This window comes from Apodemus sylvaticus, chromosome 13 (assembly GCF_947179515.1).
Source record: "Apodemus sylvaticus chromosome 13, mApoSyl1.1, whole genome shotgun sequence".
In the NCBI taxonomy this organism is placed as follows: domain Eukaryota; kingdom Metazoa; phylum Chordata; class Mammalia; order Rodentia; family Muridae; genus Apodemus; species Apodemus sylvaticus.
Genome location: NC_067484.1, coordinates 51,948,747 through 52,092,925, shown reverse-complemented (window position 1 = coordinate 52,092,925; position 144,179 = coordinate 51,948,747). Strand labels below are relative to the sequence as shown.

Genomic DNA, 144,179 nt, shown 5'->3' with positions numbered 1-144,179 from the left:
TTTTGCTTCATGTACCATGTTCACCTAACCTTTGGGCAACAAATGGACTACTGCTTCTTCAAGTAACTTTTTGTAGAAAAACGTGGGGTAGGGGGTGGTTGGGAATGCAGAAAATGCTTTCCAAAAGTTTGCTGAATCCCAAAGCACAGATTTTACACTAAGAAAATAAACACACTAGCTCTAACTGACAAAAAGAAATGTACTGATTGTTGTGGTGCCTATTTGGATTAATAAACATGCATTTGAGCCTACTTATGACTTGAAGTTCACCATCTGAAACAGTAATTCCTTAGTACAAACTAAGAGATTGGCCAATTCAATCCACTCTTCACCTCTGCTCTGCTGTGATCATGCCCAAACAGCCATGAAGATAGTTCCAGACGGTCTCCACACAGAAGCCAGAGTGGTATGGTATGCCATTAGCCAGGTCTGGTGGACCATATCAATAATCGTAGCACTTGAGTGGAGAGAGAGTAGAATATCAGGAATCAAGGTAAGCCTGGGCTATGCAAAAAAGGTGGAGGCCAGCCCAGAATATATGAGACCCTGTCCTATCCTTTAAAAACAATAAACTGAACAATTAAAAAAAACTTTAATAGTTTTCCTTTCTGTGACATATAAATTAATTAATTAATTAATTAATTAATAGTTTAAAAATCTACACACCCCACATGTCTTCAGGGCCGAACTGACCTGGATTTCCTTAAGGCATCTCCCTCACCTACTGTCCTATAGTCAAAGTGTATTTTGCTCGCTTTTCAAGGATTCTGTTCCTTCCTCTGCTGTATCCTCTACTCATGGAAAACTCTTCTGTCCCCATTTTTTTCAGATCTAAAACAGTTGTCCTCCATTTCCTATACTCGATATCTTAGTCTCCTCTTGGTTTCTTTTACCACACAGCAGGCCCTCCACAGTCATGAGTTCTGTGTCTCTGAATTCAATGAACCACAGATCAAAACTCTCCCCAGCCACTGAAGCTGTAGAGAGCATGCACAGGCTTTTGTCCTTGTCATCCCTCCCTAGAAACTGCAACCTGATCATTATTCACATTGTACTAGGTAATATAGGTAATCAAGAAGGAATTTAAGATCAACAGTCAGAGCCGGTTGGTGGTTCGAGGCCAGCCTGGTCTACAGAGTGAGTTCCAGGACAGCCAGGACTACACAGAGAAACCCTGTCTCAAAAAAACAAAAAAAAAAGAAAGAAAAAAAAATAAAATCAACAGTCAGGTGCGTATGAAATACTACACACATGAAAATACTACAGTGTTTAATACAAGAAACTTGAACATCCAAAGATTTTACCACCTGTAAGGAATGGGGAGGAGGTGTCCTGGAAAGCAGCCCCTTCAGACACTGAGAGATGATTGTTTTTATTGCAGTTTAAAATGACTTTGGATAATTTGGTTGTTCCTTTAGAGGGTGGTCACATGTCTCCCATTCAAATGCTAATCTGTGAACTTAGCCACATCAGCTTTGTATCAGAGCATTTTCAACACATATCCAAATACTTGATACAACTCAGAACTACACTACAGGATGAATAAATAACAATAAAAAAACTGAACACAGTACAGGCTCCTAAGGTGCATATTTCATTTCTATAGCTATTGAAATCCTTCTGTGGTAATGGCCTAATTACTTATGAATACTAGCTGCCACTTTGTGTTCCTTTGGATATAAGACTTTTTAAATTGAGCCTCTGAGATAGGCAGCTCTCTGGGTTTTTCAATTATTTTTGCTATGCCTAGAACATCATTTCCCAAAAAAGCACAATAAATAATTGTTAGATGTAAGCGAATGACTTTGAGCCTTCAGAATCTACATTTGAGTCTCCAAGGTGATATGGTAAAGCCAATATGCTAGAGCACCCTGCAATTCTGAGAGCAAATCATGCTAGCAAGAAAAAACAAAATTTCTGAACATCTTTTATGTGTCAGGCACTGACTGGATTCTCATACACATACACACACACACACACACAGAGAGAGAGAGAGAGAGAGAGAGAGACCCTGTTTATAACTCAACAGCAGCCCAATGAGGGAGGCCCAATAATGTTCCCATTTTAGAGAAGAGATTAGAAAAGTGAGGCTTCAAGGCTTGATTAACATGATCAGGTTCACCCAGCTAGCAAACAGCACAGTCATACTCAATCACCAATCACTGGTGAATAGACGCTTTTCAGTTCATGTGACAGGAGATAATGTGAAAAGAAGACAAAAGGCTGCTATGCCCCAGCCTTGTATCTTGCAATTATCCCATCCATTAACAGATGTGGGTTTTGCACAGTGAGTGGTTGTATTTTTTTTTTCCAATTTATCTCAGTCTTTGTTACGCAAACCTCATAGTTCTCATTTGCACAAGAGTCCTGGGAAAATCTCTAGCAGGGCTATCTTAAGGTCTCCAAAGCTCTTCTTTCCTTTCCAGAAAGCCCCCACCCCCACCCCCGAAGGCCAGACTAACAGGACCTGTGCTCTTTTGCCCTGGAAATGTGTTCATTGGATCATTCTTCAGAACAGGTCCCGTGGAGAAGACGTAGGACCAAGAGCTTGGGAGCAGATGTGTCTCTCACAAACTGCATCCATCCCTCAGCCTCAAGTTGCAGTTACAAGGAGGAAGCTTGGAGAGTCATCGACACTGATGAGTCTAGAATTACAGTGTGTTTTAAGCAGATGCCTTTTACCTCGTGTTGTACCGTCTACGAAGCTCTTGTTACCAGCTGGTTCTCCTTCATCGTGTTGCTGTCTTTGCGTCTGAGCAGGCACCGAGTTACGTCATACCTTTGGAATATCAGACTTTGCTCCAGGTCCTCACAACAGAGAAAAAGGTTCGGGAAGCTGTCCTGAACAATATAGATGAGAATGAGTGCACATGAAGTGGTACAGAACCTGATTTCTCAGCTGATTTCCTGCCTTGATGGGTTTTTGTTTGTTTGTTTGTTTGTTTGTCTGTTTAATTATCAGTAACCATAATTGCCACTCACAGGTGCTTTTCAACTGAGGGCGCTGAGTTAGTCAGTGTCGCATTGCACAGAAATACCTGAGAAAAGGTTAATTTTGACTACAGTCTTGGTTCTTCCGGGCCACGTTTAGCTGGCTCTGAACTCTTCAGTCTATGACAAGGCGGTATCATGCACCAAGAACATGTAGCAAAACAAAAGCACTCACCTCAAGACCAGGAAGCAAGAGAGGGAAAAAGAGAGGACAGATTCTCATAATACTTTTGAGGGCACACCCTTAATATCTTAAAGGGCTCCACCTACTAAAGCTACCACCTTTCACTAGCACCCCCTGGAAGCAAACTTTGACTGTGTGAGCCTTTGGGGGAAACTTAAGTCCAAAGGATGATAGGCAGTCTCTCAAGGCTTTTTTATGCCTGCCATCATTTGGATCTTGCGTGTATCCCACAAATCCATGTACTGGGCCCCAAAACGTCACTCTTAGGAAGTAAAACCTTTAAGAGGTGGAACCTAGTGGGAAATCTTTAAAGAGCTAAGGCTACATCAGAATCAGCTCCTTTCCTCTTCTCTTTTGCTTCCTATCATCAGACCACAGACCTCTAGCTGCCTGCAAGCCTTACCCCTGACACATTCAGAAATAAGGCCACACCTCCTCGTGTCTCTGGTCTCTGCCTCCTAGGAATATAACTGAGGCTCGTATTCAACTCTCCTTCCTTATCTTTTCTACTCCCAGCAAACAATTCTAATGCCTTTGTCTTAAGCAAGCTGTCCACGTCTGATTTCTCTGAAGGCTTCTAGTGAGGGTTTTGTCACAGGACAAATCTGGCTGCCAGAGCGCTGGAGAGCACAGCATAGCCTACCCACTTTGGAAGAAGATACAAACAATGCAAGGTGTTTGGAGGTACAAGGGCCTTTTTCTTTTAGCTCCCAGCATTTTTCTGGTCATTGGGAATATCAGAATGGAATAAGCTGGGTTATTTTTTTTCTTACTGCTTTCTGACTTTCTGCAATACTGCAATTACAGCTGGCATTACTAAGAGCTGAGAGAAGCTGGATCCGATGTAGCTTGTCTAGGTGCCCCAAAAAGGGAGCTGGATACCTGCTGGGATACCACACTTAATGATTCAAAGGATCAGGAAAAGTAGTATGATGGTATAGCTATAATCTCTTCAAAGAATGATCAACTCCCAAACTAATGCTTGACACCCTAGAACCCATAAGCCATCCAAAACTTCCCACGTTGTACTTTCATTTATACTTTTCCTGAGTTCTAAACCCAAAATAGTGAAGGGAGTAGGTTAAAAATCCCATCTCAGCTGCTTGCCAGTTTAAAAAAAAAAAAAAGTCATCATACAGCCAATGGCTATTTTTGAAAGATCCACTCTCCTCTAGCTATGAAAGCCAAATCAAATGGCTTTTCCACTTGATCAATTTTAAAATGTAGAAGTGGGGAGGGAGTGTGCTTCAGAAAGAGACTCTAATGCAGGACCCCATTAAAAATGAACATTTTAGAAAGAAACTGGACTGTCTCATGAAGGTTGGTACATTCTTTACCCAAATGGTCAAGCGTTGCGCCTGACCTTTCCCTGGAAACCAAAGCCACAGTGTGCAATGTCTTTTCTCTGTTCAGTATGTTCCTTTCTCACAATGCTGAAAGCTCACAAAAGCAAGCACCTTCTCTCTAGCCCTAAAACAAAGCAAGCAGCAACATTCTCTTTCCTAAAATGCCCCACACAACCAAGGAAGAGGACTCTATCTGTCCGTTCCTGCTCCCAGATGTTGATTAAGTACTAACTGATAATAATATCTTGCTGTATATGAACCTTGAGTCAAGAGAATAGAGTTTAAACTGGGTTAGTCATCAACAGAAAAAAAAAGTATTAGGATTTCTCTATAAAATATAATAGTGAGTATAAAAAAATCATATGTCCAGAGAATTGATAACAACGTTTTAAAAATAACTTTTTTTTTAAATTTTCTATATTCTTAGTTTATATTCCGAATGCTTTCCCTTTTCCCGGTTCCCCCCACCCCATTGGTCTCATAAGCCCTTTTGTAAAAGTTTTATTAATAAAACAAAATATCAGACTCATGTTTTAAGGTTAAATAAATTTAGCATTCCTTGGTGAATTGTGCAATGATTCTTCATTTTAAACATACTACATTTTTGGCTGTTCTGGAGGGGAAAGCTATATCTACAAATAATAATTCCCTATCATCTGTGGTTATTTGCTTTATGAAAGTGGTTATTCTTACTCCAACAGTCTCACTGGTTATTCAAACCACACTTAAGAGCAGGCCTCATGTCTAGCAAGAGATGGTCAACACAAAATGAGCTCAATCATACTTTTTGGAGGGGTGGTATTTTGTCTCATAATTCTTTATCTGGGCAAATTTTGTTTTTACTTCATAGACCTTTTGCTTATATTATGGTTTCTGACTTTGTTTTTATGAGATTTCTATGTGTGTGAATTATGTGTCTGTGTCTGTGTGTATTTCTTATGCTTTGTCTTTGGCTATTTTTTTCTGCTTGTTGTTTGTTTTGTCCTATTCTGGTTTTTTTGTTTGTTTTTATCTTATTTTATATTTTTAAGATGCCTGTTTGTTTTCAAATGAGAGAGGCAAAAAAAAAAAAAAAAAGGATGTGAACAGGTGTGGGTGGGGAAATAAGAAGGGAAACCCATAATCAGAATATAGAAATTAGAAAAAAGGTAATTATTCTCTCATGTACCTTAGTACCATTTTATGAACAATGTCATGTGCATGGGGGTGGGTCACAGCTCGTATACAATATTATCCAAGTAAATAACTATCCACCTCTTCCCACGAAGGGCATTTGTGCTCTTTCCTATTTGTCTATCTTGTTGCCTAAGATTATAAATACAAATTTTGGTTACACGAAATATGATAAAACTGAAGAAAATATCAAAAGAATAATAGCATTAGAATCCTGTCATGGGCCCACAAATTATGCTAAAAGCCTTGGCCCAGCATGATCCACTATGTAAAGGATGAAATCATTTGTAGTGATGAAAGTAGAAAACATAGATGTCTCACAGAGGAAGAGGGGGCCAGCCAAAGGATAGTGAATCTGTGAAGAGCATCAGCTAACATTCAGAGGTACGTTGCATGGTGGAGGAAGGAGAAAAGACATGGCATATGCTAGATTCTCAGCATTACTCTGCCCAGAACACCTGGGAAGGTGGAACTACACACAACATGGCCAATAGCTAAGAGTCATATCCGTCCTCCAAGCCAGGTTTCTTTTAGAGAAAGATATCCTAACCAAACAACAAACCAATGAGACTGGGTTAAAACACACCACAAGAGCCCTTCCAGGCTCAGGAAAAAGCCAAGCTGGCTTCAGTGCTGTGCTGTCTCTTTTGACTGACAATGGGAATTAACTCTCTTAATTAATCTCTGAAAGGGAGTGACTTCTCCATTGGAATCTGAAAAGACAGAAGCAGTCACCCTGAAAGAGCCAAATACTGCATCACTTCCTGGGTTGCTGTGGAGCCCTGTTTCTTGTCACCTTCCGGTCAATCATTTGATCTTTCCGTAGACCTCTTCTGAATGTCTCCTTTGTGAGATTACTGTGCCAGTAACATCTGTGCCTGTGCGTCTGCTGAGAGTGCTAAGCCAAGATGCAAGATGCCAAATGCTGAGAGAGACAAAAGGGAAAGGATCTTGACTTTGCCAGGCAGTAAGCCCAGCAACAGGGGAGGAGACCTGAGTTTGTCTTTAAAAAATTAAAATAAAATAGGGCAAATGAGCTCCACCTTGAAGGAGATTTCAACATTAGCAATCAGAGATAGGAAAAAAAGAAAAACTCCCCAAAAAGGGGGCTCAACCAAAGGTTTGGGGTGAGAGGAGGTGAAGTGTCATTAGAAACTGAGGAATTAATTGATTGTTCTGGCCCAGGGGACAACCTCAGCTAACAGTAACATGGGGCAGAAAAGTAAACAAAGCTAAAACGTAGGGTTCATAGGAAATCAGCCCAAGATAAACTTACAGGTAGGCATCAAATGTGTTGATCTGGGGACTGATACCATCAGAGTTCAACATAAAAAGGGAACACTGGAGAAGAGGAAGAAAGGAGAGAAATATTTTGTGTCTACCTCAGGCAGTAAGAGCCTGAAGGAGAAATAAAGGTGTGCAGACAGGAGAGAGAGTAAAATCTACCAGACTTGATAGCTATGGTAGAGTGAATAGCTGATCCTTCATTCAACATATCTGCTCTCTTTAGCATATGAAATTGCAGCTAGTTGCACTGAAGAGATGGCTCTACTGATCTCCTAGATCTGGATTTAGCGAACTGTAGAATTAAACAGGTGTGTTCCTAGAACAATAAGGGTAACTGGTAGGGAGAGGAGGCACCAGTATCACACTGTTAAAACAACATCCTAAAGATACTGATGTGGCCTAAAAGAGATGACTCAAGTGTGTTCTGGGGAGTAGTAGCACTAGACCCTGTGAAACAAATGTAGCTGGATGTCTATTTATATAAATGAAGTTTTGTGGGAAGAGGCTGATTTTGACCTACACAAGTCAAATAATTTTCACAGAGATTCTAGACAAAATTAAAAACATTTCCTATCTGATCCTATATAGAAAAATGTTGAGTGAGCCCATTCTTCTCCCATCCCAGCATCCATGTACTCTTCCCTGCAAAGCCTTCCTTCCTATTCAATCCCCTTCTGAGTCTGGATACAACCAGAAGGAGGAGTCAGAAGGCAGAAGCTGTCTTCTCTTTTCCTCCTTTCTGCTTCATTGTTGATTTTGTGGCATGTCTGATTGGGTTAGTTTTGGAAAGAACCAGCCTCAAATTAGACCCACATAGTTCAGAGAGAACTTTACTACAACTTATTTTATTGATGTTTTTTTCCTCCCAGGTTTCTAACTCCTAGGTCTTTAAGACAGGGGTCTCGCCATCAACCTAAAGCTGGCCCCGAACTCTCAGTCCTGTCTCAATCTCCCAAGAACTAGGCTGACAAGCCTATGCCACCCTTCCTTACTTTTCAAAACATAAAAACACAGGTTAAAAATTTACTGGGGCTAGGGTTACAATTTGGTAGGTAAGTGCTTGCTACAGAAGCATGAACCCGGAATTCTGATCCCCAGGACCCACAAAGAGCTGGGCTTCTACACACACACACACACACACACACACAGAGAGAGAGAGAGAGAGAGAGAGAGAGAGAGAGAGAGAGGAATCATTGATTACAAAGTAAGAAACAAAATATACAATAACTACAGAAATATACGTGAGGAAGTGGAAACGTGTCTTTTACGTTTTATTAACTGGATTATGGTTATAAAATAAAAATTCCAGAATGCATTTGGGCTGTGTGCTTTTGAAAAACAAGTGTTACAAAGTTACAAGTTGGGAGCCAAGGTAGAAAGGTTTCTCAGAATTACATAACTGATAATAATATGACTGAGGGCTAACACTTGTAAGAAAGGCTGTGTCATGGTATGAAGTGTACAGCACTGGAAGTCAAACTCCAACTTGGCACCAGCAGGTACAGGCTATGAAAGCCATCTCAGTATCTGCATCTGAAAACACCACCCAAATGGTAACACCTCTGCCAGGTTACTTTGAAGGCTGTTTGCAAGAATAAAAAACAGAGGACATCCCTAATGTGCATTGCAGGAAATGAGTAATGTTCAAATGCTAATATATCTACAGAGATATTTATAAATGTGTAAGCACACACTATCAGGAATTACCTATGCCAAGTGAAACCCAATACTGGAAGACATTTATGCATGACATTTTAATAGACAGCTTCCTTCAGCATGTTCCAACACAGAAAAAAAAAGTGTCTGAAATAGTCTCAGCCCTTAATAAGCTGGATTTCTAAAGCTGGTGGCAACTTCATATGCAAATCGTCAAAGACATCTGTTAGTTATTTCAACTAAGTTTATGTTGATCACATTTCTAATTGTGGTTTCCTAGCCAGCCTGTTGACTCACACAAGCACAGCAATAAGCTGACCTCTATAGGAAGTAATTAAAAAATTATTCTGGCACTGTCCTCTGATTGATGTTCCCAAAGTTTCAAATTAGCCTTTAGAAATCTCCTAAGGTATTGATTGCTTTATAATGTCACCTTAAAAGAGTAAATAGCTATTTGTTCATTCAAGAGTACCTGGTTGTGAGCAGAAATAATATCCATGGTAGGTTTTAAAACTCTGTGATAACTAGAGGCCATTTCTGGGGTAGGTCTATACAGATGCAGGTACAGGAGTGTCCTTTCATCTGGAGGAGATATGTCTTAAGTAGACACCTGAGACTGATGGTTGCACCAAATTCTAAACAGACTGTAATTTTTCGAATAGAAATATACTTCTGATAAGTATCAACCTATGAATCAGGCACAGTAAGAGATTAACAATACTCAGAATAAATTATGTCACTTACAGAAAAATGGATGAAACCAGGGGTATTATGTCAAGTGAAATAAGCCAAACATAGAAAATCAAATATCACATGTTCTCTTTCATGTAGAGAAGCTCCCCAAAATGGCTTAAGCACAGAAAAGCCAAAGTTAGAGACTAGGTAGGGGTAGGAGAAAATAAAGCAGTTGCGTAATAGGCACAGAAACACAGGTGGCAGGCATGAATTCTGGAATTCTACAGCATAGTAGAGTGACTATTCCCAATAACCTCTCTATTGAATTAGCAAACCTAGAAGGGAGGAACCCGGGGGCTCTGTGATGTTTAATCGTGCTTGTCAGTCTCACACACCTCAGAAGAGAGAAGCTCAATTAAGGAACCGCCCCCATCAGATCCCCCTCTGCTCCTGTCTATGAGGCATCTTCTTGATTGCCGGTGGATGTGGGAGACCCAGCCCACTGCAGGCAGTACCATCCCTGGGCAGGGGAGCCTTCTGTGTATAAGAAAGGTAGCTTGGGTATATGCCCAGAAGAGGTATAGCAGGGTCCTCTGGAAGTGTCATATCCAGTTTTCTGAGGAAATGCCAGATAGATTTCCAAAGTGGTTGTACCATCTTACAGCCCCACCAGCAGTGGAGGAGTGTTCCTCTTTCTCCACATCCTCACCAACACCTGCTGTCTCCTGAGTTTTTGACCTTAGCCATTCTGACTGGTGTGAGGTGAAATCTCAGGGTTGTTTTGATTTGCATTTCCCTAATGACTAATGGTGTTGAGCACTTCTTAAGGTGCCTCTCAGCCATCCGAATTTCTTCAGGTGAAAATTCTTTGTTTAGATCTGTACCCCATTCCCCGGCATGCAATAAAGACACATGCTCCATTATGTTCATAGCAGCCTTATTTATAATAGCCAGAAGCTAGAAAGAACCCAGATGCCACTCAAAGGAAGAATGGATACAGAAAATGTGGTATATTTACACAATGGAATCCTACTCAGCAATTAAAAACAATGAATTCACAAAATTTTTAGGCAAATGGTTTGATCTGGAAAATATCATCCTAAGTGAGGTAACCCAGTCACAAAAGAATACACATGAAATGCAATCTCTGATAAGTGGATATTAATTAGCCCAGAAACCCTGAATACCCAAGGCACAAATTGCATTACAAATGACTCCCATGAAGAAGTATGGAGAAGGTCCTGATCCTGGAAAGGATTGATCTAGCATTGGAGGGGAATATAAGGACAGAGGAAAAAAAGGAGGAAGGTGATTGGAGAATGGATGGAGAGAAGAAGGTTTATGGGACATATGGGGAGGGGGGATCCAGGAAAGGGGAAATCATTTGGAATGTAAACAAATAATATAGAAAATAAAAATATTAAAAAAAAAGAAAGGTAGCTGATCAAACCAGGGAAAAGCAAGCCAGTAAGCAGTGACGCAGTATCCCCCAGGTCTCTACTTCAGTTCCTGAAGCCCATTTCTTGGTTTCCTTCTGTTCTAAACTGTAAGTCAAACAAACCCTTTCTATCCTGAAGTTGCCTCTGGCCAGTGCTTTATCACAGAAAAGCAAACTGGGAGAGTTTCTAGCATAAAGAAACAATAAGGAGAAGAAAACAGTCAATTAATTTACTTGAGTATAAAATTCCACTCTACCTGGGTATGGTGGTGCATGCATTTAGTCTCAGCCCTTAAATGGCAGAAGTAAGACTTAAGGCCAGCCTGGTACACATAGAAAGACTCTGTCTCATATAAATAAATAAGTAAGTAAATTTAAAAAAAAAAGTAAAACATCACACTTTAACCCAAAATGTGTATAGCTACTATATGTTAATTAAAAACATAAATTATATGTTAGTTAAATAAAACTAAATTATAATAATTAAATAAGTATAAAAATTTGTCCAACAGGTATAGTGGTTTGTTTCTCAAAATAATGTATTACACTTTACTTAGCCTTCTCGTGGTGATGTGAGAAGATACCAAAGGGAAGTTCTTTATTTAAAGTTTGGCATTTCTGAACAATCAGTTTCACTGGACTTGCATTTGGAGGTCACCATTAAGTCAAGCACAGATTATTTGGACATAAACATTACCACACATTGATATCTACAGTCAATCTACAGACAAGCAAGATGGCTACTGAGAGATTAGTGGCAAGGACGACTTGCCTCTTGGGATGTAAAAGCATAACGTGAGATTTCATGATGCTACTCAAACGGGAAAAAATGTAAAGCTCATCAATGGTTTCCTTCTGGAATTTTCTCTTTAATATCTATGTATTTTAATTGTCAATCTGAAATTCTGGTAAGTAAAGCCATGGACAAAAGTAAACTGCTCTATAAAAAAAAAAAAAAAATCAAGCTCATAAGGTCAACTTTATAAAAGTTGCCAGGACTTTGGATGTCCCTGCACAATCACTAGCCAGTCATGTAACCTTGAGAAGTTCAGCTCATCTGTGAACCATGACACATGACTACAACTCCATCCTTAAGCTTGAGCAATAATGGCCCTCACTTCAGGTCCCAGTATGGATCTCCTTGTGCAGGCCCTCATTTCTTCCATTTCTAATAAGCCATAGAGACCATAAGACCCAAGAAATTTACCAGTCACCTGCACAGTCTAGTCATTCTCTGGACCCAGGAGCTCTCAATTCTCCACCCAAGTACCACATTCCTGCCCTCAGGGCCACTGGGCCCCTTTTTCCTGGGACCACTTTTCTACAGGAGGTCCATGCCCCATTGTGTTTGCTATATGTTTGAAGGGTGGCTAAAAAACTTTAGCAGAAAGAAAGGAGGTGGTTGGCAGACATGGTTACATGAATGACCTTAGGTTACATGGTCACATGTCTGACTGCAAAGGTCTTTGTAATCCAGGACTAATGCAATGTTTCTTTCTGTTGCTGTGATAAACACCAAGACCAAAATCAGCTTGAGGCAGAAAGTGTTTATTTGGCCTACACTTACTTCTATAGCACAGTGTATGGAAGACAGGGTAGAAACTCACACAAGAACCTTGAAGCAAGAACTAAAGCAGAGACGTGGAGAAACACTGCTTACTAGATTGTTCTCTCTGCCTTGTTCAACTAGCTTTCTTAGACGGGCCACGCCTATGTGCCTATGGATGACAGCAACCATAGTCTACTGGACCTACATCAATTAGTAATTAAGAAAAATGTCTTGTAGGGCTGGAGAGATGGCTCAGCGGTTAAGAGCACTGACTGTTCTTCCAAAGGTCCTGAGGCAACTAGATGGTGTCTCACAACCATCTGTAATGAGATTTGATGTCTTCTTCTGGTGTGTCTGAAGACAGCTACAGTGTACTCACATATGATAAATAAATAATAAATCTTAAAAAATGAAAGAAAGAAAGAGAGAGAGAAAGAGAGAGAGAGAAGGAAGGAAGGAAGGAAGGAAGGAAGGAAGGAAGGAAGGAAGGAAGGAAGGAAGGAGGGAAGGAAGAAGGAAGGAAGGAAGGAAGGAAGGAAGGAAGGAAGGAAGGAAGGAAGGAAGGAAGGAAGGAAGGAAGGAAGGAAGGAAGGAAAGAAAATGCCTTGTAGATAAAGCCATAGGTCAACCAGTTGAGATTTTCTCTTCATAGATTATGGAAGATCTATCTCAGGTTGACAACTGAAGCTAATTATGACAGGCAGCTATAGGCTTCTTAAATGCTGGTTAGTCAAAGAATTCCAAGTTCAAATCTAGCCTTTCCATTTACTATGAAAATGGCCTTGTCAGACAATCTTGTATAGAGATAGTTACCATTTCTACAGATTTAAATAATTGGCATACAGGCCTAGAAATGTTACAGGTGTACATGCCCAAGATTATCCATCCCTAAAGTCAATTTCATTTTAAAGAAAAATTCTGACTCTGACATACTAGATATCTCCCTTTAAATCTTTTACTTATTCAAATTTCTCCTTCAGCAAATTGTTCAACTTGTATATGTGTGTTCATCCATGATATGTGTACACATTCATGTACATACATGTACACATACATGCCATAGTACTCCTGGGGAAGTCAGAGGACCCACTGCAGATATCAGGACTCATAATCTACCTTTTTCAAGATCATGTCTCTCTTTGTTGTATATGCCATGCTAGCTGGCATGCAAACTTCCAGAAATGTTTGTGTCTCTGCCTCCCATCTCCTTTCAGGAGCACTAGAATCGCACATGCTTGAACTGTATATCTAAATTTTTCCTGGGTTCAAGATAATCAAAATCAGCTTCTTGTGCTTGCATGGAAAGCACTTTAATCTATTGGGTCATCTCCCACCCCTAAACTTTTCTAAAGATCAGTTTTTTCATGTATAAAAGAAAGATAGCAGTTAAGACAAAATGACACACTCTATAGAAAAGTCTTACACTTAATAGGTCCTCAATATATACTAGTTCAATAATAATAATAATAATACCTTAAAAGGATTAAAGCAATCCAGCAAGCATACTTTCTGGTATTTCCCAATCTGAGTTGAGCATGTATATCCAAACAAAATTATGTGACAGCTTTAGTCACATTTGTCAGAACTTCAAATCCATACATGGCTGTACATGATAGCCTGCATATGGTAAGCAGACAGAAAAGCAAGGTACAGAAAGCCATGAAAAGACATGAAGACAGCAGCAGCATGGAACACAGTGAAGGGAGCCAGTCTGGAAAGCTAACTTCTCCTTGATTCCAGCTCCATGACACACAGGAGGAGGCATAAAGGGAAACAGCGAAGGACCAGTGGTGAAGTGTCAGAGCTTTGGGAAGGAGAAAAAGATGAATAGATGGGACTCATATTTGGTTTTTAGGACAGTAAAACATTGTATTTAATACTATAATTATAGATTCGTGCCATATGTCTTTGTCACATCCATAGGGTGTACATCTTGAAAAACAATCTCTAGCATGAACTATGAGCTCAGGCAATAATGACAGTCCTGGCCATTGGTTGCAGCAATATATAGTTTGCTGAACAATGCTGATGTTGAGGTTTGCTGTACATATATGGGGGCAGGACTATAAAAGGACTTTACTTTCTATTCAGCTTTTCTGCGATTTTAAACTGACTTTTTTTCAAATTAGTTTTTGTTGTTTTAGAGACAATTAAAGAAAGTAAATCTTGTCATATCTACTTTGCTCCGCACCCCATTTCTTTCTCCACAACACAGAATGTCTGCTGATAGAGAAGTGATTTGAAAAATCAGTGATAATGATTTATCTGAAATGAGGATCTTTACCTCATTGACAGAGAAGCTTGTTCAAGACGGGAGGCAGATGTTCCTTCCAGCTGTTAGCAGATAATCTTACCAGCAGTGTCAGACTTGGAGTACCAGAAATACAAAAATGCTAAAGCAGCAGTAACTTGGAGCATACTTTGTAGCCAGGATTTTAGCCCTTGGAGGGCATGGAGGGCAAGGCATGATAGGCAGATGGGTTTCCATTCATTTATAGCCTGCGTTAGGAGAATCAACGTTTGGAGGGACTGTTGGTGTTGTTTCTTCCCATTAAAGCTGCTGAGAGTTGCTTGAATGCTCTTTCAGATAACATGTGGCTTTATTTTGTCAAGTCATGACTATAAAACATGGTTAGTGGGGTCTAATGAAATTGAATTCACACCAAAATCCTAGGCCCCTTCGGTGACTGTGCTTACAAGGTTACAAGGCATTCTGTTCCCTCGACAAAACCTCTAGAGCCTCCTGTTAGAAATGAACAATGGTTGCATGCTAATTCACTGGGGGTGTTTCTGAGGCTCTGAAGAATGAAATAAGTTTGGGTTTCTTGTAATGAGATTATTCCTCATGGGGAAGAGGTTAGTATAAAGGCTCAGGGTCTATAGAAGCCATGACACAGTAACCATGGAGTAGCTGTCCTTCCCACTCAAAACTGGTAATGCTTGATTCGGTGCCATATTTTGGCTCCACAGATGAAATACAACCTTGAAATTCTGGAAGGGGTCCAGGAAAAAAAAGAAATAAAAACCATGCTCCCAAAAGGGAACTATGAAAGAAATGAGGCTTATTTAACCTAGAAAAGATGAGTCTCGAGGGAAAGTCAGTCATTTTCTTTAAATAGGGAAGGGGCTGAGGTAAGAGTGACATGAGCATGATTGTTTCTACTGATAACAGCTTAGTGGATGTTACTGTAGCAGAAAAAAATCACTTAGACATCAGGGACTTAGTAAGGTTTGTGATCCTCAGAAAACCATGAAATAGCAGGAGTAATTTTTAATCGTAGGTGTTTAAAGACAGGAATTCTCTAAGCAATATCTTACAGTGTAGTAGAAGATGCTGAAAGGGACTTCCGCAAAGTCTGGGCTCTGAAACACAGATATTCTTAAGATGAAAATTCTGTACTGCCTCAGACATATCCTCATTCATGGAATCTTCGTCCCTCATGTAAATAATGTGAGTAGAGTAAATAAACACCACCACTATGCAAAGCATTTTAAAAAAAGCACATGCCATGGTGGTGTCTTAGGCATGTCCTAAATTGATGCTCAGACTAGATTTTAAGAATTTAAGAATGGCTAAGATTAAAAACTCAGGAGACAGCAAGTATTGGTGAGGATGTGGAGAAAGAGGAACACTCCTCCACTGCTGGTGGGGCTGTAAGATGGTACAACCACTTTGGAAATCAGTCTGGAGGTTCCTCAGAAAACTTGACATGAGACTTCCAGAGGACCCTGCTATACCACTCCTGGGCATATACCCAAAGGATTCCCCGGCATGCAATAAAGACACATGCTCCATTATGTTCATAGCAGCCTTATGTATAATAGCCAGAAGCTGGAAAGAACCCAGGTGTCCCTCAAAGGAGGAATAAATACAGAAAATGTGGTATATTTACACAATGGAATACTACTCATCAATTAGAAACAATGAACTCACAAAATTTTTAGGCAAATGGTTTGATCTGGAAAATAACATCCTAAGTGAGGTAGCCCAATCACAAAAGAATACACATGGAATGCAATCTCTGATAAGTGGATATTAATTAGCCCTGAAGCTCTGAATACCCAAAGCACAAATAGCATAACAAATGAAGAAGTATGGAGAGGGTTCTGATCCTGGAAAGGCTTGATCTAGCATTGGAGGGGAGTACCAGGAGAAAGAAAAAGGAGTGAGGTGATTGGAGAATGGGTGGCAAGAATGTTTATGGGACATATGGGGAAGAAGGATCTGGGAAAGGGGAAATCATTTGGAATGTAAACAAAGAATATAGAAAATAAAAATATATAAAAAAAAGAATCCAGCAGAGAGATTACAATCAAATTAAACATCAAGCTTGACTCCTATAGTTTCATATGAACAGATTCTTGTTATGTATTTTTGTTCAAGTCAAATTCTCTCTCCAGCCCTATTCTTGGCTGAAACAACGCCTCAGCTGAAGATGCCCTTGGTGACCACAGAAGGTGACTTCAGGAACTATTTACAGTGAATCCTTTGAGTAGTCTCTTCAACCTCTATAATACTTTATATATACACTATATGTGGTTGTCCCATCATGTGTCACATCAAGAAGTCATCTTAATCAAACCTCAAGTGCTTACAGAGTTCAGAATTCATTCAGTCGACTGGATCTAGTGGCCTAAAGCTAAGAATCTCTTCCTAAAAGTCAAACCAACAGACCCTTGATGGTGTTTTTTGGGTTCTCATGGGATTAGTCTACATTTTTTTATTTTTATGTTTTCACAAAAGAGTAAAACTTCACTATAAAATCTATAGTGGTGGTTTAAATAGGAATATCCCCCCATAGACTCATGTGTTTAAATGCTTGACCCATAGAGAGTGACACTAGTAGGAAGTATGGCCTTGGAATAGTAGGTGAGACCTTGTTTGAAGAAGTGTATCACTGTGGGGTAGGCTTTGAGGTCTCATATGTTCAAGTTACATCTAGTGTGGAATTCCAGTACCCTTTTGATACCTGCAGATCAATATGTAGAATTTCTCAGCTTCTTTTCCAGCACCATATCTGCCACACTCTCTATCATGATAATGAATAGACTAGATCTCTGAAACCATAAAATGGCCCCAATTATATGTTTGCTTTTATAAGAGTTGCTGTTGTTATGTTTCTTCACAGCTATAAAACCCTAAGGCAGAAGTTGATACCAGGAGTAGGTATTGCTGTGATAGACCTGACCATGATTTCATTTAGAGGAATGTAGATTTTGGAACTATGGATTAGAAAAAGTTGATCTCTTTAAGAGGGACTTAATGGGTCATCCTGGTATTAACATGTAAGACAGTAGTCATGAGAGTGATTTGAACTGTGGAGGTCTGAATCAAGAGGTTTCATAGGAGGAGTTTAGTATGTGGCCTAGAAACTGTTCTTGTGATATTTTGGTGAAGAATATGGCTGCTTTTTGCCCTTATCTGAAAAAATCTGCCTGAAGCTAAATTGAAGAGTTTTGGATTAATTGTGTTGTAGAGAAAAAAATCTCAAAACAGCCTAGTATTTACTCTGTCATGTGGCTATTCTATGCAGATCTGTAATGAAAAGGAGCAAGCTAAGCAAGGAAAAATGCAAAATGTACAATTTGGGGAGAAGGGGGGTACTAGGCAATAAAACAGAGCTAATGCCTGTGTTCAAGGAGATAAACAGATTAAAGAAAAGCCTGATATTGAACGGAATAAAGGGAGTGGTGGCCTCAGATCCCACCCAGAAAAGCTTCCAACTTGTGGAAAAAAAATAAAGAAAAGCTTAGGGCCAGATATGATGGTGCATACATTCAAACCCAGCACTTGGAAGGCACAGGCTAGTGGAATGCCGAGTTTGAGGCCAGCCTGATCTACAGATTGAATGAGGCTATGATCTAACCCTATCAAGCAGCAGAACTTAGCAGCCATGTTGTTCTGACTAGAGTAAAGGATGTTATGAAATCTCCCTCTATAACTAAGGACCAAGTCACTGAGGCCAGGCATGTGTCAGGGCTGTCCCTGTGTAGGAACTTAGAGAAGCCATGTTATGATGCTGTGGAGGTGAAGCCTGGACTGCCATGGAAACCCCAAGACACTGATAATGCCAGAGTCATGAGATGCCTGCCAAGGAAAGCTGCTAACAGGGAGCAGAACCAGTCAAGAGAACAAAGTGATGCGTTACAAGTCAGCAAAGCTGAAAGAAGTTGGAGATCTGAAGAGTGCCCTGACATCAGACATGAAGATGCAGAGTTGGGAATTTGCTGCTTTTCAGTCATGCTTTAGTCCAGTATTTCCTCCCTGTGCTCCCTTCCCACACTTTGGAACAGTAATGTATAGCCAGTGTCATTAGACGTTAGAAGTATGTGGTCTTTTTTATTTTGATTTTGAAAGGGATTATAGTTAAGAGATTGCCTGAATCTCAAAGAAGACTTTGAACTTTTAAATAAGCTTCATACTGATATAGACTATGGAAACTTTTGAAGTTAGACTTCAAATGCATTTCTGCATTATGGTATGGCTACCAGCCTATGGTGGCCAGGGAGTGGATTGTGGTAGTTTGAATAGGAATGGCCCCCATAGACTCACATGTTTGAATTCCCATAATTAATGGCACTATTAGGAGATGTGACCTTGCTGGAGTAGATATGACCTTGTTTAAAGAAGTGTTGTCACTGTGGAGGCAGGCTTTGAAGTCTCATATGCTCAAGTCATGCCCAGTGTGGTAACGCCCTGTTGCCCATGGATCAAGATGTAGAACTCTCAGCCCCTTCTCCAGCATCATGTCTGTCTTCATGCTGCCATGCTTTCTACAGTGACAATAATGGACTAAAACTCTGCAGCCATCCCCAATTAAATGTTTTCCTTTATAAGTGTTGCTATGGTAATGGTATCTCCTCACAGCAATATAAAACTTCATTAAGATACCTATGCACTTTTTTCATACAAATACACACTGTGATGTGTGGTCCATGACTATAAGGGAACATAATTTTGCATTTGTGCCTCTCTCTGGGGGTGGGGAAGGAGTGGGAGGGCAATAGGAACCTTGCCAAGAATTTTACTTGTAAGGTCCTTTCCAACCATATCATCAATTTTATTTGTTGCTATTCTTCAGAGCCCATGCAAAACAAACACTTGGGGACATTTCAAACTTGAAAACAATCTCATAACACATTCCAGGAGTCAGGCAAACCTTAAATCAGTAAAACACCACAAACCCTTCTATACTTTCATCTGAGACAGAGATCTGAATGTCAGATCAGTGATTCTCAAAGTCTAAGGCTCAAAAGCAGAAGCTAGAGTGACTGATGACAGAGAGAACATTTTCAAAAATACAAATTGTGTGCTCTTCTTTGGACCCCTTGGATTAGCAACTTGGTAGAAACAGCATATGCATGTAAATAAATCCCTGTGTCCACTTTCTCTCACCCCTCCTGTCCACCACCAGGACACTGATGGTCACTAAGCTTGAGAGTCACTGGATTAGATTTTGGATGATCCTGTAACAGGAATATAAATGCTGTGACCTTGGGATGGTGAAGAACTAATACTCAGAAAGCAGCCCCATAATGGAGGGCAGATACCATTGCTAACCTGCTGTGGGAGGAAGGAATGGAAGCTTCTCCTGGGAGGATTTTAGATTTAAGGAGAAGCAATGTAGTATTCTGGAAAGGAGCTACACCATCACGCTAATGGAGGCATCTCACGGCCTCCCATCCCATGGGGAAGGATGAGTAATGGCTCTCCTTTCCAAAAGGGCAAGCTTTAGAGTGCAGTGGTAGTTAATACTGCTGATATGAAATAGGGTACTTAAAAAGAAGGGAGGGGCACTGTTGGAGCGATGGTTTTGTGTTCTGTGTAATGATTATCCTTATATTATTCAAATGATGATTTCTACACTGGCAGAGTTAATAGCAGGCCAGACTTTGATATTTTATGAGGCATCACCAGTCTCAGGTTTTTATAAACATTCTTCATCACCTCTGATCAGTCCATAAAGAGCTGATCATTTAATTAGCTGGGTGGAGGAAATAGGAAGTCAGGGGTCCCAAGGAAAAAGAAGTGAGAGGAGAACTATGAGGAAGGAGTGTGTGGAGAAACCACATGGAGAGAACAGGAAGTCCCCCCCATGAGGTTTCAATGAGAGAGCAGACATGAGCACGCACATGGACCAGAGCCAGCTAGGGAAAGACTCAAATTGAAATAAAGGACTCGTGGCTGGGAAGTAGATAGCATAGCGGGTTAGAATAGCTGAAACCTGCCCAGCCTGGGCTTGCTGATAAATTTAATTGTGTCAATTATTTGGGAGTTAGAACAGGAAGTGATAAGACTTAGTGCTTAAATTACAGCCTATGGGGCAGCCCCAGTAAATACCATGCCAATTGAAAACTCTATTTTGATTTTGCTATGGTATGGCCGTGAGTTCACTCAAAACATTTCAGGTGCTGCTAATTTGGCCCCTGGTCCAGTAAAATAAAAGTAGTAGGGTCAGAGATGAAGAGATGGCTCAGTGGTTACGAGTACTGACTGTACTTCCAGAGGTCCTGGGTTCAATTCCCAGCAACCATATGGAGGCTCACACCCGTCTGTAATGGAATCCAGTGCCCTCCTCTGGTGTGTCTGAAGAGAGTATCTAAAATTGTCTGGTTCCTGAACTTGAAAGAGCTGCTGTCTCTATAATCCATCCAACCCTTGGGCATGTTCTTATCTTCACATTCCTCCTCTCAACAGTTCCCCAACACTATGTGCATCATTTAGATACACAGACTCTAAGCACTTCAAACAATCTCAACATGTTTGGCCCTAACTAAAGGAATGTGAGGCTTTGCCTATGTATATGAATTCCAAATGCTGTGGCAGAATATTCATTTCGTGCTAACTTCTAGTTTAACTTCTGGTTGTTTGAAATCTAGAAGTTTGCATGAACCTCTGACTTCACCTCCAGTTCATACTGGGCTAGACACCACAGACACAAAACTGAGACAGTGTCTATCTACAAATAGCTTGCTGTGAACTCTACATAGGGTCTTCGCTGCAAAAAAAAAAAAAGTGAAAGCAATAATTATGGCCATAGAAATTAAACACTGGTGCCTGGAAACTGTTGATAAATGAGTACTTGGCTGGGAGGAAAGACACGAGAAAGATAATTAGATTCTTGATGGAGTCAGAATACAGCCAGTGGCTGGAGCACCAGAGCATGGCATAGTCCAGGTCGGTCATCATCTGTATCCCAAGGTCCTCAACAGTCTCTTCCCTCTGAAAACTCAGTCCTGTGCTTCAGAGAAAACATGCTAGGATTATTGTGGTAGCCTGTTCTCAGCTCCTCCTCTGCTTTCTATTTCTAGCTTATAATTGGCTCAAACTGCAGCTGCAGCTCTAAAGCCGACTCTACTCCCCGGGCTGCTCACATGACGTTCCTTTTCTAATAGATATCATTTCCTTTTACTTTATGAAATGTGCTTAAGATCTTAATGTTTATATACGAAGAGTGTCTATAGTTGCTCTGAACGTGCTCAAATGACTCCTTCCCCTGTACTACCAAGGCTGTTCTGTTTCCTGTGCAAGATTTGCAGCTGGCTTGAGGGCTCCATCCAGTTGTTCATCCAGTTCTGACGGTAGAACTATAACGTGGGCTTCTTTTACCAATTGCAATTTAATATTGTCCTAGCTTGTTTTCTATTGCTGTGCTAAACACCATGACCAAAAGCAATTTGGAAAAGGAAATGGTTTATTTCACTTTACACATTGTAGTCCATTGCTGAGGGAGGTCAGTGCAGGAACCTGGAGGCTGGAACTGAAGTAGTAGATATAGAGAAAAGCTGATTATTGGCTTTCTCTCCATGATTTACTCAGCTTGTTTTCTTATCCATGCAGAACCACCTGCCCAAGGGTGGCACCGCCCACTGTGGACCTCATCTACCCACATTAATCCTTAATCAAGAAAGTGTCCTACAGAGTTCACCATAGGCAATAGGATAGAGAGTCCTCAAATTAAGATTAATTTTTTTTTCCAAAATAACTCAAGGTTGTGTCAAGTTGACAAAAAAGAAAAAGAAAGAAAAAAAATCTAGCCAACACAAACATCATCATCCACCGCCAGCTCAACGGTATTATGATGAAGTGTCACATGTAATATTATTCCCAGACTTCCTCCACTCCTGCCACTACTATGCCCAAAGACAATGTGTCGTAAAAGACTCTAAATGAGCTGTTTGGGGAGCAGAGAGAATATGGATTTTAAAGACAGGCTAATCCAGCTTTCACCCCAGCTATTAAATCCACTTGTTCATTCATTTTTATACTTAGCAATTGCTGCAGCTCTTGTCATATGGCAGAAGCTACAATGGCACTGGGCTTGTGGTGATGAGTAAGACACACTCTGCACTTGTCACTGTGGGAGGCAGAACGTAGCAGGGGGTGTGGCTTGACAGTGGGATTCAAGGAAGGTCTCAGAACACAGAGAGGCACCCCACATAGACCGAGAGGGAAGGTGCTGGGAGACTAGAACCTGGGCAGACAATGAAAGGACAAAGAGGTGTTGGAGAGCAACATGAAGAGAGGAAGCTGTTTCAGGCAAGGAGGGTAGGAAGAGAGAAATCCAAAGAGGTGCACTCACAGCAGGGTGTGGAAATGCAAGAAGTCTGATGGGGCCGAAAAATCAGGGGTAAGAAAAAGCCTGGCAGAAAAGGACATAGAAACAAACCTCACTCATTTTCCCAATGTGTCTGAAGTGCCTTGTGGTGACACCTGTGAAACAGTGTGCAGAAGGAGAACCACGAAACCAGAGTTTTGAATCAACAAAGCTCAGGAACTAAGATGCGTAGAGAAGAAATTGGAAACTGAGGGAAAGAAGTTGGCTAGGAGGCTATGGCTATAATCCAGATCACAAATGATAAGAACCTGAACTAAGCCTTTTACAGAAGAGTAGTGCATGTGAGAGAGAGTTAGGAACCAGAACTAACAGAACCTGGAAACAAGTTGAGTATGCGGGACAACAAAGAAGGGAAGAATGACTCCACGATAGGTTATTCCTGGCTCACACCATTATAGGAGAGGGACTCTTAGAGGGCACACAGATTTGGGGAGGATAATGATGGAACTTTAGAAGGGTTAAATTTAAGTTACCAATGACATCATCAACTGTAAGAGGCCAATGAACACTGGACTAATTTGTCTGGAGCACAGATATTTAGGCTTAAAAAATGATTAACTGTGAGAGACAAAGTAAGGCGTGAGGCAGATGAAATTGCTCAGAAAGGAAATGCAGAGAAAAAGGGAAAATGTGAGGCATAACAAATCCATTAGTCCATGAATTAGATAATATAGGCACAGTCCACAGTCATCCCTTCTCAACAAAGTGCGCTATGGGGATCCTATGAATGAGTACTTCATCACCTTGTTACCATTTGTCATAAAGTTACACATGCAGTTTCACTAGGTATTCATTTAGAGAGTTGTGTGACTTTCCAGATAAGATCAGGCATGCTCAGGATAGTAAAACCATAGAGCATGAGTATTTTTAATAACACCTCTCAATGCAATCAGATAAAATCTGGACATCTATGGTGGAGTTGATAGCTACCCGGGAAGAAAATTTCTCAGCAAAACCACACATCTGGAAAAGAAAAACAAGCAAGTCAAACAAACAAAACACCAGCAAGACCAGGTAACGCCAATATAAATTTAGTACATAAATTACTAATTCATTGATTCTATTCTATGTGTGATCAGTTCATGGAAACAGCAGGTGAACATATAAGGCTGAGAATAATATTAAGGAAAAAAAAGTAACATATCGGCAACCTCAGGAGTAGCTACAAGTAGCAGAGAAACAGTCTATGTGTGGCTATGGGGAGAGTGGACAGCCCTTGTTTAGAGTACGACACAAAGCATAGGTAAATGAAAGAATCAATGTCAGAGACGGGTATACACAGTCCACTCAAAGATCTGTCTCTGCCGTTCATAGGCAAGTCACATATAAAGTCCATTATGAAGCAGAGCTTACTATCACCCACCCATATCTTTCTCTAAGAACTCACTGCTATTGTTATTCTACCAGATGCAGACTCTGGGCTCTGTTCCTCCCTTATCATGAAACCACCTCATGTTATCTGTGCTAGCACTCCAGCATCAAAAGTCAGGGTGGTCCCTCTAAAATCTGAGCATCCTCACAACACTGCCACAGTCAGTACCTTTAGTACTCCCACTGTTACAGGGGAAAAAATTCCAAAGACTTGATGGTATAAAAGACCCTCCACAGTCAAAGCCCCGTTTGTTCCCCATAAGCCCCCCACTCTACCATATTGCAAAGATCATAAGACTGTCTGGAATCTCTAGGCACTTCCTGCTGCCCCTGAGGGTTCTTTTCCATGTCACTTGCCAGGACTCAGCCTCAGAGACGCCTGTCCCTGAGCCTGCTTGATCACTGTCCCTTCCTGTCATCACAGGGAGAAAGGATCATTCACTAAAGTGTACGTACACTGTGCCCTGCACACAGGTAGCAGCCATCATCGCCTACCACAGTTGTATGCATGAGTGTGTGCCTCCTTGTTCCAAAGTAACCATTTGAAAGGACAGTCTCTTCTTGTCCTTGTATCTGCCATACTCTGCCAGCTCTTGGCATAGAGCAGGGTTCAGTATATTTTTTTCTTCCTTTAATACCTCATTTGACATTCAAGTACTATTTTAACAATGGGATTTTTGCCTGATACTGATTATAGTTTGGATAAAGCAGTTATAGAGAACTGTGACCTCTTGGTATATTCTTTTCTTTCTTTCTTACCTTTCTTTCTTTTCTTTCTTTCTTTCTTTCTTTTTTGAGATATAGCCTTACATAGCCAAAGCTAGCCCCAAACTTCTTATATAGCTGGAGGTTGCCTTGAAGTCTTAATCTTTCTACCTCTACCACCCTACCAAGTGCAAGTACCACTTGCAGCTCTGACCTGATATTTTATGATGAAAGCTATAAAAATCTACAGAGAGATAGAAAAACACAGACTATGTAAAAGCAAAATTGACAAAGGTATAAACTACCAATTCACCAAAGGAATAGAGCTGCCACAGGAATATGTAAGAAAATGTTCTATGTCAATAAGACAAAGTACTCTAAAACAATACCATTTTTAATCTAGCAATGATTAAAGAGGTACATCTTGCCTGGGTTTGGGCAAGCATACAGAAACAATCTCAAACTGTCAGTAGCAGTGTAAACTTACATTGTACCTTTAGAAGGATATTGAATTATATTTTTAAAAGCAAATATCTTTCTCTCTCATTTCTAGGAAGTAACCCTGTGTGAATACATATGTGAATGCATACAGTACATGTGCATAGCATATATTCATAACTAGTTAGAATAGCAAAGAAGTTTGGCATAATCATGCATCCATCATATGTAATACAGTCATCAGCACTACATGACTTTAAGTCCATCTAGGCAATATCATTGTTAAATGCATCCATTAAAAAAAAAAAAAATGAAATAACCGGGCAGTGGTGGCACAGACCTTTAAGCCCAGCACTTAGGAGGCAGAGGCAGGCAGATTTCTCAGTTTGAGGCCAGCCTGAGTTCGAGCAACAGAGTGAGCTCCAGGACAGCCAAGGTTACACAGAGAAACCCTGTCTTGAAAAACCAAAAAATAAATAAAATAATGAAATAAGAGCCTTCAACTCCAGCAGCCACTCCCTGGGAACCCTCAGGCCACTGCATGCAGGGAAACAGGTAGGTTAGCTACAGATCTTCACTTCTTCCTCTTCTCCTCCAAACTCAGTCCCCCAACCTCATGCTCACCTGTAGCAGCAGCACCTGCTGCAGCACCCAGTCCCCCAGCCTCAGGCTCACCTGTAGCAGCAGCACCTGCTGCAGCACCCCTTCTCTGCTGTGCCCATCTCCAACGTCACTCAGCTCTTCTCCTCCAACCTTCCTCCCTAGCCATACTGCTTCTCAACCCCAACTCCAGACCCTGGGAATGCCATCCAAGCCTGCCAGAGAAGCAAGTAGGCCAGCAGAGCAGGTAAGGGAACAACAGATTTTCCCTCCCCCTCCTTTCTTCCATGTCCAATCCTCCAGTGTCATCCCCAGCTCTCTAGCATAGTACCTGCTGTGGCCTCCCCTCACTCACAATCTCCATTCCCAGAGAGCTATACAGATCCTGGTAGAACAGTTCCCTTTTCTTCCTTCTGTGGGCTCACACACACACACACACACACACACACACATACATATACATCATATACATATACATATATATATCTTCTAGTCCATCCCCATTCCTAAGTGTCAGCTAACAATACCTAGAAACACATACTGCCAACACCTAGCAGGACCACAAAAGACTTTTCTACCAAGCAATGGCTTCCCATTCTCCTAAGAACAAGCGAGAGCAATAGAAACCAAAGAATAAAATACCCACTCAACAAAGACAAGACTATATATCAGCACCTAGAATTATAATCTCCCTAAATCCAGATGCCTAGACACCAGTGTAAAAATATAACCAATAACAGTCAGGACAATATGTCTTCTCTAGAGCCCATCAACCCTAACACAATAGGAAATAAGAATTTCAAAATAGTTAAAAACACAAGACAAGAATTTTAAATTAGCCTTTATGGACATGATAGACATCACTGAAGAAAAAAAAATGAATAAATCTGTTAAGGAAATCTATGAACATGCAAACAAACCGTGGAAGGAAATGAAACAGTTCAGGACGTGAAGGTAGAAGTAGAATTACTGAAGAAAACCCAAAATATAGGAAATCTGGAAATAAAATATTTAGGAACTCTACCACAAACCTCAGAGGCAAGCCTCACCAACAGAATACAAGAGATGGAAGAGAAAATCTCAGGCATTAAAGACATGAGAGAAGAAATGGAAACCTTGGTCAAAGAAAGTGTTAAATCAAAAAAAAGGGGGGGGGGAGAAAAACAAACAAACAAACAAAACCTACACACCCGAGAAATCTTGGATACTATGCAAAAGCCAAATCTGGAATCAAGGAAGAAGAAACCCAGCTCAAAGACACAGAAAAAACTTTGAACAAAAATCATAGAAGAAAATTTTAATATTTTCCTAACCCAAAGTAGATGCCCATCAAGGTATAGGAAGCTAACAGAATTGGGGCTGGAGAGATGGCTCAGCAGTTAAGAGCACTGGCTGCTCTTCCAGAGGTCCTGAGTTCAATTCCCAGCAACCACATGGTGGCTCACAACCATCTGTAATAGGAGGCTAATAGAACACCAAATAGACTGGGCCAAAAAAGAAAGTCCCCTCAGCACATAATCAAAACACTAAGCACATAGAACAAAGAAAGAAAATTAAAAACTTTAAAGAAAAAAGACAAGTAAAATATAAAAAGCAGACCTATCAAAATAAAACCTGAATTCTCCATGGAGAATTTAGAAGCCAGAAGTACCTGGAGAGACATTCTACAGACTCTTAAGAGATCAAAGCTGCCAACTCATATTACTTATACCCAGTAAAAATTATGGAAAAATAAGACTTTCCATAATAAAACCAAATTTAAGCAATCTTTACCCATATTGACCATCATGTAAATTGGAATATTCAGATGATGGTGGCACACACCTTTAATCTCAACACCTTTAATCTGTCTCTTGCAAAACAGTTCTTTAGTTCAAAGCAAGCCTGGTCTACAGAGTGAATTCCAAGACAGCCTGGGCTGCACAGAGATACTCTGTCTCAAAAACCAATCAATCAATAAAAAAAAGATATCTCATACCAGTAGTAACTTAACAGCACATCTAAAAGCTCTGAAGCCAAAAAAGAAATCACACCCAAAAGGAATAGATGACAAAAAATAATCAAACTCAGAAGTGAAATCAATAAAATAGGAACAACAACAAAATGCAAAGAATCAGTGAAAGAAAGAGTTGGTTCTTGGAGAAAATGAGATTGACAAGCTATTTAAATTAACTAAAAGGTCAAGAGAGGACATCCAAATTAACAAAACTATGGATGAGAAGAATCACATAACAATGGACATGGAGGAAATCTGAAGTATCATAAAGACATATTTTAAAACCCTGTATTCTATCAGATTGGAAAATCTAAAAGAAGTGGATACTTTTCTTGATATATATTACTTGCTAAAATTAAATCAAGATCAGATAAGCCATTTAAACAGACTTATAAACCCTGGTGAAATAAAAGCCGTAATTAAAAGTCTCAAAGAAAAAAGAAAAGAAAGCTCAGGGTCAGAAGGTTTTAACAAAGATTTCTACCAGATATTCAAAAGAGTTCATTCCAATACTCCTTAAATTAATCCACAAAGGGAACATTGCCAAATTTATTTTACAATACTAAAGTTATCCTGATACTCAAACTGCATAGCAACTCAACAAAGAAAGAATTACAGACCAATTTCCTTTAGGAACATGCATGCAACAATTCTCAATAAAGTTCCATTCTATTGGCACAAAAGCAGACATGTTGATCAATGGAATACAATTAAAGACTTAGACATAAAACCACACACCTATGTACTCCTACTTTTTGATTTAAAAAAAAAAAAAGCCAAAAATACACACTGGAAGAAAATAGTGTCTTTAACAAATTGTGTTGGTCAAACTGGATGGTTATATGAAGAAAAATAAAAATATATCTATACTTATCACCCTGTACATAACTCAACTCCAAATGCATTAAAAACCTCAACATAAAACCAGATAAAATGAGGTTCATAAAAGGGAATAGCCTTAAATCCTTTAGTATAGAAAAAGACATTCTGGATAAAACAACAAGAGCACAACACTATAATCAACAATTAATGATTTGAACCTCATGAAATTGAAAACATTCTGCAATGCAAAGGACACCATCCTTTAGACAAAATACAGCCTGCAGAATAGGAGAAAAAAGGATTTTAACAATTACACTTCTGATAAAGGGCTAATAGCCTAAATATATAGAGATGACTTAAATAAACTAGATATAAAGAAAACAAATAACCCAATTTTAAAATGTGGTAAAGATCTAAACCAATATTCTCAAGAGGAAACTCAAATGGCTGAGAAACAGAAGACATGTTCAACATCCTTAGTCATCAGTGAAATGCAAATCAAAACTACTTCGGATTTCATTTTATATCCATCAGAATGGCTACAATCAATAAAAACAAATGATACCTTATTCTGGCAAGGATGTGGAACTCTCTTTCATTGCTGGTGAGAGTTCAAACCTGTACACTCACTATGAAAATCAGTATGGTGATTCCTCAAGAAGATGGAAATCAATCTACCTCAAGATCCAGCTAGACCACTCTTGGACATATACCCAAGGGATGCTTCATCCTATAACAGAGTCACTTGCTCAACCATATTATTGCTGTTCTATACAATACACTCAGAAATTGGAAACAACCTAGAAATCACTCAACAGACTAATGATAAAGAAAATATAGTACATTGCCTTACAGAAAATTTGCAATTTTATGAGGTCCCATTTGTCAATTCTTGATCTTAGAGCATAAGCTATTGGTGTTCTGTTCAGGAACGTTTCATCTGTGCCCATGTCCTCAAGTGTCTTCCACTGTTTCTTTTCTATTAGTTTCAGTGTGTCTGGTTTTATGTGGAGGTCCTTGATCCACTTGGAGTTGAGCTTAGTACAAGGAGATAAGAATGGATCAATTCACATTCTTCTACATGCTGACCTCCAGTTTAACATGCATCATTTGTTGAAAAGGCTATCTTTTTTCCACTGGATGTTTTCAGCTCCTTTGTCGAAGATCAAGTGACCATAGTTGTGTGGGTTCATTTCTGGGTCTTCAATCCTATTCCATTTATCTACCTGCCTATCACTGTACCAATACCGTGCAGTTTTTAACACTATTGCTCTGTAGTATTGCTTGAGGTCCGGGATACTGATTCCCCCAGAAGTTCTTTTACTGTTGAGAATAGTTTTAGCTATCTTGGGTTTTTTTGTTATTCCAGATGAATTTGAGAATTGCTCTTTATAACTCTATGGAGAACTGAGTTGGGATTTTGATGGAGATTGCGTTGAATCTGTATATTGCTTTTGGCAAGATGGCCATTTTTACTATATTAATCCTGCCAAACCACAAAAATAGAAGATTTTTCCATTTTCTGAGGTCTTCTTCAATTTCCTTCTTCAAAGACCTGAAGTTCTTGTCATACAGATCTTTCACTTGTTTGGTTAGAGTCACTCCAAGATACTTTATATTGTTTGTGGCTATTATGAAGGGTGTCATTTCCCTAATTTCTTTCTCAGCCTGCTTATTCTTTGAGTATAGGAAGGCTACTGATTTGCTTGAGTTAATTTTATAACCACCCACTTTGCTAAAGTTGTTTATCAGCTGTAGGAGTTCTCTGGTGGAGTTTTTTGGATCACTTAAGTATACGATCATATCATCTGCAAATAGTGATAGTTTGACTTCTTCCTTTCCAATTTGTATCTCTTTGACCTCCTTATATTGTCTAATAACTCTAGCTAGAACTTTAAGTGCTATATTGAAAAGAAAATGGCAACCAACAAATTGGAAAAAGATCTTAATCAACCCTACATCCCACAGAGGGCTAATATCCAATATATACAAAGAACTCAAGAAGTTAGACTCCAGAGAACAAAATAACCCTATTAAAAAATGGGGTACAGAGCTAAACAAAGAATTTTCACCTGAAGAATTTCAGTTGGCTGAGAAGCACCTTAAGAAATGTTCAGCATCATTAGTCATTAGGGAAATGCAAATCAAAACAACCCTGAGATTTCACCTCACACCAGACAGAATGGCTAAGATTAAAAACTCAGGAGACAGCAGGTGTTGGTGAGGATGTGGATAGAGAAAGAAGAGCACTCTTCTACTCCTGGTGGGAATGCAAGTTGGTAACTCTGGAAATCAGTCTGGCGGTTCCTCAGAAAACTGGGCATAACACTTCTGGAGGACCGTGCTACCACTCCTGGATATATACCCAGAGGATTCCCTGGCATGCAATAAGGACACATGCTCCACTATGTTCATAGCAGCCTTATTTATAAGAGCCAGAAGCTGGAAAGAACCCAGATGTTCCTCAGTGGAGGAATGGATATAGAAAATGTGGTATATTTACACAATGGAATACTATTTAGCAATTAAAAACAATGAATTCATGAAATTCTTAGGCAAATGGTTGGAACTGGAAAATATCATCCTAAGTGAGGTAACCCAATCACAAAAGAACACACATGAAATGCAGTCACTGATAAGTGGCTATTAGCCCAGAAGCTCTGAATTCCCAAGACATAACTCACATATCAAATCATTCCCAAGAAGAAGGAAGGAGAGGGCCCTGGTCCTGGAAAGGCTTGATGCAGCATTGTAGGAGAGCACCAGGACAGAGAAGTGGGAGGGGTTGATTGGGGAATGGGCAGAGGGAAGAGGGCTTATGGGATTTATGGGAAGGGGGGAACTGAGAAAGGGAAAATCTTATGGAATGTAAACAAAGAATATAAAAAAAATTTAAAAATATATGGTACATTTATACCATGGAATATTACTCAGTCACTTAAAAAAAATGACACCATGAAACTTACAGGTAAATGAATATGGATGGAGTTAGAAAGAATCATCCTAAGTGGAGCAACTCAAACCCAGAAAAACAAATATGGTATGCATTCATTTTATGTTCTTACTAGCTGTTAAGTCAGTGAAAACCAAGATACAATCCATAAAACCATAGAGGTTAGGTACAGAGTAAGGAATTAGGTGTTGAGGTCTGGTCTATTGCTGTGTATTGTAATGCTAAGTAAGTGCAGAGCCCCCAGACCTGGTTGCCCCAGAGACAAGAGAGTCTACCTAAACCCAAGTGATGTTATGTCACCTTACCCCCAGGTTATATCTGATCAGTGACTAAAGATGCCAACAGCCAATAGCTGAGCAGAAGAGACATAGGCGGGATTTACGGTTCCAGGGCTTGAGGGTCAGAGAACCACCATAAGATGAGAAAAAAAGGAGGAAAGAGGAGAAAGTCACCATCAGGTAAGAATCTTAAAATAAGCTAGGTGTGGTGTTGCACGCCTGTGATCCCACTCGGGCGGATTTCTGAGTTTGAGGCCAGCCTGGTCTATAGAGTGAGTTCTAGGGCAGCCAGGGCTACACAGAGAAACCCTGACTCAGAAAGGAATGAAACAAAGAAAGAAAGAAAGAAAGAAAGAAAGAAAGAAAGAAAGAAAGAAAGAAAGAAAGAAAGAAAGAAAGAAAGAAAGAAAGAAAGAAAGAAAGAGAAAAAAAGAAAAAAATAAGAATCTTCAAATAATGGCCAGGTGGATTGGCTAATAAGGAGTTAAAAGCAGCCCAGACAGCTGGGTGGTGGTGGTGGCACATGCCTGTAATCTGTAATCCCAGCATTTGGGAGGCAGAGGCAGTTGGATTTCTGACTTCAAGGCCAGCCTGGTCTACAGAGTGAGTTCCAGGACAGCCAGGACTACACAGAGAGACCCTGTCTCAAAAAAATAAATAAATAAATAAATAAATAAATAAATAAATAAATAAATAAATAAATAAATAAAAAGCAGCCCAGACAAAATTTGACAATTATATAATGGGGCTGGGAAATAGACATAATACCATAGAAAATAGATGTCTGCCCAGATCTTGGGCTGATTAAGACTTATTATAAATATAAAGGTTATATATGTCCTTTATCCCGGAACTAAATGGTCAAAGATGGGGTAGAAACCCTAGAATGAGATTAAATGTTTCATCAACATTAGAGGAAGAGCAGATAGATCCCATAGGAAAGGGAATTAGAATAGACAGGTGTGGATGGTTGTGTGGGTGAACCGGAACTGGAGGATCAAATGGGGAAGATGAGGGAAGAGGGACACAAGAAGGGGGATACAGGAAGAGAAAGCTAAAATTGAGGGTCATTTGATGGATGGTATGGAAACCTAATACAGTAGTTTTCCAACATATACACAAAAATGAAAGTGAGCTAAATGAAATGGCCAAATAATGGGAGAGACAGATTTCCAACTGGCCATCTCTTGTCACCAAATGAAGCCTCTTGTCACAGGTTTGTATTACATCTAATTAAGTTGTTGGCCAAAGGGGTCCCATGGGAATCCCCAAAGAACCCAGGTGGTTGACAAGACTACAGGTTGTTCTCCATAGTAAGGCCTCATTTCTGAAGATATCAGCTACACAGTTCATTAAGCATAAGCAAGTTGAGCTTGTGACCCCATACAGATGCCAGTATCTGTGTACTGAAAGGCTCTCTGCACACTATCAAGTGTAAGCACCAAGCCAGGCACAAACCTTTGGATCTAAAAATCTGTCCTGCTTGTAAGATATGCTAGTGCAGTGTTGGCACAAAGCTTATGAGAGTAACCAACTAATATCTGACGTGAATTAAGGCCCACTCCGCGAAATAGAACCCATACGTGACACTGCTTGAGTGACCAGAACCTAAAACTAGATAGCCCAAGGGCCTAGGGCAAATCTGAATACTACTGGTCTCAAAAAAACAAAAACAAAACAGAAAACCCTATAGCAATAATATTCTGCTACACTCAAAGATCAGCAACTTGCTCAGCCATCTTCAGAGAACCTTCCTCTGGCAGTGTATGGGAACAAATACAGACCCTGAGGTCAGACATTATTCAGAGTCAGAGACTTTGAACACTCGGCTCTAAATGGTATATGTCTATCAAATCTCTCCCTTGCGGCTCAGGGAATCCTGTGAGAAAGGAGGCAGAAAGAGTATCCTTTGCTTGTGTTTTTTTTTTTTTAATTTGAAATATTCTTTATTTACATTTCAAATGATTTCCCCTTTCCTGGATTCCCCCCTACCCAAAAGTCCCATAAGCCCTCTTCCTTCCCCCTGTTCCCCAATCCATCCCTTCCCACTTCCCTGTTCTGTTATTCCCCTACACTGCTGTGCTGAGCCTTTCCAGAACCAGAGGCCACTCCTTCCTTCTTGGACATCATTTGATATATGGATTATGTCTTGGGTATTCCAAGCTTCTAGGCTAATATCCACTTATCAGTGAGTGCATACCATTAGTGTTCTTTTGAGACTGGGTTACCTCACTTAGGATGATGTTCTCCAGCTCCACCCATTTGTCTAAGATTTTCATGAATTCATTGTTTCTAATGGCTGAATAGTACTCCATTGTGTATATAAACCATATTTTCTGTATCCATTCCTCCGTTGAGGGACATCTGGGTTCTTTCCAGCTTCTGGCTATTATAAATAGGGCTGCTGTGAACATAATGGAATATAGATCCTTATTACATGCTGGGGAATCCTCTGGGTATATGCCCAGGAGTGGTATTGCAGGGTCCTCCCGAAGTGTCATGCCCAGTTTTCTGAGGAACCACCAGACTGATTTCCAGAGTGGTTGTACCAGTGGTGGGTTGCATTCCCACCAGCAGTGGAAAAGTGTTCCTCTTTCTCCATATCCTTGCCAATACCTGCTGTGTACTGAGTTTTTAATCTTAGCCATTCTGACTGATGTAAGGTGAAATCTCAGGGTTGTTTTGATTTGCATTTCCCTGATGACTAATGAAGTTGAGCATTTCTTAAGATGCTTCTAAGCCATCCAAAGTTCTTCAGGTGAGAATTCTTTGTTTAGCTCTGTACCCCATTTTTAATAGGGTTATTTGGTTTCCTGGGTTCTAACTTCTTGAGTTCTTTGTATATATTAGATATCAGCCCTCTGTCGGATGTAGGGTTGGTGAAAATCTTTTCCCAATTTGTTGGTTGCCATTTTGTCCTTTTGAGGTGTCCTTTGCCTTACAGAAACTTTGTAATTTTATAAGGTCCCATTTGTCAATTCTTGATCTTAGAGCATAAGTAAGGCCCATACCTAAACATAGTAAAATCAATATACAGCAAATCGGTAGCCAACATCAAACTAAATGGAGAGAAACTTGAAGCAATCCCACTAAAATCAGGGACTAGACAAGGCTGCACTCTCTCTCCCTATCTTTTCCATATAGTACTTGAGGTACTAGCTAGAGCAATTAGACAACATAAGGAGGTCAAAGGGATTCAAATTGGAAAGGAAGAAGTCAAACTATCACTATTTGCAGATGATATGATAGTATACTTAAGTGACCAAAAAACTCCACCAAAGAACTCCTACAGCTGATAAACAACTTCAGCAAAGTGGCTGGTTATAAAATCAACTCAAGCAAATCAGTAGCCTTCCTATACTCAAAGGATAAGCAGACTGAGAAAGAAATTTGGGAAATAACACCCTTCACAATAGCCACAAACTGCATAAAGTTTCTTGGGGTCACTCTAACCAAACAAGTGAAAGATCTGTATGACAAGAACTTCAGGTCTCTGAAGAAGGAAATCGAAGAAGACCTCAGAAAATGGAAAAATCTTCCATGCTCGTAGATTGGCAGGATTAATATAGTAAAAAATGACCATCCTGCCAAAAGTAATATACAGATTCAATGCACTCCCCATCAAAATCCCAACTCAGTTCTTCACAGAGTTAGAAAAGGCAATTCTCAAATTCATCTGGAATAACAAAAAACCCAGGATAGCTAAAACTATTCTCAACAACAAAAGAAATTCTGGGGGAATCAGTATCCCTGACTTCAAGCAATACTACAGTGCAATAGTGTTAAAAACTGCATGGTTTTGGCACAGTGATAGGCAAGTGGACCAATGGAATAGAATTGAAGATCCAGAAATGAACCCACACACCTATGGTCACTTGATCTTCGACAAAGGAGCTGAAAACATCCAGTGGAAAAAAAGATAGTCTTTTCAACAAATGGTGCTGGTTCAACTGGAGGTCAGCATGCAGAAGAATGTGAATTGATCCATTCTTATCTCCTTGTACTAAGCTCAACTCCAAGTGGATCAAGGACCTCCACATTAAGCTAGACACACTGAAACTAATAGAAAAGAAACTGGGGAAGACCCTTGAGGACATGGGCATAGGGGGAAAGTTCCTGAACTTTGCTTGTGTATTATGGCATCCAACTTAGTGTTTTTATGAGATTCGTAAGTGTGGAAATGAGATAGCATCTGTATCTTTATCTGTTTCTTGTACCTTTTCTTGGACTCCTTTCCTTCTCTTGTGTTCTCCTATTACAATGAATTGGTTTTGTCTTATATGTAATCATACTTTATTTTGTTTTATTATTATGCCTTAGAAGCCTATTTCTTTTCTAATAAGAAACAGAAAGGAGGTGGATTTGGAAGAGAGGGGACATAAGAACTGGGAGGAACAGAGGGAGGGAATACTATATTCAGGATATATTATGTGAGGGGAGAAAAGATATTGTCAATAAAAGGAAAAAAGGAAAAGAAAAGAATATTGTGAGATGGGGAGGGGGATCTAGGAAAGGGGAAATCATTTGGAATGTAAACAAAGAATATAGAAAATAAAAATATAAAAAAAAATGTTGTGAGGGCTGTGAAGATGGCCTACGGGGTAAATGTTCATGCCAGGCAAGGCTCACAGCTTGTTTAAATCCAAGAACCCACATGCAAATGAGATCACAGACTCTTAAAATCTGTCTCCTGACTTACACAAAACATACAAACATACATTTATAAAATATCTTAATGAAATGAATATGTTCTGAAAAAAAGTTTAATACAGCTTATATAAAAGAAAAATACAGATTAATTGTACAAATAAGTTAACTGAAATAAGAACAAATACTTAAAAAATGTTAACCCCTTCAGATATTAGGGTACCATTTGTGGTAATTCTTAAAATAAATTTTTACAGGAATGAACCTCAACAGAAAGATAATTATAATCACCGAGTCTTGAGTTCAAGGTGAATGTTTCCCTGATATACTCAAAGCCAAATGCAGATTATTAAAATAAAATATGGAGCTTAGGAGTACAGCTCAGTGGCTGAGAATATACTTAGCAAGCAGGAAATCTGGGTTTGATCCCTGTCCCTCCCCCCAAAATGAAATGGTCACCTCCCCACCACCTAAATTCACCTCTCCTGTGTCACATTGAGGCCAATAATCTGTGTCAGTGTGTGAATGGAGAAATGCCAATGTGTCTGCTCCTTCAGCACGCTGGAAACTACTGAGACCTTTACTGTGGAGCACATGGGACAGTGTGAGAAATTCCTCTATCACAAGAGTCTGGGGCATTTGAATCTGTATAATGAGCCCACAGTGCCTTTGTACTCAGGAATTAATACATATTTATTCCAAGGTTTCCCTGGCTTAGGTTATCTGTCAGAGAAACAAATACACTAGCTAGCCCAGGAGGACATGCAGAAACTGCAAATGAGTCACCTTTGAAATGAGGCCCAAGCTGTGCTCTGACCACAGGCGATGGCTGTCGACTAAGTGTCAGGCAGGGCCACTATGCGATGCTGAGTGATGGGTCTGCATGCGTGGCTGGTTTGGTAATGAAGTCGCCGCATTGCTATCCACAACAACGGCCCTGGTTACAGTCCCAGGCCCAGAAGTCTTGGGGGAAAAATAAACTCCCATCACAAATGAGGAAAAGACATAAGTATGAATGCTCACCCAGGTAGAATCAGAGACTTTGACAGCTTACAGGTGAGAGAACCTTCCAGAAGCACGGGAGGAATGGGAGGTGCGGTGGCCTGAGGCTCTACAGCCCTCGCCTGAATGCACACTTTGATCCCTCCACAGAGACTGGACAGCTGATGCCATGCACACCCTTCGTCCTCTCCACACGGAGAACAGGTCTCTATTCATGCATCTCTCACCAGAAAGACCAAGACACTAGGTTGGGGAGGAAGTCTACAACCTTTAAAAGGGTTTTGCCAGGGGCCAGCCCCAGCATGGGTTATGGCACCTGACAATTTTTAAGTGTATGTGTATGAGTGTGGCTTTATGCACGTGATTGCAGTGTTTGTGGAGTATAACTACGAGCAGGTTACCTGGAAGAGAAGTTGGGGATGTATGGGAAGGCAGCAAAAAAGAGACGGAGACCTAGATAGCACCTGCTATTCAAGGTCTCAAAGTTTAATGAAGAACTCCTAATATATATATATATATGCAGGGTGGGAACGTTTGGAAGCTTCTCAGCAGAATCAGTTCAGTTGCTCCACAGGTGGCTAGTGTTTTTCAGGAAACTGCAGGTCCTTGAAGAATAGGCTTCACCTTGGTCTGAGCACTCCACCCTAGGTGGAGGGGATTATGACTGACACAGGAGTTCCCACTCAAAGGCTTTAGAGGAACTTCACATAGGTCGATATCAAGTTCCTGCCAGGTGGCATGACACCTCAATAAGGCTCTCTACAGTGAAGGCTGGAATTGGATCCCCTGGAGCTAGAGTTACACACAGTTGTGAGCCACTTGAAGTGGGTGCTGGGAACCGAACTCTAATCCTCTGCAAGAACATCAATGGCTCTTAACCACTGAGTCATCTCTCCAGCCTCTAAAGGAATGTTCTTGGTCAAATTTCTACTGCAAAAGAAAAAAAAATTCCCTTGCATGTAAATGCAGCTAAAAGCTAAGTAGGAACCCAATTTTATCTTCACTTTGATTAAAACTCCCTTCATGTTATACAGCCAGGGACTCAGCAGGAGATGGTAGATTGCTGACAAATGACCAAACATAAACACATTATAAGGGAAAAAAAAAAAAACCTAGAAAACACTGGCAGTTATAACAGAGATGCTAAAGTAAACTCAACAGTTATTCATTAGGTAGCATGCCATATAGCTATTCTATGACATCTCCTTCTGTGTAGTAAGAAGTAAAGTATATATATATAAAGTATACCTTGAACTGTGTTATAGAAGCTGGTGATGTAGCCCCCATTCCCAGCATGCATGAGACCCCAGATTCCATCCTAGAACTACATAAATTAGGAATGATGGCTTACACCTGTAATCCCAGGAACTTGGAAAGAGGGGGCAGGAGGATAATAAGTTCAAGGTTATCTATCCTCGGCCACATAGTGAGCGTAAGACCAGCCTGAATAGGAAATGTGAGACCTTATTGAGAAAGTCAAGCTCTGGTATTTTTAAAGTTCAGATTCCATGAAATAAACTATTTCCACATGTGACAATTTTACTTTTAGGTAATCTGTTGTCATCCTATAAAAGTCACCCATTAAGTACATTCACTTGAACGGGACTTGTTACAGCAGGTGCCAGTTTCCAGGCACCTCTGTTGCTGTGTCACAGAAGAGGATCACCATATTTTTCTGGACTTTACAAAAATGATGATGTCTGACTCGAAAACTCAGAAACCAAATTTATATAGGCTGACCAACTGGGAGGGTAGGAATGGGTAATCTGTGTTTCAACAAGTTAGCATGGCAATCCAAACTGTGAGCTTAGTGATCTCTATTCCCCATTTCCAATGTTCTCTGTGACTGCCCCACCCTTTCTGTCACCCAGGAGCTGGTGTGGATTAGCGGGGCACTGGGTGGAGTCACTTTACTCTAACAGTTCAACTGAGACATGCAAGTCTTTCTTCTTACATGTTGAGTCTGAAACAGCAGGACCTAGCTTAGCATCCAGCATCCATATTCCCTTCTGCTCGCCCTCAGATCTCTTCCCGGAGAAGGTCCCAAAGGGCCTGAACACTAACAGTAAGATTGTATAAAAATTACCTTTTATAAAAATTACCAAAGTAACATTCTTCCTCAAAATGAAGCAACACTTGACACAGGCTTGTGTTAGAAGTAGCTTCTGGATTTTTCTAGAGCCTCACTCTGCCCAGCTTTGAAGCTGTCCTAAGCAACTATTCAGTCGTTCACAATTCTGGATGAGTTTGGATCCCTTCATGTAGTTCTAATTTGTTACTTCTCAGAAAGAAAGTAGTGAACTTGATGCCGTGGGCATCTGGCAAAAATACAAAGTGATATGGGACCACACAGGCAGAGCTTCACCCTTCTCGGAAGAAAGAGGCAACTACCTAAACCCAGGGGTTTGTTTGGATAAACCACATTAAAAAAGCAGTTTCCACAGTGCCAAAGATGAAAAAGTAAAACATTCTTATACACTTCACCCTTTGCAATAACTTAAAAGTTAGCATTCCTCATCTGTACAAAAAAAAAAAAAAAAAAAAAAACAGCTACCCTAATTCTATATAGAATTCTATATAGAATTCATTGCAGGTCCTAGACAAGACACGGGTCCTTGTCAACTACTTGGATAAGTCATAGCAGCCTATACTATACTTGCATAGTCATCTGTGATGCTCTTAGTCACTGAGACACATGCAACCCTTGAAAGCCACTGGACATTGATCTGTAGCCCACTAGCAGGTTGTTCCCTCTCCTCAATGACCCACTGTTACCATGTACCCACTGATGTCGCAGCAAGGACAAGCCAGTCACAGGAGTCTGTCCAATCTGCCTGCAGGCACTCCTCTCATCTGGGGCCCTTTGTCTCTCACAGATGGATGAGGCTCTGCAGCAAACGAGATGACTGGCAGGGTTCACAGCGATTGGCTGTTTGCCCTGAGGCTCTTGATTCTCCACTGCTTTAGCTGAATAATTTTACAGAACGCTTCTTTCAGGACACTTATTACCATCTGGGGTTATGTAATAGCAAGCTCCCAAATAAATGGTCACTTGAATTTTTTACAAAATCATCAAATCCCAATTGCAGGGCTGAAAGAGGAGAGGTGGTAATGGTGGTGGTTAAAATGCCTGTCTTTGGTAGCTGACAGCTCATTATTTTAAGGCAACGTGTCAAAGGTTTGAGGTCCTCCATTCCCTTTCACTGACTTCACACACAAGCAAATACATTTGGCAGCCTGGATCAGAGCATGGGGATACCTCCTTGCAACAGGAAGTTCAACAGCAGTTCAGAGAACACTCACAAGGCTTAATGAACCCATTCACTGCAGAGGAAAGTCACCAGGCTGACAAAATCACCCATCTGAAGTGAGCTCAGACAGACAGTGTTTTTAGGGATGAAAATACTCATGCTCTTGTGGCATCACATGTGTAAACAGAGGTATATCCCTTGAGTGGTAGGAGAGCTGATGTCTGTCAAAGGCAGGGCTTTCATGACTGATCAGAGTAAAAAGAGGGGTAGAGACAAAGGTCTGTGGTCCTCAAGCAAGCCACTGGCTGCAGCCACAGGTACCTGTCCCACATGTGTTCAGCTAGAGGACTTGTCATAAGGAATGGGCAGCGCCATTTTCCTCTGTACCTTATGACATGAGTTAGATGGACCTCTTCTAGAGTTCCTGATCACTTAGCAATATCCCTACTTTTAGCCACTTCCCAGGCTCTGGAACAAACAGCAAAAGGGTCTGTGATGAACTCTCTGTAGAGTAGAATTTGTTAGAGGAAACATTTGAAGGCCCTTGTTACCCACAAGACCAGTAAGTGGCAAATGTGGGGTGAAGTTACCACAATCCAACTAAAACAGCCATGGAGGGTAGTCTCTGTTGATCAAAAGCACAGCTCTTACCTCAAGTGAGATTAAGAGGTACTTTATTCTAGAGCCAAATATAAGTGACCTTGGCTACAGATCACAGATTTGGATTGTCCCAAACACTATTTTTCAACATGGGAGTAATTTTCTGATGTTTTTATAGTGACAGAACAAAGAAAGTCACAAATCAAGGCACTTTTCAGATACATTGGTAGAAACACCAAGTAGGTGGTTCTAAGAACAAAGAGAATTTCATCAATAGTCTCAGATGCTATCTGATGATACTTAACCTTCTGGTTGGTAAAACCTAAGGTTTTGCTAAGATAATGCATTCCATGAGCTTTTTATATGTTAGTCACTGGATGTTAGGTCTGACACAGAGTAAGAAGGAGATGACTATTTTGAAGCTAAAGATAGTCCAAAATACTTGGGGCCATGAGAGGATGGCTGTCTGAACACACACAGGCTCTGGAGAAGGAATGGATAAGAAGGGATAGAGCCATGATTGCTGTATTATAGCAGTGCCTGTGGTGGATTCTCACCAATCCTATAAGTGGACAATAGAAACATGGGTTTCTACTAAGTGGTTAAACCCTCACTTGAACTACAACCCCCTTCCAGGGAGCACTTGTAACTAAGGGTATCTGTGATCCGCTCATTAGATATTCCTAAGTAGTGAGACATCTGGACCACATGAAAACAGATGTGGCTCCTGTCCCCACCAGGACCCACCATGTTAACTACTCCAATGGAGTCAGGATGAACCCTTTAGGCCCCCTCAAAGTCTCTAAAGTCTGTGAAGTTTCCCGCAGAGTAAGATGTGTTAAGCAATGGCTGTGCAAGTGTCTCTGAGGAAGAATATAGTCCTTTCTCTGTATTCCCCCTAGTGTCCTATCCTGCAGTATATGGTAGCCCCATATTGAGTTGGGTTTTTTTATTTTTTAAGAAACCCTCAGTATCCATGCATACTGCATCTCTATTCACAAAAGCAAGGAACTAGAATAAGCCTAGATGTTTATCATAAGACATACGGTGGAATTTCACCTAGCTGTTAAGAAAAATAAAATTGTGAAGTTTGCAGAGCAATGAATGGATCTGGAAGTTCTATTAAGTGAAATAGCCTAGATGCACAAAGACAAATACTAAGTGTTTTCCCTCATGCATAAAACCTGGCTTTTCATTTTTGTATGTGGGTGTAAATCATAAAAATAAAAGGGAGACTGATGGGAGAAGAAAAGACGTTTTAAGAAAGCTGGCAAAGCACAGTAGACTACGTGTGACACAAAAGTGGTAAAGGAAGGGGACAAGTGAGGTTCAGTGGGGGGATGGGGAGAGGAATGAGAGGAATGATCAGTAGATGCAAAGAATGCATGAAAATTCCATAAGGAAACCTACTACTCTGTATGCTAATACTAAGACAAATTTTTTAAAAATATGTTAAAAGATTCTCTTTCTCAGGCAGAAGAAAATTACAAATTAAAATTAATAAAATATATGAAAATAAAATGTTTGGTAGAATGAAAATTGTTCATTTCACAGAAAAGACACAAGAGGAAACAGTTATTGCTTTCTAGACTCTAAAATAATGAATTGCCCCCAAATAGTCTTGGGCTTAAATTTCAAGAAGTTTCATGAAAATAACTTTTGGTTAAATATAAACCTGGGATTAACTACTGTTCAAAAGCTGGGAACGTCATATGTCCTGACAGGGATGCCACTACTGTGGTTTGGCTCAATAGACACGATGTGTCAGTCAGATCATCTTCCAAACACTTATGTTTATGCACCTTGAGTATTGCTGCTTTGGCTTAGGTCAGGGAAACCTCCTTTAGCAGTGGACATTGTTACTGAAGGCTTATAAGTGATCTAAGCACTTCAAAGTGATCAAAACACACCCTCCAAGGCTCAGCAAACATCATGGAAGAAGAGACAGAAAGAATGTAAGATCTTGGACAGGGGGGCACAAATTGTGGAACACTGTCTTCTGGGCACAACATGACTATTGGATGCACTCTTGAGCTCCCAATACCTGTAATTATCTACACAAGACTGGGCTCTAGCAATAGTCTGCCATGGTGGTATGACATTGCCATATTCCTTCCAAAGGATTTAGAGGCAGTGATTACTAAAGAAGAGAGGGATCTACTTCAAAGGTATAACCATTAATAAGATGTCCATGGTCATGTAAATGACCACGTTCTTGTAAGCAACCCTCATTAAACTACCTAATCAAACCACCTTAATTAAATTAAGACCTGAAAGTAGAAGGGGTGTAAATGGAAAGAAAAGGCAATTTACCAGGAGTAGGTAGGAGACAAGAAAAGGTAACGGGGGTGAGTGTGATCAAAATTCATTATATATAAGTATAAAAATGCTGTAATAAAACCCATTATCACCTATAATTAGTGTATGCTACCAAAAATTTAAGAGTCCACCGGTAGTCAAGAGTTCAGTGGGGAAGGGGAGGCGCCCATAAGCCCCTCCCAATCTATGATTGGTTGTCGACAGGCCCAATCTCGTACAGGCTCAGTATGGGCAACCTCAGTAGCTGAGATCTTATTTCTATGACTGTGTCATGCCCTGAAGACATCATTTCACAGCCCTTTCCCTACCATCTGGCTCACAGATTCTTTCAGCTCCCTTTTCCTTGATGTTCTCTAAGCCCAGGAGGGGATGGTATAAATGTCCTGTTCAGTGCTGAACATCCACCACTTAATCTCAGCATCTTGAGCAGCCATGAGTCTCTGCATTCACTACTATTGACTGCAAACGAAAAGGTCTCTCATTAAAGATCAGAGCAGTCTTTGCGTATGGGCATAAACACAAATATTTAGAAGACCTTTGGCAGCATGTCAGTTTAGCTAAATATCACTAGTACTTTCACCCCTGGGCCCTAAGGCCTTATCAACCATGATTTTTTTCTCTATGTTTACAATGTTATGCATTTAATCTGCTCCTATGTAGCAGGCTTCAAACCTCATCTGAGATTAGGTAGCCCCACACTGTTGCTACTATTGCCATATTTGCATATTATTACCATAATGGACAGTATCATACCTTACCTGGTAGGTCGACATTGTCTTTTGTAGTGTTCACAGTTCAATAAGACCACTGATGCCATGCCGGGCGGTGGTGGCATATGCCTTTACTCCCAGCACTTGGGAGGCAGAGGCAGGCAGATTTCTGAGTTCGAGCCCAGCCTGGTCTACAGAGTGAGTTCCAGGACAGCTAGGGCTATACAGAGAGACCCTGTCTCGAAAACAAAGAAAAAACAAAAACAAAACAAAGAAAAAAAAACACTGATGCCTTGTCTCTTCCAAAAGACTGTGTAGCACCTGTAGTGCTCTGAAAGCTGGCCAGTAGGGACGAAGCTCCCAGCTCAGTTGCAGTTATATTTCTTTATATCTTAGAACTGAAGTATGTGATATCTCCAGGAATCAGATATTATTATGTAGTTATCCACAAACCCAATGGTGAGCCTACCCAACTCCATATAATAACTCTAAACCCATGGCCACACAAACAATCCTGGTTTAAAAAAATTACAAAATAAAACATAAAGCCATGAACATAGGAAAGGGGCCTTTGAGGGGAGGGAAGATGTGAACGGGGCAGAGACAAGAAAGGGTGACATATAAGTAGCGTATACTGTGTAAACATGTAAAATTGTCAAAAAAAATCTTAAAAAAAAAAACACCACTTAAGTTGAAGTTTTGACAACCAGAATTTCCCAGTAATAGCTCAGCCTCCAACATAAGACACAGAGTTCCCTACCACTAATTGGCTTCAAGCCTGCTGCCAATGAAGTCTTCCCTAAGAAGATACACTTAAGGCCTCTTGTATTTTTATTTTTATAATGAGCCAAGCCCTTTCAAGAATGATGCATCATTAACGACACCAATCGTATTGTTAGTAACTCATGTTCAATAAATACTTTAATGCCAGTATGCATTTATTTAAAGTTCCCCAAAGAGGAAAAAAATAATTCCTATAAACACTTAGAATTTGGAAGCTCCAGTCTAAAAATAAAGTTGGGGTATAGGCTCAACTCCTGTCTATGAGTACAAGACAAAATAATGACAGAAACCAAGTAAGTTCCCCCTCAGAGCCAGTGCCTACTGTTGACCTCACCATGCCCATCATTCTCCTTAGTCCTAGGATTAAGGCCAGGACAGTCAGAGTGTCTTTCCCCTCAGTATCCACCTGCCTATAACCACATGACAAGCTTTTGGAAATTGGTCTCTGCTTCTCTGGCCATGACACACTGAATGAGCTTGTTCTTGTCTGAATTTAGCATCTCTTGAGCCTTCCCCATACTCATCACTTCCCTCTGCTCCCACTGCCTCCCACACTAAGGTATGGATTATCTACCTCTTAACCCACTGCAATAATCTCCTTAACTTGTTTCTTTTGCCCAAATGCAGGCTACACAGTGCAGAGGGCATGAATTTCTCCAAAGTACAGCTCCAGTGGCATTGCTTCTCCAAAAGTTTCACCAGAGAAGCCAAGAACAGCAGAGTCAGAGTACACAATCACTCTGCCTTTATTATCACCCTTGCCTTTACAATGCTCAGTGTGGTTTCAGAATTGCTGTGTACCAGTGTCACTATAGGTCTTCCACACTTCCCTTTTCCAAACAGGAGTATAAAATGTCCCCACCAGTATTCATGGCTATGGTGGCTTGAATATGCTTGGCCCAGGGAAGTCAATAGCACAACTAAGATGTGTGTGTGTGTGTGTGTGTGTGTGTGTGGCCTTGTTGCAGGAGGCATGGCCTTGTTGCAGGAGGCATGGCCTTGTTGCAGGAGGCATGGCCTTGTTAAAGGAAGTATGTCACTGTAGGGGTGGGCTTTGAGATGCTCCTCCTAGTTGCCTGAAGACAGTTTGTCCCAACGTCCTTTGCATGAAGATGTAGAACTCTCAGCTCCTCCAACACTGTGCCTGCCTGGACAATGCTGTGCTTCCTGACATGATGATAATGGACTGAAACTCTGAACTGTACAACTTAAATGTTGTCCTTTATAAGAGTTGCCTTGGTCATGGTGTCTTTTCATAGTTGTAAAACCCAAACTAAGACAATGGCAAAAGGCAATTAGTATCTTGTTCCTTTAATTGATAGGCCCACGACTCTATTCGAACTAATGTAAATCTTCTGGAGAGCTTGGGACTTTGGGATGGATAGAATGACTGGATTGGTCATTAGATTGTCTCTTTTAAAGTAACACTGAGATTATTATAAGAGCACATTGGGCAGAGATCATTTCACCATGTCAGCCAAATCTCATCTCAAATCTTTTTCCCCAACCAGTAGGAAGACATTTGCCATCATCTCTTGAACTAAGTTGGGACATTATGACTAGGTCCTAGCAAATAGGAAGTTTGCAGTAATTTAGGCATCTCCAACTCTCTTTTTGAAACATCTTGCATCATTCTTCATGCCCCTTCTCCCAGTTTCAGCCAAAAAGGTCACAAAATCATAGGCAGCCCCCCCCCAGGCCTTATATTTTAAATGGCTACAAGAATTACTTTATTTATTTATTTTATTAAATAACCCTCCCTTCCTCCTTTTTACTGTTGTTTAATGTATGCTGCATTCATTTTATGTCAGCGTGACATAAAATGACTCAACAAGCTAGAGTTATTTGGAAAGAGAGACTCTCAATTGAGAAAATGCCAAATTGAGATTGCCTATAGGTTTATCTATAGGATATTTTCTAGATTGATGACTGATGTAGGTAGACCCAAACCAGTGTGCTACATTGTACAAGAAAGCAGGCTGTCTAAGTGTCTTTACCAATCCTTTCCCCTCAAGCTCAGGAATCTGTGAAGGAGAAGGGACAAAAAGAATGTAAGAGGGGCTGGAAAGATGGCTCAGCAGTTAAGAGCACCGTCTGTTCTTCCAGAGGTCCTGAGTTCAAATCCCAGCAACCACATGGTGGCTCACAACCATCCTTAATGAGGTCTGACACCCTCTTCTGGAGTGTCTAAAGACAGCTACAGTGTACTTACATATAATAATAAATAAATATTTTAAAAAAAAGTATGTAAGAGCCAGACATGGTAGATGACTCCAAGAAAATAGTTATCTTCCAGACAGAGCAGGGCTGATGTACATATGAACTCAGAGAACATGAAAGCAAAAAGGCTTGCACAGGTTTAAGTCAGTTACAATATCAGAATGCAGAAGAAAACCTAGATACCAAGTCCTACCCCTAACCAGGAAGCTATTTACCATGGATACCTTCTGGAAGAGAGAAAATAAGTTTTTTCCAATAGAGTGACACTGAGTATATTAACCATGCTCCAGGGCAGGATCCATGATCAGGCGTAATTGTATCCTGTAGTCTGTGTAGCCTGTGTTGCCTTGTTCACAAAGAGCATAGCTGGAGACCTCATAAAGTATAGACTTCATGGGTTCTATGTGGTTTGGCTTGGTTTGTCAATTTTTGTCTTTGGGGTATTTGCTTTAATTTGTTTGAGTTGTTGTTGTTGTTGTTGTTGTTACTGCTGCTGCTGCTGCTGCTGTTGTTGTTGTTGTTGTTGAGAGAGAAATATGAAGTTGGGTGGGTAGAGATGGGGAGGATCTGGGAAGAGTTGGGGAGGGGAAAGAATATGACCAAAAAATATTACATGAAAAAATTCAGCCAATAAGACATTTAAAAGAAGAAACAAAAAAAAAAAAGAAGGAAGCAGGCTGAGCTAGTCATGAGGGGCAAACCAGTAGAGCATCACTCCTCAGTGGTCTCTGCTTCAGTTCCTGCCTCCAGGCTCCTGCCCTGAGTGCCTGTACCAACTTCCTTTGATGATAGACTGTGATGTGGAAATGTAGGCAAAATAAACCCTTCCCTCCTCTCTTTAAGTTTAGTCCCGGTGTTTCATCACAGCACTTGAAACTCTGAGACACATACCATGCTCGAGAAATTCACCTTTTGATAACGAATATCAATTGGCATCCCATAGTCTGTGTAGCCTCACCCTGAGCATGGATGGAGACCTCATAATGTACACTTTGGGCAGAAGGGAAGATGAGAAAAGGAAGGATGAGAGGGAAGAAAGGAGGGAGGAGAGGGAGAATAAAAGAAAAAGAATGAGAGGAAGGAAGATGAGGAAAGTGGAGAGAGAGAGAGTGTGTGTGTTTAGATAATGCAAATCTGCCCTGCAGTCTTAAAATTTCTCTTAAAATTAAAAGTTCATGTTCACCTAACTGACAAAATTCACCTTAATCACAAAAAACTACCATTCTCAGCCAAAAAAGAATTCTACCACATACGAAAAGAAAGAAAAACATTTCTTCTCCTAAGTACTTGAGAAGTATTTTGTTGACAATTTAAAGGGCAGTTGAAGTTACTAGTTTTAAGCAATTCAGATTTTGAAACTCCAAGGTTACAACTCAAAATTAAAAGACTCACTCATATACAAGGCTGTCTTGGATTTTTGGTTCAGAGCTTGAAGTAATAAACTTCAGCTGTTTTGCAGTGATGAAGATTAAACTCAGGGCCACTGAGTTGTAAACTATCCAATCTGATCATGAAAGCTAGGGAATCTTATTAACCTAAAAGATGGATGCAACTTGAATCATCACATCAATTTGTTCTCACAGAAAGGACATCATTAAACACCTTCAGGTAAACCCTGAAAGTGACGGAAGAGCTATCTACTCTAGCTGAGATTTAAAATAAACTGGGCTAAATCTGAGTGGGTAGCTATAATTGATGACAACATAAAATCTCTTTGCTTACACGTGGTCCTGAAAAGATGTGGATAAGGTTGTTGTTGTTGTTGTTGTTGTTGTTGTTGTTGCCACTAGGAATTGCAGACCCATGGTGTGATGGTTTATATAAGCTTGATCCACAGAGTGGCATGGTTAGGAAGGATGGCCTTGTTGGAGCAGGTGTGTCACTGTGGGTGTGGACTTTAAGACCCCCATCCTAGCTGGGGGAAGCCAGCATTCTCCTAGAGGCCTTCAGATGAAGATGTAGAACTCTCTGCTCCTCCTGTACCATGCCTGCCTGGATGCTGCCATGCTCCTATCTTAATAATTGGACTAAAGCTCTGAACCTGTAAGCCAGCCCTAATTAAATTTTGTCACCATAAGAGATGCCTTGGTCATGGTGTCTGTTCACAGCAGTAAAACTCTAAGGCACATGAACTCCCAGAATTATGCAATTACTATTATCCACTAGTCAAACTTTTCATTCCTTCAAGTAGCCAGACTTCATATAGGCAAAGACTGATCAAAACAATTACCATAGGTGTAGTGAGCCACCCTTTGTTCTTCTCTGTTACAAGATGGCGCTGGCCACATGCTGCTCCCTGGTAGTAAATCACTGGAACACATGCGCAGTGTGCTGCATTCCTTATCTCACTTACATGCTAATGAAGAACTCACTGAGTTCACCTATGAGAATACGGCTGGTTATCTCCCTGGGCAAATGAGGCTAGCAAGGGTACTTAAGGTGAGGCTGGGAGAGAACCCGGGGCCGCCAATACAAGAATAAACTTAAGTCAAGGTTTCCCGAATAAACCATTATAGGAAGAAACTCCTTGTGTCGCGTAATCTTTGCTGGCGAAGGTGGACGTGACACATAGGGACTTGACAGAAGTTAATCAGGAAGAAAAACACATGCTAAAATGGTAGAAAGACAAAGGGGGATGTACTGGCTAGTTTTGTGTGTCAACTTGACACAGGTTGGATTTATCACAGAGAAAGGAGCTTCAGTTGGGGAAGTGCCTCCATGAGATCCAGCTGTGGGGCATTTTCTCAATTAGTGATCAAGGGGGGAGAGCCTCTTGTGGGTGGTACCACCTTTGGGCTGGTGCTCTTGGGTTCTATAAAAGAGCAGGCTGAGCAAGGCAGGGGAAGCAAGCCAGTAAGAAACATCCCTTCATGGCCTCTGTATCAGCCCCTGCTTCCTGACCTGCTTGAGTTCCAGTCCTGACTTCCTTTAGTGATGAAGTGCAACATGGAAGTGTAAGCTCAATAAACCCTTTCCTCCCCATCTTGCTTCTTGGTCATGATGTTTGTGCAGGAATAGAAACACTGACTAAGACAGGATGTCCCATGATCATCAAGCAAACCATTACCAACAGGTAAACCCGGGAAAGAAACAAAGTACTAAGGGCGGCCATGTGGAACCAGCTGGATCTTACTCTCACCTGAGTCTACCATGCTGGGAAAAATTTTCACACCAGGCTTCTGTACTACAGAATCTATGAGTAGGAAGATCTCACCCCTGCCACATCCCTGTCTAATGCAAGATGCTTCTTCAATTTGCCTGAAATGTTTCCCTCCGGAGCCAGGAAGCGGCCATGGCAACACTATTAAGCCTGTGACATTTCACAGGAGCCAGGATGAGAGAAGCTGAGCAGTATTTCCCCCCTCTGCTTTGTTCCAGTGGTGAGGAGCGTGATGACGAGATGATGAGGCAGGAAAGACCGTGTGCGTCCATTTCCAGCAAGCTTCTCCACAGTATAATGGACCTTCACATTTCCAAGTCTGGAACATAGACACTGGGCATGCTCATAAAGGGAAGAGTCCCAAGTATGGGGCTAAACTCCTTTAATCCCATCACTCAGGAGCCAGAAGCAAGGAGAGAGCTGTGAGTTCAAGACCAGCCTGAACTATATAGTCATGGCTAGGTAGTGAGACCTTGTCTTAGAAAACTAAATAAATAAAATATACATTTTTAAAAGGGAAATAAATTAAAAAAAAAAAGAAGTGGGCAATTTCAGAATAAAATTCACTAGAAAGTGAATGTGCCAGATTGTTTTAATAGAAGATTAGGTGAAAGGTGCTATCTTTGTAGAAAAACACCAACAAGTTCTAACTGCTACTGATTCCCCGGGGAACTCCTTGCCCGTTGGCTCTTCTCACCCCACACATTCTCTACTGATGCCCAAGTAACGATCCTCATTGCTTTGGGAAGGCTCAGCCCTTGTTAGTAACAATGAGCCATTGGGAGATTCTGACTGCCTCTGTCTTACATCAGCTGGGGGCAGGGATGGAGGGGGAACCATTGCATCAGGAAGATTTTGATGTTCTCTCATCCCATATATCAATGTTCACCAGAAAGACAGAGCAACTCAGCTAAAAAAAAAATGCTAACTTTACTTCCCTGCTGCTGTCACATCAGCAGGGAAGTACAGACAAAGTTCCAAGAAGGAAAGATGCATCCCCCACCCTTTGTTTCCTACCACAAGGTTCTCACCTCTGTCTGCTCAACCTAACTCTTTGTTTGTTTATATGAGTACACTGTAGCTGTACAGACGGTTGTGAGCCATCATACGATTGCTGGGAATTGAACTCAGGACCTCTGCTAGCTCCAGCCCTGCTCAGTCCAGTCACTGTGACCCATTTATTATATATATATATATATATATATATATATATATATATATATATATATATATATATATACACTGTAGCTGTCTTCAGACACACCAGAAGAGGGTGTCAGATCTTATGGATGGCTGTGAGCCACCATGTGGTTGCTGGGATTTGAACAGGACGTTCGGAAGAGCAGCCAGTGCTCTTAACCGCTAAGCCATCACTCCAGCCCCACCTAACTCATCTAAGGTCCACTTTAGACCCTTCTCTAAGATGATGCCTTGAAGTTTACCTTTCTTAACTAGCATTTACTTTCTTCCACTGCTTCATCTCATTATAATACCTTGTTGACAGTAAGGGATCTCTAACCCTGATGTATCTTCCACTCTATAATGAGGCCTCTGATCTACCTGACCCTACTTCACTTATCTTGCCCTTAGAATCATAAGAATACAAATATTGTTCATTCAGGTTCCTATTCATTATCTTGATAAACTGAGCATCTCACCATAACTTTTTAAAAATTCTGGGTAATAGGTAACTAGTGTCCTACTTTTTATTAAGCCTCTTACCAAGTACTAAATAGGAACATTTATAGAAACACACTTTACTATTGCTTCTCTTCTAATACAACCTTCTCTATCATTACCCATGGACAGTCTCCCCCAAGCACATTTCCCTATTATCTTTAGATGGATGACTTCCAATACTATAGCACAGACATTTCTTCTAAATGCCAGTCCATATTTTTGGTTATTTATTTGACATGCCACTGAGACACTCCCCATCCCTCAGATTTCATAGGAACTAACTCAGATGCCTATTAAGCCAAGTAGATTATCAGGGGTGTCCTTGGTAGTTAGTGACTATGAAGAAGTGAAGGCTTCAGAGTGGAGACAAGAAGGAAAGGTGACTTATTCAAACTGCCCCGTTGAAGCACTAGGCTCAAGCTTGATACCCCTAGGTTCCCATGCCTTGACTGTCAACTGGTGTCCACAAACACATCCTTAAAGGAGGCAGCAGCCTTTCTCTTAGGGTGATTCCTGACTCTGACAGTCATCTTCCCCTGAAGGAGGAGAGTTGAGTAGTTAGTAGCCTTACCTTCTCCCCCATCAAAGGCCATCACCCTGCCAAGATGGTGACCGACTACATGTAATCTTGGCTCAAGGAGGCTGAGCTAAGCATAGCCACTGCTAGTATAATATGTACTTCTCTTTGGCTTCCTGATAGAGAAATGCTTTTATGAGAACAGGAACTTCCAGATCTAAAGAGTGCAGTATTACAGAAATCAAAAGTACACAGTTCCCAAGAGTATCACTGGAAGTGATAATGGAGACTTTCTGCTTCTACCCTTTGGCGTACACGGCTCTTGTATTTTTCCTTCTAGAAACATGCTGATCATTGATTTAGCATGGGCATTGCATCCTGAAAAGAGGATACCCACCTGGCAAGGTATTACCTCCAAGCCGGAGGGATATCTGGACTATTGAAGAGTCTCTGTTGCCATATTTGTCTATAGCTTCCAGATGGCACGTTATATTAGATTTGGAGGCTTGGTGCATGAGTTCCTGGTCATTGGCCTACTGTGACTTTGGGGGCTGTAAAAAAGGTCTGGATGACAGACACCTCAGAGCAATACATTCAATACTGGAATCGCCATCGTTTCTCCTTCTCTTCCCACTACTTGCCAATTAGGTTTTTTTTTTCTATTTTGATTTAGGTATCCTAATGTGCTGTACAAATGAGATGTTCCTAGAAAGACAGTTTCACCACTTAGTGCTACCCTGAAATTGCATCCTTCCTGGTACATGGTTCTGTCACCCCACAATATACTACAGCATTGGGAAGTAGCAATGTTATCTCAAAATATAGGCTTCAATACACATCTAGAAATTAAAAAATACATTTTTCAGACCAAGAAATGCAACACATCTTAAAAATAAATGCTTCAGAATGAATGCAGCATCCATAACAGTTATGTGGACAAAATACCCAGAATCCAAGGGAAGAGTCCTCTCTTGAATTCAGTTAGCAGAGCCAATTGAAATGAATGAGAAAGGAGCAGTCTGGAGTTCAGAATGCTAGAGGAAGCAGTTTATTCGCTACTGGTATTTAACAACTCATATGTCTGTTTCCTCATTCTAATGCCTGGTCTTGGATGTGTCAAAGATATCTCGAGACAAACGAGTCTTTAACCCCTCTTTGATCTTATCCCACAATCTAATCCTTTTGAAATATTTCCTAACCATGAAAATAGCATTCCTGTCCATTCAGTTGCTTTAGCCAAGAAATTATCTTTGATTCTTACTTTGTAAACCATTTCTAAATCCACAATCAAATCCTTCGGAGTTTCCTGTCTAAGCTCTCTAGAGTCTAGAGTCTACCCATCGCTGTCCATCTCCTCCACCCACCTGAGTCTTCTGCAACTCTGGGCATTTAACCAGCCAGATAGAAACACACACACACACACACACACACACACACACACACACACACCTATTTTCTCCCTAAATAGCCAGATTAACCTTTTTAGAAAGACATCCCATCCTGTCACTTCCTGTTAAACACAAGGCCAGTCTGGTCTACAGAGTAAGTTCCAGGAGAACCAGGATACATAGAAAAACCCTGTCTCAAGAAAACCAAAAAGAAAAAGGAGGCATAATCCATACTCTGGCTCTACTGTAGAATCTAAAAGAGTGTGAACATGTTCCTAAAGTGATATTACACCTGCTCTTGGCCCCCATCCTTCCCATCTACCCTCTCATGTTTCTCCCAGGACTGCTTCCTATTTTAATAAATCTCTTGCACACAGATTCCTGTTTCAGCAACTGCTTCTGGCAACTGCATTCCAAGATATAATCTCACCTTCCTGAGTACAAGGGGGAAGAATTGCTATCTTGCTCAATGCCTCCAAAGAAGAAAGAGTTGATCAGTTGTTGGTCCTTGAGTTTAGGACCTGAATTTAGGACATGGGTTCTTCACATCTCATCCGGGACTAAAGGGACCTAGTATCAAAGGAGCCATCCTACCCAAAATTTAAAAAAATTATTTGCTCTCACTTTTTCTACTTAGTCTCCTGAGCCACAGCTCGTCCAGCTGTGAAGCTTTTAAGCTACCAAGTCTCATGAGGAGTTCATGGGGAAGTCTAAGATTGTGAAATTTAGAGTATTTTCTCTCTACAACAGAATCATCCTGGGATTTTTTCAACCATTATCAAAACTATAGCAAAAAAATAATTAAGTAAACCCTGACCAGCACTAAGCATAGAGGCAGCTGCACCGTGAGAAGGAGTCAAGTGCATGGCATGTCGCCACCATCATGTCACAGGCGCTGTCACTGTTCTTTTCTCCTCTTGGCTCATTAAAATGCAGAAGATGCCTATTGAGCATCTCTCCCCCCTTCCCTCCCTCTCTCCCTCCCTTCCTTCCTAGCCCATGGTGAGAACTGACACAGTCTTTGGCTTCATGTAATTATAGATGCAAATAATCAAATAAAAGAATAATTATCAACCACTCTATATGTCAAGAAGAAAACCGTGCATGGTACTAGGCTGTGAGAGAGTTGGTCTTCCCTGTGGTGGATAAGGTGAAGGAAGGCACCCCAGCAAGAGCTACTTCAGGAAAGGTGGAAGGAAATGGAGATGGAAAGAATATGGCTGAAAGAACCATGGGAAGATGCGGAAGCATTTAATAGAGTAGAAACACCAGAAATAAAAGAGAGGTGATAACACTCGATGAGAAAGCCAGTGACTAGGGTACAAAGAACTAATACGGGTCCAGATCTCATGGGGCCAAAGACCACCAAGTGCTGCCCCTGCATCCTGTTTAACTGGAGCTCGCCACCATGGTGGAGCATGGCTCACCCTTCCCCAGCAGGGCAGCTTGAGCTCTAAACCTGAATCTCTCCTCCTGGATTTACCCTGGGCCCACTGGTTTCTACTGTGGTATCCTTTCACTCCTCCCTGTTACTAACCAACCCACAATAAGAGGTACAGGGATCTGGTGACAGAAATGATGGGTGTGTAGAGCTTGAACAGGGAGGGTAAGGGGAGTCCCATAATAAATAGCCAAACTGGAGCCAGTGTCTGGCTATAGCAATTAGTGGTCCACACAGAGCATCTGGGGACCATGCCCCATCCCGTTCTAGACTAGTCACATAAACAGTTCCAAAAGGCACTTCTGCTCTGCAGGCAGATCTAGATTAGACTGATTGCCAGAGATTTCTAAGCCCTTGATTTCTGTTTTTACTTAAATGCTCAAGTGGCATTTAGAGCAAGGCTGAAAAGCTGCAGCTTTGCCAGTGATAACCCACGTAAATGTGAAGGACCCTCGTCACATGAGTGATGGGTGCAGGGCTGAGCAAAGGTCAAAGGGAAGCTTCCAGACCATCCTCAGACATGAAAGAGACTGTGGAGAGAAGAGGGCCTTGACTCGGAGCTCCTAGGGCCAATGTTATCTTAGTCTGAAATCCTCTGTGTTCTGGGGACAGGGACACTAAGGAATCCAGGGAAGCACATTATAGGAGTCACAGGAATGAGAGCTGTGTAGCCTTTATGTCCAGGGGTCACATTCTCCCTGTCTCCAGTGAGGGCTTTGTAGAAACCTGGCCATGGAAAGGAGCCCTCATTCTTCTGAATCCCATCAGCAAGGAGAGTTGACCCCAGACCACTGGGGGTGAAGGGCCAGGTAAATAAATGAAGTAGCCCGTGTCTTCTCAAGAAGTGGAGGTAACAATATGAACGAGTCTACATATAGACATCACTCTGTCAAATTCTTTAGAAATTTAAAAGCAAAGCAAAATAAACTAAGAGAAGGTAGAGAGGCTGAGAGACTCACTGTAGGTTCTTAAGACTTTTGCAACAAGGTTGCTCTTTTTTTTTTTTTCTTCTATCGCTAAAACAAGTTCATAAAAGAGGATGGACTTCAAGTCCCCTTGCCTGCTGATGTGTTTCCTGAGGCTTGCTCAAGACAGAACATGAACACTGCAGATCACCCTTAGCAAAGCTGAGTAGAGATAACTCAGCTTAGGGCTTTCCCAGAACCTTGGCAATGCAGTTTACTCTCTAAAGCAATTGACAAGCGATGGGAGAAAAAAGTCATTTTCCAAATCACTACTTCCAGAGGTCTCTTCTCACTTGACAACTAGACTAGAATTTGCATTCCCTCAACATTTGAATGCTCTCAAAGTACCAAAGGATCTGGGGAGAGGACATACATAAAACTATAGTCCTGCTTCGCCAGTGGTTTAAGTAAATCAGGCCATGAAATGAAAATAAACTGTATACATTCTCTTCCCCATACTGCTAGAACTTAGCCAAAGACATACTTTCAGGAGAGGGACATCAAAATGCATTTATGCTTCCTTGTCCTGACAACAGGGGACATTACAGAAGAGGAGAAATAATGGTCAGGGAGCAATGACCAGATAAAAGGTGTCAGTACAAACTTAAGAGGAAGAAAAGGAACCCTGCTTACCCTACGCAAGGCATCTGAGCTCCAACTAGATGTTGTGGGGATTCAACAATGGCCTGGAAAGCCAGGCTCTGGGTTGTCACATTAACAATGTATTTCCTAAGCTCGCCTTCACACACCATGTATTAGTTGAAGCATGTCATCTTCACATTGTCATTTACTTCTCCCAGTGACCTTACAGGAGCCTTTCATTAGTCTCATAATGCGACTGATGAAACTGAGCACCAAAAGGGTCAATTACATCACCCAAGGTCATACGGGAACAAAGAGCAGAACGTCAAACTCAGAATGGCCAGCCACCAGATACAATGCCTTTTGTCTCTGTCCATCAAGGACTTGGGCCATCTCTTGTTCATCTCCCCTGTCCAGAGAGCCTAGAAGAAGGTCACTAAACATACCGAGCTGGAAAGACACAACTCAATTTGCTCAGACCCATATCTAGTTTATGGTTCTCGTGAGGACACATGCTTTCTCTATTGGAAGAACAGGTAGATCCAGGCCAAATGGTCCCAGACAATTTGATGAGAAATTTAAAAAAAGGAATCACCAGATAGGACTATTTTCTAGCTACCACAGCAACCAGAAGGCTACTTTTACAGGCCAAGGCAATGGCTGTGATACCTCAAAACTTCAGAGGGCATTGCTGTCTGTCTATAAAGCTATTTACCCCCATGACAGGGCTGTCTAAATCAAGAAAGTCACCTGAAATATGCAAGGATGGACCCAGGAGGCTGTCAACCAGCTATGGCAAATTATCGCCAGCACTGTGCCCTCCAGATAAACACAGAAAGTCAGAAGCAAAAAGGAGAACTTGAAGATCAGGGGAGACACAACAGTGGTATGGTAGAAGAGGGCCCAGCCTCGGGAAGATGCAACATGTACTGCACAAAGGACTAAGGGAATAAACAGACGCGTCATGCTCAAACCAACTCCAGTGTTGCCTATTCAGACTCTCCGGCCCTATATCAGGAATTTCAGCTAACTTTCTAATGGGATTGGGCCCTAAAAACATGATAATACTTTTAGAAAAAAGAAAAAGATTATAAAGACGACCTAAGCATCAGGCCTTTGAGAAAAACATAGCATAAAGTTCATTCTTGGGAAGCTTCCCCCAAATGCCCCACTTCATAGGATCACCGCATTTGCCCAAGCATAGTGTAACTGGGATATTCATTCTAAAATAGGGATTTATGACCCTCTTTCTGCACCTACTGACTACAGTTGTCCAGGGGCCTGGGCATGTTTGTTCTTTAGTAAGTATCATGGGTCCTTTAAGGATCAGAAGAGCTTAAGAAGCACAACTATACCACAGGCTTGCCTCACAATGTCCTCTCTAACACAAGACATAATGTGATAGCTTAAAACAAAAACAATTTCCAAGTTTAAATGGATGTTAAATGGTTTCAGGGTTTTTTTTTTTTTAAGTTAAAATAAAACAGAGGGAAAACAATCTTCGAGAGACTAGATTAAATTAATAGAGACCACTTAGCAGTTATTTTCAAAAGCCAGATGACTTTAAATAAAACGACCAGTGCAGCAGATGCTAAAGGTTTGTTCCCTTGAAGCAAGCAAGCTAATAAATGTGCTAATAGACAAAGACATGTCTGGAATTCAAATAAAGGTAAAAGGACAACCTCTCTGGAGACCCGGCTCTATTTTTAAGAGAGTGCTTTCTAAGGAACTTAGCAGCTAAAACTAGGAAGAGTTGCTTTGCCCTCTGAGCATATTATCAAAAAGGATCTTGATGCCAGCCTACCTTGCCAGAGGTACTACCCAGGCTTTCACTAGAGGGAAGCTAAGAGACTCTTCTCTGCTTTTTGGTTTGGTTTGTTTGGGTTTTTTTTTTTTGTTTTTTGTTTTTTTTTTTGTTTGTTTGTTTGTTTTTTTGGCTGGCCTACAGGAGGGTTGATGGGGAAAGTGTGAGAGTGTGGACTTTAATGGAGCTGTCCAAGACCACTAATTCTGTGACCTTTAAACTCAGCCTGATTTCATCATCTATAAAGCAGGGTAATGATGAGACCTCAGTCTCAGGGTTGTCTTATGCCAAGCACAAACACAGCACAACCTCTGCATATAGTCAGTGCCCATAAGATGTAAACTGTTCCTTCAGAGAAGACCTACTACCAATAGTCTCCAAACTGTTCCACAAAATAAAAGCAGAAGGAACACTACCCAATTCGTTCTATAAAGCCACAATTATACTGATACTAAAACCTCACAAAGATCCAACAAAGAAAGAGAACTTCAGACCAATTTCCCTTACAAACATCGATGCAAAATTACTCAATAAAATTCTCACAAACCAAATCCAAGAACATATCAAAACAATCATTCACCACAATTAAGTTGGCTTCATCCCAGGGATGCAGGGATGGATCAATATTCGGAAATCCATCAATGTAATCCACAACATAAACAAACTCAAAGAAAAAAACATATGAACATTTCATTAGATGCTGAAAAAGCATTTGACAAAAGTTCAATGGTAAAAATCTTGGAAAGAACAGGAATTCAAGGCCCACACCTAAACATAGTAAAGGCAATATACAGCAAACCAGTAGCCAACATCAAACTAAATGGAGAGAACCCCACTAAAATCAGGGACTAGACAAAGCTGTCCACTCTCCCTTATTTATTCAATATAGTACTTGAAATTCTAGCTAAAGCAATTAGACAAAAAAAGAAGGTCAAAGGGATACAAACTAGAAAGGAAGAAGTCAAAATATAACTATTTGCAGATGACATGATAATATACTTAAGTGACACCAAAAATTCTACCAGAGAAGTCCTAAGTCTGATAAACAACTTCAGCAAAGTAGCTGGATATAAAATTAACTCAAACAAATCAGTAGCCTTCCTCTACACAAAGGATCAACATGCTAGATAGAAATTAGGGAAATGACCCCCTTTGCAATAGTGACAAACAATATAAAGTATCTTGGTGTAACTCTAACCAAGCAAGCAAAAGATCTGTATGACAAGAACTTGAAGTCTCTGAAGAAAGAAATCGAAAATGATCTCAGAAGATGGAAAGATGCCCATGCTCATGGATTGGCAGGATTAATATAGTAAAAATGGCCATCTTGCTGAAATCAATCTATAAATTCAATGCAATCCCCATCGAAATTCCAACTCAGTTCTTCATAGAGTTAGAAAAAGCAATTCTCAAATTCATCTGGAATAACAAAAAGCCAGGATAGCTGTATTGGCTAGTTTTGTGTGTCAACTTGACACAATCTGGAGTTATCACAGAGAAAGGAGTTTCATTTGGGGAAATGCCTCCATGAGATCAAGCTGAGGGGCATTTTCTCAATTAGTGATCAAGTGGGGAGGGGCCCTTGTGGGTGGTACCACCTTTGGGCTGGTGCTCTTGGATTCTATAAGAGAGCAGGCTGAGCAAGCCAGGGGAAGGAAGCCAGTAAGAAACATCCCTCCATGACCTCTGCACCAGCTCCTGCTTCCTGACCTGCTTGAGTTCCAGTCCTGACTTCCTTTAGTGATGAACTGCAACATGGAAGTGTAAGCTCAATAAATCCTTTCCTCCCCAACTTGCTTCTTGGTCATGATGTTTGTGCAGGAATAGAAACCCTGACTAAAACAATAGCTAAAACTATTCCCAACAGTAAAAGAACTTCTGGAGCAATCAGCATCTCTGATGTCAAGCTGTACTACAGAGAAATCATGATAAAAAAAATGCATGATATTGATACAGAGACAGACAGGTAGATCAATGTAATAGAGTTGAAGTCCCAGAAATATACCCACACATCTATGGTCATCCAGTGAAAAAAAAGACAGCATTTTCAACAAATGGTGCTGGTTCAACTGGAGGTCAGCATGCGTAAGAATGCAAATCAATCCATTCTTATCTCCTTGTATAAAGCTCAGTCCAAGTGGACCAAGGACCTCCACATAAAACCAGATACACTGAAACTAATAGAAAAGAAAGTGGGGAAGAGCCTTGAACACATGGGCACAGGGGGAAATTTCCTGAACAGAACACCAATGATTCTGAAATCAAGAATTAACAAATGGGACCTCATAAAATTGCAAAGCTTCTGTAAGGCAAAGGACACTGTCAATAGGACAAAACAGCAATCAACAGATTGGGAGCTGGACGGTGGTGGTGCATGCTTTTAATCCCTGCACTTGGGAGGCAGAGGCAGGAGGATTTCTGAGTTCGAGGCCAGCCTGGTCTACAGAGTGAGTTCCAGGACAGCCAGGGCTATACAGAGAAACCCTGTCTCAGGGGAAAAAAAACCAAAAAACAAAAAACAAAACCAGATTGGGAAAAATTCTTTATCAATCCTACATCAGATAGATGGCTAATATCCAATATATACAAAGAACTCAAGAAGTTATACTCCAGAAAAATCAAATAACCCTATTTTTAAAATGGGGTACAGAGCTAAACAAAGAATTCTCAACTGAGGAATATTGAATGGCCAAGAAGCACCTAAAGAAATGTTCAATATCCTTATCAGGGAAATGCAAATCAAAACAACCCTGAGTCCACCTCACACCAGTCAGAATGGCTAAGATCAAACACTCTGGCGACAGCAGATGCTGATGAGGATATGGAGAAAGAGGAACATTCCTCCATTGTTGGTAGGATTGCAAGTTGGTACAACCACTCTGGAAATCAGTCTGGTGGTTTCTCAGAAAATTGGACATAGTATTATCTGAGGACCCAGCTATACCACTCCCGGGCATATACCCTAAAGATTCTCCAACATATAACAAGGACACCTGTTTCCACTGTGTTCATAGCAGCCTTATATATAATAGTGAGAAGCTGGAAAGAACCCAGATGTCCCTCAACAGAAGACTGGATACAGAAATGTGGTGTATTTACACAATAGAGACTACTCAGTTATTAAAAACAATGAACTCATGAAACTCATGAACTCATGAATGGAACTAGAAAATATCCTGAGTGGGGTAACCCAGTCACAAAAGGACACACATGGTATGCACTCACTGATAAGTGGATATTACTCCCAAATGCTCAGAATAACCAAGATATAACTTACAGACCACATGAAGCTCAAAAAGAAGGAAGACCAAAGTGCCCTCAGGCACTTTGATCCTTCTTAGAAAGAGAAACAAAATACTCACAGGAGCAAATACTGAGACAAAATGTGGAGCAGAGACTGAAGGAAAGACTATCCAAAGAGTACCCCACCTGGGGATCCATCCCATATACAATCACCAAACCCAGACACTATTGCTGAAGTACATGCTGACGGGAGCCTGATTAGCTATTTCATGAGAGGATCTGCCAGAGCCAGATGCTCAAAGCCAACCATTGGGCTGAGGGTGGGAGTACCCAATGGAGAAGGTACTGAAGGAGCTGAGGGGGTTTGCAGCCCCTTGGAGGAAGCAACAGTGTCAACAGGCCAGACGCCCTGGAGCTCCCAGGGACCGGAACACCAACCAACAAATACACATGGCCCTGGAGCTCCCAGGGACCGGAACACCAACCAAAAAATACACATGGAGGAACCCATGGTGCTGGCCGCATATATGGCAGAGGATGGCCTTTCTGGACATCAGTGGGAGGAGAGGCCCTTGGTTCTAAGGGTGTTCAATGGCCCAGTGTAGAAAAATGCCAGGATGGGAAGATGGGAGTGGGTGTTGGGGGGAGCACTCTCACAGAGGCAGGGGGTATGGAATACAGAGTTTCAGGGGGTACCAAGAAAGGGGATAACATTTGAAATGTAAATAAAGAAAATATCCAATAAAATTTTTAAAAGGATGTAAATTGTTTCACTACAATTACTATAGTCGGGGGTATTAGGGGACCATGAGGCTAGCCTGAGCTACATAGAGAGCTCATGGCCAATCGGAGCTAAATAATAAGAAATAGTCATAAAAACAATATGTATCCATTGAGATAGATAGCATGGACTTTCCTATGTTTTACGTATGCTTAAAAGCCAAATATGTAACAATATATTATGTGTAATGTATTTCCTGTGTTTTCACCGTCTCCATCAGCCAGCTCCATTTCCCTTTGGTTCTCCTATTCCAGGTCTTTCTCTCCTGGACCCAGCAAATAAAAGAATCACACATTATCAACTAGCATATTCACCACCCACTGACTTGCTCAACAATGACGTATCAAATCCCATGCAGTCACCTGGTCTGCCCTTGATCTGGTACTCTCCTCCAGAGTGCATTTCCACAGCACCATGGTTTCCTCTGTGCACTAAATTGTGACTTTGTAACTTTATTGCCCTCAGAGGTTGCTCTGAATCCTTTCCTCACTCAGCACCCAGTTAGTGATCTCCACCCTGCAAGTGGGCAGCCACCTTCCTGAAAAAGAAGACTAGATTCCTAACCCACTGACCTAGTTTGCTAGTGTCTCAGGATCAGGTTGCCTAGTCTTTGGTCTCCCTGGACATTAAGACTAGAGACAATTTAAGCTGACACGTGTCTCCTAGCTTATTTGTGCCATCCAAGGCCCCAGAATCTCCACCAAGAATAGCATTTCCTGATCCTAATGCTCAAGAAACTGAACTCTTTCAGAATGGTTTCTGTATTTTCACAGTGAAGCCTGGTTAATTATGTGGGGGTGGAGTTGTTTCACTGTTTCACATAGGGTCTTGCTTTCACTAACATGGAATTTGCTGTATAGACTGCCAAAGGCCAGCTTTGGCACCAGAGGGTGGACTGAGCAGTCAGCCATTAGGGCATCAGTGCTTAGAGACGCTAACTGGGGTGGATCCAGATACCTACAGGGGCTCCTGCCAATGGCAGCCAGCGATTAGAGAAGTTACCCAGCAGACTTGCTCTGAGGGGACAAAGATTTCATATAATTCTTAGATTAAGAAGGATATGAGGGCAGCAGAGTAGAACTCCCTAACAGTATGAAGTCCTCAGGACACGTGCCACAGGGAGGCTCACCCATGCAACTGTGGTAACCCACGGGCCGCATTCCATGAGTTCTAAAGCCTTTTGTCATTCTTCCTGCAAGGCCTTTGGCAGTAGACCAAGCTGACCCCAAACTCAAGACAATCATCTATGTCAGCCTCCCATATCCCTGGGCCTGAGTCATGTGACAGCGGGCACATCTCACCACAGTACACGACGTTTGTTTTGCTTTGTTCAAAATTAAAATCCATTCTGATGAAATTTTCTCCCATTTTATACTTTCTTTTCTCCTTCTATCTCCCATTTTATACTTTCTCTTCTCCTTCCTCTCAGCAACCCTCCAGTCTTTCCAGTGCTGCATTCCATGAAGCACTCAGTACTTGGCCAGTTACCAAAAATGAGAACATTGCAAAAGTTTAAAGATGAGTATCTGTCCAGAAACACACTAAAGTCCCCTTCCCCATTTGTTTTACCTTTCCATCCAAGCATCATGGAATCCAACCTTGTACTCTTTAATCTTCAAAGGCAATTGATAAAAGATCTTTGAAAAAAGTAAACCAAGATTTGGGTGACAAGAGCTCCATCAAGTCTCCTTCGCTACCTGGAGATGGCATCATAAATGCTCTTTGCACTTGATGTTTGACTCGTCCATCAACTTCTCTATGCAGAAGTTCCTCTATGGTCCAGCAATGTTTTGAATTTCTGTAAAAATAATTCTGCTATCCGAATTGTATTGCCTGATTAGAAATATGGCCAGTCTCTTCAGATTCACTGGTCTTCCTGATGTCTGATGAGATATACTGTACCCATCACCCAGATCTCTGCCAAGTGGCTAAGAATCACTGATCCAAAGCAGAGAACAGGGTATGAGGGGATCTGAGAAAAGTCAGCAACATAATGTGGAAATCAAATCACAAGCTGTGTTCCACAGAGTGATCTTCAGATGTTGGCCACATACGCACACTTCACTCTCAGAAAATACTGGTAGGACATTTAAGCCTATCCTAACTGTCTCAAAAAGGCAGTGGTGAGATAATTTTTCAGGTAGCTTATGAACACAAAACACAAGAAAAAGTTACCACAAGGTTATATATGTTCTTTAACCAACTGGGTACTTTCACTCAGAAACAGGAGACTCCATTTTTAATTTTTGCAGATCATGATGCAGTCATGGGCTTGGATTCTTCCTAGTGGAAGCACCTCATTGCTTTAAAACTTCTTTCTGCTTCTCTTGGTTTAGCAACTTGGTACAGGAGTAGGGAAAGAAGATCAGATGGCCACATCTACCATGATGGAAATGACCAGGCTGAGACTATGAAAGGGACTCTTGGTAACTTTTTAAAATTCAAGTGAGCACTGATGCAGGAAGTAGGATTCATCGTCCTTATGGCTCTGTCCCAATGACTCCCTTCCTGTCATACCTGGGGGTGTTGTAATGCAATTAAAGCTATGAACTACACCCATCGTCATCTGTCTCTAAATTTGATAACTGGACTCCACAAGCAACAACAACAAAGAACAACAGAAATTAATTAATCACCCTACATTTAGAATCTGAACTTTTACCCACTTTTCACTGATTGAGAACAATTCTGGTTAGAATGGCTTTTTAAAAAATATCATTTAGCATATTAATTTTTCCAGAAACAAGAACAAGCAAGAATTAGTTGGTTGGTTTTAAGGTAAGATCCTACAGCTCTTAGAAGGTCAGTCATTCAAACATTTCTGGCCTTTTTTTTTTTTAAAGAGTGAGCTCAGCTGTGTCCTGGAGGGGAGAAGTGATGGGTTATAGAAACACAAACCCTCTTGCTATGCTGTTCTCTGGTCAGCATCCTCTCCTCTCACTGATTTTTCCCCCACAACTCGCTCTTGACCCATCAAGAGACCCAACTTGTGCTATTTCTATCCACAAAGGATGCAGAGTCCCTTAGAACAGAAGGATGCTCATGAAGAAGGAGAATAAACTGTCCTAAGCGAGAGTGGATGGCCACAGACTCCAGTTCCCCAGGCAGCAGAATCATATAAATGTAATCCTAACCTGACCCGGACAGGAGGGCACAAGATGCACACAGCTGAAAACAAGGAACCATTTTAATCCAAACAAGAGAAATTCCACGAGTGTTCAGAATCAGCCATCATTCGTGTGGCTTTTCTGACCTTCTGTCTGAAGAGTAAATAAAATCTGTCAAGGGAAGTCAGATTGGATCTCCCTGGGAGAAAAGAGACAGTTACAGACGTCCAGTAAAAATGTTTAGATGCTAAATGCATACCTTCAATGCCAGATCAGAGTAGAACTGGAAAGCAACTACCGAACGTTTGTATACAGATAAGGGAGAAGGCCCAAAGCCAAACCCAGGTAACATCACTGCTTCCAGAAGTTTTCATGGGAAAGTAACATTAGACAGAAAATCTCACTGCCACCTAAGGAAGGATGCAGACAGTTATGACAATCCAGTTCCTGCCGCTAGACTTTTGCTGGCTTCGTTATGCTGATTTGAGCTTCAGTGTCTGCAAAGAAGGAAGATCCTGATGCTTATTGAAAATGTCCAAGTGATGCTTGCCCTCCTTGCTCTCTTTAGAAAAAAAAATATTTAAAAAAAAAAACTAAACTCAGAAGCAAAACATTTTTCCCCTCTGTACCCTGTGAGTACCTCACATGTAGGACCAGGTTCCACCTCTTCTTAAGAGGAAAAATGGAATTTTAGTTACCTGCTTCTGCCTCATAGTATTGTTATAAGATATTTGACTACCACATGTAAAACAACTCAGTCTAATATCTATCCTGTAGCAAATCCTCAGTAAAATCAGCAATTGTTGTTTTTAATAAATGGATAACAAAGTCAAAGTCTAGATTCTTTTTAAGATAGCATACCACTGTGTGGCTCACGCTATTCACTGTGTAGCTCTAACATGACCTTGAACTCAAAATCGTCACTCTGGTCTCAGCGTCAGGAGCATAGGTATATGCCACCATGCCCAGAAATCAAAATCTAGAAATGCTAACATTTTCATGGAAATCATAAGGTTTCCTAAGATTGTGTGTCCAAGAACATTCAGAATCATTGACCTTTCAAGCTCTTGTTTTATGGCCATCTGTCCAAAGTGTTTACTAATATATTGATTATTAGATACTGTGGGCTACTGCAAATGGACTTGTGGGGGAGGCAGGACTTAGAGAATGCGGGATCACACACTGGGGATATTGTACTCCTTGCTGAAGCAGCTCTCACTTTTGTATACCAAAACTCTTAACAGACATCCCATCAATCATACAGTCTCAAAAATGCCAAAATATAGTCATCTCACTGGATGAGTAGAAGTTGGTGTTATTTTTCCTGAGTAGCTCCATATTTGGTCAAAGACGTCTAAGTACGTGGAAAATAAAATAAGTATTTTTATGAAGTTTGCCATTGGCGTCATGGTGACACAGGGTAAGAAAGGGTAGTCAGAGATGGAAAACACAAAACCACAGACAGTCCTCTGAGGCTACTGGGGATTCTAGGCCAGAGGTCAGAACAGTCAGTCAAGAATGTTCTAGTTTATCAAAATTCTGACATTTGGGTTTTTGATCCAAAGAACAAAGGAAATGTCGCCCTCATAAATCCTCTCCAGTCTCCTCTTACATCAAACCAGCATTGCTTGCTTGCTTTTCAAACCATGAACTTGATGTGAAGTGACATTTTCAGAGAAATGGTTCAATACAGTCACATTTTATAAGTAAATAGGCAATGCAAAAATATGTGTTTTAACTGAGACAGCTGGCCTTTGTATAAATAAATGACATCACTGGCATATATTGAATCATATGATGGTTTTAAGAATTATTTTTCAGGCCGGGTTGAGATGGTATACACCTTTAATCCCAGCATTTGGGAGGCAGAGTTAGTCAGATCTCTGTGAGTTGGAGGTCAGCCTGGTCTACACAGAGAGAGAATTCCAAGATAGCCAATGCTACAGAGTGAGACCGTGCCTGGGAAAAACAAATAAACAAACAAAAAGACAACAACAAAAAAAGAATTACTGTTCAGGAGTTGGCTGTGGTAGTACTTGCCTGTAATCCTTGTACTTGAGAGTTCAAGGCCATCCTCAGCCACATAGTAAATTAAAGACCTTGAAATGCATAAGACTTTGTGAAAATTTTTTATAAGTTCCTGTTTAAGAAAATTTGGATTCATTTCCGTATTTTATCTTTGTACATCCCCAAGGATGTACAAAGCTCATGATGTCAGGAGGACCCTGTGGCTGTGGTGATGGTGACGGTCCCTTCTGTGGAACAGTGCTGAGGGTAAAACATGCCATCTCAGCCTCACAGGTGACTGACTGTTCTGCCAGCAAAGTTCCAACACAAGATTTAGAGGGGGAAGCAAGGATCCCCACAGTAAGTACACTCAACCAACCGATCGTCATTGTCTGGTCCTAGTTGAAGGGTATCAATAAATTGAAGCACAAGAGATTTAGAGGGATGACATTTTTAAAAACAGAATTTCTATATGTAATGACCTAAGGGTTAGCCATGACACAAAAGGAATTCTGTCCCCTGGGCCATGTTGGCTTTCTACAGCTCATACTGTTGTGTGTGGGCAGGGGAGGTTACACTCTGCATCTCTGAATGGAAGGTCTGGGAAGAAAGCCAAGAAGAGAGTACTGTCTCTTCCTTGTGTCTGATCTCCCTGATGCAGCTTTCTTGTTTGATTTTAAAGTATATCTAGAAATGATTTGAATATATATCTCTATTTTCTTCCTAAATAAAGCCAGATGTGTCTGGGCTAGAACACATATTGCAACTATTAGAATAGAAATAAAATAGCAGCTATCAAAGGACACACACACACAACTGTATATGCTAAGGCATGGTTTTCTTGTCACTTTTAAGCTATTCTGCACTTGGGACATTTGTATTCATTTTGAGTATGTACCTGCCTGCCATGCCACCTACCACAAACAAAAATGTATCATGCTGTATTTGGGTTGAGGTCACTTACCCCTTAGGATAAGCAAGACATTCCAAGTATTATTTTTCCACATGTTCTTATAGATTAAACTGTACATATTAGATGTACCTATAGATATCTTCCATTATCATTATGAGATGTCTCCTAAGTATCAAATTGATGAAGATTATTTCTCTTGTGACCAAAGATTTTATCTTTATTTCTATGATGGTTTGAATAGGAATGCCCCAATAGACTCATGTGTTTGAATGTATGGCCCAAAGGTAATGGCACTATTAGGAGGTATGGCCTTGTTGGAGGAAATATACAGGAAGGCTTGGAGGTCTCACATGCTTAAGGTGCTCCCCGGGTAACATATACAGTCTCCTGCTGCCTGTGGAGCAGTGGATCAAGATGTGGGACTCTCAGCTCCTTCAGCACCATGTCTGCCTGCACACTGCCATGTCTCCTGCCATGACAATGATGGACTAACCCTTTGACACTGTAAGCCAGCAACAATTAAATGTTTTTCTTTAAAGAGTTGCTGTGGTTGGAGGCTCTTCACAGCAATAAAACCCTAACCAAGACACTTTTCTTTGTATCATTCATCATTAAATGAATACTTTCCTAAGAATTATATTTGTTAAGCAACTATTTGATTCCAGGGACCAGAGTCCTTTCTATTTAATATTGACACCACTCCTTGGTCTGAATGCAATGGCCACATTTAGAAGATGAGCATCCAAGGTTCAGAAGTGTTTTGTGTTGAGATCACAGTTCTTAGAGGTAACGTAGGTGAATCTCAAATTTAAATATGTTTGCCTCCAAATTCTATACCCATAGGCTCTTCAATGCACAGAGATGCCAAGAACAGACTTACAGGTCCAAGGCAGAGCGGGTTATCGAACAGCTGGTTCCTGTGACAACACAAGATGCATTCTTTTCTTCTCAGCCGTGTCTCTGTGACTGACCACCTATTTTTATTGATGTCCTGAACTAACTTTGATCTCTTGACTTCTAACCTCAATTGCTAATTGCTGTTTGTCAGAAGTTCTGATTAATCCTAAATCCTGACTTCTTATTGGGATTCAGTCAACCCATGCATGGTTAAGTGTCTAAAACCTTTGGCATGCAAAGAAGAGCTAATGAATTTTCATGGTTAAGGCATGTGATTGTGTCTATGTTAATACATAGATAAATACACTTTGCAAGATTTAAAAGGAAAGAAATCTAGCTCAAAGATAACCCTCTCTCTAGCCTGAGGCAAGTCTACAAAGAAATTCTTTGCTTCCATCAAAGACCTCCTTGAGGCCTTGCCTCTCTCAGGGGATGCAACCCTACCAGATATAAACTGACTTCCTTAATCCTCATGGTTGGTCATGATATTTTTCCCAGGCCTCTCTTGCCACCTACTGGCAAAAAGTGGGAGCAAGAATCCAGAATTAGGACACAGGAAAAGAATAAGTATTGAAGCAAGGCGACTGCTTGCTGCTAAATGGTCCAAGGCCCAGAGGGACCACACACTGAAGAAAGGCTGACAGGGGCAGAGGATCAGGCTCTTGTACCTAAGCCACCATCAGCATCTATATTTCCTTAAAGACTTTTGTCTGGTGCCTCTTTGGGACTCCTTAGTTGGTGGTTCAGTCTCTGGGAGGCTCCAGGTGTTCAGGTTAGTTGACTCTGTTGGAGTCAACTGTTCCTTTCAGGTTCCTTAATCCTTCCCTAATGTCTGTGGGTCTCTGCATCTCTTTCCATTGGCTGCTGAGTGGAGCCTCTCAAGGAAAAGGTAAGCTAGGCTCCTATGTGCAAGCATAACAGAGTATCAGTAATAGAGTCAGGGAATGGTTCTTCCCCATGGGATAGGTCTCGATTTGTGGCAGTCATTGGTTGGCCATTCCCTCCATTTCTGCTCTATCTTTGTCCCCACACACTTTGTCAAAAGGTAAGGGAATGGAAGGTGAAGACAGAGGAAATGCGAGAGAAAAGGGAGAAATAAAGAAAAACCTGGAACACATTACAGGAAAGGGAAGGGAAGAATAGGAGGGGAGGGGAGGGGAGGAGGGGAGGGGGGAGGGAGGGGAAGGAGGGGAGAGAAGGAGAGGGGGGAGGGAAGGGAAGGAGGGGAGGGGAGGAAAAGGGAGGGAAAGGGAGGGAGGGGAAAGAAACTGTAGAGGAAATAGAGGAGAGAGAGAGAGAGAGAGAGAACACAAAAATGTTACCTTCCCAAAGAAACTTCCTAAAGGCACCGAGGAAGAATGTCGCCATGGATACGAGAAGGACTAAGGCTGCATCCCAGCGGTCAAGCACTTGTGTAGCATGAAGGATAGCCCGGTATTTATTATCAGCACTTGGGGAAAAACACTTAAATTAAGAAGTGTCACCACTGTGACAAAACCCACCAGTCTTCAGTGCTACCACTCTAACTGCACACGAGGACCATAGTACCACAGCTTACCATTCCTTGTGAGTCCAATTGAATGAATGACAACATGCTGATGCAGTCACAAAACTCTAGTAACATTTGAACTGAAAGGTTTTCTTTAAAATAATGATACCCAGACAGGAGCATTCTGGTTTCCCTCTGCTCCTGGAGCTAATCCTGTACCTCAGCACTCCATATCCAAATACCACCAGGAGAGAATTAGCTTCCCAGAAATGCAGACAAACTTGTGAGCACAGGTAAGACCACCACTTCTGCTCAGAAAGACCTTTCCAGAACCCTCAAGACACAGGAACCAAGGAATGAGCTGGGATAGGAGACCTCCAGAGCTGACCCTGTGCCACAGCAATATATACACAAATACATTCAGGAAAGAGGATCAAAGTTAAATCAAGATCAGAGGGATCAGGAACAGCCTGGGCCACAGCGCCCTGTCTCTAGGCAGTGCAGAAGGCCAGCTGTGCACCTGGAGGCCGGCTGCAAGGAGGCAGCTTGCACAGGTGATTCCTGCATTGACAACAAGACCAACTAACACCAGTGAGAACTAGATGGCAAAAGGCAAATGTAGGAACGTTACTAACAGAAATCAAGGCAATATGGTAGCATCTGAACCCAATTCTCCGTTAATAGCAAGTCCTGGATACCCCAACACACCAGAAAAGCACGATTTGGATTTAAAATCACTGGTCACAATGCTGTTACAAGAACACATGAAGGACATAAATAAATCTCTTAAAGAAATTCAGGAGAAAATGGATCAAAAGTTAGAAGCCCTTACAAGAAAAACACAAAAATCATTAAAAGAAATTCAGGAGAATATGGGTAAAAAGATAGAAGCGAATAAGGAGGAAATGCAAAAATCACTTAAAGAAATACAGGAGAACTTTGGTCAACAGGCAGAGGTCATGAAAGAGGAAACACAAAAATCTCTTAAAGAAGTACAGAAAAACACAAACAAGCAAGTGAAGGAACTGAGCAAAACCATCCAGGATCTAAAAACAGAAGTAGAAACAACTAAGAAATCACAAAGGGAGACAACTTTGGAGATAGAAAACCTTGGGAAGAAATCAGGGGCCATAGATGCAAATATCAACAACAGAATACAAAAGATAGAAGAAAGAATCTCAGATGCTGAAGATACCATAGAAACCATGGACTCAACAGTTAAAGAAAATGCAAAATGCAAAAAGCTTGTAACCCAAAACATCCATGAAATTCAGGACACAATGAGAAGGCCAAACCTAAGGATTATAGGCATAGATGAGAGTGAAGATTTTCAACTTAAAGGGCCAGCAAATATCTTCAATAAAATTATGGAATAAAACTTTCCTAATCTAAAAAGAGAGATGCCCATGAATATACAAGAAGCCTACAGAACTCCAAACAGACTGGACCAGAACAGAAATACTTCCCATCACATAATAATCAAAACCCCAAATGTACTAAACAAAGAAAGAATATTAAAGGCAGTAAGAGAAAAAGGCCAAGTAACATATAAAGGAAGACCTATCAGAATCACACCAGACTTCTGACCAGAGACTATGAAAACTAGATCCTGGGCAGATCTCATGCAGACTGAAGAGAACACAAATGCCATCCAAAACTATTATACCCAGCAAAACTCTCATTCACCATAGATGGAGAAACCAAGATATTCCATGACAAAACCAAATTTAGACAATATCTTTCCACAAACCCAGCCCTACAAAGGATAATAGGAGGAAAACACCAATACAAGGAGGGAAACTTCACCCTGGAAAAAGCAAGATAGTAACATTCTTTCATCAAACCCAAAAGAAGATAACCAATCAAATATAAAAAATAACATCAAAAATGGCAGGAAGTAATATCACTATTCCTTAATATCTCTTAACATCAATGGACTCAATTCCCCAATAAAAAGACATAGACTAACAGACTGGATATATAAACAGGACCCTACATTTTGCTGCATACAGGAAACATATCTCCATGTCAAAGACAAACACTACCTTAGAATAAAAGTCTGGAAGACAATTTTACAAGCAGATGATCTCAGGAAACAAGCCAGAGTAGCCATTCTAATATCAGATAAACTTGACTTTCAACCTAAAGTCATCAAAAGAGACACAGGGGGACACTTCTTGCTGGTCAAAGGAAAAACACACCAAGAAGAACTCTCAATCCTGAACATCTATGCTCCAAATGCAAAGGCACCCTCACTCATAAAAGAAACTTTACTAAAGCTCAAAGCACACATTGCACCTAACACAATAATTGTGGATGACTTCACTGCACATTCCTCAATGGACCGATCAGGAAAACAGAAACTAAACAGGGACATGGTGAAACTAATTGAAGCTTTGGCCCAATTAGATTTAACAGATATATATAGAACATGTCACCCTAAAGCAAAAGAATATACCTTTTTCTCAGCACCTCATGGTACCTTCTCCAAAATTGACTGTATAATTGGTCACAAGACAGACCTCAAAAAATTGAAATAATCCCATGCCTCCTACCAGATCACTATGGAGTAAAAGTGGTCTTCAATAGCAACAAAAACAACGGAAAGCCCACATACACATGGAAACTGAACAATACTCTACTCAATGATACCTTGGTCAAGGAAGAAATAAAGAAATCAAAGACTTTTTAGAATTTAATGAAAATGAAGACACAATATACCCAAATCTATGGGACACAATGAAAGCAGTGCTAAGAGGAAAACTCATAGCCTTGAGTGCCTCCAAAAAGTAAATAGAGAGAGCATACACTAGCAGCTTAACGACACACCTGAAAGCCCTGGAACAAAAAGAAGCTAATTCACCCAGAAGGAATAGAAGGCAGGAAATCATCAAACTCAGGGCTGAAATCAATCAAGTAGAAACAAAGAGAACCATACAAAGAATCAACAAAACCAGGAGCTGGTTCTTTGAGACCAATAGAATAGAATTGAAGACCCAGAAATGAATCCACACACCTATGGTCACTTGATCTTCGACAAAGGAGCTGAAAACATCCACTGGGAAAAAAGATAGCCTTTTCAACAAATGGTACTGGCTCAACTGGAGGTCAGCATGCAGAAGAATGCGAATTGATCCATTCTTATTTCCTTGTACTAAGCTCAACTCCAAGTGGATCAAGGACCTCCATGTAAAACCAGACACACTGAAACTAATAGAAAAGAAACTGGGGAAAACCCTTAAGGACATGGGCACAGGGGAAAAGTTCCTGAACAGAACATCAATACCTTATGCTCTAAGATCAAGAGTTGACAAATGGGATCTCATAAAATTACAAAGTTTCTGTAAGGTAAAGGGCACTGTCAAAAGGACAAAATGGCAACCAACAAATTGGGAAAAGATCTTCACGAACCCTTTATCTGATAGAGGGCTAATATCCAAAATATACAAAGAACTCAAGAAGTTAGACCCCAGGGAAACAAATATCCCTATTAAAAAATGGGGTACAGATCTAAACAAAGAATTTTCACCTGAAGAAATTTGGATGACCAAGAAGCCCCTTAAGAAATGCTCAACATCATTAGTCATTAGGGAAATGCAAATCAAAACAACCCTGAGATTTCACCTCACACCAGTCAGAATGGCTAAGGTTAAACTCAGGAGACAGCAGGTGTTGGCAAGGATGTGGAGAAAGAGGAACACTCCTCCACTGCTGTTGGGATTGTAAGATGGTACAACCACTATGGAAATAAGTCTGGCGGTTCCTAAGAAAACTGGACATGACACTTCCAGAGGACCCTGCTATACCTCTCCTGGGCATATATCCAGAGGATTCCCCAGCATGCAATAAAGATGCATGCTCCACTATGTTTATAGTAGCCTTATTTATAATAGCCAGAAGCTAGAAAGAACCCAGATGTCCCTCAGTGGAGGAATGGATACAGAAAATGTGGTATATTTACACAGTGGAATACTACTCAGCAATTAAAAACAATGAATTCATGAAATTTTTAGGCAAATGGTTGGAACTGGAAAATATCATCCTAAGCGCGGTAACCCAATCACAAAAGAATACACATGGAAAGCAATCACTGATAAGTGGATATTAATTAGCCCAGAAGCTCTGAATACTGAAAACACAATTAGCATATCAAATTATTCCCATGAAAAAGGAAGATGAGGGTCCTGATCCTGGAAAGGCTTGATCCAGCATTGTAGGGGAGTACCAGGACAGAGAAAAGGGAGGGGGAATGATTGGAGAATGGATGGAGAGAAGAGGACTTATGGGACATATGGGCAGGAGGGAACTGGGAAAGGGGAAAGCATTTGGAATGTAAACAAAGAATATAGAAAATTAAAATTAAATATATATACATATATATATATATATATACACACACACACACACAAAAGAATCAGCAACCACTGGACTTCTCTTCATTAATGGGTGTTAGAAATTTGAGAGCCACTAGGCGGAGTTGCTCTCATGGGGACAAATGCCCTGTCATGGACCCCCTCAGAGCCTTTGGTTTCACTGTGTATTAATAATGCTCTTGACACAACATTGCTTCTTTAATTAAATATAAATTTGAGTAAAGGAAAAAAATCAAGATCAGAAAAATCATCTAAACAGTAGCGTAACCCCTAAAGAAATAGAACCCATCATTAGAAGTCTCCCAACTAAAAACATTCCAGAACCAGATGGGTTTTATGCAGAATTCTATCAGACCTTCTAAGAAGACCTAATACCAGTACTCTTCAAACTATTGCACAAAACAGAAACAGAAGGAGCTCTACCCAACTCATACTATGAAGCCACAGTTACGCTGATACCAAAACCTCACAGATCCAACAAAGAAAGACAACTTCAGACCAATTTCCCTTATGAATATCGATGCAAAAATACTCAATAAAATTCTCACAAACTGAATCCAGGAACACATCAAAATGATCATTCACCATGATCAAGTAGACTTCATCACAGAGCTGCAGGGATGGTTCAATATACAAAAATTCATAAACACAATACACTACATAAATAAACTCAAAAAAGACCATATTATCATTTTATTAGATGCTGAAAAAGCATTTGTCAAAATTCAACATACCTTCATGGTAAAAGTCTTGGAAATATCAGGAATTCAAGGCCCATACCTAAACATAGTAAAAGCAATATACAGCAAAACAGGAGAGCCAATATCAAACTAAATACAGAGAAACTTGAAGCAATTCAACTAAAATCAGGGACTAGACAAGGCTACCCCCTCTCTTCCTATCTATTCAATATAGTACTTGAAGTTCTACTTAGAGCAGTTAGACAACAAAAGGAGGTCAAAGGTATACACATTGGAAAGAAGAAGTCAAAATATCACTATTTGTAGATGATATGATAATATACTTAAGTGACTCCAAAAACTCCATCAGAGACTTCTTACAGCTGATAAACATAACCCCTAAACTTCAGATCTGTCTTAAGATACTGTCAATAGGACAAAACAGCAACCAACATATTGGGAAAAGATCTCCATCACAAATCCACAACTTCAGCAAAGTGGCTGGATATAAAATTAACTCAAACAAATCAGTAGGCTTCCTCTACTCAAAGAATAAACAGGCTGAAAAAGAAATGAGGGAAACCATACCCTTCACAATAGTCACAAACAATATAAAGTATTTTGGTGCGACTCTAAACAAGCAAGTGAAAGATCTGTATAACAAGACTTCACGTCTCTGAATAAAGAAATGAAAGAAGACCTCAGAAGATGGAGAGATCTCCCATGCTCATGGATTGGCAGGATTAATACAGTAAAAATGGCCATCTTGCTGAAAGCAGTCTACAGATTCCATGAAATCTCCATCAAAATTCCAACTCAATTCTTCATAGAGTTAGAAAGAGCAATTTTATAAGAACAAAAAACCCAAGATAGCAAAAACTACTCTCAACAATAAAAGAACTTCTTGAGGAATCAGGATCCCGGACCTCAAGCTGTACTATAGAGAAATAGTGAAAAAAACGGCATGGTATTCATACAATGTCAGGCAGGTAGATCAATAGAATTGAAGACCAGAAATGAACCCACACACCTACGATCACCTGATCTTTGACAAAGGAGCTAAAACCATCCAGTGGAAAAAAGACAGCATTTTCTCCAAATGGTGCTGGTTCAACTGTCATTCAACATGTAGAAGAATGCAAATTGATCCATTCTTATCTCCTTGTACAAAGTTCAAGTCCAAGTGGATCAAGAACCTCCACATAAAACCAAATATTCTGAAACTAATAGAAGAGAAAGTGAGGAAACGTCTCAAACACATGGGCACAGGGGAAATGTTCCTGAACAGAACACCAATGGTTTATGCTCTAAGATCAAGAATTGACAAATGGGACCTCATGAAATTGTAAAGCTTCTATAAGGCAAAGGACACTGTCAATAGGACAAAAGAGCAACCAACAGATTGGGAAAAGATCTTTATCAATCCTACATCTGACAGAGGGCTAATATCTGATATATACAAAGAACTAAAGAAGTTAGACTCCAGAGAAGCAAATAAACCTATTAAAAATGGAGAACAGAACTAAACAAATAATTCTCAACTGAGGAATACTGGATGGCTGAGAAACACCTAAGAAATGTTCAACACCCTTAATTATCAGGGAAATGCAAAACAACCCTGAGATTTCACCTCAAACCAGTCAAAATAACTAAGATCAAAAACTCAGGGGACGACAGATGCTGGAGAGGATATGGAGAAAGAGGGCCACTCCTCCATTGCTGGTGGGATTTCATGCTCTTAAAAGCACTCTGGAAATCTGTTTGGTTCCTCAGAAAATTGGACACAGTACTACCTGAGGACCCAGCTATACCACTCCTGGGCATATACCCAGAAGATGCTCCAACATGTAATAAGGACACATGCTCCACTACATTCATAGCAGCCTTATTTATAATAGCCAGCAGCTGGAAACAACCCAAATGTCCCTCAACAGAGGAATGGATGCAGAAAATTTGGTACATTTACACAATGGAGTACTACTCAGCTATTAAAAACAATGAAATTCTTAGACAAATGGATGGAACTAGAAAATATCATCCTGAATGACCCCCTTCACAATAGCCACAAACAGTATAAAGTATCTTGGGGTGACTCTTACCAAACATGCGAAAGATCTGTATGACAAGAACTTCAAGACTCTGAAGAAGGAAATGGAAGAAGACCTCAAAAAATGGGAAAACCTCCCATGCTCATGGATCGGTAGAATCAATATAGTTAAAATGGCCATTTTGCCTAAAGCACTATACAGATTCAATGCAATACCCATCAAAATCCCAACTCAATTCTTCACAGAGTTAGAAAGAGCAATTATCAAATTCATCTGGAACAACAAAAAACCCAGGATAGCTAAAACTATTCTCAGCAACAAAAGAAAATCTGGGGGAATCAGTATCCCTGACCTCAAGCAATACTACAGAGCAATAGTGTTAAAAACTGCATGGTATTGGTACAGTGACAGGCAGGAGGATCAATGGAACAGGGTTGAAGATCCAGAAATGAACCCACACACCTATGGCCACTTGATCCTCGACAAAGAGGCTGAAAACATCCAATGGAAAAAAGATAGCCTTTTCAACAAATGGTGCTGGTTCAACTGGAGGTCAGCATGCAGAAGAATGCGAATTGATCCATCCTTGTCTCCTTGTACTAAGCTCAAATCCAAATGGATCAAGGACCTCCACATAAAGCCAGACACTCTGAAGCTAATAGAAAAGAAACTGGGGAAGACCCTTGAGGACATCGGTACAGGGAGAAAGTTTCTGAACAGAACACCAATAGCGTATGCTCTAAGAGCAAGAATTGACAAATGGGACCTCATAAGGTTACAGAGTTTCTGTAAGGCAAAGGACACCATCAAGAGGACAGATCGGCAACCAACAAATTGGGAAAAGATCTTCACCAATCCTACATCAGATAGAGGGCTAATATCCAATATATATAAAGAACTCAAGAAGTTAGACTCCAGAAAACCGAACAACCCTATTAAAAAATGGGGTACAGAGTTAAACAAAGAATTCTCACCTGAAGAACTTCGTATGGCGGAGAAGCATCTTAAAAAATGCTCAACTTCATTAGTCATTAGGGAAATGCAAATCAAAACAACCCTAAGATTTCATCTTACACCAGTCAGAATGGCTAAGATTAAAAATTCAGGAGACAGCAGGTGTTGGAGAGGGTGCGGAGAAAGAGGAACACTCCTCCACTGCTGGTGGGGTTGCAAATTGGTACAACCACTCTGGAAAGCAGTCTGGCGGTTCCTCCGAAAACTGGGCACCTCACTTCCAGAAGATCCTGCTATACCACTCCTGGGCATATACCCAGAGGATTCCCCACCATGTAATAAGGATACATGCTCTACTATGTTCATAGCAGCCCTATTTATAATTGCCAGATGCTGGAAAGAACCCAGGTATCCCTCAACAGAAGAGTGGATACAAAAAATGTGGTATATCTACACAATGGAGTACTATTCAGCCATTAGAAACAATGAATTCATGAAATTCTTAGGCAAATGGATGGAGCTAGAGAACATCATACTAAGTGAGGTAACCCAGACTCAAAAGGTGAATCATGGTATGCACTCACTAATAAGTGGTTATTAACCTAGAAAACTGGAATACCCAAAACATAATCCACACATCAAATGAGATACAAGAAGAAAGCAGGAGTGGTCCCTGGTTCTGGAAAGACTCAGTGAAACAGTATTTGGCAAAACCAGAACGGGGAACTGGGAAGGGGTGGGAGGGAGGACAGGGGAAGAGAAGGGGGCTTACGGGACTTTCGGGGAGTGGGGGGGGGCTAGAAAAGGGGAAATCATTTGAAATGTAAATAAATTATATCGAATAAAAAAAAAAGAAAACATCAAAAAAAAAAAAAAAAAAAAAAAAGAAAAGAAAATATCATCCTGAGTGAGGTAACCCAAACACAAAAGAACACACATGGTATGCACTCACTAATAAGTGGATATTAGCCCAAAAGCTCAGGATACCCAAGATACAATTCACAGACCACATGAAGCTCAAGAAGGAAGACCAAAGTGTGGATACTTTGAACCTTATTGGAAAGTGGATCAAAATACCCATGGCTCACAGTCAACCAATGGACTAAGCACAGGGTCCCCAATGGAGGAGCTAGAGAAAGGACCCAAGGAGCAGAAGAGGTTTGCAGGCCCACAGGAGAAACAATAATATGTACCAACCAGTATCCCCAGAGCTCCCGGGGACTAAACCACCAACCAAAGAGTACACATGGAGGAACCCATTGGCACCAGCTATATATGTAGCAGAGGATGGCCTTTTCAGACATCGATGAGAGGAGTGGCCATTGGTCCTGTGAAGGCTCAATGCCCCAGAATAGGGGAATGCCAGGTCAAGAAAGTGGGAGTGGGGATTGGTAAGCAGGGGGAGGGGGAATGGGTTAGGGGGGTTGGAGGGGTAACGAGGAAAGGGGATAACATTTGAAATGTAAATAAAGCAAATATCTAATAAAAAGAGAGAACAAAATAAAAGAATTGACAAATGGGACCTCATAACATTGCAAAACTTCTGCAAGGCAAAGAACACTGTCAACAGGACAAAATGGAAACCAACAGATTGGAAAAAGATCTTTACCAATCCTACACCTGATAGAGGGCTAATATCTGATATATACAAAGAACCAAAGAAGTTATACTCCAGAGAAGCAAATAACCCTATTTTTAAAAAATGGAGAACAGAGCTAAACAGAGAATTCTCAACTGTGGAAACTCAAAGGGCTGAGAAGCACCTAAAGAAATGTTCAACAGCCTTAGTTAACAGGGAAATGCAAATCAAAATAACCCTGAGATTCCATCTCACAACAGTCAGAATGGCTAAGATCAAAAACTCAGGTGACATTTCAGACACCAATGAGAGGAGAGGCCATTGGTCTTGTGAAGGCTGGATTCCCAGAATAGGGGAATGTAAGTCAGGATATTGGGCAGGGGGAGGGAGGTGCCTAAGAGGGAGAGGAGGATGGAATAGGGGGTTTTAGAGGGGTAACTCAGAAAGGGGATACCATTTGAAATGTAAATAAAGCAAAAATCTAATTTAAAAAAATTCAGGTAACAGCATATGCTGGGAGGATGTGGAGAAAGAGGAACACTCCTCCACTGCTGGTGGGGTTGCAAGCTGGTACACCACTCTGGAAATCAGTCTGGCGGTTCCTCAGAAAACTGGGCATGACACTTCCGGAGGACCCTGCTATACCACTCCTGGGCATATACCCAGAAGATGCTCCAATATGTAACAAGGACACATGCTCCACTACATTCATAGCAGCCTTATTTATAATAGCCAGCAGCTGGAAACAACCCAAATGCCCCTCAACAGAGGAACGGATACAGAAAATGTGGTACATTTATACAATGGAGTACTACTCAGCTATTAAAAACAATGACTTCATGAAATTTGCAGGCAAATGAATGGATCTTGAGAATATCATCCCGAGTGTGGTGACTCATTCACAAAGGAACACACATGATATGGTCTCACTGATAAGTGGATATTAGCCCAAAAGTTCAGATTTTCCAAGATTCAATTCACAGACCACATAAAGCCTAAGAAGAAGGAAGACCAAACTGTGAATGCTTCAGTGCTTTTTAGAAGGGGGAAGAAAATACTCACAGGAGGAAATATGGAGACAAAGTGTAGAACAGAGACTGAAGGAAAGGCCATCCAGAGACTGCCCTACCTGGGGATCCATCCCATATACAGCCACCAAACCTGGACATTATGGTGGACGTTGGGAAGTGCTTACTGATGGAAGTCTGATGTGGCTGTCTCCTGAGAGGCTCTGCCAGAGCCTGACAAATACAGAGATGCAAGCTCACAGCCAACCATTGGACTGAGCTTGGGGCGGGGCGGGGGGGGGGGGGGGGGGGCGTGGAGGGGGGGGAGAAGTCCCCGATGGAGGAGTTGGAGAAGGGACAGAAAGAGCTGAGGGGGTTTGCAGCCCGGTGGAGGGAGCAACAGAATCAACAGGCCAGACCCCCTGGAGCTCCCCGGGACTGGACCAGCAGCCGAAGAACACACGTGGAGAGACCCATAGAGCTGGCTGCATGTGTGGCAGAGGATGACCTTGTTGGACATCAGTCAGAGGAGAGGCCCTTGGGCCTGAGGGTGTTGGATGCCCCAGAGTAGGAGAATGCCCGGGTGGGAAGATGTGAGGGGGTGGGTAGGGAAGCGCCCTCATAGAGGCAGGTGGAGAGAGGATTGGATAGGGGGGTTTCTGAAGGGGAGACCTGTAAAGGGGAAAACATTTGAAATGTAAATAAAGAAAATATCCCATCAAAATAAATAAATAAAAAGGGGAAAAAGAAAGGTTACACAGGACAGCTCTGAATATTAAGAGTGAGCTGTGCAACCTGTCCACCTTCATTCGCTTGATTTCCTATGCCTGCCCCGTTATTAGTCTCACTATAGTTGAGTGTTTTCCATCCTCAACCCAGGTTTAATAATGGAGGATGCAGGGACCCTCCTACGATGCCCATCTGGCTTAGTGGGAGTCATCAGCAAAGCAATGCTGACTTTGTCCTTCTGCATGTCCACCTGCGCATCCTAGTCTCCCCTGCATGTGTGTCACTTTACAGATAAGACCCAGGAAGGTAAATGACTTGCTCAGAACTCCCCTGCAGGACTGGTCTCCCAGTTTGGAGGATGGGGCTTTTTCTGTGACCTCTGGCCTGTTCCTTCCCTCAGCTCACTCTGGGTAGGAGTCAGATGACTTTGGGCACACGCCAAGTTGTCTATCAGTGAAACACATCAGTCAATATTAGAAATGCAGATGGTTACAACTTCAACAGTGTGTGACCAGGAAGCTGCTGCCCACAATTATGTGGGTGGGACCACAACTGTCTTAGGGCGTATTAATACCTAATATGATAAACTCCTTGATGGTTTGAGTAAGACTGCCCCCCCCCATAGGTTCATATGTTTTATTGCTTAGTCCTCAAGGAGTGGCACTATTTGAGAAGTATTGGGAGGAAGTAGATCACCGGGCCCATGCCAGGCTCTTTCTCTCTGTGTGGATCAGGATGTGCATCTCAGCCGCTACTCTAGTGCCATGTTTGCCTCATGCTCCCCACCATGATGGTGATGGACTAGCCCCCTTGAAACTGTAAGCAAGGCCCCAGTTAAATACTTTCTCTTAGAAGTGTTACCTTGGTTGTAGTCTCTTCACAGCAATAGAACAGTGACTAAGACGAACTCCAAGGAAAAATAGTGATGGCGTCTGGGAGAGACTAAAGAGTAAAGTAAAGGGAAATCCTTTCCCTTGCTTATTGTGGACCTCGGGTGAAACATAAGCTATTACCAAATTCTGTTTTCTCATCTACAAAATGTTGACTATAAGAACAAACTAAACACATGTAACTCTTTTAAAAAAGAAAAACTGATGATGCCCTAATTGACAGGTGTGCAGATATGCTTCCAATGTCGCCTCACCTTCTGTCTCAGTAAACGTTTCAGTTGCTTCAGTGAAATATCATGACCGCAAAAGCAAGCTGGGGAGGAAAGGGTTTGTTTGGCTTATGATCGCACACACAGTTCATCACCAAAGAAAGTCAGCACAGGAACTCAAGTAAGGCTGGCACCTGCCGGGAGCGGATGCAGAGCCCAGGGAGGAGTGCTGCTCACTGACTTGCTTCTCTGGGTCTTACTCAGCCTGCTTCTTTACAGAACCCAGGACCACAAGCCCAGGGATGGCAGCACCCACAATGGGCTGGGCCTTTCCCCATCAGTCACTAAGAAAATGCCCCCACAGGCTTGTCTGCGGCCTGATCTTAGGGAGGCATTTTTCTTAACCGAGGTTCCTCCCTCTCAGACAACTTGAGCTTCCATCAAGTTGACACAAAACTATCAAACACAATTGATCCCTTGTCATTTTGGCACACAAACATTCCTTTCCTACTTATTCCCAAAATCTCACATTAAAAACATGAACAACCTCTAAAATCCCACAGTCTTATAAACTAAACTATTTTATAATAGCCGGGCTCTTTAAAATTGCAAAATCCTTTTTTAAAAGTTCAAAGTCTTTCAGTTGTGGGCTCCTATAAAAATCAAAAATAAGCTAAATACTTTCTTCAAAAGGGAAGAACTAGGGCACAGTCACAACCTTAAAAAAAAGCATAATCAAACTTCAACCAAACAACTCAGTGTCCAGTTTTCTGACGGACGGGCTTCTGGGCTCCTCCAAGGGCCTTGGGCCACCTCTCCAGCCTCACCCTCTGTAACACACAGCTTGTCTTCTAAGCTCTGGCTGGCTCCACTCCACCGCCGCTGCTCCAGATGATACTGGCATCTCCAAAACACTGGCATCTGTGCTGCAACTGGACTACATGTTCACCAATAGCCTCTTCGTGGAGCCAAGCCTCAATTTCTCTACATAATCCCTTCAATCCAGAGCCTTCAACTGCTACTGAGGCTGCACCTTCACCAACGGCCTCTCCTGGCCTCTCACAGGACTAAGCCCCAGCTGCTCTGCATGACCTGTTCATGCCTTCAAAACCAGTATCACCTGGGTGACTATTAAACTATCAAGTTCAGCTGCCAGTGTGAGGAACAACCTTGGCCATCTCTGGAATACAGCTTCTGTGTCCTGACCCTCAGAAAACACTTCCAAGAAGATTTCACTTCAATGGTATTGGACTCGTCTTAATCACCACTATTTGATTAGCTCCAGCAAACCACTACTAATTGTTCCAGGGACACAAAAGTAAAGAAGGAGGCTCAATAGCAAACCCTTCACTTGTCCCCAGAACACCAGCAGCCAGGCTTACACAGAACTGAGAGCTTGGGCTAGTAGCCATTCTCACAGTCATTGCTGATGTACCTGATTATAGGGTAAGTATAGAGAACAGAAGATGCCTGGAGATAGGAAGACAGGGAAAGACAGGCTGTATGCTGAAGTTTTATTAGCAAAGTCTGTAGCTAAATCGCAGATGTAGCTGCTGTATCACATATGGGTCAGTAGGTGGCAGAGCAGAGAGAGGCTATGTCTATACTAAGTGTCCTGACCTGGGAACATCTATCTGAATGATTAGCAGCCTAAGATTTCCTGAAAAAAAGCTAGCCTGAGACCACCACCAGCAGGCCCAGACAGGCTCCCAGGGCAAGAATGATCCAGAAGATACTAGAACTCCTCCTCCTGGAACCTTGGCCCAGGCAGTAGAGAGCTCAAGACCACCACCCTGGGTACTGCCAGGCTCCCAAAGAGACGGCTGGGAAAACCCAGGTGATTCCACAGAGAATACACAGCACTTAGGCTGGAGAAGCCAAACCTGTGTGTGCAGACCTCACAAAGCTGGAGGGAAGGCTCGACTTATGTGTGTCAGGATGCTCGACATCAAAAGTCACCCCGCTGGGATATACAAGGACTCCACCCCAGGAAGTGCTCCTTTTCACTTGGGGAAAACAATTTAGCGTATGGCAGAAGCAAAATTGTAAGTCAAAAAAAACTTACTGAACTCACCTCATAGACACTTAGCACACCTGAAGAGTAAAATATACCCTAACAGAAAATCCAAAGTTAAGCAATAAGCGGGGAAAAAATATTTGCAATATATGTGGCAAGGGTTAAAGAACTTAGTGAATCGGGGTAGGAGGCAGATGCCAAATAATCTTTATTCAGAGCTGCCACGAAAGGGGTTGTCAGCGCTCGCTCAGCAGATATTTGAAACTGTGCTGACTGAAGAGGAAAATTTAAATGTTCTACTTGCTATGAAAAGTCAGCATTTTGGTACAACCACTCTGGAAATCAGTCTGGCAGTTCCTCAGAAAACTGGGCATGACACTTCCGGAGGACCCTCCTATACCACTCCTGGGCATATACCCAGAGGATTCCCCAGCATGCAGTAAGAACATATGCTCCACCATGTTCATAGCAGCCTTATTTATAATAGCCAGAAGCAGGAAAGAATCCAGATGTCCCTCAATGGAGGAATGGATACAGAAAATGTGGTTTATTTACACAATGGAGTACTACTCAGCAATTAAAAACAATGAATTCATTAAATTCTTAAGCAAATGGTTGGAACTGGAAAATATCATCCTAAGTGAGGTAACCCAATCACAAAAGAACACACTTGGAATGCAGTCACTGATAAGTGGATATTAGCCCAGAAGCTCTGAATACTCAAGACATAATTCACATATCAAATCATTCCCAAGAAGAAGGAAGGAGAGGGTCCTGGTCCTAGAAAGGCTTGATGCAGCATTGTAGGGGATTACCAGGACAGAGAAGTGGGAGGGGTTTGATTGGGGACCGGGTGGAGGGAAGAGGGCTTATGGGACTTATGGGGAGGGGGGAACTGGGAAAGGGAAAAATCATTTGAAATGTAAACAAAGAATATAGAAAATAAATTTTAAAAATTAAAAAAAAAGACTGATGAAGAAAAAGAAAAGTCAGCATTTATCAGTGGCTGGAGATTGTAGAGAAATCTAGGAGAACCTGCCCTCCCCCACCCACCCATCCCCGACCCCACCCCACCCCACCCCACCCCACCCCACCCCACCCCAGCTCCTGTAGGCATGGTTTCTCTCTGAATGGAAAGAGGGAAGGGAAATGTCGGTGAGCTGGCAAGTATGAACTACAAAACTTTCAGCCCATCACCTGGGCCTTCCTAAGAGTTAACCAAGACCCAGCAAACTTTAGAGAAAACAGGAGAATCGTCCAATAGTGATCCTATTTCAATGAGGTTAAACTTTTACAATTCCAGACAGCAGTGGGCTTCCGTTCTTTGGTGAGTGCCGGCACCCCACTCCTCTGGTTTTCTTTTGAGTGGGTTGCTTAGAAATAACAGAATGAAATCTGAAATAACTTTTGATAAACTAAAAAACCACAAATTATGTACATTTCACCAAGAACAAAGGAAGCGTTGTATAGACAGGCCTCCGCTGAAACTCGGCCTTTAGCGTGCTCAGACCTCAAAGGCCTTTGGTTTCTTTTTGTCCTACCTCTAGACCTCTTTTTAATATTGTTAAATTTATTTACATCCCAATATCTGCCCCCACTCCTACCAGTACCCCCTCCTGCAGCTTTTCCCTCTATTCCTCCCCCCTTCTCCTTTGCAAAGGAGGAGCCCCGCCTAGGATTACCTCACACTCTATTCCCCCACTCTCCTCCCTCACCCAGCCACATCGAGTCACTGAGGATCTAGACACATCCTCTCTCACTGAACCTAGACAGGGCATCCCAGTTAGCAGAATGGAAGCCTCTGGCAGGCAGGCAACAGATTCAGGAACAGTCCCTGCTTCTGTTGTTGGGGAACTCGAATACCAGGCTGCACATCTTCCATACATGTGCAGCGGGCCCAGGTCCAGTGTATGCGCACTCCTTAGTTGGTGGTTCAGTCTCTGAGAGCCCCCCCTGCCCCACCCCCCACCCCCCACCCCCCACTCCCATCCCCCACCCCCTACCCCCCATCCCCCACCCCCGTGTTCAGGTTAGTTGACTCTATTGGAGTCAACTGTCCTCTTTGGATCCCTCAGTCCTTCCTCCCAACTCTTCCGTAAGATTCTGCAAACTCCATCTGATGTCTGACTGTGGGTCTCTGTCTCTCTTTCCACTGGCTGCTGGGTAGAGCCTCTTCTCACAGTACAGTTATGCTAGGCTTAACTCTGTTATGTCTAGAAGCATAACAGAGTATCATTAGTAGTCTCCGGGATTGGTTCTTGCCCAATAGGTCTCCCACTATTGGGCCAGTCATTGGTCGGCCATTCCTTCCCTCCCTGCTCTATCTTTGTCCCTGCACATCTTTATATGCAGGACACATGCTGGGTTGAAGGTTTTGTGAGTGGGTTGCTGTCTTTATCCCTCCACTGGGACTCCTTCCTGGCTACAGGAAACACCACTTCAGGATCCGTATCTCCTACTGTTAGGAGTCTCAGCTGGAGTTACTCCCATAGACACCCTGGGGTCTTCCCCCCCTCCTTGGTCTCTGGAACATTCTTGAACTTATGGGACACTATGAAAGCAGTTGCTAAGGCCTTTGGTTTCTAAAACAAATAGAAGCAAGAATTTCTTTCCAAGTTATTTAGAGTTATTCCCCCAGGAAGGATATGTTTTGGAGCCCCAAGAAGACAAATTGAGAGTAACATGGGGACCCTGGAGGGGACACATGGTGGCATCAAAGCAGTGGCTCCTCTGCTCCCACCCCCATGGATGTGTGAACAGCTGGGGAGAACTCAGCCTGCGTTCTAGAGTAGGCGGTGTTGTTCCTGGCCTGGGAGAAAGGTGCCTGAGGAAGCTGGCTGAGAACGGACAGTCTCAGACAGACGGAGATTGCCTCCCACTCGCTGCCCAGCCTTCAGACCTAGTGCAGAATTTTACAAATCCACATCAAAGAAGCTTCCCACAAAGTTGTTCCACTACTACAGAGGAGGAGGAGGAAGAGAAGGAGGAGGAAGGGGAGGAAGATGAGAAACAGAAGCATTGCCAGCCCCACCATACTTTCCACCCAAGTGGCCTTCCAGATTCACCACAAGTAGCATGTACCCCTTTCTATATTCCACTCAGCAATAGACATGCACATTTTCTCTGAGGAAAATAATTTAAATAATTTTAACAACAACAACAACAATAATAATAATACTTACAAAACCCTAAGTATTAGCACCTAAAGGAAGGAAAGAGCTTTGAACAGAGCTCTGAGCACAGCCTAGATGTCCATCAACAGATAATGAATAAGGAAAATGTGGAGCATAAATACAATGGAAATTTATTCAGACATAAGGAACAGAGAAATCACAGGATTTGTAGGATCTAGTGACCCAGACTCAGAAAGACAAATACCACGTGTTTCTCATATGACCCTCTACTGCTTTCTCATTACATATATGTGGGTGTTGGAACGGGTCGTGGAGTGAGAAAGGGTGTGGGATGTGCTGAAGAAGTAGTGGGTGGAGCACATGTGACATGAAAGGAGAACGGGGACCCCTGGGGGAAAGGGGACAGGTGTGTGTGCAGGAGAGAGCAGGGGAGAATTATGGAGAATTTTCATCCTGTTAGTGGCACTACACAGCCTTCGCCCCACTCCTCGCGAGGTCACAATGACAAGCCAAGGTTTACCCAGTGAGTTTTTTAGGGTCACTGACCAAGCATCGATCTGGCAGGAACATAGGTGATCCCCAAAACAGCCCCACTGACAGTCAGTGCCCAGCCTGTAACTCCCCCACGTGTTTTCAAACACACAGTGCAAACAGGGTAAAATGGTGGACACCCTGACTGAATGGCGAGGCCGGTCACTCCCTCAGGGGCCAGACGGCCTCTAGCCCGCTTCCTCTGTGAAGAGCATCAGGAATCAGCGAGCACAGCAACTGCCTTTGCAACTGGTATCTAGAGTGTTTGCTTGTTTTTTAATAAAAATCTCCTTTAATCCCAGCACTTGGGAGGTAGAGGCAGGCAGATTTCTGAGTTCGAGGCCAGCCTGGTCTACAGAGTGAGTTCCAGGACAGCCTGGGTTACACAGAAACACAGGGCTACGGCCTGTCTCAAAAAACACAAAACAAAATAAAATAAAATAAAATCTTTCTGAATTTCCCAGTGGCATCAGACATTAAATCCAAAAATGTTCAATTCATGGTGCAGCCTGAACACCTGTGGTACCTGTGGGTGCCTGTGCCTCAGCTGATGCGCAGAGCAGAGGTGAGGAGGGGTTCCATTACCAGGACACCCGAGACCCAAACAGACGCCTCAAAATGGGCGAGTTTCTGATATTTAAGAATTAGAATTAGTAGAAAATATATCTGCTATGTATTGACTCTCAAGCCCAAATCTACTTTGGTGGGACTCACAGGCACCCTCTGCTTTTCTTTTGACAACTGGAACAATGACACACTTAGTCACTAGGGTGCGTAGAACAGACTCAAGAAGAGATGGAAGAGGAGTGTATTTCTTCTGGTGTTCCCCTCTCCCAAGCCCCCTGACTGCTCAGTGCCCACAGCTCTCCGCTTACACCAGCAGTGGACAGCAGTGGGCAGGCTGCTGTTTCCCGGAGCTCCCGGTGGGTGGCGCTCTGCCCCGAAGGCAGAACAGTTCTCTCGGTCGTTTCCTCCTCTGTGTGGACTCTGCACTTTCTCTGAGTAGGCAGGGCTGGCCACTCTCCAGGAGGTTTGAATCCCAATGAAGAGACGCCTGATTGGGTTGGTAGGCATTTCTTTGAAAGTTGTTCCTTCCTTGCTCTTTCTTCCTCCCTCCCCACCCCCCTCACCCCTAACTCCCTCCACCCCCACCCCCACCCAACCACCACCACCAACACCCCACTCCCCCACCCCAGGGCCATGGTTGCTCTTTCAAACACTTTTTCTTAAAGTTGTCGAAAACCTCCTGGTAACGAGGCTCCCGCTACTTCCTGGTAATGGTTAACACTTTAACTTTTCCTTTCCAGCTGACTACTCTGTACTTCCTGGTCCGACCAACGAACGCTTCAGAGAAGCAACTTGAACACTGTTTCTCTCCCTGATAACAAGACTTTAAAAAAGCCTTTGACCTGGCCTTAAGGACAGACATGTGAATTTGCTAAATTTAAAAGCCAAAGTTGTGATCCACAAAAGACAATAGGCTTTAGCTCCTAGTGGCAAAACCCACACAATAAGATCAACAGCTCCAGGAAAGAAACCTCTGTGGGCTTCTCTGAAAGACCTGCTCCTCAGAAGTGGCCACTCCTCCATCTCACAGAGAAAGTCACAGTCCCAAGCTGCAATCAAAAAGGCCATTGGTTATTTGTAGCCGTGATTTTATATAACATGATAGTAATACCATCAGTTCTTTTTAGAACCCACAAGTCAGTCGGGGCAAAGAGCAGGGTCTTCCGTACCAATATTAAAAACGCAGTCTTACTTGGTTGTGATTTAGGGGTGCTCCCTGCTAAGCCACTTTTCAGCACTAGGGGGCAATATCCTCATTCAGAATCCTCATTTATCCTCATTTATATGTCAGTACTCTCTGCTGACATATAAATAGTTCTTATTCTTATATTCATGCCAATGAGAAGATTAACCCAAGTAAAAGGAAGAAATTAAATGTCATCATCCGGGATTCACTTAGGAGCTGGAGAGAAATACTCTCCACTGGTTTTCATCCTTAGTTTTGAAGTTCCAGTGTGAACGATTCCTTAAACAAAGTCCAAACCTCCCACCAGTCTCTCTTGTCTTTCACCTGTCAACGAGTCATCAGGAAGCTCTCCACTTTTTTGTTCAAGAGTGGGTGTGAGGTTTAGGATGTAGTTTATGGATACAGAGAAGCATGCCCTCCCAGCACAGAAGGGGGAAATGGAAAGAAGAAAAGCACTTTTATCCCAACATTGTACGTTTCCAAGCGAGGAGCCCTACCCCTGGTACTTCCAAACATGGTCAATCACAGGCTGGTTCTATAGTATGGAAGGAAAAATGTCCTTGTTTGCTTTCTGTTGCTATAATAGTATCCCCAGAACGAGGGCAGTTTAGGAGAGGAAATGGTTTACTTGGCTTTCAGGTTACAGTGGATCATGAAGGGGAAAGTAAGAACAGGAACTTAAGGCAGAACTGAAACAAAGACCCTGGAGGAAAGCTTCTTACAGGTTTGCTCTGTGGCTGATACTCAATTACCTTACAATACAGCCCAGGCCCAGCAGTCTGGGGAGCGCATCACCCACAGCGGGCTGGGCACTCCCATGTGAATTAGCAATAAAATGCTCCGCAGACATGCCAGTCCGAGGCAGGCAATTCTTCAGTTGAGACTTCCTCAATAGCCAAGATTAGTCATCACAAAGAAAGAGAGGGCTTGGCTAATTAAACCTCAGTGGAGAACATAATCCTGGTTTGCCACTGCTAGGTGACACATGATCTCATTTTATCAGTCCAGGTCGGAGCCTGTTGTGCTCTTAGTTGGAAAAAATCAAAGGAGTCCTCAGCTCACGCATCAGGATTCCCTGCCCCACTAAACCTGTTGTGCCAACCCTAAAGCATGCATGCTTCACCAGGCAATGTATATAAAGCAAAGATACAGTTTTGAAGATGGGGAAACAGACCTTAGAAAAGTAATGCTTACATCCAGCAGTGATTACATCCAGAAATGAAGATTTCCCAACACATTGCTTTATGCAATGAATTTGTAATAAAAAGCAGAATAATAATATGAGAAGTCAGGCTCCTCCAGCAGAGTGAATTGAGGCTCTGTTTGCACCTAAGCCCCCCTAGCTAATTGCCAGCATACAACCTGTCTTCTGAGTGTTGGGTTCTATATCACAGTAGTCACATTTGCCACTTGCCAACACCAAGGCTTTAGACTGTATTTATCACAGAGCAGCATCAACAGCTCTGCACAGTGATGTATGTCAGTCTCTCTCAGTGCTATCTGTCTGTCCAGCCAGTCTCTGGTAGGAAGAAGGTGCCTTTTACAGTTCACACAAATGCACCCAAGGTGAGCTCTGACAGGAGGAACGCCTATGAGGGTGTATCTTATTTAGTCACTGCATCTGTCTGAGGTGGCTCCTATGGTCCCATTCCACAGTTCCATTCTCTGGGCTATACATCGTGTAGGTGGGAAAGGGGGAAGCTGTACCCACAGTTCTGCTCACAGCCGAGACCAAGAGATCCCGATACAGACCAGCTAAAAGCTCTGGGGTCAGTGCTTCAGTTTCCTTTCCTGTTGCTGTGGCAAAATACTCCGGCAAAAGCAACGTATGGGAGAATGGGTTTGTTTGGCTCACAATTGCAGGTGACGGCAGAGGATCAGGAGAAACAGACACATTACACCCGCAGTCAAGAGCAGGGAGCAAAGGATTAGTGCAGTCTACTGTTCAGCTTACCCTTCATTTTATACAGTTCAGAGGCTCCACCCACGGTATGGCCCCACCCACAATTAAGGCTGACCTTCACACATCAGTAATAAAATCAAGACAATCCCTCCCAGACACTCTCAGAGATTAACCTCAATCTAGGTGATCCCACACAGGTGGGCTCAGAGGCAATCAACTCCCACCACCCAGAGAAGAGTTCCCACGTGACTTTTCCAAAGTCCCCACTTGTGCCTTCCTCTCCAAAATAAGTGTACAAAAGGAGACAACAATTAGAAATCTACATTGGCTACTGTATTGTGTGAAATAACAGCCACATAAAAGCACATAAATATATATTATAAAGGATAAAGTGAGGACTCTTACAGTCCCTGCCCAGATTGATTACCCTTACTCCAGAAGTCAGGACACCTCACCCGTAGGGCCTGCACAGCTATGTCTTCCCCACTCTTCCTAGAGGTAATCCTGGCCTGAATTTTATGCTAATGCTGTTTAAAAATATTTCTATTCCCACATATAGTTTCAGTTCACTGCTCTATATACATAAGTATTTCTTGGCTTCCTTCTTTATTTTATGCCTGATGGACTCTCTGTATTTCTCAGTTGGGACCATGAACTTTCTCATACAAGGATCCAGAGGTAGGAGAGCATGAAATTTTCTGGAATAGACACCTATGAGGAGAATTACTGGGCCATTAGGTATGCTAATACTAAATTACTAGCTAATTTCCCAAAGTGGTTGTAGTAATCCACACTGCTGAGGTGGAGAGGCCTCTTCTTACTGGTGCAGACATTTGTTTAGCTTGTATAAAAGTTGTAAACATAAGATGCCCTATGGAGCAGGAATAGGTAATCCACAGTTACATTAGCAAATGTGAGTTCCCATTGATCTGGGCCCTTGCAAATTCTTAGCAACACCAGACCTCATTGTTATATTGTTATATTGTTATATTGTTATATTGTTATATTGTTATATTGTTATATTGTTATATTCTCTCTCTCTCTCTCTCTCTCTCTCTCTCTCTCTTTGTGTGTGTGTGTCTGTCTGTCTCCCTCTCTCTCTGTCTCTGTCTCTCTCCTCTGCTCTCCTCTTCTCTGTCTGTCTCTGTCTCTCTCTCTCTCTCTCTCTCTCTCTCTCTCTCTCTCTCTCTCTCTCTCAACTTGTGTTCATGTAATGGTTTGTATATGCTCAGCCAGGGAGTGGCACTATTAGAGAGTGTGGCCCTGTTGAAGTAGGTGTGACCTTGTTGGCATAAGTGTGTCAGTCACTGTGGGTGTAGGCTTTACGAGTCTTGTGCTAGCTAGTTGTTTGGGATTCAGTATTCTGCTAGGAGCCTTCAGATGAAGATGTAGAATTCTCAGCTCCTCCTGTACCATGTTTGCCTGGATGCTGCCATGTTCCTGCCTTGATGATACTGCACTGAACCTCTAAACCTGTAAGCCAGCCCCAATTAAATATAGTCCTTTATAAGACTTGCCTTGGTCATGGTGTCTGTTCATAGCAGTAAAACCTTAACTAAGACAGTTGGTCTTTGAGACTTTCTTCCGTGATGTTGCAATGTACTATTCATGTATAAAATGTACATGGTGTATTTCATGATGCTATTTCTTACACCTCAGCAGTGATACAGTTCTTGACCAATGTGTTTGATGTATAATTCTGTAGCATAATTATCATTATATACATAGATCTATTCATTGAGTTGGTTGGCATGAGGTGAAGCCTTTCAAACTTGATGATACTATGTTGAGAGACTGTTCAACAAAATTCATTTAGAAACAAAATGGTGCCAAATATTTCCAAACAATAAATGCTGTGTTTTCATACCCCCTACTTAGTAACTGAGTAATCCGAGGACCCTGGCCACTCTTGCTTGTAACCATCTACCCTGAAGAAATAAAAGATTTCCAGAGACTTTTTACCATTCTACCCATGACAAAGATATAGTTCTGAGGCAGCTTGTCCTTGTTTTTATAGTTTTAGAGATGTTTGAAACTTCCCAGATAATACAACCTGCTATCGGAAAACTGAAGGTATTCCAAGGAGATTGACACATGTAAATTATAGGTGTTCTTTAACTCTAGTAAACTCTAGTTTACTTACTGCAACTACATTCACACAGGTGAAATAATATGAGTTTTCAATTAAAAACTCATTTTAAATCTCTTAAAACCTTTGAAGAAGGCAGCTTGCTTGATGTTTAAATGAGAGTCACCATTAAAAACCTGTGATTGACACTGATAACTGTTAGATTAGTCTTGTACTCATCCATTTAAATGTGCTGGCAGAGCTCAAAGATTCTGAAAACCGATATGAAAAGTGGTTCTTTGGAGCTCTTCCAAGAATGAAATGTATGGGACTTCATGTGTTGACTTGTGTTCCCCATAAACATGTCCACCTCCAGAGAAGGTGACATATTTAGGAATCCAAGGGGAAAAAAGGAGTTCACTGGAGTAGGCTCTAATCACTGATGACTGTCCATACAGAGGGGGGCACTTTGAGCACAGACAATATAGACACCTGAAGAAAATGGCCACACTGCCACAACTACAAAACACATGGGGGCTGCCTTTGGGTAAAGGGTGCAAGGAATGGTCTTTCCCTACAGATTTCAGAGCGTGACGATCTGAAGTTGCTCTGGTGTCAAGGGATTTCTGTTTTTCTAAGTCATCTAGGTTGTTACTCTATCACAACAACCCTGGGAAAGTAGGATGGTGATCTGAAACTTTAGGAAGGATGAGAAAGGAAGCAAGTTGCTTGCAAGCTGGGAGTTGGGAGGAGATGGATGTGAGTACACCTCTGCAGTCCCCTTCCCTGGACACAGTGATGACAATTCTGGCAAAAGTTGGAGAGAGGGCCACTCTAGCTGCATGAGCCATATGCACCACAGTATTGGTGCAATCTACAAAGCTCCCGACTGGGAACCACTGAAAGAGAAGTGGTTGAGAACAGTAGAGGAAACAGAGAAGCAAGCCTGACCCTAAGGAGAAATCAGACATTTCTGTGATCAGTCCAAGACACAGAGTTACTATAATTTGCTTACAAATGTGTCACGAGCTGATCTGGCCTGGTGGTTGCTGAGCACATATATATGTTAGCTATAATGGCAGGCAAGCTACCAAGAAAATGCACCTTAAAAGGCAGCTCTGGAGTCATTGTTATTAAAGCAAGACAATAATCAAGGAGTGTCTTTTTCTCATCCAATCTAAGAAAATGCCATTGCTTTAAAATAAAACTGTTAAGAGTCAAGGGATATACAGTTCCATGTGCACAAGGTGAGTTCAGTCTCCAATACCAAAGCAAACAAACCAAATTAAGCAACCTGTTAAATTACCAGGAAAAAAAGTACCTTTTTAAAACCTCAAGCATATTCTGCATTAATAGGACTCTTAACCACCAGAAAATAAAAGGAAAAAATCCAAGCACTTCCTCAGTTTGGCAAGATCGAAGGAGATGCTCAGGTTACAGGGGACCAGGGATAAATTCCATCTGCTGAGAAAAATACAAACTTTAGGGTTTCTTTCTTTTTTTTTTTTTTTCTGATTTTCATTGTTTATTACCTAATACTTTCACAAGAAACTTCTAGACTGAGGGCATAACTCAGTGAGCAGAGTGCTTGCCTTTTGAGAAGCCCTGGCTTTTTTATGGCTAGCACTGCAGAAGCCGTGTGTGATGACCCATACCATATGGGAGCTGGAGGCTAGAGGATCAGGAGCTGAAAGTCTTCCTTGACTACATACACATCAAGACTGAGATCAGACTGGAACACTAGAGACCTTGCCCCAAGGTGGGGCATAAAGCACAGGTAACTTTGTGAAATGTATTTCCAGTTTTTGAAGCAGGTAGACTCATATGCCTCTCAGCTATTACTTTATATAATCCACAAGAACTCTGCGGGTTTGAGATGCTTTATATAAGCTTGGCCCAAGGAGCAGCACTATTAGAAGGTGTGGCCCTGTTGGAGTAGGTGTGTGGGACCCAGATGTTTCATTTTAAGTTGCTCTTAAGACATCCAAAGGCAGGTGGCTTTGTAAGTAGGTGTGGCGTTCAGAAAGGTCAGTGCGGCAGAGAGTAAACTGTAGAATCACTGGCATATAAGTGCTTACTTGAAGTCATGGCAAAGAGGACCTGCAAGGTTAGGGTGATATGAGAGGTAGAGCTCATTAATTGACGGTGTTACTCAATTAACATTCAGAATTCTCAATAAACTCCTAAAGCAAACCCAGATGGTCTAAGATGACTCAGATGTCTCTCCTACAAGGTCATCTGAGAAAAAAAATATAATAATCTATACTCTCTAGTCTTTCTCATGTTTAAAAGAGACTTGATCATTAGATAAAGTTTCTTTTAACAACAACCCAATCTCTTGGTAAAGGACTGGTAGGCCAGCTTCACTTCAGGGGATGTGAGAATATTCACCATGCTCTGTTCCAAGGCTCCCGCCTCTTTTGCTCCTTCTAATTAGATCCCTCGGATGTCTAACCTTAGTCAACAATCAACCAAGTCCCAAAGTTTGCCTCGTGTCTCTATTTCCAGGGAATCCAGATAGGAAAGACATATTGTTGTACCCAGATAGCAAAAGCCCCCAAAGAGACCACCAGGAACCACAACTCCGATGCAAGCACATGAGGGTCTTTATTTAAGCTTGAGCTCGGGTCACAAACCTTCCTGTTGGAACAGGATAGGAGAGTGACCCCCAGGTCTAGGTGAAGGGGGTTTATAAAGGAAAAAACCTGCAGAGGGGATTCCAAGCCTCTGCATTACATGAGACAGTGGAGGAATGTTGGTCTTTAAGCTAATTGGTTTACAGCACCTGGTTAGACCACAAGGGGGGAGCTTACATCAAAAAAAGGAGCATCTTGACCTGGGATAGACATGTTGTCTTAGCATACTCTGTTGCTGTCAGCTGCAGCTGCAGCTGCTGCTGTGTCTGTTTTGCTACTACCAGGGGCATTTCATGATTTTTCTCAGACCTCAAAGGTGGGGGCCATGCCTCTCTAATGGCAAGTTAACTTAGAATGGAGTCTTAAGAACAAAATGGAGTTTATTCTGCTACCTCAATCCCTTCAATATAAATGTCACTGGGATGGGGCTGGAGAGAAGGCTCAGTCATTAAGAGCAATGATTGTTCTCCTTGAGGTCCTGAGTTCAAATCCCAGCAACCACATGGTGACTCACAACCATCTGTAGTGGTATTTGATATCTTCTGGTGTGTCTGAAGAGAGCAAAATTGAACCCATATACATAAAAAAAATAAATAAAATGTTTTTTAAAATTATAATAATAAATATCATTGGGGAAACACACACATAACAGAGTGAAGAAAGGGGTGACAACTATATAAAAACATGAGAAAAAACTGAGAGAACACTGTTACAAAAATGGCCCAAATAATAACTAAATGTCAACCTCATGAGTTCTCATAAGCTCACAATAACAAAGATCACTAACTAGATCTAGGTAAGTATTTCATTCCTAATGCAGAATATGAGATAAGTGGTTGAATTGAACCTTACCATTTATCTCTATTAACCAAACTTTTTGGACTGTATTCAAAGTAATGCTTTTCTTTCTTTTGTCTTGTTTTGTTTTGGAGATAAGGCTTCTCTGTGTAGCCCTGGCTGTCCTGGAACTCCCTCTGCAGACCAGGCTGGCCTCAGACTCAGAGAACTCCTTGACTCTGCCTCCTGAGTGCTGGGCTTAAAGGCCACCTGCTTCTGCTCAAGGTAAATTTTAAAATCAGTGTACACCACCCCCAAATAAGACTATATAGAGGGAAGATGGACATGTGAAAGAAAAGAAAGTTTGGGAAGGGGAGGAAAAGGCGACATGTGCAGGAATGGAAGTTAGCAAAAACAGAGCCCACCTGTAGGGGTTGGACTGCTGCTCCTATGTAGTCACATGCGTTATGCTGACCCCCAAGATATGGCTATGCCCACTGACCCCCAAGATATGGCTACACCCAGTGAGGAGTTCCTCATTCCTGAGGTCATCCGGGAAAAATTAATCTACATCTCGTCTTTCTCTTCTATTTAAAAGAGACTTGATTGTTAAATGAAGCATCCCTGAGGAGCTCCTCACATATACCAGCTTTTGCCATTTAAACCTTGCTTCCCAACTTACCCCTGATTAGTTAATTGGGCTGGGCAGGAGAGGGAGTGGACTGAGGTTCTGGGCTTGGGGTCTCAGGCAGGAACATGAGAGGAGGAAGAGAAAGAAATCACTGTGGGGTAGGTGGGTCATGAGTGCTGGTATAGGAGTGGCCCGGGTAGAACACAGAGTGATATCTTAGGGTAGTAGACAAAAATAGCATAGAGGATTGATATCTACCCAGCTGTAAATCTTAAGGGCTTTGTGTCTTTATTTGGGAACTAAATAGTCTAATATTTACCACAACACTCCCTATCCCGACTTGCCCTCCTTACCAGGCCAGTGAGAAGGTTGGAGACACTACCAAATCCTGTAGCCTGTGACTTTAACTGGACACCTACTTCACAGCTTGTAATTTCAGCCAGGTGATCTAGCCAGATGGGCATTTTTCCTGTTCTAATTCATGTCTGGATGGGGTGTCAGTAATGAGAGGATATTGAGAATTTCATCTTGTGAAAGGTAGAAACTCAGCCAAGGCAGCAGTCCCTACCTGAAGTCTTCATTTTTACTGTTGTTGGGGACAGGGAGAGAAAGTCAATATGTCTTATCCTGTCCCCTCCAGCTCCATAAAGAGCCTTTGAAAGCATTAAATAACTTTAGCTCTCAAGCTGCAGTATCAACCGTGCACCAGTTAAACGAGCTTTGAAGGACGTGTCTAAGGATTCCGGTTATTGTGGTCTTGGTTGAATTAAAAACTAGTGACATAAAAAAAAAAATCATTGGAGGGATTTCAGAAATGAAAGACAAGACCATGCAACGCATTTGAAAATTCTGAGCTGGAGATGTCACTCAGTGGTAGTGTGCTTGTCTAGCTTGTGTAAGATCATGGCTTCAATGCCCAGCACCATGAGGGGGGTGGGAGTACCTTTAAGTAGTTTATAATTTAGATAAAGAGTATAATAGAACAAACCCACAATAAAGTCAGATCAGGGAACACTGCCTCAAATGTACATGCATCTCCAGTAATGACAAAGTGCTACTGGGATTAATTCTACATATTGAAGACAATGGAATTCCTTGCTGGAATGGAATGGATCTAACAGTTCCATCCATTTGAGAACTGCTCGTCTAAATGGAACACACTGAGTAACTGTGTTTTGGGGAGAATGACTCCTTCTCTGTGGAGGTATAGAAGAGAGGCTGACAGCATGTTATTAGGCTTCAGGGAGAACTTAGAACATGCAATTGAAAGGAGGGCTTCCTTGAAGCTGGCCTCACGATGTTTACAAGGCCAAAATGAGCTCTCCAAGTGGTTTTGAGTTGCCTTGGGCTTTGAGCAAAGATTTGACTCCCCCAATGGATACAGGAGAGAGCTGTGACTTTGCAAATTCAGTGCTGGCATCACAGGGCACCTTGCTTTAAAACAAGGGCTCAGCTCAGATCTGCCAGGACAGGCACTTGCTTGGCTTTGCCTCTCCTCCATGAACTACAGTTGGTTATTTGCAAAATATGTCCACAACTGGCTGAAAGATTTGTTGGGTGGAATTAATCATTTCAAGCGCTTATCTGCTGAGTACCCACTCCAGGCTTTATGCTAACTGCTTTATGTAGATCCTATTTAATTCTGGTAGCAATTTAAGAGAAGTGTATCAGTTGTCCATTTCAAAGGACAGGAGATTGAGAGATCAAAATCAGCTTTCAACAGCTCTCAGGTGACCTGTGTTCACCGAGAAGCAGGAGTCATGAGCCGCCAGACAAAATGCTTATGATCTTTTCCCAATTTGTTGGTTGCCGATTTGTCCTTTTGATGGTGTCCTTTGCTTTACAGAAACTTTGTAATTTTATGAGGTCCCATTTGTCAATTCTTGATCTTAGAGCATATGCTATTGGTGTTCTGTTTATAAACTTTCTCCCTGTACCGATGTCCTCAAGGGTCTTCCCCAGTTTCTTTTCTATTAGCTTCAGAGTGTCTGGCTTTATGTGGAGGTCCTTGATCCATTTGGAGTTGAGCTTAGTACAAGGAGACAAGGATGGATCAATTTGCATTCTTCTGCATGCTGACCTCCAATTGAACCAGCACCATTTGTTGAAAAGGCTATCTTTTTTCCATTGGATGTTTTCAGCCCCTTTGTCAAGGATCAAGTGGCCAAAGGTGTGTGGGTTCATTTCTGGATCTTCAAAATTCTTAGGCAAATGGATGGAGCTGGAGAACATCATATTAAGTGAGGTAACCCAGTCTTAAAAGATCAATCATGGTATGTACTCACTAATAAGTGGATATTAACCTGGAAAACTGGAATACCCAAGACATAATTCACACATCAAATGAGGTACAAGAAGAACGGAGGAGTGGCCCCTGGTTCTGGAAAGACTCAGTGTAGCAGTATAGGGCAAAACTAGAACAGGGAAGTGGGAAGGGGTAGGTGGGAGAACAGGGGGAGGGAAGGGGGCTTATGTGACTTTCGGGGAGTGGGGGGCCAGAAAGGGGAAAATCATTTGAAATGTAAATAAAAAATATATTGAATAAAACACAACAACAAAAAAAATGCTCATGATCTAAGTTCACCACCTAAGTTCTTTCACACCGCATGAGCTTCCTTTCATTGCTATGTACTAACAAGAAATAGACCAGAACCCTACCCATCCCTTCCCGGAAAACAGGTCAGGTTTTTTAATTAACAAACTGAATTAACCTCAAATTATTAATACAACCCTCCAATGGGGAGTAGATGAGCTAGTCATTATGAAAACCCTCACTCCTGGTGTCTGGAAACCAGCTAAAGACTGAGTCAAAAGACAGAAACAGACAGATTCAGGGTTGTACAAGGTGTGGTTTATTAAAATCTTTCGGACTTTAAGTATGTCTTAAGTGGTAGCAAGTGGGTCTCTATACTCCAAGGTAGGAGGAAGAAATTTATGGGAAATAACACAAAAATGAGTGGAATCCAGTCATAATATACTTGGCCTTAAAAAAAATGTTAAACAACACTTACGAAACAGTCTAGTGTCAGCTAGATAGCTCCGAGCTAAGGTGCCTGTCAATTTGGAGATCTGAGTTTAAAAATCCAGATTTTTATACTGTGAAAAAAAGAGAACTGACTCTCCATAGCTTGTTTTCTGACTTACACACACACACACACACACACACACACCACACACACACACACACACACACACACACACACACACCACACACACCACACACACACACACACACACACACACACACACACACACACACACACATGATAAAATATAATCTACTATGGACCAGAAATGACCATATAAGTAGACAATGAAATAGATTAGCTCCATCATACTAGAATTAAATAAATGTTAGACATGACTCTGCATTAAACATAGGAGGCTAAGAGTGAGGATTGCTCTTGCAGGAGTCGCTAGAGCCGTACCACTCAGCTGGGTTGTTCACAACCACCACAACCACAATGACTCCAGGGCATCCGATACTTCTGGCCTCCACGGGTGCTTACATTTATGTATATGGACACAGTCACATACATGTACTTAAGAATAAACCTTTTTTAATTAAAAAAAAAATGAACATGTGCCACAAAGCATCTTATAAAGTAAGTGGTTTCTTTCGTTTCCCACAATGCAGAGTAAAACCCCCTAGAGTGCAGATTTGAATAACTACACTTGGCTTCCCTTTACTTACTTATTTATTATTAAAAAATGAAATTCCACTAAGCAATTTCTATACCGTGATACAGTGTTTGGACAGCTTCTTTCTCTAACTCCTGTTAAAGCTTTAAGTTTTAAAATGTCTACAGGACATGTGCTTACAGAGTATTGAGTACCGCACTAACCCACACGCGTGGAGACCTTAGCAGCTTTATTGCACAATGACCGAGGTAACACTGCACATTCTCTCCGTTTCCTATGTCATAAAGTGCTAGATATAAATGGGAGGGAAGGACAGTCACTAAACACAAATCCTCCAGACCTTTCTACAGGAGCGTAAGGGTGTGTCAGTCAGTACTGGGTCAGACGCAGTGTGATTGGCCTAACAGGCTTCCATTAAAAATAATCAAATAAAATAAGCAGCTTTGGTTATGCTATTAAAATGTTAACATTCCATACCTGATCAGTGCTGAAAACATGTAAGTCTTAGTGTCTGGACATTTTAACTTTTAGAAAGAAAATTCAAATAACTGGAAGATAATCTTACAGAAATTAATATCCAGTGTAGAAAAGGTATAAAAACTGACTAGACACATCCTTGTGATTTTCACTATTATTTCTAAGGAATCATGTATTTTACTGATTCACACTACAAATGCTTATGACCCACAGTGAGCCCACAAATAATGCCATCCAGCTGGACAGTAGTAACATGTAACATGTCTGGTATTTCAATGCCATCCAGCTGGACAGTGGTAACATGTAACATGTCTGGTATTTCATGCCATCCAGCTGGACAGTAGTAACATGTAACATGTCTGGTATTTCAATGCTGCTGAAGATGGACAGTGAACTTCTCAGATTGTAAACAAAAGCCAGAAAACATATGTACCAAAACCATAAAATTCACAAGACACAAAAAGACAGGTGTTCATTATCAGTCCATCCTCCCTAGTACCTCTGAAAAATAATCCTTTGCTATAAATAAGAATATTTTCTAAAGTAAGAAAATTTGAAGATAAAATTTCCTGGAAAAAAATTATATTGTAGTGAAAAGTTGCACGGGTTCAAGAACCCTGTGTTTCCTATAAGAAACAATGCTTGTCACATGTGCCAGACAATGGGCAGTACTACAAGGACACTCTTAGAGATGTCCTTACCAATACAGTCTGTGGTCTACAGGGAAAAAAGCAGTATTCATTTGCCAGGCAATATACGCTCAGTAGTTACACACTTTAAAATATGTAATTTTCTACTTAAATATACACCATTTTATGGCCTTCATCATTTACCTATCTATAAATTTATTTTCCTATTACCATCAAATGCAAGACACATGGCTTAGTACTAATTTCTATCAATAAGCATTTAAAAAATATCTTATCTTTGGACATGAACATGATACAAAATGAAAAGAAAAGAAAAAAACAAGCACAAAGAACCACAATAAATACTTTGTATCCCACCCCAGCCCCCAAACAAAGGGACATGAATAATCCCACCATAGCTGACTTACATCAATTAGAGTCCCTGTGCCCAAAGAGGAGGACTTCCATTGTAAAGTTATCTATCACAGACTAGTTAAGATAGAAAGTCTCCACTCCCACAATTTGTAAAAGGTATGACCATGACATGCAAGAGACAAGGTTGTGAAGTCCTTCTGAGTTTTAAGAATCATACACTAGCTGGGTATGGTGGTGACTGCCTATAATCCCAGCCCTCCAGAGGCTATAACAGAACAGTTTGAGACCAGCCTAGACTACACAGAAAAACCCTGTGTGTCAAAGCAGGACAAGACAAAACAATGAATCACACAGTACAAACAGGTGTGGTGACAGAGACGTAAATGATATGTAATTAGTTATAACACCAAGGCATGGCTTTGTTCACAGTTCTTATCCTCGTCACGTGGGGGTCCAAGCTACACGTCCTCTTCATATTCCAGATACTTCGCTGTGATGGTTTCCTCAAGCTGAATTCCTCCACTGCCCATTAAAGCAAATGCTGGATACATGGTATGCGAACAATCCACCTGGCGCTCATACAGGCATTTCATGTGGTCCATATCATAGAAGCTCACTTTGCCTTTATCACAGTCGAGGAAAATCCCTATACTGGTTGGCATGGGGAGAACTCTGTTTTCGGGTTCATTAGAAGAAGTAGGTGACTTGGGTATAAAAAATTTCTTCATGCCTATAGTAACTAATGTAAACGGTTGTGAAGAATCAAAACAGGCGTCCTCACTTCCGCTGTCATGCCCACTGTCCTGTTCGTATCTACAATACAACAATAAACACGGTAACTTATCTCCAGCCAGTCTCATAGGACCTCTTCAACACACTCAAATCATAATGCATGCTTCTCTAAAGTTAGCACACACAAAAATGTTGTATGAACACACCTCAAGCATAGACTCCAAGTTGCCATTTAGAGTTGCCCTATGTGGTCAGTGTCAAATTCCCCAAAGGAACCTCCATTTTTACCTAAATTTAGGTACAAATTGGAACTTTAAAGTATTTCCATTGGAAAAAAAAAATCAGAGGAGAGGCTGTCGAGGAGCTTAATTTGAGATTAAATATGTATGATGCATAATGATATGTCATAAAATACAAAGAACTATGTTCTTAGCCATGAAATTAACAGGCTAAAGTAAATAACCAGGCACTCAAAAGACCACAAGATAAGAGCATGGTCCATTCTCCTCTGGAAAGCCCTATTTCCTGACTGTGATTTCCACATCAAGTAAGAATAGTGAAATTACTTTCCTTTTCGTGGCACATGAAAAGTTACAGAAAATTCTGATACACAAGCCTTCCATTCTTCCCTGTGTACAGCTTGTCTTTTTATATATCTTGAATCATAGTGCATCAATAATTTTAATATGGTTTTTTTTTTGCTTCTCCTATTTCTCATAATATGGTCAACTCTTACATATCAGCACAAATATTTTACCAAGGGCATGCCATTATTTTACCGGTAAAACATTTATTATTTACAGTTTTTACACTTGAGCATACCATTGTATTTAATTAGCCCCTTACCCAGGATAACTCATGATTATGTCATTATCTGTGCAAAAAGTTTGTCCTATCATTCATGTGTCACATTAAACATAACACATAACACATTAAGCATTCATGTTTAACCATTCAGATTGAATGCTAAAAAAAAAAATATTTTCTAAGCCAGTTCATCTAATCCCCATTTAAAGGAACTAAACTACATAACCTCCATTATTCAACAGCCTAAGAGTTTACCTGCCAAAGAAACATGTGTGACACAAAAGGGCTGGTGGGAAAGGTTAAAGAAGCTATGTAAATAAAACGAGCTAACAACCGTGAAATGTGCAGTTCACGGCGCTTCACTGGATGGGTGTCTTAACACACATTTTAGCAACTATGGGAAACTTTCAAAATTTAAGGTGTGAAGCTGTGTCATAAGCAAGAAAAATTCAAAACAGACTTGCTTCCTCATAGCAGCAAAAATTAAATGCTAATCATTCTGTGAATGAATACAAGACACCCTGACTCCTTCCCTAAGACAGCCACATGACAGAGCCAATCACCCGGATCTAAGAAGCGTGTGTTCCAAATATAAGGAACGAGTCCCGGTCTGAGTTCAGGGTGATATTGGGCAATGCTGATATTTACAGTAGAGTCGTTGTCAAGTTCTCTGCCGAGGAAAACACATACCTTGGACTAGCTGCGTCCCGGGGAGAGCGCAGCCACTCTTGCAGTTTGTCACTGGAAGCAACTCCCACTTTCACCAGGTATGAATACGGTTCCACGCGGCAGGCCCAGAAGTGTTTACCCTTCGTGATTCCCACATCTCCGATGATGTAATCTAAGCTTGTGTAATGGCCCACTTGGATGCGGTCCGCAGCCAGGAGGACGTTGAAGCCCGCTCTGCTCTCCACACGGTCTCGCTTCAGGTTCAGCAAGAGATGCTCAGTATTGTAGCCACACTTCTCATCAAACAGGAAACTGAAAACTGAACAGAGGCCGAAATTATTCTCGCTGCAATCTGAGCGACGGGTACCAGGACTTCCACAGTTTAAAACTGCACCTGAGAGCTTAGACGCAGGGACGCTGTCACACTCTGCCAGACAACTCTGACAATCGGAAAGGACAACTCCGATGCAGCGGTAAGTTCTAGAACACTCTTTCCCTGAAGATCTTCAAAAATAACCAAACCAGCAGAAAATGTCCTATATAGCTATGAACATTTATGAGTATATACCTTGGGTACTTAAATACTTGGGTATTTAAATAACAGTAATGTTATTTACTATATATAGAATGTACTTGGCCAATCATCCATTTTTAAAAAATATTTATTTTATTATATTTATTATTGGGGGCGGGGAGGAGTATGTGTACAGGAGTGCAGGTGCCCATGAGGTCAGGAACTTTGGATCCCCAGGAACTGGAACTAAGAGGTGGTATATATTTATAAATACTCTGAATTTTCTTAATTTGAAAATTTGTAAGATATTTCCCTTGTCAACCAACACAACAGATATGAGAAAGATGATACTCTCTGAAAACATCATGGGTTTCCAGATGAAGAGGTTTGCATCAACACAAAGATTTAATAAACGATTCATCTAAACTCTAAATGCCCTCAGTGGTAGAATGGAGCTAACTCAACTATTTCAAATATAACATTTGTAGCTAGCTAATGCATACCCAACAAAAATATTCATCAACAGAATAACGAATAAAGAAAATGTGGTAGAAGAACAGGGTAGTGTTACTAAAACTTAATGGAAATCCTGACACACAGTACAATACAGACAACACAAAATACACCAGATGCAAAGTGATAGATACTGCAAATTTTCTCTCCTGAGGAACCCACATAGTCCAATCCTCAGAAAAAAAGAGAGATTACCAGTGTCTATGGGGAGAGGGCTGAAGAGTTGTTTATCAGATACAGATTTTTCAGGTGAGATTTACATTTTTTCTGAAGAGGTGAATAGTGCTAGCTATACGTTCACTGTACGATAATGAATGTACTTTCTATCACTAAACTGTATGCTACAATAATGCATCTACCTTTATCACGTGACATTTAAAAATTTAGCTGCCAGCAAATTAAACCCAGTCCCCACTAGAGGCAGATCCTTCTCTTCGGTGATAGCTAGTGTCCTGGCATAGTTATTCTTGATTCATTTCCATCTCTAGTATCTCTTACTTTGCACAGGAAATCTAAATGGCCCCACTACTTAAATGGATTCTCTCAGAGAGGAAGATAAACTCTTAGCATGCCTTCTCCCCCTCCCTATATAGCTCCTACTAGAAACAGCAGCCTTGTTTAGAATTATCTTCCTGCTTTCAGAGACCAGAAACTTAAAAACTTAAAAATAGCATATAGCAGCCGGGCGTGGTGGCGCACGCCTGTAATCCCAGCACTTGGGAGGCAGAGGCAGGCGGATTTCTGAGTTCGAGGCCAGCCTGGTCTACAGAGTGAGCTCCAGGACTACACAGAGAAACCCTGTCTCGAAAAACCAAAAAAAAAAAAAAAAAAAAAAAATAGCATATAGCATTAAATGTCTACTGGATACTTGAAAATTCACCCTCTCTATTGGTTTTACTAAAACTCAAGAGAAATAATTACAGCCAACCCTATATATATGTGATGGTTTAATAGGTTTGCCTCCACCCCATAGACTCATGTGTTTGAAGACTTGACCCACGGGGAGTGGTACTATTATAAAGTGTGGCCTTATTAGAGTAGGTGTGACCCTGTTGAAGGATGTGTGTCACTGTGGAGGTGGGCTTTGAGGTATTATTTATGTTCAAGCTAAACACTGTGTGGTACACAGTCTCTCATTACTGCCTTTGGACCAAAACGTAGACCTCTCAGCTCCATCTCCAGCACCATGTCTTACCTGGTAGCTGCCGTGCTTCCCACCATGTTGATAATGGACTGAATCTCTGACATGGTAAGCTAGTCCCAACCAATTAAATGTTGTCTTTTATAAGAGTTGGTAATGGTCATGGTGTCTCTTCACAGCAAAGAAACTCTTAAGACAATATCTATGCTATAAAACTTTTTAAGCCACAATATTCCTGAAAAGCACGCGTGCACACACATATAAACACACTCAGACACACACACACACACAAAACCACACACACTTTTTATATTTGGACAAAAAGGGAAAGGAAAGAAAGAAGTCAGAAAATATGGGTACATAAGACACTAAAACAGGAGGGGTAGGGTGGTCCAGGGCCTAAAAAAAACAACTGAGTTTGTCTGAGGCATGACGGGCAGGAAAAGTGCTTCCCATGACCATGAGTCAGAACAACTTTACTTCCAAGCATCCCCATCTATGAAGACACTGCAGTAGACACTAACTAACCCATATGTCCTTTCTATCCAGTAAAACTCTTCAACCTCTCTAATCAATAATTAATGTCAGCATATCCTGGGAAAAGAGCTGGGGGTAATATGGAGCTGGGGGAAGAATTTTTCTGTGTTGAAGGAAAACCTGCAATGCGGTCCTAAAATATGCCATCTGCCCTGGTGTGCAGAGAAGCACACTGCAAGAGAAAACCTAGGCAAGTCAGACAAATCATGCCAATGAATATAAAAAGTAACTATCAATATCCTGCACCTTAGACATTGCCATTAACTGACTTAAAAAAAAGCCCCAGAACCAGGTAATTGTTTGATGGTTTGGGCTCTTTGAGACAGGCTCCTATGATTTTGCCCTTGGATGGTCTAGTACTCACTATGCACACAGGCAGACCAGACTCATCTCAAATTCAGAGATCTGCCTGCCTCTGCCTCCTAAGTGCTGGAATAGAAGACGTGCTCCCCCAAGCCCATCAAGTCATGCAGTCTTAATGGTTTAAAATAGCATTATGACATTTTGATGCCAATTTAGCTCCAGTCATTAACATCTTTCTTTTTTTTTTTTTTTTTGGTCTGATATCAATCAAAATCTAACATAGCCTATGAGGTGATATTTGTCAACTCAGGCCATTTCTAAATCTCACCCAAGTGTGGAATCTACTTGTCTAGAGTCTTTCAAGTGCAAAAGGCTGGTTTCATTGTAGGTTTATGCATGGAGACACTCTACACTTCCGGGCCTCTCCCACTCTGACTCCGTTATTCCCAGTACCTGGAGCTGGAGGAGTATGCAGAATCAGTTCTCTGCTGCAGGGGCTGCAGATAGAACCCCTGTAAGCTCTCACGCGGAACGCATAGGGACTGTTGCTTTCAAGGTTGGAGACGACTTTACTTGTGCCGTGAACTTCTATCTCATTCCATGATATCATTTCTTCGTCTCTGTTAATCCTGCGGTATTCGAGAACATAGCTGTCGGCTTTGTCCTTTTCTGGATGGCGCCAGTCTATCAAGGCATTATTGTACACTTTACTCTGTTCCTCGTTGATTTCAGGAATGTCTATGCCTGAAAGAATTATGACATACAAACACAATGTTAAGACGGTATTTCCCTCAGCAAAAATAAAGTACTGGCAGTTTCTATAATGTCCAAGAAATTTCTAAATTTATAATATTATGTATGTATAAGAAGACAGTAAATCTCAAATAAGGTAAATCTGTAATTATAGTTGAATTATAATTATATAATAGCATTATAATAGCATTAATTATAATAGCATTAAGTGATATCATTATTAATTCTGAAACACTGGAAATTCTATTTTGTAAAACCATAGACTTTTCCCATAATGAGTCATATCTCTGGAGTTGAAATTATTATGTAAATTTACAGAAACCATTTTAGTACTTAAAATGGTAAGTTTTGTGATTGTCCACCTAACTCTACTGAGCATTTTCTTTAATATTTACCAACATGGACTTGCAAATACTTTTTCTTAGTATGGCATGATAAAGCAGCTGGCGAGGTGCTGGTGAAATGTTTGCTATGCAAGCTTGAGCACCCCAGTTAGTGTCTCCAGCACCCACAGAAAAGCTGGTAGTGGTGGCAGGAGTCTGTTCCACCAGTTCTGGGGCCAGGGTGGGGGAGACAGGTGGATCCCTGAAGCTAGCTGGCCAACTCAGCTGCCCATACTGGTGAACCCCGGGGTCCACTGAGGCCCTAGTTCAAAAGAATCAGACAGACAACTGAGCAAGACATGGTACTAACCTCTGGCCTCTGCTCTCTCTCTATATATACACACATGAAATGCAACAAACACACACACACACACTCACACTTAAAGAAAAGAAAAGAAAGAAAAAAAAGAAAAGAAAAGAAAGAAAAAGAAAAGAAAAGAAAAAAGAAAAGAAAAGAAAAGAAAAGAAAAGAAAAGAAAAATCAGAAACTAAAAAAGGAAAACCCAAAAAACTATTTAGGCAATTCCAAGATAATCAGTATAGCAATCTTGTTTAGATCCTGCCAATATTTTGCCATAAAGAATTCCACTGTCTGGATCAAGATTTATACATTTAGGGGAAATAAGTTCCTAATATTTTGCTGAAAGTATGTTTATTGCCTACATGGTATCTCACAATTGTAATCTCTGTACTTAGGAAGAATCAGGATCACTGTAAATACAAGGGCAGCCTGGGCTACATAATGAATTGCTGATTAACCTAGGCTATATGGTTTCTCAAAAAAGCAAAATGTAAAGGAAACCAACATCACAGCTAACTCTTGGTGCACACACCTTTTCTATACACTAAATTTGGAAGCTTGGATCCACTGGTCTTTCAGCAATGTCTATAAGTTACATGTATGCTGGGCAGGACAGCACATGCCTATAATACCAGAGCAGCCAGGAGAATAAATTTATGGTGTTCCTTGGCTACATGCTAAGTTTGAGTTCAGTGTGGATAAATTACATATACAAAAACATGTGTGTCCACACCCCGCCCATCTCCATCAAGCCACAGAGGAGGAAATGGAATCAGGGAAGGCCCCGCTCCCTTTCACTTACCCCACAGCCTCGTATAGGAATGAGCCTCCTATAAGGAAGCCTGGCAGTGCATTAACACATATGAAGATTACACAGCCACAGTAAGATCAGCAAACGCATCCACAACTAAAAACTAAACAGGGCTGAATCACGGGGTATCTTCAGCCACACGGTCCCAGTAAGAATGAGCACATAGGGAAAATGAAATACATCCACAGGCAGGAAAGGAGGCTCCCCTCTCTTTTGCCCAGTGTCTTCTTAGTACTTGGTACTATGCATAACCAACCCATACTCACCCACATCAGCCTTACCCTGGCAGGGGCAATGTGTGGATCCATAGGTAACAAACTTAAAGTCAAAAGTAAGCAAAAAGCAATTGATGTGTGAGAACCAACAGTCTGGGAAGTAAAACCAGCATTTGAAATGATAATAAACACCTATTTAGAAAAACTAAATCCATAATAAATACCAGATTTGGAGATACATGTAAAAAGAAAAGATGCCACAGAAAGCCACAGTTTTTAAATCTTTAAGAAGCCAAATTTGGTTTTTAAAAAGACAGCTTTTTAAAAATATTATTTACTTAATGTATAAATGCTCTATCTGCATGCCAGAAGAGGGCATCCGATCCCATTACAGATGGTTGTGAGCTACCATGTGGTTGCTGGAAACTGAACTCAGGACCTCAAAAAAAGCAGCCAGGACTCTTAACCACTAGGCCATCTCTCCAGCCTGTAAACATCTTTTTTATTTAGGTTTTAAAAATCTTATGCTTGGGGATTAAGTATGGGCAAGTGAGTGCAGGTGCCCTCCGAGGCCAGACACTATCAGAGCCCCTGGGGCTGGCACTCTGGTGGCTGTGAGGCACTGGATGTGGGAGCTGGGAATCAAACTCTGGTCCTCAGGAAGAGGAGAGCTCGCTGGTAAGACTGAGCACCTGTCTAGCGCCCAGTCTGTGCTGCTTCAACGTCACAGGAGGAGAAGCCTCTGCAGGGCAAATGTATCACAGTGTAAGGATAGAAGGAAGCCCTCCTTGTGATGGTGGCCTGTGAGGGTGTTTCCTAAAAGTCATCTGTTGAAGTCAGGACCCCCACCCACAGCAGTCCTCAGAAGACTGACTATATTTAGAGACTTGATCTTCAGAGGGGATATTAAATGAAGCTGAGATCCTCACAGCATACCCTAATTCAATATAGCTAGAATTCAGAATATATTTTAAACCAGATTTCTTTTTTTTTAAGATTTATTTATTTATTATATGTAAGTACACTGTAGCTGTCTTCAGTGTCTTCAGACACCAGAAGAGGTCAGATCTCATTACGGATGGTTGTGAGCCACCATGTGGTTGCTGGGATTTGAACTCAGGACCTTCAGAAGAGCTGTCGGTGCTCTTAACCGCTGAGCCATCTCTCCAGCCCTAAACCAGATTTCATATACTAACAATACCATAAGCCTTTAATTTTTTAAAAAATGTGACGCCATGTACACAATGTTTAAAAAGCCGAGAGTATATAGTTCTGTGCCCAAAAACTAAACTTCCGGGATGATGATCAGGAGCAGCTTAAATCAAAGGGGAGGGCGGCGCATGCGCTGCACACACAGCCGGGGAGGAAGCGCCGCCTTTACTACTTACCACTGGAGAAAAAGGACAATTCTCCAAGCACCTCTGTTTGTTTCGATATGTTAACGACATAGTCTTCAAAAGAAGCCTGGGCTGCAGGTCTGAAGCTCTTCAGGGATTCTGTAGCTTTCTGTATTCTGTGGGCAGACATATGTCATATAAAAGCCATTCTTTGAAAGGGCAAATCACACTAAACACTGGCAACGTGGCAGGCCAAAGAAACGGACCCTGCATTCAGAACCCAGGACGCAGCAGAGCCAGACTGCTCCTTGACCCACCACCAGGAACTACTCGGCCAGTCGAGGTTTTTAAAAGCTAACCCAGCAAGTACCTGAGATGGAGCTGCTTCGCCGTCTGCACAAAGCAAGACTGATCCGTCTCCTTCAGCACTTCCTGAGCGTATCCCACAAGCCCGTTATTCTCTAGAAGGCCTTGGTACTCTTCCATTTGAGTGTGGAATTTGTCCAGTCTTAGTTTCTTAGAGGCATCGATGGCTTTCAGAACAGACGACTTCCTGTCTTCCAGGATTTCAAAGAGCTTTTCAAAATGTGCCAGCGCTTCTTCCTTCGCCCTCTCTCCGTTGCACTAGTGTAAACCACACACGCGTTAGCTCGTGCTGAATCCAACCTCCCCATTGCATGAACACAGAACACACGCATTAGCTCAGCCATAAACCCAATCAAGGTCTTCTTCTGACACTCTACATAATATCAACGAAACAAGGCCGGATGTCTGCTTCCAAAATCTTCAAAGCAGTAGCGTGGGGTGAGGCACATAGAGAACACCTGTCTGCTTCCGTTTCTATTTGCTTTGTGATGTCAGAACTTTGTACTGTTAAAGTCCGGCAACAGACAAATAATTCGATCAAATGGGAAGCAATTTTCAGTGATAAAATTAGTTAAGGGCAAAACTGAACTGATTTAACCACAAATACAGCAAAAGCACAACTCTTGAAAGTTTGCAACTCATCTCAAAATCAGGAATATTTCTAAATACAGGAAGCTATTCTAAAGTTAAATTACAGCTTTTACAATCCTCAAAATTCTATATTAAGGTGTTTAAAATGAATTTTCTTTAATCCTCACCTAGCCATGTGCTCTGGGCTCAGCTGAATCTAAGCATGAGTTCTGGGTTCGATACCCACCATTCTCGCTCTCCCATGCAAAACGCATGGATAAACATAAATTATTCAGAGTCTTATGAGGATGAGTAAAGATTGTTTACCTGACAAGCATGCACTGTGTCACACACTCTGAACACTCTTATCACTGCATAATTATTTTTCTGTTTCATAAAACAACCTATCTAGAATGCATATTATAAACATGTTGATTGGGGGTTCTGTTTGTTTTGTTTACATAACCTGGCTGGCCTAGATCTCAATCCTCCTGCCTCACCCTCCCTAGTGTTGGGATTACACTTCTGTGTCACCCTGTCTGGGCCAAATGATTTGAATTTTTATAAAATCAGGGCTCAGAGTGACTTTGAAAGAATCCAGTGACTACAGGTAGTACTCATCATTACAGACCTAACACAAAGTCTTCAGGAACAGGCACTGTGGGGGACACTGCAGGGACACTGTGGGGACACTGCTGAATTCCCAGCAGCCTCTGAGCCCAGAAAGGAATGCTGCTCAGATTCCCTTCTCCATGCTAACCCCACCAGTTCAAGTTTTGGTTTTGGTGGCCTTTTGTTTTTTAATATAACATACAAAGTGATGGGGTTTATTATGGTATTTTCGTATTTACCAATATACTCTGTTCTAGTTCAGTTTTTAAAGGAAACGTTCAGAGAACAGTAAGATTCTCTCAATGGTTTTCCACATTAAGCTCAGAAATATGCATAGATAAAATTATAATTGCAGACACAAAAGCTGTCCCATGTCACTGAGGAAGTGTTAAGGACAGAGACAAACATGGCATTAATATGCTTGGGGGTGGGGGCAGGGATAAGACAGGGTTTCTCTGTGTAGCCTGTAGATCAGGCTGGCCTTGAACTCATAGATCCAGAGATCTGCCTGCATCTGCCTCCCAAGTGCTAGGATTAAAGGCGGGCACCACCACTGTCAGTTTAATTTGCATTTTCTTTTTTCCTTTCTTTTCATTATTTCTTCTACAGTAATGGTGATCCAGACCAGAATCAAGACCTGCATATCCTGTACAGGTCACACAAATTTTCTACCACTAAGAAACATCCCAGGCCCCTGATGTTTCTTCACGATCTCACTTCCTACTGGGAAAAAAATATTTCAAGAAATAACAATCTTGAGCTAGCCTAGATTTTTTATATTTAATTATAAGTTTTAAAGTGAGCAAGAAGAAAAAAAAAACTCCACTCTACATATCAAAGCCTACGAAAAGTACTTAAATTGTCAAATAACCCAGCCTTACTCATACTTACTGTATTTTTAAAATGCTATTACTTTTTATTCGTTTTATTGATTTACATTTTGTTTATTGTGTTTGTGTGTGTGAGAGTGTGTGTGTGTGTGTGTGTGTATACATCTCTGGGGGGGTGTCAAAAGACAACTCAAGAGAATAGATTCTTTCCATCAACCATGTAGGCTCCAGAAATTACACTCAGGTAAATTAAGCTTAGCAGCACATACCTTCACCTTATAGGCTATCTAACCTATATCTATCCCTTTTTTAGACAGTCTTGTGTGATCCTTTAATTTCTATGAAGCCAAGACTGGCCTTGAACTCATAATCTTTCTGCTTCCATCCCCAGTGCTAAGATTACAGGTATGAGCCACCATGCTAGCTTATGTTCTGCCGCTTCTGGCATGGCCATGGTAGGAACAGAATAATATGGTTCCTGCCCCTAGAACAGAGCCAGCAGGGCATGGGCCTCTATGAGCATTGATGGCTGCTGTGAGCAAAAGGCTTTTTATGTAATAGTGAACATATGTTCATGTTCCTCCTTCAAGGAATGTCCTCACTGCCAAGGTTGATGACTCCAGGATAATGAGAGACAGTGTGAATCTGGGAGGTATAGGTATGTCTATGTCTCAGCAAAATGGTAGAACGCAGTGACCTTTGGGACGGCACTTTAGACTGTGGGAAAGAACGCTGAAAACATGAGTTCAAAAACACATAATTTCTCAACTATGCAAGACTGGGCTTTTGATCTGCAAGAGAAGAGCTATCCAGAGAGCTTTAAAAATTACTAAAAATATGTCTTGACCAGAGAGCTCTCTGGAGATCTCTAGAGAGATCAAAACAGAGAGAGAGAGAAATCTGGGAAGCTGTCTCCAGCAGAACATTGGCTGTCAGCTTGTGATCCATGATTTGACTTCAAGTTGTTTGTTTTACCACTCCCAGGCATCTCTTCCTAAGAACTCCTCTCCAAGTCTAGATTGGTCCTTGGCAACTTTCCTACTTAAACTGAAGTAGAATATACAAACAGAAAAATGTGCGTGTAAGCATAAAGGAAGGGACTCTATAAATACATACTGACCAGCAGAACATTCAAATAAAAACACATTACTGTATGTCAGCAGTCACCCTCATAACCTCTGCAGTGCTGATTCTCCTCCTCAAGGATAACTTTATGAAATTTTTAAATATAATTCAATCTCACTACTTGGCTACTTAAAAATATATCTAATGCATAAGAATGTTTTGCTTGCATATGTCTGTGTACCATGTAGATGCCTGGAACTGGAGCTATAGATGGTTGTAAACCACCATGAGGTGTTGGAAATTGAACCCATGTCCTCTAGAAGAGTAACCAGTGCTCCCAAGCATTGCAAAATCATCTCTGCAGCCTGTTCTGTATACTGTCTATAAATGTCATCAAGGCATCATTCCTTCCATACAATGTATGGCAGGATATACCTAGACTACACAGTATTAGGTCTAATAGTCTCATCACTACTTGTACACCACTGCGATAGACATTTGGGTTGTTTCTACCTTGTGGCCTCTGCAAACAAGACAAGCATGAACACTCATCTTTATGTATATAAGCAAGCCAAAACATGTATTCAGCAGAAGCTGGAATTTTAGATAACCCTGGTACTATCACATACAGTAACCTTTCAAAGGCTATCTGTTCATGTTCACATGCTGGTCAGTGTTGAAAGCTAATCTTTCCCTATGACGCCTGAACACTGATCACCCGGAAGTCTACTCTGCATGTGTTTCCACAAGATCTAGGGAAGCAAAGGTGTGAGGTCACACAATTCCCAGCTCAGAGAACACATTTAGGATGTTATGAACAAATTAGACAATGTCTGGATGAATGAATGGAAAGGTACTCTGACCAGCTTACAACTTACCTCTGTTTCTTTCATTAGCAAGTTTAGTTCAGAAATTTGACTTTTCACCTGGCTTTCCTTACCAATAAGGTAATCAATGTCTTTTGAAAGTTTCTCCTGTGGAAACACACAGAACACAAGTACAAAAATAAGTCAACAAAGACTTAATGCAATTTTGGAAATTATATGGTACTCTTCCTTCCTGATGAAGGATCAGCAAAACCAACTATGGTGATTAACTCAAAGTAAATATTTACTGGCCTTAGCCCTTAGGTTCAAGGTCATCTGAAGGGTTAAATGACAGTGGGGTCAGGCGACAATCAAACATTCCAAATGTGCAAGTAGAACTTATCATTGCTTATCACTCTCAAAATCCTTGTTTCTAAGGCTTCTAAGCAAATCGAAGGTCAAATAGTATAGCAGCTAAAATAGTACAGCCTTCTCTCACATTTCACAATTTACACACACACACACAAACACACACACCAGGAAAACCAGCAAAGATCAATCCAAAATAATCCCAGCTCATTCCATCCTTGCTATTCATTCACTATACACTGGTAAAAACTTGGATTTTTCAACTAATTTGTTTGTAAATTAGCTATTCTGAACACTGTGATTTCTCAGAGAAATTACATCGAAGATTTTGGTGTAATCTCTAGCTTTGTCAAAAAGTTATGCTTTGAGCAATTTTCTCAATCTAGAATCCATTTTTAAAAAGCAAAAACCACTTGAAAGTACTTGGCAGGATTAACAAGTGTCAACGGGACAACTATTAAGTCTAAATGAAACTGAGAAAGGCCAGGAAGCCCCTCCCACGGTCCAGTGGATAAGATGCTCAGGATGAGTGCTCTCCCGGATGCTGACTGCTGAACCCCTGGAATGTAAAGTGAGGACAAGAAGAGAGACAACCACTTGGTGCTTAAGAATTCAAGAAGTGTCTAACCTACTTCATCTTCCTCTTTATACTAGAGAGTGAAAGAGGATGTGTACAGAAATAGACGTGGCTGGCTCTGCAGAACCCATGTCAGTCTTAGAGGGACACCCAGCAACCAGATACACAGAAGCCCTCTGGGAGTGCTCACTGCAGAGGGAGGAAGTGGCTGACCAGAAAGGAACAAGATTTCTGGACACAAAAGACAGAATGGGTTTGGAATCTAGCTTAGGGATAGAGTATGTCCCCAGCAGGTGCAAAGTCCTAGATCAATCTCCAGAGCCCACATCAATCAACTCTAAGAGCTGGACATGGCCATACAAGCCTGTAATCCTTGAGAGAGACAGAGAGACCAAAACAGAGAAAAGAAAACGGGATTTTACAGGATAATAATGCTACAAAGCGACAGAAAAAACCTTCCATTTTGACTTAGCATTTTACCCATCCAAAGAACCCAAAGTTCATGAGGTACAAATACCACAGTAAATAGCTGAACCAGAAACCTCCAGGATTAGGGCGTATTTAACAGCACACTGCAAGCCAAATGTCAGGTCTGTACTGGGGCCACAGGCATGAGCACAGGCGTGAGCACAGGCATGAGCACAGGCGTGAGCACAGGCGTGAGCACAGGCATGAGCACAGGCATGAGCACAGGTGTGAGCACATGCACTCTCTTTTCTTGACTACAGTGACAGAGCTGCATCTGCCCCGCCCCCCATTGTCCACCCTTTGTACGCTCAAAGCAGCTAGACATGGTCATTGCCCCCAAACCCCAAAAAATCAGTCAGGGTGACGTCTGAGAGAAGGGAAGAAGAGACTAGGAGTTAAAACTTCCTGGTAGGCAGACATATAAGGATGAGGACCATGGCTAGGTAATAAAGGTACCAAATCTCCAAGATGGCCAGCCTCTTTTTCAATTTTCTGGCTTGAGACAAAACCATGGCCTCTCTCTCTCTCTCTCTCTCTCTCTCTCTCTCTCTCTCTCTCTCTCTCTCTCTCTCTCTCGTAGTCTAAGATAGTAATACTTATCTAGCATAGCCCCTGTACTCGGAATACGCAAGTTTAAAGCTGATACCAGCTTCAAACTGACCAGCCCTAAAGTAGAGGGGTAAACTCTTCAGAGGCTTCCCTCCAGCAGAGACTGGATTTATAACCCTTTGGTATGAATCTGAGTGTCCTAAGGGCTTGCCATGCAACAATTTCCTCCAAATTTAAACACTGTTTTGCCCATCACAAAGAGGGACTCCTTAAGACTTATGAAGTAGACTCATCTCACAAATCTCAGAGAGTTCCTGAAAATTACAAGATTAAGCAGGCCCTTCCCAAGGTTACACAGTCCATAACTCCCCCACTAGCCAATAAGCTCATTAATTTGCCAAATTGGACTCTGCTAGATGGTTCTAGTCTGTCATCAATTCAGTGCCTGTCTGAGGTGAGAAGATACTTATTCACACCTCCCCATGAAAGCAGGCCACACAACAAAGCTAAAACCCTGTGAAGTAGGACTAGTCTGGCCTCTATAGCTATCCCAAAGGTCCTATGAGAGGCTAATTCCAAGCCAAGTTTGAGAACTATTTTTCCCCTTTATATATATCACATCCCCAATAAAAGACACCATTAAAACACTAGTAAACAAACAAAGGAAAAGTCACTTAACAACAGCACCAGTCTGTTCATGCGAGCAGTCTAGGGGAGAAATACATATCTAGCATGGTCCCTGCACTCGGAAAGACAATATCAGCCTTGCTTCATCTCTAAAGATGTTCAGAATAAGATCTGTGGAAAAGCAAATATGTGATACTTCCTGTGCAAATACAGTACCTGAAAAAGATCCCACAATGCTACATATTCAAGCTACTATCTTATTTTTGTCTTGATGTGATACAAAAACTAAAAGATAGCCCTTAAGGGAAGGAAGATTTATTTTGGTTCTCTTTGAGAGGATGTGAGTCCCTCACAGCAGGTAAGGGCACACAAGCAGCCAGGGCTGTGGCAGCAGGAGCATGGCGTGGCCATTTATATTGTTTGTAATGAATTCAGCTAGAATCCACCCGGGATATAACTGTGAGGCCTAACATTTCCTCCAGTCCAGCCTCATCTCCTACAGGCCCCAGACCCTTCCAACTGGGAATAAATGTTCAAACACAGGAACACATGGGGAGCATTTTAAAGTCAAATGTTAACCACCACCATGTTGGGAAAGCCCTACATTACCAGCTCTTACAACAGCAATAAGTGTTAACCTACTTCAACAACTCGGACAATACTCACTACAAACATCTCGCCCACCCTAAAATATGGTTGCTACACCAAGCATCTCCCGACGCAGTGGGGACTGCTTACGGGAATGTTTGCATCTTTTTTTTTTTTTTTTTTTTTTTTTTGCTTCTCTGAAAGTAGAAACTTGTGTAAAATTATCAACTTGTCTAAAATCAAGGTGGTTTTGAGAAGAGCAAACAGAAAAGGAGCAATACTTATCCTTAGAAGTGCATGAAACTAACAGGTGGAAAACTCAGAAATTCCTCAGGAAATGGAGTGCTGGCCAACTTCTGCAGATGTGGTTACAGAGTGAACAATTTAACGTAAAATGAGCCGAGCCACGACAGAGCTTAATAAGAAACCTGTACAGTGATGTGAGAGGCTGAGAAAGATACAGAAAAGCCCCGACTTTCCAGCAGTGGAGAGGCTCAGTGACTGAGGCGCGGCCAGAGCAGGAGACACAGTGAACCATGCATCATCCAGGAGACACAGTGAACCATGCATCATTTCAGGACACGCCAGATTCAAAAGCCTCAGGGGCCAAATGCTGAGAGGAAACGGCCAACAGCAATCCCCGTGCAGACTCTTTCTGGGGTGCCGGTTCAGGAAGACTAAAGGCAGGAGTCTTGAGGAAAAGGGACTCTACTTTAAGCCCATGTGTGCGTTTCTGTCAATATTAACAGAAGCCAAGCAAGTGCTGGGACGGAAAATATCCTAGCCTCAGCTTACAAAACTGCTAGCAGTGGATCATTCTCCATTAACTGGTTAAGCCAGTTTCTCCAAAAGTGCAAGCCGTTTGCAGAATTGAACTCACACCTTCACAGCCCAACACACACTACAGCACAGATAAGAAACCTGGTGTTTACCTCGGCAGATTCGACAAACAGCAGACACAAGACAAATGCAAGGCTACCCTTCCATTCATTTCTCTAACTCAACACCCACTGGCCAAAAATAAAAGAAGTGATACTGTGTCTTTGTATTCTGTAGCCAGTTTCCTTCAGCTTAAATCTAAAACCAAGTGGAAAGGAGACTCATTACTCTTAGCAAGTGGCTTTTTACTAAAGAGTATGTAAATAGTGTGTTATAGAATATCGTTCTGAAAGTGTGAAACGAAAGAAATTAGCGTGCAATAAAAGATAGCTGTGTCTATGTATATGTTCTTCATCAAGTTTCCTGGTATTTCTCTCCTAAAACCTTGATTCTAAAATGATAGCTTTTTTCTTTTCTTTCTTTCTTTCTTTCTTTTTTTTTTTATTTTTTTTTATTTATTTATTTATTTTTTTTTTTGGTAAGTTAATGATTCAAGAGGCAGCTGGCTTCAGGGTAAGAGATGGTCACTAAGAACACAGAGGCATGACCAGACAGGTAAGATTCAGTCCTACCTCACAACCTCCAGGGAAGAGAAGCCCCGAGGTGGAGGTGATCATCAGTTGCCAATCCAGTGTGCCCATCAATGAGGCTTCTATAAAAAAGACAGTTCAGAACTTCCAAATAGCAGCGCCAATGGAGGCTCTCACACATCTCAGAGTCCACAACCAGAAGGTGTGGCAGCTCCTCCCTTCCTACATGCCTCTCCCTGTCCATCTCCTCATCAGCACCTATTGTAATATCCTGTAGGATAAATTGCTATTTGTGTTCTCCCGAGTTCCAAGAGCCTCTCAAATAAAATAATTAGACCCAAGGAAGGTGAGTAACTGAAACTTTTTACAACCATGTGATAAAAGGCAAACAAACCACATGGAGTCTGCGGCTAGCATATACAGTGGGGCAGAGCACAGACAGCCCTGCAGACTGAGCCCTCCCTACACCGGTGGGATCCAACAGCACATCCAGGTACAATGTCAGGACTAAACTGAATTAGAGGATCCCCAGCTAGCATCTGCTGTAGAACCCATTGCTTGCTTGCTGACATCACGTGAGGTCACACGTGTGGTAACACACACCTGTAAATCACAACTTGGGAAAAGAAATAGAGGCAGGAGTGTCATGGCAAATTTGAGGCCAGCCTGGTTTACATAGCAAGACCCTGTCTCAAAAAAAAAAAAAAAAAAAAAAAAAAAAAAAAAAAAAAGGCTTGTCGGGGGTGGTCTGGGAGCAGCAGAGAAATATAGATTGTTTCACCAACACTGAAGATGCTGTGTAAGTGTAGATCCCATGATGTGGAATGAGAAACAGGCAGATCTCTGTGAGTTCAAGGACACTCTGTTTGGAACTTGTTAGCATTCACAGAAGGGAATCACATTGCATCAGACAAAAGGAGCAGCAAATAATTATTGTTTCCCTGAGAGGAAGTTCTTGTAGCTTTACTGGTGTCAAGGCCTTAGTACATTTAATAAAAACTGGGGCAGATCACATGAAATCTAATCTTTTACAAATGTGCCATGTTGAGCCGGGCGGTGGTGGCGCACACCTTTAATCCCAGAGCTTGGGAGGCAGAGGCAGGCGGATTTCTGAGTTTGAGGCCAGCCTGGTCTATAGAGTGAATTCCAGGACAGCCAGGGCTACACAGAGAAACCCTGTCTCAAAAAAAAAAAAAAAAAGTGCCATGTTTTAGATTGTGCCATGTGACGCTGACCAACTGCAGATGCAGATAAAGGGACAAAACGTGTCTGTCTTCCCACCTGAGACAACCAAGCACAACATCTGGAATCTCTCGCCATGCACCAGATCTCAGAGATCTCATTGAGACATTTTCCTAGACCATGGGAAACCAGAAAAGCTGGCTATCCTAGCTTGCTGTCTGCAGTTTCTAGGGCTTAAGGCAAAGACCTCAGTCGGATCCCAGCATCTCTCTGAAGTGGGAGATAAGAGGGCCAGGATTTCTAAAGCCTAAAAGCACAGAGACAGGAAGAAAAGGGGAAACGGGCAGAAAGATACCTAAGAATGAATCCTAGTCAACCTTCCTAAGGTCAAGGTCCAGAAAGGATTAAAGTTTGCAATGCTCCCTACCATCCAGACCCAACCCCAAGAAAGAAAAGCTTCTGAATCGCTGGAGATGAAGAATTGTCAAAGGTTTTACCTCCAAAGTCAGTCTGATTAAGCTAAAACTAAATAAATGTGTCCCAGCCCTGCCCAAGCAAACTGAAAACACGGTGTAATTAATAATGCCTGAGAGCTAATCAAAACTTCCGGCTGACTGGTTTTCTGTCAACTCGGCACAAGTTAGAGTTATATAGGAAGAGGGAACTTCAGTGGAGAAAATACCCCCTGTCCTGGTCTGTGGTCAGTCTTCTTGTCTAATGACAGCTGTGGGAGGGCCCAGCACACTGTGGGCGGAGCCGCCCTTGAGCAGGTGAGCCTGGGTGGTAAGAAAACAGGCTGAGCAAGCCATGGAGAGCAAGCCAGAAAGCAGCCTTCCTGGCTCCAGCTAGCTCTCTCTCTGGCTGGAGTTCCTGGACTGACTCCCTCCATGATGGACTGTTGTCTGGAAGAATAAGCAGAAATAACAGCCTTCCTCCCCAAGTTGCTTTTAGCCATGATGTTTTACCACAGCAATAGAAACTCTAAGACACCAAGCTAGCAAAGGAACAGAGAAATAGAGGCTACAAGGGCCAAACCTGTCCGTGACACAGACATACGACGCTATTTGTGTATATAGCCGCATACAGGACAATCTGTACACATTCTGCTAAGCAAAGAGAACACTTTGTTAAAAGGGAAGCTTAAGGATGAATTTGTCCCTTTAAAACTCTTTACAACACAAAGCATGAAACAGGGAAACGTGCCATACAACTGCCTGGGCTGCTCCTGACCATCAGACTTGAAATTTTTCAGGAGCCTCCTACCTCTGCTCCCAGAGGATCCTACCAGGGTTCCAATTCCTTTCTCCCTCACACCTCAGAACTACCTTTAACACTCAAAAAGACTAAAAACGTTATAAGTATATTTTAAATAATTTGTATCTAATTTTTCATAATTACATTACATATTTATATGTGATTACATAATTATATGTAATTTATTTACAATATTATATAATTTATTTTATATTAATATGTGTAACAAAATTATATATGCTATGTAATATATAAATATATAAAAATAATTTTAATTATTCAAATATATAATTATTTAATATATTACTATATATTAAATAATTAGTTTTTATAGTTTTTAATAATTATATCTTAAGTTTTACTTTATACTGCTAACTCCATTCAGTGAAACAGACCACATTACAAACCATGGCTTTTATACATACAGTCATGAAATCACCAGGTATCAAAACCTACTTCCCAGGGACGGCTAGGAGTTAAGAGCACTGGCTGCTCTTCCAGAGAACCTGGGTTTGATTTCCATCACCCATAGTGAGGGTGACAGCCCTCTGGAACCCCAGTCCCAGGAATCCACTGCCTTCTTCTGACCCTCTGCAAGCATTGCACACACATGGAGCACAGACATACTTGCAGGTAAAACACCTATAAAGGTAAAATAAAGTAAAAAAAAATGAAATTTTTAAACCAACATCTAAAATAACAAGTCATACCTTTAAGGTTTTGTAGGCACTGCTCATGGTGGTTACCCGGTGATTGGAATGATTCCCACCCAACTTACAGAGGTGGCAAACCGGCCTTCTGCACAGTTCACAGTACATGTTTATTCTCTCTGTCTCATGTTCTGGGCACATTAAAATCTATTGAACAAAAACAAATGAAGTGTTAAAGATCTAGGCTTCAAGTAACCTAGTAAATCCCCCAATACAAAGATTCGCTATATAAAATAGAGCCATATAAGTAGAAAAAAATAGACGTACAAAAATGTCACATGAAAACTCTAGAATTACCATTTTTAAATTTGAGGATTCAAACAGTCAATGCACAAATGCTACTTCTCCTAAATCTGGTGAAAACATTCGTGCCAATAGGACTCATGTAGACTACAGGCTTAAGCAAACTAGAAAGGCCCTCTCACCACATAGATTAGGCACACGTATTAATGAGCATCCCTACAAGGCATCAGAAGAGCTTAAGAGAATCAATGCCCTCACTCCCCACATAAGCCTGTTGCTAAGAGGGCCCTGGAAGGTTTTGTGATATAGGAGTCCAGCAGGCGAGCTCCACAAGCCACACAGGCCCTGCCCAGTGGCAGCCCCTAACTCAAGGAAATGGTACATTTGTACTTACTCTATGAACTATCATCATAGATGCATTGGAAACTATACATAAAATACTGTTTCCATTCAGAAACAAGTATTTACATAGTATGTTGATGAAATCAAATAATTGTTCATTATTTCCAGAGACTAGATGTTAGACAACTATAACTGGTCTGAAAAATTAAGAAAATAAAAGATCAGTATGCAAAGTCCTCCTACCAACACAGCTTCAGGGAGGAGACAAAATGGGAATAAACAATGTTTCAGAATATCCAAATTCCATATTCTCAAAAGCATATGGTTGGTTTGTTTTATTGTTAGTTTGGGGGCTTGCTTTTGTTTGTTGAGACAGGGTTTCTCTGCTCTGGCCATCCTAGAACTCACTTTGTATATCAGGCTGTCCTTGAACTCATAGAATTCCACCTGCCTCTTCCTCCTGAGTGCTGGGGTTAAAAGCATGCACCACCACACCCAGTGTATGTGTTTTAAAGTAGAAAAGCTTAGAACTTCCATATGAAGAGACTCAGTGAGGTCACTTATAGGTGAGTAGTCTCTATGGTAAGAGGCAACTTTTAACATAAATGGCTTGGAGGGACTATTTTTGTTAATATAGCCTGGTCATACACCTTCAGGTTACTCATCAGGATTTTACAGTTGCAAATAAAAACTTATGACTAATTTGCATCCCAAATTCTATGGCATACTTAACTTATAAAAACCTAGCCTTAAGGTAGCTCAGTATCATGTGTCCTTCCGTGATACAACATTACTCATGTGTGATCTTTTTAATGAAACACTAAAACTTTTTGAAGTCATACATTTTTAAAACCCAGTGACCACGAGGAGTTACGGTGAGACATATCATAATAGGGAATTCAAAGCTATTTGATAAATCTGTTATCGGACTAACAGTTTTGGCAAGGTGTCCTTCCAAATATGGGTACAATGAAATATCTTTGCTTTAAACTTTCAGGCTACATTATATAAGAAATATTCAGTGAATGCTTTTTAAATATTTTTAAGACTTTAAATTTTACTTTAAATTATTTGTATGTGTCTGTGTGGGGTATGGAAACAAAATTGCAATACGCAAAGAAGACCAAAGAGAGGATTGGATCTCTTGGAGCTGCAATTAAAGCTGGCTGTGAGGAGCCCACGTGGGTGCTGGGAACCAAATCTGGGTCCTCTGTTAAAGACAGTGGGCGATCTTAACCACTGAGCCATCTCTCTGGCTCCAGAAGAGTTTTTGTGATTTACACATGAAATTATTACAAATTAAAGGCTGTCTTCTTAAGAATACCATTATATTTTCACATTCATACCAGTTACTAAGTTATAAAGAACAACTTTAAAAGCATTCATTGTTTCAATCTCACAAATCAGAACATCTTGGAGACACACAAAAATTACTTTATTCATCAGAGCTCATAGGACATGAAGTTCTTATGAGCAATCAAAACCAATCACCCAGAATACCTGAGAAATGCAAATTCCACCTAACAGACTATAAAACCACTATGTCCCACGCTTTAAAGTACTGGACTGTAATCATTAAAATGTTACCCAATCAAATCTTTCCATCTCTAGACTCCTGGAGATTTCTCCCATCACATTTGGAACCCTAACTTACCTTGGGTCTGAAGTTAGTAGTGGGGCCCACATACTCATGCTGGGCTTTTACAGTGCCCCAGGGATGATAAATTTTGAAGCATTCATTGCAGTAGCTTGCACTGCAATCCATGCAGCTCTTTGTAGATTCCTGGGGTGGTGGTTTACACAGGTCACACATAATGGCTGTGGCTGCCCTAGCGGCCTGCCGGTATCTCTCCACAATTGTTTCCAAAGTGAAATTTCGAAACAGACCACTGACTCCTCGTTCTCCAAGATCCACATCATGCTCACAGCCAGGACAAGGGAACGTGGTTGTTCTCGGGGTCAGTGAGTTACGCTTCCAGCCTGTGTAATTAGGAAGTCTTCATTCAATTACATCATAAACAATCAATACAAAGAAAAGTCAGGTTTTAGAAAGAAATGTCTCTACAAGAACAAACATCCCAAGTGGCTCCATCTACATACTGAAAATGCTTTTTAAAACAAATACTTTTACTTGGCATATAAAAGACAAGTTGAAATTATTAAAAGTTATCATAAAAAGGAAAAAATCTATAATAAATTGCATATAAGCTCATATTAAACCGAACATAGTTATGAAGACAAAACATATAATACAATACTTCATAGAGATAGGAGTTTACATAATTAAGATTTCTAGTTAAGGGACTGGAGAGAGGGCTCAGCGGTTAAGAGCACTGACTGCTTGCTCTTCCAGAGGTCCTGAGTTCAATTCCCAGCAACCACATGGTGGTTCACAACCATCTGTAATGGGATCCTATGCCCTCTTCTGGTGTGTTCTCACATACATAAAATAAATAAAATATTTTTAGTTAATTTTATACATCATACCTAAAGTCACTGAGTGAATGCCCTTAGCTGACCAGGAAGAAATGGGGTAGATGAAAGAGGACCTTAATCTGGGCACACGAGTCAGTATGCCCAATGCAATCCCAGGGCCAATTTGGAGCTGCAGAATTGCCACCTACACGTACAATGTCTTTCTGGTTAGTCTGCACTTTCATCACATATACAAAGAAATGGGTGTCATACATCTTAAGAACCATCTCAATAGAATGTTTCCCACTGCAGCAGTATTTTATCTGGGAAAATTTCATGGGAAAGACCAGAGGGGATTGAAATGCAATCCATGCAAGAGTGACTAGACCATTCACAGACCTAGAACTTATAATAACTTTAAGAGGGACCAACCACTGAGACCTAAAACAAAGAAGCATTACATGCAATTTTGTATTATAGAAAATATACATTACTTTAAACATTAGATGTTTTCATTCAGTATTATCATCATGATCTTAATAAGTCAAGAAACTAAATTATGGCAGATCTTACCTGCTGGTTCACAGAAATGCAAGCTGTCCGTTTAACATAGGTGGGCGCATACTTACTTAACACTGTTAGAGTATAAAATCTTGGTTGCCCACAAAAGAGCTTCCATAACACACAAACCAAGAAACTTCTTAACAACTCCGCCTTCTTTCATACCACCATGTTCAACATCAAAAATTAATGGGTAAACTCAGTATGCTCTATTTGGCAAAGATCTTTAAATGGCTGCATTAATATTGCTCTTGAAATGACTGTCATCTAAAAATAATGTCTTAAAAGATGTCCGGTGTGACATCACAATAGGTAGCAGACAGTCCACAGCATTGTTTATATTAATTTAATGGCTTTATAGCATGCAAAGTATCACTGGACTCCCAAAGCAGCTAATGTAACAGGCATGCACAGTATCTTTAATATCTCCATTTAATGACATTTTAGCCTTATCATTTTAAAACATGAATCATATAAAAAGAAGCTTCCCACACAAACTTGAAAATCCTACTCTAAATATATTCCTGTAGTCATTTTTAAAACATGCAATACAGCCCAAGATGTTTCACACCACAGCAGGCATGGAATGAAAGAAGCGCCAGGCTAATTACAAAATAAACAAAACACACACACATGCCGATGGAAATGTTTTTGTGAAGAAAAAAAGAAGAAGAAGCCAAACAATTCTTGAAGTCAAATAATGCAGTGGTCAAGTTTAAATAGATGGAAATTCACATTTTGTTAGATCCTTCTACACATTAACTAGATGCTAGAAGCTGAAATGGTGGGATAACCAGGCTCAGCAGTGCTTGTGAAAAGCAATGGTCTACTGTAGTTCAGGAAGGTTGTGACCAATCAAGTACGGACAGGAAACAAAATCATGACAATTAAGCCATGCTTTAACATGAAAGCTGGTGGCACACTAATTTTGGTTGTTTTCATGTTTAGAAATGTTTTTTTAAAAAATGCTGCATCCCTTTTCTGTATGTATATCTCTGTTACCTTTTTATGGCAAAAATAAAAGTTTTTATAAAATATTACACTGGACCTCTTCAATGAGGTAAAATGTCAAATCTAAGACCTGAATAATTTCCAGATAATGTATTCAAACAGGTATTCTGGCTGTTTCTCTAAACAGGTCCACAAGTGTCCTTAAGAATGTTAATAAGCTTTCATTTGATCTGTCTTATGCTTTTACTGTTGTTTTCATAAAATAGTATATTCAGAGAAACAAAGAAAGCATGACAGGATGTCCTGGAAGGTGAATCTCATGAAATATAAAAAACAAAAAGCACTGCACTCTAATAGGAAAATGTAATAAAGTCAACTTTCAATAGCTGTGCCACCTCAAGGGTCATGAAACCAAATGACTATTGAAATTTAACATAAATGTTCACTTTTTTTGGTAGCAATAGCCATAATTCAAACTCTCAAGAGTACTTGAGGCTAGTGGATACCACAGCGCACAGCAAAGTGTTGAGTGTTTCCGTTATTACAGAAAGTTCTATTTACACAGTCTTTCTTTACAATGTGACACAATCTGATGAGCCAGGGACTAACCAGATGGTGACAGGGGAGGCTAGGAAGGCCTGGAGACCAACTACCAGCCACACAACCGGGGAGGCAGCATCTATAAGTTAGGTAAATACTCTCAACTCAGGCAGCTTTGCTTCAAAGGCACAGTAAGCAAACATCGAGACACGATTTAAAAATAGTTAAAGAATTTTCTAAATGGTTCATAGCCACCCAAGGAGCCAGATCTCAGTTTTTGATTTATCACTCAACTGCCGGGAGAAGAACAAAGCATTTCAGAAGTGATGCAAGAGCACCAAATATGAGCAGCACAGCTCAGCCTGCAGCCGGTACATCCTCTTGCATGCTCTGGTGGTGAGGGCTGACTGCTGGTCTCACGGCTTGCCCGATTGCTGGGCGCCACCAGAAGGACTTCTCCGAAGGTGAGAGAAACAGAAAAAGGGTAACATTTCTCCAACCAAAGAGTACCACCAGAATTTGGCCAAAATATAGTCAATTTTACTTGAAGAGGTCAGTTGGAGTGGGGGGTGGGGGGGATGCTGTGTACAGGACCCACAAATGGGTACAACCACCATATTAAAACTCTGATGGCAAACTCTTTCAAACATTGACAACAACAACAACAAAAAGGTACAATATGCATAAAATGGAGAGACTATGAAATTGACAGCTTCAAATAAAATTTTAATATTTGTTTAACCTTCCCAGCATAGCCTGTTATGTTTCATTATAGTCTATGGAAATATAAGAATATTTTTTCAGGTACCAGATACCAAAAGACAAAATCTCGTCGTGTATATGGAGAAAACGAAAGTGGGAGTCATTTTGACATACACCCCTTAAAAACATCAGAAATTTCGTTCTGTTTGGCCTGTTTGTTGTGTCATTCCAATTTGTTTACTTTCTATATAATTTTGGAGACTTGACCACTGGTGTTAGTCAAACTCTAGATACACAAGAGAATTTAAATCTAACACCACACTGCCTTCAGCCACAAAAGCAATAAAGCGGGTTTTTTTTTTTTCTACCTCTCCACCCCAAAGATCTCCGCTGTGGTGCTGTGAACAATGAACAGAAAGCTGGATTTAAAACTCCATCCCAAAGAGAATACTCACAACTTGTTAACAAAAGAGAAAGCAGTGACTGTGTCCCTCACAGAACACGATTATTGGATCAACAGTAAGTGTGTGTGTTTCCTGACACACAGGATGTTTACAAAGGCAGCAATATAAAACAGTCAAGTGATGATCTTACAGAATTTGGCTGCACCACTATCAGGCAATACTTGAGAGACATATGTTTTTGTCCTACAAATTTGTGTTTTTAAACAGCCTCATATCTGGTCACTAAGTAAATTCAAATATTTTTTTGTTTGTTTATTTGTTTTCTGAGCTAAAAAACTAATTTACAAAAAGATTATTAAAACTCACTATCTCTGATAACAGGAAAATATAAAATGGAGGAAAAGATTACACACATATAATCAGAAATATAAAACAACACATCTTTTCTGTTTACACACCTGGATGGGTAATTAACATATATACAGAAACCTTATGCTCTCAAAGTAGCCTTTTTTAAAAGTCTATTAAGTATGTATTCTGCACACAGAATCAAGTAAATCTTTATATATGTCATGTATATATAAACCATGTATATAAAAATATGTATATATAATGCATGAAAGTACTACTACTGTTTACTCTGATGGAGTAAATACATGGATAGAAATACTGACCAAGGGGACTCCACTGCCTAAGGCAGGCACAGAAAAAGATGATACTCTTTAAATGCATCTTAGAAAGAGAGATGCTTTTTTTGAAAACTGAAGGGTAAATTCACAAGACTAAAAAGTGGCCCCTGTCCTATCAGTGGGAGAAACAGAGTAGAGTAGGCCAAAGGTTTAAAGATAAAACCCAAGTGCAAACAGCTCAGAGCAGAAGCTCTGCAGTCTGGAACTTCTGGGTACTCACATACACACTCCTCAGTATGGACCAAGATTAACATGAGCTGCAGTCACCACTAACTTTAAAAGAATTCCACTTGCTTCTGTAATTTTAAGGTAATTTTACTTTACATCACCTCTACAACTGTTCAGAGACAAAACCATCTTGACAGAAAACAGGGTAAATGTTTTCTTGACAGAAAACAGGGCCTGTGATATAGGTACAAAATATAGGCTATGTGTCATTAAAACTACTTCCATATATTATTGCAGAATTCTAGTATTCATGATGATCAAAACCCTTGTTTGGTGGGAAAGGCAGATTGTCATGTATCCCAGAGTGGCCTTGAGGTCACAGATCCTCCTCCCAGGTGCTGGTAATACAGGCCTGTGCCACCATACCCTGCCAAAACACTTACTTTAAAAAAAAAAAAAAAAAAAGAGAATGTCATGCCAGTAAGGAGATAAAGGTTCTCAGGTAGAATGATACCACATTTGATTTGCTTTAAAAAAAAAAAAAAAAAAAAAGTTCTCTAAGGTTGGAAAGATGGCCCAGCAGTTAAGAATACTGGCTGCTATTCTAGAGGGCCTGGGTTTGATTCCCAGAACCTACATAAGGCTCACAACCAACTATAAGTCCTAGAGGATCTGACGCCATCTTCTGGCCTGAGAGGACATTGCAGGCACATGGTATACAGACAAACATTGAAACACACAAATAAAATAAAAAGTAAAATCTCAACAACAAAAGTTTTCTAGAAGTAACTTTTATGTAGTCCCATCCTTAATTCTGCACTATTTATTTGCACATTAACTTTATCGGTGCTTCTCTAAATACTTCATTATTCTACCATTATTGATCACTTAAAATAAAGACAGTTGTAAGCAGTTTAGCACAAAGTTAGTATTCAATATCCATCTTAAGTGCCTATCAAAAAACACAGGTTCATTTTGACATTTTAAGTGGGGGCTACTATTATAACTTGTTCACTTGGAAAACAATAACAAAACCCATCCTCCTTCCAGTTATAACTGAACCTCTATCAGTAAGCTCCCCCTGCCCCACCCAGCTTCTCCCACATACCTGGTCTGTTAATCTTGTCAATTTTATCCATGCTAGGGGAGGTGAGCCGGAGTCGGGGGCTGCTCTGATTAGAGCTGTCTGACGCCACATCGTTGAATGAGTCATCAAGAGACAGTAAAAGTTCTTTCACACACTTATGGCAGACGCTGTGCTGGCAGGGAAGGATCAGCGGGTGTGTAAACAGTTCCTTGCATGCTGGGCAAATAAGCTCCTTTTCGATATTCTTAATAGTCACCTTAGGATGAAAACCAAAACCAGGGTCAGAACTCTCGTGGCTAGATATGTCAGCATGCCTGTTCATTCTGTGTAAATACATGTGCTTACCGTTCCAAAATAGAATTGTGAAACAGACCTTAAAAAGTGTGACCTTCCCAGATAGGGGGTAGTGGTGGCCATACCACAGAGGCAAGCAGATCTCTGAGTTTAAGGCCAGCCTGAACTTGGCTCTACAGAGCAGGTTCCAGGATAGCTAGGGCTCCAGAGAGAAATTCTATCTTAAAAAAAAAAAAAACCTATAACTATGAAATTCCTTTAATATACATGGCATGGAACTAAGAACTAATGATATAAGACAAAAGAAAGTAAAATGTAAGAAAAAAAATTTTTTTTGGTTTTTTCAAGACAGAGCTTCTCCTGGAACTCACTCTGTAGACCAAGCTGGCCTCAAACTTAGAAATCCACCTGCCTCGGCCTCCCAAGTGCTGGGAATAAAGGCGTGTGCCACCACGCCCGGCTAGAAAAAAGTTTTAATAAAGATATTAAAGGACCACACCCTATCAAAAATCACAAACCTGTTCAAACCATCAGGGACAAGTTCCTGATTTAGGACTTTAGTGAAATTCTAAAAGGGATAATTTTCAACAAAAAAAAAATAATTTCACTATGTATGACACTAACCATTCTTAATGCATGAACTCCACGACTGCCAAATAGCAAGAGCTGGTAATAATAAATAAACACCCATGATAAGCCAGTATGTTAAGGAAATCTTAACTGAATTCTATTTATAAGTTGATTGTGAGCAATTTTCTACATTAAATTTGACCATTTTCATGTGTTTTATGAAAATGCCGCTAAAATGCTTAAGGCTCTGAATTGCATATCAAAGCAGTTGTCATAAAAGCACATCATAAATATTAAAGGTATGGAGAGGACTAAAAGACACCACCCTAAAAGCTGCTTCCTTCAAACCTATAGGTATTAAATTATTTCACCACCTTAAATGAAAAACACTTTAGGGTCACAACTAAAAAGGTTTGGTGACTCCACACTATTTTCCCATCCAGCACCTATACAGATTGGGGGGGGGGGGGATACTGGGAAGGTGGGAGTAACAGCACTTACATTTCAAATTCTACAGATTACTGTTGGCATCACTGAAATTTTAATGAAAAGCCAACATGTTTTTAAAAATCTCCATCTTATGTAATCATTTCATCTATAGGAAATATACAAAAAATTGTTGGTGTGTTTCTCTTTTATTTTGGGGGTGGGGAGGATTCAAAACCATTTTCCTGTGTAGCCTTGGCTGTTCTGGAGCTAGCTCTGTAAACTAGGCTGGTTTTGAACCCAGAAATTCACTAAATATGCATTCCCAGTACTGGTTTTAAAAGTGCTCAGAAAGTAAAATTTAATTCACTCGTTTTGATGAAACAAGTGTATGCTAATCTATTTCCCCACCGGTGACACAAAGGACTTTAGTAAACCTTGATAATCACACCAGGAGCAACTGGCTTCATCACTGCCAACAGATCATTAATGCAGTGTCTCTTGAGGAATCACAACTATTTAAAAAGGCTCACAGCAGGCTACGATTTCAACGAACCTGGAAATAAGAACGGTCACACCTAAACTCACACACCAAACACTGGATATTCACATTTTTATGTCTCTTCACCCAGTATCACACTAATTTAAGGGAAAAAGAAAAGATATATGCTGACTACCCAAAATCGAATCTTGTCCCGTTTTACACAAAACCAATACCATCAGCTCCACCTCCTATAGGAATACCTAAAAATCATTTCCATTTTTCCTTGTGCCTAAATCATTTGATTACGCTGGATATAATGTAATTCTTTCTTCAAAGAAAAACCAGTTTTGTTTTGTTTTTTTACATCCTTCGAGTTAAAACCAATGTGATGCGATAGCTCACTCAACTGTAAAGGGGTGGGTCAGGAAACTTCGGTGGTAGACGTGCCTACTCAACCTCTGCAAAGAAAAGGCTTGAACCGCACAGCCGCAGGGGCCCCGGCCCCGCCCAGCGAGCCGGAGACAAGGCTCCCAGCCGGTGGCAGGAGCAGCCAGGGTCCAGGAGGGACGCCAGCGCCCCTTGGGGCTCCAGACAAAGGGCGGCACGCTGGGGCACGCGCCCTTCTCTTAAGCGCACAAGACACCCCGAAGCGACTACTTCTGCAGACGGAACCCCACGGAAGAACCTGTCGAAGTCCCCAGCGTGTCCAGGTGCACGGTCCCGGACCAGCGTTTCGCTCCCTCCCCACGGGACCCCAAGCCCCTCTGGTCCCACTCAAGAACAGAAAAAGGCGCCGCCGCACAGTGGGACCAGCCCGGAGAGAACAACCCGGAGAGTAAGCGCGTACCTGAGAGTCTGAGGCATCCCCCTCCATCGCAGCCCTCCGCCGGGTGACATCAACCACGGAGTCCTTACAGGCGCAGCCGGCCCCAGCAGGGTCGTGTGGGAGAGTCCCTGCGGCGGCTCGGGAGCCTCGGGTCAGACCGGAGGGCAAGCTGGTCAGCCAGATCCGGCCAGCGGGCCACGCGGCGTGGGACTGGCCGGCGCAGGCGAAAGCACGGGCTCGGGAGAGTGCGGTTGCTCCCTGCGAGGGCCCCGGGAGCCGCGAATGACGCCCCGCTGCCGGCTGCGGCGGCGGCTCGCGCGGACTGCAGCTGGACTAGCAGCCAGGCGGAGACTGGGGCGGTGGCGCGGGGCGGGGCCGGGAAGGGGCGGGGCTGTCGCCCCGGCAACGGCGCGGCCGCACAAAGGAGGCGGGACTAATTGGGGCGTGGTCAGTGGCGAGGTGGGGCTCCGGAGGGGCGGGGGACGGGTTTATAGCTACCCACCGCTCGCGCTCCCTCTAGGTCCCCGGGAGTTTAAGTCCCGCAAGTCCGGGTGACAGCTCCGGGGTCGTGGGACGTACGTTCTGGCTCTGCGGAGCTTTGGTCCATTTCACCTTTTTCTGAGGGCGTTCCCAAAGTGCGCGCGAAAGCCTGGAGACCAGTGACGCTCCCAGGGAACTAAAGTGGGGATGGGGCAAGTGCGCCCCAGGGAGCACCCGGAGCGGTACTCCAGGGCCAGCGCGAGATCCCTCCCACTCCTACCGCCACCCCTAACCAGGCTGGCCTAGGGGAAGTTCCCGGGTGGGTCCCCCAGTCTTCTCCCTCGGCCTCTTCAACCTACTCTTCCTGCTTGGTTTGGGTTTTTTCTTGAAGTCGCGTTCCCTGGTCACTGAGCACTTAAAGTATGTCCGGTTTTTGCTCAAGCAAGGGCTTGGCGCCTCGCGCCACGTAGGAGCCCAGTGTCACTGGGACAGCCAGCCGGAGGAGCAGGAATTCCAACCCTGGGTGCTGGCCAAGGATTGAAGTCAAGATACTGCGGCAAAGCCCCCGCCCTAGCCCAGCCCACAGCCACCTTGGGGTTTCGCATCTGAACACCATGGGCAGGCATCCAGAAAAGCCCCGGCAGCCACACCAAGCCTGCACTGGCCAAGGGTCTAGATGGGCGCATTTTGCCTGCTTCCTGCGCACCCACCGGCAGAACACCCACCAGGCAGCCCGCTACAGTCGGGGGCAAATATTACTAGGTAATTAAAGCCTGCTTTCTTGATGGCTAGTTTCATCTGTAGATATTAGATTCAAAGAGCCTTTGTCCTAACTTCAAGGAAGCACGGAGCTGCAGCGCGACAGCTCCTTTAGGTTTTGAAACGCATCCTACTTTTAATTTCCTGCTTGGAAGAAATCTGTTTCCTGCGGCAAATTCCACATCTTCTCACAGCTCTGACACCAGCGGTAACTTCGTTGTCACCAGGCAGTTAAATGACCATAGCAGTGAAGAACTGAGAAGAACAAGGGACTTCCGCATCTAATGGCTACCCTCAGTCTATTGAGAGGATTCACGCCCTGCGGGAGGACGGAGGGTGGGGGACCAGCAGTGGGGATGACTGAGCTGTTCCTATCCAGATAAGCTGCAGCACACGTTAGACCCTGAAAGCTTCCTTGGATCTGAAGCATGCGTCCCAAGCAAGAAAGAAAAGAGAGAGCAGCAAACCTCTCACCCCACAACACATCCCTAAAATATACTTCTTGAAAGTCTTGCCTTTCAAAAGTATAAGTCTATTTTTGTTTCTAATGTTGGCCTTTGTATTAAAGATACATTAGCATGCTTAGATAGGCCTTTGAGCCAAAACATACTAGATGGCAGAGTAAAAGAAATTAGGTTTCATTAGCACAGACTGAGGATAAAACTTTTATAGACAACACCTGGGCGAATGTAGCACTCAAGGGTCTCCCATTCTACAAAGCAAACTTCACTGATGTATTTCACATTTGGCCAGCAAACTTCTGTTAGACAACTTGACAAAATGTGGGGTTCTAGGCACTTTCAAACGTTTTTTTTTTTTTTTAATGACAGTATGAATTGCTACAGCTTACTCGAAAGGGAAATTTATCAATTCCTATTTTTAAAATTGCAATACAATAAGATTTGTGAATGACTCAGGGCTAAGAATGGTCCTATTTCAATACTTAACGTATATTCAAAAAAATCTCACTTGCATTTGTAATGACTAAATACTTTCCATCATGTCCATTTGTGCTACAAAATTCTTTGTAGCAGATCCATTTGATGAGAATGAACCCCTGACTCAGGGAACCTCACAGAAGAGGGGAACAAGGAGTGTGGAGGACTGTAAATACTGCCATGGGGACATGTCATGGCGGCTGCACCTATGAACTCAAGGGAGCTGTGGTTTCCTTCCCAACAAGAGCAGTGAGCGTTCCCACAGACAGAACTAGCCGGGACTCAGTGGGTTATTAACCAACTCTGAGGACACAGTGGACATAAGAGGACATGTTGGGGTGCCTGGGAGGGCTGGAAGTTGGGGGGCATATGGCGAAATTCACTGCTTAAAGATATGAAGTCACCAAAAAATACATACAATATTTTTAAAATATTAAAGATGTCTAAAGCATAGTGTTTTTTTTTAAATTAAATCTGCCAAACATTTATAGAGCAGAATTTTAATCCTCAGCACTATATTGCTGCCACTCTGGGGGATGTGTGTGTGTGTGTGTGTGTATGTGTGTGTGTGTACTGTATTGTGTGTAAGTGTACAGGCATGTGTTCATGTAGGTAAATAAATGAATAATAAAAATGAATACAAGTGAGGCTAGAGAGATGGCTCAGCAGTTAAGAGCACTGTCTGCTCTTCCCAAGGTCCTGAGTTCAAATCCCAGCAACCACATGGTGGCTCACAACCATCTGTAATGAGATCTGATGCCCTCTTCTAGTGTGTCTGAAAACAGCTACAGTGTACTTACACATAATAAATAAATAAATCTTATTAAAAAATGAATACAAGTAAGTATAATATAGGTAAATAAAATGATTGAAATACAGTGCAAAGTGGGTCAGGAGAGATAATAGGATTAGTCAAGTGTATGAGAATTACTTTCCACTCGTATTGTATCGCTGGCATATTTTTTTTCCAGCATGTGCTTGTTTTAATTCTAAAGCGTTTTTGTTGAGAATTCTATTGATCTAGAAACTGTTAAAAGCAGGAAGGGAGTGATGCTAGCGGCAAGTCTGAAGTCTGCTGCTGTAAACCACCGGCTCCCCACTTCCGTAGGGTCAGCATCCTCTTTGGCTGCCAGGATTCCATCTGCTTCCCATTCTTGGCACCCACAGCTCTAAGTCTCCCCTTAAAAGGTACCACGAGGGCTGGAGAGATGGCTCAGTGCTTAAGAGCACTGACTGCCCTTCCAAAGGTCCTGAGTTCAGCTCCCAGCAACCACATGGTGGCTCACAACCATCTGTAAAGAGATCTGGTGCCCTCTTCTGGTGTGTCTGAAGATAGCGACAGTGAACTCATATAAATAAAATAAGTAATTCAATTAAAAAAAAAAGTACCACGCCCCTTCCTGGGTCCAGATTAAAATCCCCGGGTGGCTTCTTGTGAGTCCCATTTGTGCATTTGCTTTGAGATAGGCGTGTTGCCAAGCTTGGTCTCAAGCCATGATCGCTCTGCTTCTTAAATGCTGGGATTACAAAGGTGTACTACCTTGGGCTGGAAAGATGGCTCAGTGGTTAAGAGCACTGACTGCTCTTCCAAAGGTCCTGAGTTCTAATCCCAGCAACCACATGGTGGGACACATCTGTAATGAGATTAGATGCCATCTTCTGGGGTGTCTGAAGACAGCTACAGTGTACTTACATATAACAATAAATAAATTTTTTAAAAAATGTATACGACCACGTCTGTCTTGCATAGGTGTCTTATTATTTGAGCCTTTGAATCCTTTTTATTTCTCCTTTATCCAGATCAAACTGTTTCTTTTCAGATACTGCTCTTTTTCACCCTCACAATCCCTCTGCCTACCAAGGATGCCCCTCTGCCTGCCTATCTTGCAGAGACAGTCTAACACAGTGGTTCTCAACCTGTGGGTCACAACCCCTTCATAGAGGTCACCTAAGACCATCAGAAAACGCATATATATGCATTATGATTCATAGTAGTAACTAAATTAAAGTTATGAAGTAGCAACAAAAATAATTTTATGGTTGTGGTCACCACAACATTGAAGAACTGTATTAAAGGGCTGCAGCATTAGGAAAGTTGAGAACCACTGGTCTAGTGGGTATTAAGGATTGCTTGCTTGAGATAGAGTACTGTTCTGGTGGCTCTGTGTACATAGGGGGCAGAATACACTATGCGCTATGACATAGCACCTTGTTCTTGGGATGTAAGGAGAGAAGGGTGGATGTGCATGGGCGGGTGTGTGTTGGGAGGCAGGAATTAAAGGAGAGGTGGCAAACTTTCAATGACACAAAAGGAGTGAAAATACAGAGGGCTGGCAACACCAGGATTTCTATACACGCTGGGGATTTTTTTGAAGGCTGTGAATAAAGTGGCATGACGCTGGTGAGAGGGCTTGGTGGTTAACAGGAGTCGCTCTTCTAGGGACCAGGTTTCCATGCCCAGCACCTGCATGTTGGCTTACAACCATCCCTAACTCGAGTTCCAGGGAGTCTAATGCTCTCTTCTCACCTCTGCAGGCCCCAGGCACATGCAGGGCACACAGACATGGCTTTGCATTGTATAAGTGGTCCTTTGTTTGTCCCCCAGTTTGGTGTGTCCTACCCCACCAGTCCTGCCAGGTTCTGTTAACATGTGGGCCATAATGAAGCACACGGAAGCTTGGTCCACACCTGCCAGCTCCCTCAAGACTATAGACCTTCAACATCCTTGGTTTCCTCTCCCTCTCCCTCTCCCTCTTTCTCTCCTTCCCTCCATCCCTCCTCTCCCTTTCTACCCCTCCCTCCCTCCCTCCCTCCCTGTCTGCCTCCCTCCCTCTCTCTCCCTCTTTCTCTCTCACTCTCTCCTTCCTCTCTCCTCCCTCTCCCTCTTCTCTGTCTTCTTCTCCCTCTCCTCCCTCTCTCCCTCCTCCCTCTCCCCCTCTCCTCACCCTCCCTCCCTCTCCTCTCTTTCTCTCCCTCTCCTCCCTCTCTCCCTCCTCCTTCTCCCCCTCTCCTCCCCTCCTTCCCCCTCTCTCCTCCTTCTCCCTTTCCCCCTTCTCCCTCTCCCCCTCCCTCTCCCCCTCCTTCCTCCTCTCCCTTCCCCAACCCCCTCCCTCTCTGCCTCCGTATATGTGTGTATGTCTCTCTGCCTGTATATGTGTGTGTTGGGGGGGGGGGGGCGGGGTTGATAATAAACACTAAACCCAGAGCCTGACTTAGGCTGGGAAAGTGCTCTATCATAGTCGAATCTCCAGCCTACTTACTTGCTCTGCCACAGGACTGTGCCTAGTTCATGAAGTCCAAAAGGTTAACAACTGATTAGCACTACTCTCTCGGCTCACCTGCTCTCTTATGTTGGCTCCTGGCCACCAGTAAGAGATTATATCCTCTACTGGGTTGGGTCCTAGTGACCACGGTGCATTTTTCAGTGAGCGCCCTGAAACACCAGGCTTTACCTCGAGTCTAAAGCAGGCAGAGTGCCTGTTGTTGTGCTATGTCCTAAACAAAAAGTAGAAGTGAGGTGACTACAAACTAACTCATGACTAAGGGGAACCCCCTCAATCCTTCAGTATCCCTGGAAGAAAATGCAGACAGTTCCTAGACTTAAGGGAAATGTAGAAGCTAAACATGAGGGAAACCACAGGGTCTTACAGTGGTTTGACACACTGCAACCCACACTGCCAGGTATCGGAAGTTCAAGGTGAAAGGCAGTAAACTGAACTGTCTACCAGTTAGACCCAAACCTGGGACAGGGCATGTTCCCCAGTCATAAGCTGTTGCTATGGTAACAGTCTGGAGAGAGGCATCCAGAGAGCACCTGGCCAGGTCCTACTCATCTTTCCAGCTGACATTCCAGACTGACTGACTGTGAAGAGGAGAAAGAACAGCACCTGAAAAGAAAAACCAGTGTCGTGTGACAGGTAGCCAAGAGCAGAGAAGAAATAAAAGGTATCTAAAAGTGCAAATGCCCAAAAGCCAGGCAGAGTAGCGCATGCCTGTCATCCCAGAATTCAGGAAGCTGAAGCAGAAAGAGAATGGGTTTGAGGCCAGCCTTGGCTACATGCTTGCTTCAGAGCAAGCACACAGGTGTGATCCCAACCCCACAGAGGATTCATTATGGTCTAATTTTCATTGGCCATCACCTCTAACTCGGACCTCATGTGTACTTAGAGCTTAGGATGCTCAGATGCTCAGCTTAACTGAATTACACACCCTCGTTTCTGAAGTCTGAGTCAGGGTTTCTATTCCTGCACAAACATTGTGACCAAGAATCAGGTTGGGGAGGAAAGGGTTTATTGAGCTTACACTTCCACACTGCTGTTCATCACTTAAAGGAAGTCAGGACTGGAACTCAAGCAGGTCAGGAAGCAGGAGCTGATGCAGAGGCCATGGAGGGATGTTTCTTACTGGCTTGCTTCCCCTGGCTTGTTCAGCCTGCTCTCTTATAGAACCCAAGAACACCAGCCCAGGGATGGCACCACCCACAAGGGACCCTCCAGCCTTGATCACCAACTGAGAAAATGCCCACTGCTGAATCTCATGGAGGCACTTCCCCAAGTGAAGCTCCTTTCTCTGTGATAACTCCAGCCTATGTCAAGTTGACACACAAAACCAGCCAGTAAAGAAGTCATGTTTGATGTTTGGAAGCCTTGTTCAAAAACTACTTTAGCTTTTAGGTCTTAAGATAAAACCCTATAGGCACTTAACACTGTAGCACCCAGCCAACAGTTCCGCAATGGGAAGATAAGAGAGGTATAGGTCTGCCCTGGCAGGAATTTCTGGTTGGTGTCAGGAGTATAGTCTGCATGGCCAGTGGGCAAAGGTGAGGTGAATAATATTGGTATATACAGGTTGTCTACTTTTCCTTTGATTACACTGTATTATTCTCCTTAGGACTGCTAACATTAACATACCCAATTAAAATTGGATGATATATAAAACATTTTTAGTATATGATTTAAATATTATACATACTTGAATTAAGTTGTTTTTATATGGATTTCGAATTTAACTGTATAGCCCATATTTGTATATGTGTGCTCATGTGTGTACATGTGTGCATATGGAGGACAGAGGACAATCCTGGGTATCATTCTTTAAAGTGTCAGCTATCTTTTTAAGTATTTTCAATTTTTTTTGCATTTATTGAAGTGGGTCACACATATGTCCTTGTTCATATGCACAGACACAAAAATCATGGTACACATGTGGAAACCAGAGGACAACTTGAGGAGTTAATTCTCTTGTTTCTAATATGTGGGTCCTGGGGGCCAAAATTGAGTTGCCAAATTTGGCAGCAAGTGCCTTTGCTTTCTGAGCCATCTCTCAGCCCTTTTTGGTTTTTATTTTATTTTATTTCCTAAATTTAAAACCGGTCTCTCATTGGCCTCAAACTCTCTAATAGGCTAGGCAAGGCTAGATGACCAATGAGCCCACAGCCCACGTGATCTGCCTGTCTCTATTTTCTCAGCACTGAGATTGCAAGTAGGTGCCATTGTGAGCAGCACTTTTTAGTGGGTGTTCTGGGGACCTAAGACAGATCATTCCTCGCAAGTCCTCTATGGATTAAGCTATCTCTGCAGTGCTATGTCAAGCATTTTTTTTTAAAACATTACTTTGTAGGAGTCAGTTCTCTCCTTATGCCATGAGGGTCAGGTTTGGAAGCAAGAGCCTTTA

The 144,179-nt window shown here is 41.6% G+C and overlaps 1 protein-coding gene and 1 non-coding gene across 2 annotated transcripts; one reads left to right on the top strand and one right to left on the bottom strand.

Moving 5' to 3' along the window:
* Nucleotides 1-85,582: 85,582 nt before the first annotated feature.
* Nucleotides 85,583-85,714, top strand: LOC127664274 (small nucleolar RNA SNORA17). The gene has a single exon (XR_007973133.1). It is a non-coding gene; the product is annotated as a small nucleolar RNA SNORA17 (small nucleolar RNA).
* A 17,332-nt stretch (nt 85,715-103,046) lies between these two features.
* Nucleotides 103,047-136,639, bottom strand: Trim36 (tripartite motif containing 36). The gene is made up of 10 exons (XM_052155870.1): nt 136,351-136,639; nt 133,751-133,985; nt 127,867-128,192; nt 125,628-125,774; nt 117,967-118,062; nt 114,016-114,269; nt 113,697-113,821; nt 110,299-110,589; nt 106,859-107,156; nt 103,047-105,442 (listed from the first exon to the last, which is right to left on the bottom strand). The coding sequence occupies exons 1-10, from the start codon at nt 136,375-136,377 to the stop codon at nt 105,088-105,090; spliced, it is 2,154 nt and encodes a 717-aa protein (XP_052011830.1). The 5' UTR covers nt 136,378-136,639; the 3' UTR covers nt 103,047-105,087.
* Nucleotides 136,640-144,179: the final 7,540 nt, after the last annotated feature.

What these genes read in the sequence shown, in the direction of transcription:
- Trim36 (XM_052155870.1), bottom strand. Translation starts at nt 136,377, where the DNA reads ATGGAGGGGGATGCCTCAGACTCTCAG. An exon ending in TGACAAGATTAACAGACCAG is followed by an intron (nt 128,193 to 133,750) that starts GTATGTGGGAGA and finishes CTAATTACACAG; the next exon opens with GCTGGAAGCGTAACTCACTG. An exon ending in CGGGACGCAGCTAGTCCAAG is followed by an intron (nt 105,443 to 106,858) that starts GTATGTGTTTTC and finishes GTTGTATTGTAG; the next exon opens with ATACGAACAGGACAGTGGGC.